This window comes from Trifolium pratense, linkage group LG2 (assembly GCF_020283565.1).
Source record: "Trifolium pratense cultivar HEN17-A07 linkage group LG2, ARS_RC_1.1, whole genome shotgun sequence".
Taxonomy (NCBI): Eukaryota; Viridiplantae; Streptophyta; class Magnoliopsida; order Fabales; family Fabaceae; genus Trifolium; species Trifolium pratense.
The window spans coordinates 43,889,355-44,023,834 of record NC_060060.1 but is presented as its reverse complement, the minus strand read 5'-3'; the positions used below and the strand labels follow the sequence as shown (position 1 = coordinate 44,023,834).

At 33.8% G+C, this 134,480-nt stretch overlaps 11 protein-coding genes, 1 long non-coding RNA gene and 1 pseudogene across 13 annotated transcripts; 11 read left to right on the top strand and 2 right to left on the bottom strand.

Annotated features, from left to right (window-relative positions):
• Positions 1–14,331: 14,331 nt before the first annotated feature.
• LOC123906131 (BAHD acyltransferase DCR-like) lies at positions 14,332–18,884 on the top strand. The gene is made up of 2 exons (XM_045955985.1): positions 14,332–14,868; positions 17,654–18,884. The coding sequence occupies exons 1-2, from the start codon at positions 14,419–14,421 to the stop codon at positions 18,620–18,622; spliced, it is 1,419 nt and encodes a 472-aa protein (XP_045811941.1). The 5' UTR covers positions 14,332–14,418; the 3' UTR covers positions 18,623–18,884.
• A 2,113-nt stretch (positions 18,885–20,997) lies between these two features.
• On the top strand, positions 20,998–23,652 carry LOC123906130. Of its 2 annotated transcripts, XR_006808768.1 has the most exons (4): positions 20,998–21,368; positions 21,771–21,867; positions 22,676–22,765; positions 23,586–23,652. It is a non-coding gene; the product is annotated as an uncharacterized LOC123906130 (long non-coding RNA). The 2 variants fall into 2 exon arrangements; XR_006808767.1 differs by lacking the exon at positions 23,586–23,652 and having other exon boundaries at positions 22,676–23,355.
• A 24,875-nt stretch (positions 23,653–48,527) lies between these two features.
• On the top strand, positions 48,528–52,480 carry LOC123906129. The gene is made up of 2 exons (XM_045955984.1): positions 48,528–48,950; positions 50,792–52,480. The coding sequence occupies exons 1-2, from the start codon at positions 48,855–48,857 to the stop codon at positions 52,148–52,150; spliced, it is 1,455 nt and encodes a 484-aa protein (XP_045811940.1). The 5' UTR covers positions 48,528–48,854; the 3' UTR covers positions 52,151–52,480.
• A 6,361-nt stretch (positions 52,481–58,841) lies between these two features.
• Positions 58,842–62,734, top strand: LOC123904763. The gene is made up of 14 exons (XM_045954387.1): positions 58,842–58,903; positions 59,288–59,429; positions 59,894–60,167; positions 60,245–60,335; positions 60,419–60,540; positions 60,617–60,707; positions 60,792–60,951; positions 61,049–61,206; positions 61,309–61,429; positions 61,559–61,729; positions 61,849–61,896; positions 61,994–62,041; positions 62,138–62,191; positions 62,341–62,734. Exons 2-14 carry the CDS (start codon positions 59,292–59,294, stop codon positions 62,494–62,496), a joined length of 1,632 nt encoding a protein of 543 aa, XP_045810343.1. The 5' UTR covers positions 58,842–58,903; positions 59,288–59,291; the 3' UTR covers positions 62,497–62,734.
• Positions 62,735–62,869: 135 nt separating this feature from the next.
• Positions 62,870–63,836, top strand: LOC123906128. The gene is made up of 3 exons (XM_045955982.1): positions 62,870–62,980; positions 63,078–63,431; positions 63,517–63,836. The coding sequence occupies exons 1-3, from the start codon at positions 62,894–62,896 to the stop codon at positions 63,766–63,768; spliced, it is 693 nt and encodes a 230-aa protein (XP_045811938.1). The 5' UTR covers positions 62,870–62,893; the 3' UTR covers positions 63,769–63,836.
• A 1,054-nt stretch (positions 63,837–64,890) lies between these two features.
• Positions 64,891–70,517, top strand: LOC123904761. The gene is made up of 7 exons (XM_045954386.1): positions 64,891–65,734; positions 65,827–66,268; positions 66,368–67,284; positions 67,373–68,593; positions 68,684–68,902; positions 68,993–69,850; positions 69,940–70,517. Exons 1-7 carry the CDS (start codon positions 64,891–64,893, stop codon positions 70,515–70,517), a joined length of 5,079 nt encoding a protein of 1,692 aa, XP_045810342.1.
• Positions 70,518–71,162: 645 nt separating this feature from the next.
• Positions 71,163–73,865, top strand: LOC123904760. The gene is made up of 10 exons (XM_045954385.1): positions 71,163–71,318; positions 71,592–71,658; positions 71,756–72,021; positions 72,179–72,245; positions 72,337–72,660; positions 72,744–72,833; positions 72,917–73,009; positions 73,092–73,232; positions 73,321–73,497; positions 73,605–73,865. The coding sequence occupies exons 1-10, from the start codon at positions 71,230–71,232 to the stop codon at positions 73,863–73,865; spliced, it is 1,575 nt and encodes a 524-aa protein (XP_045810341.1). The 5' UTR covers positions 71,163–71,229.
• Positions 73,866–77,832: 3,967 nt separating this feature from the next.
• Positions 77,833–78,701, top strand: LOC123906127. The gene is made up of 3 exons (XM_045955981.1): positions 77,833–77,947; positions 78,016–78,366; positions 78,449–78,701. Exons 1-3 carry the CDS (start codon positions 77,873–77,875, stop codon positions 78,695–78,697), a joined length of 675 nt encoding a protein of 224 aa, XP_045811937.1. The 5' UTR covers positions 77,833–77,872; the 3' UTR covers positions 78,698–78,701.
• Positions 78,702–79,456: 755 nt separating this feature from the next.
• LOC123906126 lies at positions 79,457–80,956 on the top strand. Its single transcript, XM_045955980.1, has 3 exons — positions 79,457–79,651; positions 80,288–80,516; positions 80,633–80,956. The coding sequence occupies exons 1-3, from the start codon at positions 79,599–79,601 to the stop codon at positions 80,879–80,881; spliced, it is 531 nt and encodes a 176-aa protein (XP_045811936.1). The 5' UTR covers positions 79,457–79,598; the 3' UTR covers positions 80,882–80,956.
• A 3,258-nt stretch (positions 80,957–84,214) lies between these two features.
• On the top strand, positions 84,215–87,893 carry LOC123906124 (silicon efflux transporter LSI2-like). The gene is made up of 4 exons (XM_045955979.1): positions 84,215–84,359; positions 85,016–86,312; positions 86,407–86,596; positions 87,493–87,893. The coding sequence occupies exons 2-4, from the start codon at positions 85,128–85,130 to the stop codon at positions 87,753–87,755; spliced, it is 1,638 nt and encodes a 545-aa protein (XP_045811935.1). The 5' UTR covers positions 84,215–84,359; positions 85,016–85,127; the 3' UTR covers positions 87,756–87,893.
• A 791-nt stretch (positions 87,894–88,684) lies between these two features.
• LOC123906123 (silicon efflux transporter LSI2-like) lies at positions 88,685–91,317 on the bottom strand. Its single transcript, XM_045955978.1, has 4 exons — positions 91,182–91,317; positions 89,558–90,855; positions 89,275–89,464; positions 88,685–89,145 (listed from the first exon to the last, which is right to left on the bottom strand). Exons 2-4 carry the CDS (start codon positions 90,740–90,742, stop codon positions 88,943–88,945), a joined length of 1,578 nt encoding a protein of 525 aa, XP_045811934.1. The 5' UTR covers positions 90,743–90,855; positions 91,182–91,317; the 3' UTR covers positions 88,685–88,942.
• Positions 91,318–97,469: 6,152 nt separating this feature from the next.
• On the top strand, positions 97,470–123,742 carry LOC123906118 (short-chain dehydrogenase TIC 32, chloroplastic-like). Its single transcript, XM_045955976.1, has 6 exons — positions 97,470–97,583; positions 99,220–99,451; positions 99,581–99,660; positions 122,379–122,532; positions 122,686–122,764; positions 123,630–123,742. The coding sequence occupies exons 1-6, from the start codon at positions 97,478–97,480 to the stop codon at positions 123,654–123,656; spliced, it is 678 nt and encodes a 225-aa protein (XP_045811932.1). The 5' UTR covers positions 97,470–97,477; the 3' UTR covers positions 123,657–123,742.
• LOC123906946 lies at positions 99,574–111,855 on the bottom strand (annotated as a pseudogene).
• Positions 123,743–134,480: the final 10,738 nt, after the last annotated feature.

The window sequence follows — 134,480 nt, the reverse complement described above, 5'->3', positions numbered from 1 at the left end:
GTATGAGTTGTATAATTTTGTATCATTGAAACAAAAATATATATATGAATTGCATATTATTACATGATATTGAAGAGATTATTTCTTAGTAAAATATGAAACTCAAAGTGATATTACTATTGGAGAGGTTCTAAGAGCATCTTTAATAAAGGTATCTAAGAGAGTTTCATAAACTAATGATACCGTATCATCAATTTAATGTTATTATTATTTTTATTTTTGGTATATAAATCTAATTTAATATCTTCTATATATGTCAAAACATTATCGTTTGTCATTAATGTATGATACTCAAAAAGTGGTATCATCATTGGAGTAAAATATGAATGAGTTGCATAAATATTACATGACATTGTAGGGATCACTCGTTAGTAATGTATGATACCCAAAGTGGTATCACCATTGGAGATGCTCTAAGAATACTAAATAAGAAATTAATTATAAAAATATTTTTTAAAAAATTGTGCATTCACTACATACAAAATTTAATTTTTTTTTTTTATGAGCCACTAGTTATCCAAATAACTCTCTTAGGTTGACCTAGTGGTGTTGGCTTGAGATCTTAGAGTGTGTTTCTCTTAAGGTCTCAGTTTCTATTCCTTCCGGTGACAATATCGGTGGGATACTCCATATAGAGCAAAAAAAATGGCTTTAAATGGGCCTCCACAAGTGGACCGTGGGATTATGATATGGGCAATCAGAACTAGTTGGTTTCTCCGATAAGATAAGGTGTAATTTGATGGTGGTGATAAGCTTCAGGCACGATGGGGAAAGGGTACATGCAAAAATGTTACCCCTTTAATGCGGTTGGCCTAGTGGTGTTGGCTTGAGATCTTGGAGTGTGCTCCTCTCAATGTCTCAATTTCTATTATTTTTTGTGCCAATTTCGGTGGGCTAGTCCATATAGAGCAAAACAAAAATTGCTTTAAATGAGCCTCCACAAGTGGACGGTGGGATTGTGATATGGGCAATCAGAACTAGTTGGTTTCTCCGATAAGATAAGGTTGGTGGTGATAAGCTTCAGGCACGATGGGGAAAGAGTACATGCAAAAATGTTACCAATTTATCGCGGTTGGCCTAGTGGTGTTGGTTTGAGATCTTGGAGTGTGTTCCTCTCAAGGCCTCGGTTTCTATTCCTTCTGGTGCCAATTTCGGTGGGCTAGTCCATATAGAACAAAAAAAATGGCTTTAAATGGGTCTCCACAAGTGGACGGTGGGATTGTGATATGGGCAATCAGAACTATTTAATTGGTTCCTCTGAAAAGATAAAGTATAATTTGATGGTGGTGATAAGCTTCACGCACGATGGGAAAGGGTACATGCAAAAATGTTACCCATTTAACGCTCAACTTAGTAACAACTCAACATGAGTGTTTATGAACCGGGTGAAATGTGTGTACTTTGAGAATGAATGCACGTGTGTATTTATAATAGAGAATATATATATACACGAGGATTATATGCAGAGCAATCTTGTAGGTCTCACAACGGGAGTGCAATTGAGGGATCACCATTCCATTCCATGCAATGCAAGTGTCATTTATATGCTATGGGCAGATAGAATAGAGTACGGAATGCATTGGTGTGGAACTTGGGGGTGAGCTTCCATGGACATTAGGACGTATTTGGCCGTCAAGCATTGTGAGTTTTAGTCCAGTCCGAAACAGTTTAGTCTCCTCAAATTAGTTGGTCCTTGAACGAGATACTGAGCTTTTAAAAATAAAAATAAAAAAATCGTTACTCATATACTCCTATTACATGGCCATTTCAAATATAAGGCCATTTTAAAATATTTCGTTGTCCCTTTATATCGTGTCCCTCAAGCAGTAATCGACAAAATAAATATGGTAATAATTATAAAATATATATATATATATATATATATATATATATATATATATATATATATATATATATATATATATATATTTTAATATAAAATTTACTTCTCCTTTTTGTTTAACTAGCAGTACCTTTGAGACATTTAGCATCTCAAACTCTTAGAGAAAGAAATGAATGTGCTGATTGGTTGGCTAAATATGATGTTAAGTAAGATGTTAATACTAAGTTTATGGACTTCTCCGACTCCGCAAATAGCGCATGTGCTGCTTGCGGATGCAACGCGTGTCTTGAGGCAACGTCCTCATTAGTTTGTGTTGTTGTTTTTTATTTTCCCCTTAATAAAAAAAAAAGACATTTAGCATAACTAATACATACTTTCTCCGGTTATTATTATTAATAAAAAACCAGTTTTTAGGTTTATTGAAAAATTGATGTATCTGATTCATATTATAGATTAAATACATCGGTTTTTTTTGTCCCGTGAACTTAGCTAAGTTGGTAGGACATTGAATTATAGTATATGCATGGGGCCGGAGCTCGAATCCTGGTCATTCCACTTATCAACCTTTGGTGAAATTTCTAGTCACTAGGTTAATTGACAAAAAAACAATATTCTTTTTAATATAAAATTTACTTTCCCTTTTTTTAAACTAGGAGTACCTAGCATAACTAATACATACTTTCTCCGGTCATCATTATAAATAAAAAAAAAATCATTTTTTATGTTTATTGAAAAATTGATATATTTTCTTATCAGAAAAAAAATTGATGTATTTGATCCATATTATAGACTAAATACATCAGCTTTTTAATAAATCTAAAAATGATTTTTTGCTTATAATAATGACATGAGAGAGTATTTTACTTCTATATTGCTAAATGCTTGCAGAACCTCAAATTTCAAGGCAATTTTATTTGACATTTGTCTGTAACAATAAATTCGATAAGTTCCAAAACTGTATGGTATTGAAAAAATTAAAGAATTTAATGGCTATGGTATATATTCCTTCCAGTTGCATATATAATAACCGACACATTGATCTATTTACACGAATTAAATTTGACGGTGTAATGTTTGAATAATAATATTATATTATTATATAATTAATCATTGGTTATTTTTTTTTTATAAATTTAAAGAAGTTCGAAGCGGCATCCCAATCATGTTGGCACCCCGTGATGTTTCTATCGTCTACCTATAACCCATGTTGGCACCCATATTATTTTTCTCTTTCCACCCCCCATATTTCTTCAAAACCCCTTGAAATTCTAATTTTGTACTCATAAATAATTTTTGGAAAACGTTTTCCAAAATTTATATTTTTTCGGAATCTATTTTCCTAAATAGACTTAAATTTTGAGCTCTATTTTTTTTTCATACACATTCAATTGTTTCGGATTCTATTTTCCAAAAAGTTAACTATTTTGAAAATTGTTTTCCAAAAATTCAAATATTTCAGAACGCATAATCCCAAATTGTTTTGGAAAATATTTTCCAAAGTGATTTGGAAAAACATCTTCCGAAATCCTATTATTTGTAATCAAAACCGCAAATTTGTTGTTATAACCTGATTTTTCATCAGTCTCAATCATCTTTTAGTCAAAATGTTTATCAAACTTTATCTCTATCATTTTGTTTATATTTTAGATTATGTTTGGATACTGATTAGTGTTAAAAATAGAATAAAAAACTATTGGGACTGGTGAAAAATCAGGTTATAACAACAAATTTGCTGTTGTGATCACATATAACAGGATTTCGGAAAATATTTTCCAATATTACTTTGGAAAATATTTTCCAAAGCAATTTCGGATTCTGCATTCTGAAATATTTAAATTTTTGGAAAACGTTTTCCAAAATAGTTAACTTTTTGAAAAATAAAATACGAAAACTGTAATGTGAATGAAAATTACATTTAAGTATATTTTGGAAAATAGATTCCAAAGAAATATTAATTTTGGAAAACATTTCCCAAAATCTCCGAGGGCAAAATCAGAATTTCATGGGGGCTAGAAGAAACATGGGGGATTTAAAGAGAAAAATTCGACTAGGCCTTACCCCAAAGGAACAGGGATAAAAAAAACTATTTTACATGGTACGCTATTGTGGAAGTCCTAACTTATCACATAAAAAATCATCCCGGAGGGTAGCCGGTAAATAATTCCACCACCTCATTTGTGTGTAAGCATGTCCTAAATTTGCAATTTTGTCCGCACACGCGTTTCCTTCAGGAAAAATATAAGACCACCTTAAAGTAAGACAAGATGCAAGCAATTCGACCGTCTATTTCATAAATCCCATGGAACCGCATTCATATCATCAAAGGCCGGAAGTGCATTGTCGAATCACTCTCTAACCAAAGATGATTCTAGTTCTTACTGCGAGCCACTTCCATTGCAAGGATCAATGCCATAATTTCGGCGTGAAGCACCGACAAGCTAGTGATTTTTTTAGATTTCCACCACGAAAATTTGCCAAATAATCGCGGAACAATCCCCCTCATGCTGCAGAGGTACTATAAACAGAGTCGTCGATATTGACCTTCATCCAGCCAATACACGGCGAACACCACAACACCAATTTAAAAGTTTATATACTATAAAATAAGGTCATGTTAACATATACTCTTAAGATATATAATAAATTATCCAAGCAAAAAAACGTAGCATTAAATAATACAATATTTAATGTAAAAATGTTGATTATGTAAGTATAAAAAATATTTCTATACTCTATCAAAAAAAAATTATTTCTATATTAGACTCGTTAACATGTGTCTTGAGGGCACTTATTAACATTTTCTTATAAATTATTGATGTAAATTTTTAAAGAAATATAAAATTATTAATAATATATACTCCCTCCGGTCACTATTATTATAAGCAAAATATCACTTTTTAGGTTCATTGAAAAATTGATGTATTTAATCTATAATAGTGGTCAGATACATTAATTTTTTAATGAACCTAAAAAATAAATTATTTTTTTTGCTTATAATAGTGATCGGATGGAGTATTGCATAGAGATCAGATTTTGAAATCTGATACATCTACTATTTCACCTTAAAAGATAAAACTCTTTTTTTAATGTACAGTTAACGGTAAAATTCTATCCACTAAATTACTTGACAAAAAATGTATATAACATAGGCCGATCCGGTCAAATTAACGTGCAACGAGCTCTCCGCTCACTAAGTAGATAAAAAAACCGAACTCATGGGCCTGTGAAGACTCTTGGCGAGGTTGTTCCAAGTCTTTAGCAAGAGACTTGGCAGCAACAACCAGAATGAAATATTATTTAATCGTGGAAATGTCATGTCAGGTGTAGAAACCCTCTAAGCTAGTCTCCTGCACTCTTATTTGGTTTAGAATTGAGACAAGGCAATCTAGCCGAAGAAAGGAACGTTTTTCATGTAAATGATTTTTTTTTTTGTGGTGATTCATGTAAAATGATTAATTAATCAACAAGATGATATTAAAAAAAAAAGGATTTTCCGTGGAAAGACTCTAGTCCGGAATGAGTTGGTTCCCCTTCCCCTTTTCCTTTTCCTTTATAACATATTATATAGTATTAACATATTTACTTTTAGGACAAAATGTTGAGGATGGATCATATATGCATCAGGAAGAGGCTGGGGGTGGCCCCCTGCCCATATGGGCTTTGACCAGATGTTTTGGGGCGCCCCCCGCGGTATGGTGCAGGGGTATTTACGACATTCTATTATTATTATATATACCGCTTGTAATACTGAAACCCTAATTCATTCTTTCATCTAATAGAAACGAGCTGTAGCGAATTCTGCAGCCGGAGACGTACCTAAGGGGAACTCCGTTATCAAACTTCTTGTGTTCTTATTGTTTGCAATTTCGTTATTATTACCTTCTGTTACTATTTGTGCACAACAATTGGTATCAGAGATGACGCTTAATCCTGCGAAATTCGAAGTGGCAAGGTTCGACGGGACGGGCAATTTCGGATTATGGCAGAGAAGGGTTAAGGATCTGTTGGCGCAACAGAGTCTACAGAAGGCGTTGCGCGAGACGAAGCCGGCAGACATGGACGACACCGAATGGACAGAGATGAAGGAGAAGGCTGCGGGTTTGATACGCTTGTTCGTTTCAGACGAGGTCATGCATCATATCCTTGATCTAACAACTCCGAAGGAAGTTTGGGATAAATTGGAGAGTCAGTACATGGAGAAATTGCTTATGAACAAGTTGTACGCGAAAAAACGGTTGTACAGTCTCAGGATGGAGGAAGGATCAAATTTGCAACAACACGTCAACGTTTTCCAAAACATTCTCACCGATCTGACGAGGCTTGGGGTTCAGATGGACGATGAAGACAAGGCAATCATACTGTTGTGCTCGTTACCAGAGTCATACGACCACTTGGTGACTACCCTTACTTACGGTAAAGAGTCTATTACTCTCACTTCGATTAGTTCTGCACTGTTGTCTCATAATCAAAGGAGGCATAACACAGAGGGCGGTAGTCAAGGCGACGGTTTGTATGTGAAGGGCGGTTCAGATCGTGGACGGAACAAGGGTAACACAGGTCCTGCAAAGAAGAGGAATAAATCTAAGAATAGGAAAACAGCAGAGTGCTACGGTTGCAAACAGATTGGCCATTGGAAGAGGGATTGTCCAAACAGAAAGAAAGGGGCATCAACTTCAGCCAATATAGTTCAAACTGATGACTCTGGCAGTGAGGGAGACTTACTTTGTGTTTCATCTAGCAAGTGCACAGATGCGTGGATTCTTGATTCTGGTTGCTCCTATCATATGACGCCGAATCGGGAGTGGTTCACTACATTCAAGTCAGGCAGTTTTGGTTTTGTTTATTTGGGTGATGATAAAGCTTGTGCTATCACTGGAATAGGGCAGATTAAAATTGCTATGGATGATGGTGGTGTGCGGACACTGACTGATGTTCGATATATTCCAGAATTGAGAAAGAACTTGATCTCCTTAGGTACTCTACAGGCACATGGTTACTCATACAGGTCTGATGGAGATAGGGATATCTTGAAGGTTAGCAAGGGTGCATTGACAGTGATGAGAGCAAAGAGGACTGCAGGTAACATCTACAAGCTGTTGGGGCATACTGTTGTAGGTGATGTTGTGTCGGTTGAGTCTGATAATGATGCAACAAAACTCTGGCATCTGCGTTTGGGTCATCTCAGTGAACGTGGGATGATGGAACTTCATAAGAGGAGTCTGTTGAAGGGTGTTCGTAGCTGCAAAATGGATTTATGCAAATATTGTGTTCTTGGGAAACAGTGTCGTGTTCGGTTCAAACCTGGGAAACACAAAACATAAGGGATTCTTGATTATGTACATTCTGACGTGTGGGGACCAACTAGAGAAGCATCCATGGGAGGGTCAAGGTACTTTGTCACTTTTACTGATGATTTTTCTCGCAAGCTTTGGGTTTATTTCATGAAGCACAAATCTGAAGTCTTTTCAAAGTTCAAATTGTGGAAGGCAGAGGTAGAGAATCAGACAGGCAGAAAAATCAAGTATCTACGGTCAGATAATGGGACAGAGTACACCGATTCACAGTTTCAGAAATTTTGTTAGCAACATGGTATTCAGAGGCACTTTTCAGTTCGCAAGACACTGCAGCAGAATGGTGTTGCAGAAAGGATGAACAGGTCTTTAACTGAAAGGGCAAGATGTCTACGGTTGAATGCAGGACTCTCAAAAGGTTTCTGGGCAGAGGCAATTAACATGGCGTGCTATCTTATTAACAGGTCACCACGGGCTTCTTTGGAGGGGAAAGTCGCAGAGGAGGTATGGACAGGTTAACCCATTGATCTTAACAATTTAAGGATTTTTGGGTGTCCAGCTTTTGTGCATATATCCAGTGAAGATCGATCCAAACTTGATCCAAAGTCGAAGAAGTGTGTCTTCGTCGGTTACTCTAAAGGTGTGAAGGGGTTTAAGTTATGGGATCCGGTTTCAAAGAAGATGGTTCTGAGTCGAGATGTTGTTTTTGATGAGCAATTTATGTTGAAACAACCAGAAGTGACAGAATCAGCAGAAGGAAGTCCTAACAAAGAAGCCATTCAGGTAGAAATTGAGCCGACACCAACCAATAACATACCACAGGTACATCAACAACCACCTGAAACTACAACAACAAATAATGACACTGAAGTTTTAGGTGGAGCAACTGAAGATTTAGTTGGAGAAAATGATTATCAGCTTGTCCGTGATAGAGAATGACGCTCCGTTAAGCCACCAGAAAGATATGGGTACGAAGACTTGGCAGCATATGCACTTCTTACTAGTTCTGGAGATCCTTGCACATTTCGAGAGGCTATGGCCAGTCAGGAGAAAGAAAGGTGGATGGGTGCTATGATGGAAGAAATGGAGTCGTTACAGAAAAATCAGACATGGGAGCTTGTTCAGCTTCCTAAGGGCAAGAGGGCTATCGGTTGCAAGTGGGTGTACAAGAGAAAACCAGCAGTAACAGAAAAAGAAGGGGAAAAGTTCAAGGCTCGTCTTGTAGCAAAGTGGTACTCACAGCAGAAAGGGATTGATTATGATGAGATTTTCTCTCCGGTCGTTAGACATACTTCTATCAGGGCAGTGTTAGCCTTGGTAGCCAGCCGAGACATGCATTTAGAACAGATGGATGTGAAGACAGCATTCCTTCATGGTAATCTAGATGAGCAAATTTACATGGAGCAGCCAGAGGGTTTCAGTGACACTGGAAAAGGCCGACTAGTTTGTAAATTGAAGAGGTCTCTATATGGTCTAAAGCAATCTCCCAGGCAGTGGTACAAGCGGTTTGATTCCTACATGCTTCAGATTGGCTACAAGCGGTGTGAGTATGACTGTTGTGTCTATGTCAGGAGCCTTGATGATGGCTCTTTTATTTTTCTGTTACTTTATGTTGATGATATGTTAATTGCTGCTAACCATTTACATGATGTAAATGAACTGAAAATTTTGTTGGGTAAAGAATTTGACATGAAAGACTTAGGTGCTGCTAAGAGGATTCTTGGGATGGAAATTCACAGGGACAAGGGAGCTAGAAAATTGTGGCTCTCTCAGAAAAGCTATGTTGAAAAGGTACTAAACAGGTTTGACATGAGTAATTCGAAAGCTGTGAGCACTCCATTGGCGAATCACTTTAAACTTACATTGGATCAGTGTCCGAAGTCAGATTCAGAAATTGAGTATATGTCAAAGGTTCCTTATGCCAGTGCTGTTGGTTGTTTAATGTATGTTATGGTCTGTACAAGGCCAGATTTGGCACAAGCTGTAAGTCAAGTTTGCAAGTTTATGTCTAAGTCAGGAAAGCATCATTGGGAAGCAGTCAAATGGATTTTCAGGTACTTGAAAGGTACAACAGGTCATGGTATCATGTTTAGCAGTGAAAAGGGTAATCCTTCAGTTGTAGGATATGTTGATTCAGACTACGCCGGTGATATGGATGACAGGAGGTCTACTACAGGTTATGTGTTTACTCTTGCAGGAGGACCTATTTGTTGGAAATCGTCAGTTCAATCTATAGTGGCTATGTCAACAACTGAAGCAGAGTACATGGTAGTAGCTGAAGCTGCCAAAGAGGCCTTATGGCTTACAGGATTAGTGAAGGAATTGGGTGTTGAGCAAGGTGGAGTTCAACTGCATTGTTGTGATAGTCAGAGTGCCATTTACTTGGCCAAGAATCAAGTGTATCATGCCAGAACTAAGCATATTGATGTGAGGTTTCACAAGATCAGAGAGCTACTTACAACTGGACAGATATTACTTGAGAAGGTTCATACTTCAGAGAATGCAGCTGACATGTTGACCAAGCCAGTCACCAGTGACAAGTTCAAGCATTGCTTGGACTTGTTACATGTTTCTCAGTGTTAAGAAGGAAACGACCCCCCCTAGCGCTAAGGATGCGGATGTCATACAGAGGTTCTTCATATGGGTTTGATATTCACCAAGGTGGAGATTGTTGAGTATGGTTCATATACGACATTCTATTATTATTATATATACCGCTTGTAACACTGAAACCCTAATTCATTCTTTCATCTAATAGAAACGAGCTGTAGCGAATTCTGCAGCCGGAGACGTACCTAAGGGGAACTCCGTTATCAAACTTCTTGTGTTCTTATTGTTTGCAATTTCGTTATTATTACCTTCTGTTACTATTTGTGCACAACACTTATGCACAGTTCCTTAAGTGTAGTTTTTGTCGTTCCCCAATTAAAAAACAACACTTGTATAAGTATTTCACATCACCTACTCTTATTCATATATAACTGCATTTCTCTCTCTTGATTCGTGCATTCCTTCCCTATTTTTTCTCTTCCTCTGCGGTTTCCGCAAAAAGCCTCTCTGTTTCTGTTCATTGCATTGCAGCCATCAATTTCATACCTTCTTTTGTTCATGTACCCATAAAAATTTCTTCAGACCATTGTTTTTTTAGTTTAGGAAGGTACTCCAACATGGAAAATTTAAATTTGGCTATACAAACAATGTCTGTGAACCATTAGGGAGTGACGATAATTCTCCTATGAGTATGAATTTGAATGGTAAGCATTGTGGTGTGGGTATTGATTATGACAATTACTTGCAGCCTGTTATTTTGTTTTGTTGTGTTGCCTTTCCTCAAACAGGTCATGTAGATGTATTTTGTTGGTCTTGTATATTATTTGTGAGTGTTAGGTATTGGTCTTGGTTATGAGTCTAGGATTGCTTGTTTTGTCTCTGATGCGCGTTAAAAAGGTTTAATAAACTTTATTTAATTGAATCAGTCTTAAGATTACAAGAGTATTTATATAGATACATAGATGAGAGGATTGACATGCTGCAGTTCCTGTCATTGAGGGAGCGTACAAACTCATGATGATGCTAAAGCTTATCAACTAGAGTTTATCAAATACTGTAACTAATACTGAGAGATGTAAGGTAGCAGCAACCTAACTCTTATCTAATACATAATTTAAAAGTAAGTAGCTATTTTATTTTATTTTTATATTAAGTAAGTAGCTATTTTACATCAGTGGTAAAATGAGATTTAGACACATCAGACATAGAACACGACGCTAATATTAATTTGAGAAAATTCACTTATTGAATGCTAGCACGTGTGTCTGTGTCGTGTGAGTGTCAGACATTGGTATGAGTCGACACCCGTCATATACCAACACCGACGCGTGCTGAAAATCTAACACATCTTCGATCGAAAGTGTTGGTACCACATAGTCATAGATATATGAAACAATATTTTTACAGAATTTTAAAAAGGATAAACTTTTTCGTAACTCATTCTCAAAACCCGATTATTAAATAGATTGTTAAAGGAAGCCGGCCTCTCCAATGCTTTGAAGTTTGAAGTTTGAAGTGTGTTGTGAGGAAAATTGGAAATGAAAGTCAACATATTGTTCTCAAATCCTAATTGTGCAGCGTTTCTTTACACTAAACAGAGAGGAAAAAATGAGTGGAGTTGAGATAATGGAAAATAAAATAACCTTAATGTACTAATTTTTAATGGGTACTTGAAACATAGAATTTCAAAAGACTCAGAATTTTGCAGTTTTATTTTTGGCTTAATTAGTTAAATGGTCCCTTAAAGACATTTTAGGTTTCAGAATGGTCCCTTAAAGAAAAAAAGGTCCGGATTGGTCCCTTAACTATATGACCGTTAGTCACAATGGTCCTTTCCGTTAGTTTTTAACACCAAATGTATTAGGTGAACCACCATTACATGTAGTCCACCATAGATCTCAATAATTCTTTTAATTTAAGCCATTTGATCTTATTGGAAAATACATGACCATTGAATTTTGAGTGTCCACTATATTTAACAGTGCACCATTATCAACTAATTTTTTCTCTATTTCTTCATCTTCTTCCTTACCTTGTTCTTCATCAATTCATCAAATAAACCCATAAAAATCTGGGTTTGTTTCAAATCGTCATGTTCATAAATTCATCAAATAAATCCAGAAAAATCAAGATTTGCAACTCCAACGGACTCATATTTACAACTTTATCATTCCCACACACACTATCTCCTTTGATTTTAATCTGGATTTTTTTCGCTGCTCATACACCAAGATTTGCAACAAATCTAGTTTGGATCCTTTGATGTTTTCAAAAACCCAGATTTGCAACAAATCGACAACCTTATTAAAAAGAAATCATAATTCTGTCATCTGGGTCTTAGCGAAAATGAAGAAAACTGAGTTTTTAACCTCCAAGGCAAGATTTTTATCAGAGATTTCCATGGCGGCGTGGTTAGAGTGAAGAAGAGATTGAAGGCGGTTTCTGTGCTCTAGTGTAGTATTTTTATGGTGATTTCATTTTGGAAAATACGGTTGTGGTGGTCGAGATCTGACGGATAAGGTGGCGGTTGGAAAGATAGTGGTGGTGGCACGGCCATATGGTGCAGCCACAAAAACGGAAGATGGAAAAAGATAGAACGGTAGAGAGAAGAAGATGAAGAAAAGAGAAATATTTACGTGATGATGGTGCACCATTATATTCAGTAGACATGCAAATTCTACCGTTAAATTTTTAATAAAAAGATCAAACGGTTCAGATTAAAAAAAATTAACGGAGATGACTAAAGTGGCAAACAGAGATATCTTTAAGGGACCAAAACGGAACTTTTTTTCTTTAAGGGACCAATGTGAAACCTAAAATGTCTTTAAGGGACCATTTAACTAATTAAGCCTTTATTTTTCGTAAAAGAGAGAAGAAGAGTGAAAAGAATGCACGAAACAATAGAGGAAGAGAAAAAATAGGGAAGGAATGCACGAATCAAAGAGAGAGAAAATGCAGTTATGAATAAGAGTAGGTGATGTGGAATACTTATACAGGTGTTGTTTTTTAATTGGGGAACAACAAAAATTGCACTTAAGGAACTGTACATAAGTTTTGTCCTTACTTTTATTATATTCACTTTTATTATAAATATAAAATGGAAAATATTTAAATATATATAAGTAGTGAGTACATGGATCGTTCTGTATTGACAATCGATTTATTCGCCTCGAATTTATATGGGCTTCTATTTTGTTTTTTAGGATTAATTAGAAGTTTGTATGTTTTATTGTCCTACATGCTTTTGTGTGGATTCACCGAGCTAGATTTATATCCCACAATTTTTGTATATATATATTTTTTTTTTATAATATATTAAAGAGATATAGACAAACGATGAGGGCATCACCTACTTGGTTTCTTGATATCTAGATGAACTTCACCTTATAAAAAAATAAATCTCATTTTATCATAAAATACACTCAATCATTTTCTAAATAAATGTATCCTATAACCTTAAATGACATTGTGAGACGAGAATTATATACAAATCCAAATTTTTGTCAAGCAATTTAATACTCCCTCCGGTCCTTTTTATAAGAAACACTTTGGAATTTTTATTTGGTCCTTTTTATAAGAAATATTTTGACACAATTCCATTTGTACCCTTATTAAATACAATCAAATAATTCATTATAATGCTAGTGCATTAATTAGAGAAGTCTATTTCTCATGCTAGTCAAAGGTTAGTTTTGGAATATAACATAAAATGTTAGAATCATTAATGAGAAAATTTAGCTTCCTTGGTCTGTGTGATTTTGTCAAAGTGTTTCTTATAATAAGGACCGGAGGGAGTAGTAAAATTTACATTCTATTTCTTTGTGGTACATAGATGAAATGATAAATTATTGAAAAGTCACACACAATTGAAGTCGAGTGATCGGGGTTGGAACCCCGATTATGGTGTTCAACCTAACAATTTCGAGATTTCTAGCAATTGAGATAGGATTTGTGGACAACTTACACGCCATTTTTTCTTGATTAACTTAATAATTAATGAGACTCGCACCATATATAAAATAGGAAAATGTTAACATGTGTTATAAGGGAACATGTTAAGGAAGCAAATGTGGAACTATTATCTTAGAACTTGTGCATTCAATGCTTTAAGCATTTTTTATTTATTTACAAAGGAGTTGAGGATCGAGCCTATAACTTTTAACATACTACCCAAATTTCTAATCACTAGACCAAATCTAAGAATTATGTTTTAAGCGTTATGTTTTCTATCTTATTAAATACTCCTACTAATTTTCTATATTTAGATACTTTAACATGTGACCTATAAATACGAAGAAATGAAAAAATTGATATTCAAACTCACACCTAACTTTATAGAGTAAGGATATAAATCAATTTTAATGCTGAAATTTCTAACATAACCACATTAAATTTGAATATGAGAGAAAATCTAACTGATTAAGTATATTTTCCACTAAAGAATATTTCTACACAAATTCTCCCTAAGTTGGACTTGTTACATTTTGTCACTAAGAAAGTCTTGGTTATTTTGACCAAACAATTGCCGCATCTATAATTACCTCTAACCAAACCAACATAGCTAGCTAGTAAGGGCTATTAATTGGTCACAACCGCTTCCATGAATTCCTTAAATGCACCTCAACAACACTTGTCTATAAAAATCCTCAAAACTCACACATCTCACACACACATCAAATAAATTCAAACAATAAATAAATAAATAAATTCTTCTCAAAATTTCCTTTAATCAAAATGTCAAGTGAAGTTGTCAAGAAAGAAGAATCACTAAATCTGAAAATCACTAGAAAAAGCTATGTGAAACCTGAGGGAAAAATAGGGAAAAAAGAGTGTCAATTGGTCACATTTGATCTACCTTACTTAGCTTTTTATTACAACCAAAAAATAATTTTATACAAAGGAGGAAACTTTGAAGAAAATGTTGAGAAACTCAAAAATGGGCTTAGTGTGGTTTTGAAAGAGTTTCATCAACTAGCTGGAAAATTAGGAAAAGATGAAGAGGGTGTGTTTTTTGTTGAATATGATGATGACATGGTTGGTGTTGAAGTTATTGAAGCTGTTGCTAATGAGATTAGTGTTGAAGATCTAACTGTTGCTGAAGGTAGTGCCATTTTGAAAGAATTGATTCCTTATAGTGGAATCTTGAATTTGGAAGGCATGCATAGACCTTTGTTGGCTGTTCAGGTAATTTAGTTTGTTAAAATATGATTATTTTTGTTGATTTTATTTATTTTTGCTTTATTATTTTTCACTTTTTCCATTCTACATATATATTTTTCTTATAATTTGTCTTTAACTAAATATTATCGCTCTTTTAAATAGTTGAAATCATAGCCTAATGGGTCAACATTTAACTTGTTAATGAAATGTGTAAAGAATACTACTAATGGTAATACTCTTTAGCTTTAGCAAAATGTCCCACCGGCCAATAATTATTTCCACCAGAAATCGAATTCAGGTTCTCCCGAATGATCTGTCCTAGAAGAGCTTATTAACCCCTTGAGCCCAATATTTTGGTTAAAAATGTCCCTAATTTTGATAAACTTAATGTGATGTTAAACATGCACTAATTAATACTAAGTCATAAAAGGGGTGGCCTCAATGGTGATGGTTGTGGCTCTATTGAACACTTATAGTGAATTTGTGGGTAGGGAGTCAAAACTTTGGTCCTAAAAATAGAAGTATTAGTGCATAACTAACAAATTTTTATTTCATACTATTAATTTGTTATTAAAGTTTAAGGGTCGAAATCGCAAAATAGTAAGGGCAACCAAAAAATAGGAAACAATTTATATAATTCGTATGATATCTAATTTAAAAGATGTTTTTGAATGTCTACATCCCATACGAAACTTCTATAAATATAGAGATTTGCTATGTTTTTCTTTGTTCCGTTATAAATGAGATGAAAAGACTATTATTAAAAAAATAGACAGTTTTTCAATCTGCCTCTTTATATGTTCAAATTTATCAAAATACACTTAAAAATACATTACTAAAAACGTGTTTCCGGTTACTCCGCATTTAGGGGGCAGATTGAGAAAATGTAAAAAATAAAAATAAAAATGAGATGAAGAGCAAGTACATTTTAGCTTGAAAAGTTTTTTTTTTTTTAAAGCATGCTTGAAAAGTTTGTTAATTGTGACTTTTGCCAAATTCCCATTGAAGCATTTGAAGAAGCAATTCATTATAACACTATTTTTACCTTATATTTTGATTAAGGCATCTAGATATTTACTGAAGTTGAGAAACACATACAACAAACTTGTAAAAGGCATCATCAGATCTTGTGTATTTTAGACTTACTTTAATGTTTAATTAGTTGTGATTCTTGTACCAAATAAATGCTCTAAATTGTGCTAAAAAAAACTAGTTGTAATTCATAAATGTGTCATAAATTTCAACCAAAAAAAATGATAAGAAAATAGGACATCATTACAGCCAAGTATGCAAGCCTATTTTTTTGGTGAATGATAAATGCTTGTCTATCTATTGAGCTAATTTTTTTCGCGCTTTAACATTTTCTATTAAATAAACTATAACATAAATCACTGAGACATCTTTATAGGTGAGCTCGATTGTGGATGTTCTGATGTCATTTTTTTTTTTAAGAAGTGTAAATAATGTATTTTATCTAGCCAATTGATTGGTGCACAGTTTGCGCGAGTGGTGTGAAATTTTGGATATCAGATTTGTTTTCAACTCATAAAAAAAATAATGAAATTTGAAAACTTAAACTCTCTAGATCAATGCATGATTTGAGGATAGCTTAAATTTTTGTGACTGTTGATTAAGACAATTAATTGCGCTTACTTGGTTTTGGTATCTCACAAAATAAAGTTTTATGCAAATTTGCATGTGATATCCATGTCTTGATCACAAAGTTATCAGCACACTTGTTAAGAGATATAAATTCATTTTATTTTCCTTCTCTAAAGTCTCAAGTTGAAGAGTTCTTTTTTATTTTTAACAACTAAAGTTGAAGAAAAAAATGTCTTTGAAAGAATATACTGTAAAATTTGTATCAGATTTAATCTAACTGAAAAGAGGTTTAAGGATTTGCTCTGTTTTTGTAAGTCCTGTTTTTGTCCTATATTAATTGTCATTAAAGAAATATCATTAGTTAGGACTTGGGACTAATGAGATGTAGAGCATGTACTATTTTACTTGAAAAACCCCAAGTAATAGTTGGAGTAAAAGTTTGATAAGTTGTAATTCATAAATGACTTATAACTATCAGCCAAGAAAAAACAAAGGGATAAGATAAACAGCACCCCACACCCCATCCTCCAAGTATGCATGTGTCATTTATTTTCAATGGTAAATGCTTATCTAGAATAAGAGACATGTGAACCTTCGGCTCGAGTGGTTAATGAGTTTTTATATGATAAATTGTGCGGAAGAGTTCAAGTTCTGTTTTTTAGGGAAATAATTTTTTATCAGACTTTACTTACCTTAATTTTAACTCTTAATTATCGAAACTTTTTTTTTTAAAGGCTCAAAATCCTTACCACTCACCTTCTCTATGAGTCATGTCTTTTATTTTCCGAAAATTAAGTAATATAATAATGTAATTTAGCAAGTAATATATAATGTATAGTTAACCAACATTATTGACCATTATTTGTCACAAGTTGCTAAATTAATAGTATAGAATAATAATATATAATGTAAAATTAATTAATTTAATAATGTAAGAAACTAATTTTTTTTTTTAATATAAAAATAGTTAACCAACATTATGTTTGATTATAGGGACACAAGTGTACTTGGTTGTCAAATTTAGTTGACAAACGAGTGTGTTATTAAATAGCTGCCAATGTTGTTGGAAGAGTCTTCACATTCTATACGACCTCCACTTATAGTTGTCATAATCATTAATCACATTCTTTTCTTTCCTCGTTTTTGTGATTTCTTCTTTTTCATTTTTCATGATTTATAATTTGATTGCAATCTTGACTTTTCACAGTTAACAAAGCTCAAAGATGGGCTGGCAATGGGCTTGGCTTTTAACCATGCTGTTGTTGATGGAACTTCCACATGGCACTTCATGACTTCATGGGCCGAGGAATGCAGCAGTGCACCCCCCACAACACCCCGACCATTCCTAGAACGGACCAAGTCCCGAAACACACGGGTAAAGCTTGACCTCTCCCTACCCGAGCCCAAAAGCCCATCAACCAATGGCGAGGCAAAGCTCGAGCCCGAAGGCCCTCCCCCATCGGCCAATGGTGAGGCAAAGCCTGAGCCTGAAGGCCTACCACCATCAGCCAATGGCGGGGCAAAGCCTGTACTTAGGGAAAAGATCTTCAAATTTTCTGAGTCAGCCATCGACAAAATCAAGTCAACAGTCAACCAAACTCTTCCATCAGACGGTTCAAAACCATTCTCAACATTCCAGTCTCTCTCCGCTCATATTTGGCGTCATGTGACCCTTGCACGTGACCTAAAACCCGAAGAATATACAGTATACACCGTCTTTGCTGACTGCCGAAAACGAGTGGACCCACCAATGCCAGAGGCGTACTTCGGTAACCTAATTCAAGCCATATTCACTGTCACCGCCGCCGGACTTTTGTCAGCTCACCCGCCACAATTTGGCGCTTCTTTGATCCAAAAGGCAATTGAATCTCATGATGCTAATGCTATTGATGGACGTAACAATGAGTGGGAGAGTGAACCCAAGATTTTTCAATTCAAAGATGCTGGAGTGAATTGTGTGGCAGTTGGAAGTTCACCAAGGTTTAAGGTTTATGACATTGATTTTGGATGGGGAACACCAGAGATTGTGAGGAGTGGGACTAATAACAAATTTGATGGAATGATTTATTTGTATCCTGGCAAGAGTGGAGGTAGGAGCATTGATGTTGAGCTAACATTGGAGCCTGAGGCCATGGGAAGGTTGGAGCAAGATAAGGAATTTCTTATGGAATTATAATTTAAACTACTAGAGTTTGTTGCAATAAAAGGTTTGGTAGTGAGGAAATTTGGAATTTCTACTATTAGATTGTTGAAAGGATTCATCCTTCTAGCTTGATTATTCTTATAAAAAAACTATGATGTTATTGTTTAATTAGGTGTGTGTTGCTTAATAGGATTTTGTATTTTGTGGTTTTGTACTTGGATTGAATTTGAACTTGGTAATGTTGTTTGGATAGTGTATGTGATCCACTAAATAATTTCTATTTCCATTTTTGTTACTTTTTTGACACTATTTTTCCTATTATTATTAAGAATAGAAAAATTAAGACTACATTTGATTTTTTTTTTGGTAGAGAAGACTACATTTGATTTATAATGGTTCCGGAAATAAATGTCTTTTTATTATCATTCATATCAAACAACTAAATGATAGTATCTAATTTTTTTTTCTCTTCTATTAACTTTCTTTTCCTTTCATAAAAGATAAATATGGTAAAAAAATGAAAACAAGGTAGGGACTAAATTGCCTGATTGATTTTTTCAGGGACTTAAATTGAACTTTGATCCTAACATGTAAAATTCAATTCTTATCAAGGACTTAAATTGAACTTTGATACTAACATGTAAAATTCAATTCTTAACGGTTCGGTATAGTTATTTGTAGTTCAGTTATGGTTAATGAACTATGTTTGAAACATAGATTTAGATCGTCGACTCCTAAATGAATTCAATTAGTTTCGGTTTAGTTCGGTAGTTCGGTGTGTCAACTCTAGAGTCTTATTGTCGAAGTCAACCAGTTTTATTCCTGATACAACATACATAGTCAAATATACAGATGCAGTAATAAACAGAGTAGGTAAAGAAAGAGAACATTTAAGGCCACTAATGGTAGGGAACAGCCATAGGTCAAAAAAGTGTACAAATTTAACTTAAAACAAAATGGGTTGGTTAAAAAATAACAGTTTATGTACGTTAGTACTAGAGAATACGGTGGATTAAATGAGTTTTCTGAAGATAACTAACCAATCGGTGGATTGGATGGATGCTTTTGATGATTGGTAGGAGACAATTTTAAGATAAGGGGTCACTTTACAAGTATGTAAAACCTAATTCTGGGCCATATAGGACATGCTTCATACGAGTAGGTTAATATTAATTTTCTCACAAGAGAAATTGACAATGTAGTAATCGGAAAAAAATACTCCTTCCATCTTAAAATAATTATCACATTTTACTACTGTATACTTGCTGATGCATAATTTTGATCATGAATATTTTTTTGTTGTGTATTATTAAAAATTATGAAAACTGATATTTTGATAGTACTCATTGAGACAAATCTATCAAATCCCATATACTAATATTTATTTTTAAACATTAGTAAAAACAATATGGTCAAAGTAGCTTATATGAATAATGCACACGGTCAAATTGTGACAATTATTTTGAGACGGAGGGAGTAGTTACATGGCCACACCACAAATTAGATGTGTTACATAAGTAAAAAATAAAATTCAAGTGAACTATGGTTTACATACAAGTCTTACCATACAATTTAATTTAGTTGGTAGCCGCAAAGACACTTGAATAAATGTAAGTTCAGGGTTCGAATCTCAGCGTCTGTATATAACAATGTTCCAACCAAGTTCACGTGGACCATTTCCTACTCATTTAGTATGAATTACTATTGAGAATCATTGAAACAAACGCTAAATTATAGGAGTATGTATGTAGAGAAAATTAGGACGAGTAATCTCTTGAAAATTCTCATCCCTTCGAAACGCGTTTTCCGATTTTTTTTTTCCTTGAATACAAATTTCGGAACAAATCATCAAATAGATATGTGTAATGAATGAAAATTTGAAAAATAATTCTGCATCCGTAAACAAAAAAAATTCTCAGATTCTTCGATGTAGCTACGGAGCCTACTGTTAAATTGTTGGTAAACTTACTGCAAATTATTTGCAGACTGTTTCGGTTTGTTATTCTTTTAGTTCTAGACTAGATTATGATTGTTAAAGTTGAAAAATATCACTACTACAAAATTGAGCTTTAATAGCGCATATTTAATAGCGCTTATTTAACAAGCGCTATTAAAACATAACACGGAGCCCTTATAACAGCGCTTTTTGTAGTAAACGCTATTAAAACCTTGAACTCAGGTATACTATTATAACGCTTTTGTAAAAGGAGCTATTAAAAGTTAAAAACGCGAACTCTTTAATAGCACTTTCGAGAAAGCGCTATCAAAGTTGATACCCTATAATAGCACTTTTGATATAAGCGCTATGGTTAATGAAATAAATAAAAAATAATTTGTGGTTGGTGGGTGTCGAACCATTGACCCATTGGTTGATGAATAAAAATTAAAAAACTAAAAACATTCCCCATTGTTCTTCTACTCACCTACATCGTTCCTTCTACCCTTCTCCATAGTCCCATCGCTCCTCTTCTCCATTGTTCCTCCACTCTCACAGCAAAATCTCATCAAACCCTAAATCGTTACACTCTTGTTTAACCTCCATCTCCGTTGAACCCTAAATCTCGTGATTTCTCTCTCAAACCAACACCTCACTATCGAACCCTAATTTCTTGCTCTCAACACCTTTGTTGTTCTCACCTCCTTCTTATACTTCTTTTATGTGTGTTTCAGGTTATTGCAAGAAAGGTCGAGAATCAATATACCTCGAAGGGAAATTCTCAATGTAACAACCGTTATATCTCCACATTTTCTATACTTTTCGCCCCTGGACCTGTACAAGGTCAGTCATTGATTTGATTGATACACTGTGTAATAACTGACGGTTGTATTGTTATTGTTAATTTTTATTTGATTATTATTAGTATTTACAAAAATTATTAGATTATTTTGATTTCGGCAAAGACAGGGGGAACTTTCAATTTCAAGCCTGGTTTCAGTTTTAATTTTAAACATTAAACAGAAGGAATCACTCCCTAAGCTTGATTCCAGCATAGACAGGGGGAACTTTCAATTTCAAGCCTGGTTTCAGTTTTAATTTTTATTTTAATTTCATTGATTCAAACTGTATGGAATTGTTAATTGTTAATGTTTTAATAATTTCTTGCTCTCAACACCTCGGTTGCACTCACACCCTTTTTCTACATCTTTTCTATATCAAGAGGCAATTCCTGTTTCTTTACAGGATATACTAGTTGGTGCATTTGAAAGGGTTATTATGGTGTGACTTTGAAATTGAAATATAGGCCATTGTAATAAGCTTACATTGTTCCTCGAAACCTGTAAGTTTTGTTTCATGATGCATTGTCCATAGATATTCTTTCTCTTTTTTTTTCCTTTGGCTTTTACTGCCTTATTATATTATTTGTCTTCATTCCCTTGTTTTTACTGCATTCTTCTGTTTGATGTGGCTACAACAGATCTTGCATGATTGACTTGTTTGATAGTTGATAAAAGATTGACTAAGGGTACAAAGTGTTGTATCAAATGAGATTGGTTGATTAAGAAACCTTATTGTAATGTTTATGTTTTTACGTTATTGTTTGTTTAGTTTATGAATTGATTAATGAAACTTAGTTTGGATAGCAGGTTATAGTACCTTATTTAATGGTTTTAGGCCTTTTGAAATGAGTAGTAATTTCTTGTGTGACTAGTAGTTCTTTATTTAACATTGGCTATGAGTTTGCAATTTTATTGGCTTGTATATCATTTGACAAAGTCATCTAAATGTCTTGACTTTTAGCTACTAGCCTTATAGGTCATATGACATTTTACTTTGAGATAAATCCATCCCCATTTTATCCATTCCTAATCATTTTATGGACTGACTTCTAGCTCTTCCTTTCATACTCTTACTCTGATTAGATCTTAGATTTACTTTTGTGAAAAAAATTTGATAAAGCTCTGGGTTAAAACTTAGGAATAGAGATATTCATGTTTTAGGCAATTGCTTTCACTGCTGCTCTATAAGTTCAATTTAGACACACTTGAAGGTTCGATGATATCTCTATGTTTAATGATTGCAGTAAATATATAAATATATGTCGAGAAGATAGGTAGTTGACTTTTTTGTTGGGTTAATGTTCATAGATTGGACCATATGTATGGAGGACATATAAGAAAGCTTTTGACGAAGTTTTGCAAATCTATTCTGCTATAAGAGCTTCTGGTGTTGAACATGTAAGTGTTTAATTTTCAAAAGAGCTAATTCACCCATGATGTCTACTTACATTACAATAGACAATTAGTTTGTCTTCCTCATCGACGGCATTAAGTAAGCTGACATACTCAAAATCTGTGTAATATTAAGTTTGCGATTTGTCCGTTGTAATATTCATATGGGTTCATATAGAATGGCTATTGTCTTTGACTAAGTAATAAAACAGTTCATATGAGTTTTGTAGTCATTCAAGTGAGAGGGTTGAATATTATTAGCCTTTGGATTAAAATAAAAGGTGGAGATTAAAATACTCATTAAAAGAAACATGTGATATCTGAACTTTGAATATACACGCTTCCAGCAGTTGTACAAAATATTGCTGGGATGAGAATTGTGTTAGGGAAAAATTAAATAGATATAGTGTGCAAAGACAAAGATAAAGTATGTTCCTTTAGATCTTATGTATCAGCAAGAGTTCAAGTAACAAGGACAGAGTTCAAGTAACACTAGATTTTATTTAGTTTTTACTACCAAGAATTGATTAGAAATATAGTCCCAGGAATGACTACATGTTCTTATATTTTAGTATATTTGTGTTATTATGTTACATGATGGACTGTTGTCTAGCCTTAGGATCAAATTTATCATATGTTATCACATGTTTGAACTTTGAACAAATGAAATATATTTTTGAGCAAAACAAGGTTCTCATGGTACAATTAAATATAAGAAAAATGAAGAAAGTGAATTAAGTGCTTATGTATGTCCTATTAATGCTTTTTTTTTTTCTTTCTGGTTTTTAACATGTTTCAAGATTTGTCTCTGCTCCCCTGTTTCTAGATATTTAGCTGACGGTTTTAGCCCTTGATGTTGGATCACTTGTAAGTCCCCTGGCAGGGTGTTTTTCTAGTGGTGTTTGCGGCTGCTTTTGTCCTCTTGCTATGTGTGGCGGCTTTGCGTTTTTGCTGTTAGTTATGTTGAGTTGTAATGTCGTGTATATATAGATAGGACCGATCATTATATATTGTTTATGAATTGTTTATGAGATGTGTATAACTAGTTTTTGGATCAATACAAATGATTGATTGATCATGTTATATGCAATGAAATTATTATTCGGTGTTGAAAATTGAATGTATTTTCTTTTGATACATGTTCTGTTCATATTTGCATTATGAGAAGAATGAATATGTATAGTATTGAGTTAAAATAACCTCTGAATGTATGTTTACGTTAGCAGAATTATAAAAAACAAAATACAATTGAAGAATTATAATAGCACCTTTTTAAACACCGCTATTAAAGATCTGACCTATAATAGCGCTTTTCGGTGCGGGCGCTATCAAATCTTGTTTATTTCGAAAGATACTACAGCGCTTTATGTTCGGGCGCTATTAAATACCAGCCCTATAATAGCGCTTTCTTAAAAGGCGCCATTAAAACATGTTTAAAAAGCCTGTTGTAACAGCGCTGAAGTAGTATATGATAGCGCTTTTTAAAGTGTTATTATAAGTACATACCTATAATAGCGCCAACATTAATAGCGCTTTTAAGTGCTATTAAAGACCAAAATAAGTGCTATTAAAGCCCTTTTTTGGTGTAGTGTATGCTTCTGTGGCTAATTTTTCTAAGTTTTCAGGTTTGTAACTTTGGCTAATTATTAAAAAAAAAATTATAGGAGTGAAGTCAAATAATAAAAGGTAAAATGATAGTAATATTTGATAGTTTATAGGGGTGATGGGTTAAATGTTAGGATGGAATGAAATTTTTCCGACAATAATTAGACTTTGTTCGCACTTTTCTTTCTCTTTAGTGGTTTTTCTTGAAACTTATTTTTCCACAACTTTAGGTTGGGCCTTTGGGCCTATTATTTTCTTAAAAGAATCGTACTTTTCGAGCATCCTAAAATCCTCGGTCATCCCCTGAAATGACCAAACTAATTCTCGCTTTTTAGGAAGTGAACACTTTTTCGCACTTTAAGTAGTGAGTAGCAATATTTTTAGCTTAAACCCAACGTATGCACCCCCTCGAATGAAAAAAAATCATGAAAAAAAGAGTTTGCATTCTGGAAAGCAAACTCAGCTGTAGTTTGATATCTAGAATGCGAACTTTTTTTTTTTATTCTAGGGGGCGCAAACGTTGCGCTGTGAAGAGGACAAAAAAATTGATTTTTATATGGTTCGCATCCTAAAAAGCGAACTCAGTTTGCAGTTTGCTATCTAGAAAGCGAACTTTTTTTCCCCCATTTTTTGCTATTTACACACTCGCTTTCTAAGTAGCGATAGGGGTAAATTCGGAATATCAGGGGGGCGCGCATGTATACCAGGGGGTGCGAGAAGTACAACTCTTCTAAAAATTTAAAAATTCACTAGGGCAGGTAAAATAAGTCCAACCCATCGGGCCTGCCTATTTAATCCTCTATTGAATTGTACTCTTTGGTCCCCCTAGTTGTTCCCAGACTCCCAAAAATTCCAAAATACCTCTAAATTTGGGACCAGAGACGTTTACATTTTACAATTCGAAATTAAATTAACTTCGGAGGTTAACTTCCGAAAACACTTAAGTTCGTAACACACGTTTTGAAATCAAGTTTTATAGATTGAAATCGAGAAATTCATTTTCGTTTACTACGCATGAGAGATTTTGAGATCCAACACATATACCCAATACAACATGCAACAAAGAACATGGTCTCCAAAGACAGCACTGTTTTGACTCCACGTTTTCTGTACGAACATCCAACATCTCTGAAATGCACATCAGCTTTACGCGCTCTACACAGGCAAACTAATCGTGGCAAAAGAATTCCAAAGATATTTAATTATATTCATATTATGATATTTAAATTGGAGTTCAGAGCAGTGACGAGAGTAACAACGAGCCTGAACAACTAGATATATCTCAACTCCACCCAAAAGTTTAAAACATTAAATTCATGAATTACCTTTCCTATAAATTCAACATTTTTTTATTCATAGTTGATATGCAACTTACCAACTCACATTAACAATACACGATATAAGAAAAGAAATTTATCAATAGTGATTAGTGACAGAAATTCAAGATCCTACTAAATAGCCTTGGACCTTTCATTAAAAAGGATTGTTGATCTAGCTTTGGGGATAAGCTGTTTTAAAACATGTAATGAATGGTGCATTTTATCCTCTACTCTAGCTAGGGACAACAAAAGGAGAATACATAAAGGAGAATCATGGCCTTGAAACAATCTCCATGACCAAGTGTTTTTTTTTTCTCCTCATATATATTTGATCCACCACCTACTTGTTAATTGGAACATGTGGTGTGTTGGTTTAGCTTTTGACTGGTGGGACCATGACCATACAGAACCATCCCATATGAGGGTCATCTTGTCAAATATCAGGTACTTCCACCTCTTAAAGGACCCACAAATTATTATTTTGCTAAGTGAATAAAGAAACATATATAATATAATTCGGTAATTCCCTTTTGTCAAAAAAAATATATATAATATAATTCCCCTTTTCATTTATTTGTTTGCCTTCGATTCTTATTATTGAAAGTGATTGTACCAAAAATATATTATTGAAAGTGAACCTATAAAGTCAAACAAATAATTTAGAACAGATACAACCCATCATGAATATTATATGAAAATACATTGCCAAAAAAATGTTCAATCAAATTAAAGAGGGAGAAAAAAATACTTGAGTTTTAGAAAGTAACTTTTATTTTCCTATAGTTTAAAAAAGCGGTGATGCGATTTGAGTGAAAAGGGATATATAATTTGTTACTTTTGGACCACTTGTAAAAATAATTTTAAAAAGAAAATGTTAAACAGTGTTCTTGACACTTGTTAAGGAAATAAAAATAGTAATTTGACATTGAAACTTGTGCGGTCAACTTCTCAAAAGTTTAAAAAATATTATTTTCTATTCAAAACTTTCTTTTTTTTTTGTTTCCTTAACCAGTGTCCTGGGGGCACCGGTTAGCATGACCATTTTAAAAATATATAAAAAAAAAATTACTATTTTTTTACGGTAATAAAAATTACTATAGAAAATACAGTATTATGATGTGGTGAAAATTATTACATGAAAAATATTACGATCGTAATATGTATTGTGGCGTCGAACTTCCTAAAAATGAGGGCTTTGAATTGCTTTTACAGAGTAGTAGTATTAGTAAATTAGAGGGTGCAAAACTTAATATATTTCATTTACCTTTTGGCATCAGGTTCCAGAATTTATAAAAGATAGTTTTCGAAGAAACAGGTTAGATATCCCTAGTTTCAGAATTTGTAACTCTTGATGGAGTTTTGGTCTATGTCCCCTCCATTTTGTTTTATTTACTCTTTCTTATTATATTTTGGGTTGATTAGCTCTAAGCTACAAACTTCTTTTGCGTAAAAAAAAAAAAACTCAATTGTTAGGCCCATGCATAATCTCTTTTACCAAGTAGTAGTATTAATAAATGAGAATTACTTTTCACACGCCTTGAAATACTTCAGTCATCTGCTGAAATGACTGAAATGCCCCTCTCATATACTGGAAAGTGAACTCTATTTGCATTATAGAGAGCGAGTGTACAAAAAATGTGAACGTTAAGAATCATCCACCCCCGAAGGGAAAATTTGAAAACACAAAACACGTCTTTAGTAATTGCATCCTAGGACGCGAACATGCCTTATATATAAGGCGTGTTCACCTTCTTCCTGCTATTTGCTGCAGTTACAAAAAAAAAAAACGAAAAAATACTCAAAAACCCTTCAAAAATCCCATTTGGTGCAAACTTCGTCAAAATCGCTTGATTCTTGCTAATTCGTGGTCGAAATCATCAAGAGAATCAATATTAACATAAGGTAAGCATGTAGAAAGTGAACAACTCCTTATATCTCGGTCTAGGAAGCGAACAACTAAACAACTAAAGAAATCGCTTTCTACACATCGAACACCCCCTGTTTCGCGTTCCAGAAAGCGACCTACTTGAATATTCGTTCTTTAGGAAGCAAACGAGTACCCGTTATGTTACACCTTAAATGACAAAAAAATGAATGCAAGAAAAAAAAAAGTATTAAAGGAGTAGACAAAATAATTACATTAATAATTACATTACTTTACTTTTTTTTCATACGATAATTAATTTGAACAAATCTTCACTAAAACGGTAATTAATCTCTCTCTGTAACTCCAAATTTAGTGGAGTTTTGATTCTGTGAAAATCTAACTCGATTACGGTCGTTTCGGTATCATTTTTGTGAATTATGGATCCAAATTGAGTTCTGTGCGAAGCTTTGAACTTGAGGCTCAGAAGCAGATTTTGTGCAGAATTTTGGTAGGGGGCAAAATCCAACAAATTATAAAATAGGAGGGTAAAATTCCGCATTTTTCAAAATATGGGGGGTAAAACTGCATTTAAGCCTAAAATTAATTTTAAAAAAAAATAAGTAAAAAAAAAATTAACAGAAGAATGATGGAGGGAGAGAAAGAGAGATTTGGTGTGAACTTTTCACACATTGGTCCCCCCTATATAGAATTTTCCAAGAATTTTGAATGGCTGCTGCATTGTCAATGTCTCACACATGGCCAATCACATTTAGCCACGTGGCAATCAGTTTTGACTGTATGAGTTTTTTTTACTGTCGACATGTTCGTTATTTGGATAGCGAAATCTAATTCCACATCGTTTGCTATGTATGATGCGAACTATGGTGTTCCAATTTTCCACAATTTACACACACTCATTGTCTAAGTAACGAGAGGGGTAAATTGAAATATCATGGGGCGTGCATGTGTTCCAGAGTGTGCGAGAAGAAAAACTCTTAATAAATTAAGGGTCCAAAATTTAATACATTACTTAATTGATGAATTTGTTTCAAAAAATGTTCAAAAAATGATTCGTTTTAAGTAGCTAGAAAATATTTTATCGTTATTGATTAGACTATGAATCTTTTTACGTTAATTACATGGATTATCATATTTTTTTTATGTTATTTGCAACCGAAATCAAGGATAATTTTTTTAAAAAAAAAATTGCGTTTTTATTTATTAAAGGGTGATGACAGTCAATTATATGATGTTTTTAGTAGTAATTTAGGGTTGTTCTAATAGCAATTGAAGCCCAAAATCAAGCAAATACCTGAAAAAGTGAAGTTACTTGGCCCAAAAGCAAGAAAAGTGGAAAAAACAGCAAAAAAGGGCAAAAACGTAATAAACAGCGCAATCCATCGTACCTACGATGAGATCTAGTGTGGCGCGATAAGAAGACGGTTTAAATTGAAGAAAATCTGCAACAAATCTTTACCATCGTACTACGATGACTTGTCATCGTGGCACGATGAAAGGCGGTTGAAGAAAACAGAAAATCTGGAGAAGATCTTCCATCATACCAACGATATGATCCATCGTTGCACGATGAGGCAAAATTACACGCCATCGTGGCCACGATGGGTGCGATGGACGCGCAGAAAAAACTCAAACCTAGCTGAAAAACTATAAATAGAGTATTCCTCCTTCACTATTATTCATTCAGAAATCACTCAACAATAGTGATACTCAAAAGAGAGTCAGGAGAACTCTAAGGAGGAGGCAAAGAGGGTCAAGGAACTCCAAGGCTAATGAGGTTCTTTTTTTTATTGTCTTTGTAATTTATTTTTCCTAGGTTAGGTGGAGTCGCGATGAACTCCTTTATGAATGTTTGGTTTTGTATAATTTGGGTATAAATTCAGTTGTTCCTATTAAAACTCTTTTATTGTCTGGTTTTTATATTTATTTTAATACTGATAACATTAGAATAAAATCTAAGGAAGATAGTGGATATCGGATAGGAAACAAAGCTAATTATCCCGAACGAAGGACGGTGTGCTAAGGTCGAACATGAGACCATTAAATTTAGTATATGAGGTCTTAGTATAGGATTAAAGCTTAGTCTAGAACGATAAGACTAGTTTGAGGCACACGTGACAACTTGCGATACATTGAGCCTTAAGGGTAACAGAACCAAAGTTTAAACGAAAAAGTGGAACCGACTAGGCGAGAACATTTAAGCAGAGTAAGGCAACCCTAACTAGGCTCTGACCAGTTTGTAATAGAAATAGAGAACGAGTGCTTCTGAACCTATTTTATAAGACTAATCCTGATTGAGGGGAACAAGGGAATTAACCACCAAACAGAAGTAAATGAGGGATTTGAAAACACTTAACCACCCCGCGTGGACACACACGCAACTTTATTTATTTTTCAGTCATTTACTTTCCTGCAGTTTAATTTTACCCGCGCAACTCTCTCTAAACAACAAAGCGAATGCAAAACTATCTAAATTCCTAAGCGAAACTAGTAATTTTGGCACAATCCATGTGGAGAACGATAACTTATCACTTTATTACTTGGTTGTGATTCTGTGCACTTGCAGAACCACCATCAAAGGATCACTTTATATTTGCATTAGCCTACAAAAATTCCGGACCGACCCCTGTATCTTTTCATTTTGGCTGCTATTGTTGCTTTAGTGACATTAATAATTCTATTAATTAAAGTGATACATTTCTTGAATAGCTGTCCTATTGTGATGGTACTAAGTTTTGTGGTCATAGGCTGTTTGTTTAGGTGCTTCAATAGGCTAGTTTGGCTTAATAATTCTAACTTTGATCTGCTTTTTTTAGTCTTCATTGTGATAGACTTGCTTGTATTGTTTCATAGCATTTCTTGTACTTATTTTTTTAATTTATTATTTTCTTTGCTTTTCCAAAAAAAAATTAAAGTGATACATTTTACGACTGTATTTGAAAAAAAAAATTACAATGTACTCAAAGTTACAATATCTTTAAGTTTTTTACCACTAAGTATAATTGGTAAGTAAGCTAGATTTGTAATTTCAAAAAAAAAAGAAAAAAGTAAGCTAGATTTGTTTTGCGGGAAAAAATAACTAGGTAAAAATTGCTTTGAAGGGAAATAAAGTATAAAGTAGATAAATAAAACTGACATTGACGTTAAAAGGACAATCTTTGTGGTGTCTTTTATAATCTTTTAGTTTAGTTAGTGGTTATCTTAATGTATCTTTGGATTAATGATCAACATCTTTGAATAATTATAGGTTCAATTATATTGTCTTCTTCAAAAGGGGTGTTGATTAAGTTAATAAAAGTTACTTTTAGTTAGTTAGAAAGAGAGAGATATCAATGGATAAAAAGGAAAATATATATAATGAGTGAAGTGAACCAACCGTGCAAATATAAAAGAGAGAAAGATAGGCACAAAAAACCATTCACAATGTCACCAAAATGCAAGTGGATCCCCACACGTGCATACCCCCAACTTTCTTATGCAATGGAGTTTTCTAAAAAGAAAATTACTTTACCTTTTTACTTTTTCTTTGAGAATTTGGTGGTACTAAATGAATATTTATTAAAATAAAAAACTAAATGCTTATAAGAGCAACTCCAACAGCGTTATAAGAGTATCCACAATGGAGCACTTCATTTTTGAGTACTTAAATGGTCCCACATAGACACATCATCAATTTATTATTTTTTTAATAATAGTACCTAATAGGTACTCAACCCCTCCAATGGAGTATTTTTTAAAAAGTTCTAAAATGGGTCCCATCAATAACTCCACATCATTAAAATTTGAAATTTAATTTAAAATTTTTAAAATAATATTGCCAAATTAATTTTTTTTGAATATATTAAATAAAGTGGGTCCCATAAAAAGAAGAGAGAAGAGTTCTTATATTAGAAGTGGTACCTATTAGGTACTAAAATGTGTTGTGCTCCAATGGTAGTACCTAATAAGTACCATGAGTACCTAATAGGTACTACACCATTGGAGATGGTCTAAGTTCTTTGAGTGGGTTCAACTTGCCACATCACTAATAAAGTAGGTTTAATTAGTCTTTTGGTCCCTAAAAGATATTTTAGGTTTTACAATGGTCCCTTAAAAAAAAAAAATGTCATGATTGGTCCCTTAAAGACACGTATATTTCTCAATTGGTACTTTCCGTCAATTTTTTACAAAAAATATTAGTTTTAGTAGAATGAATTATGGATGTCATTAAGTGTAAGTGGTCCACCAAAAACCTTATTAATTTTTAAAATTTTAACCATTGGAATTTTTTGTTATATTTGGAGTTAAAATTTAACGGAAAAGACCAATATGGCAAAAATATATGTCTTTAAGGAACCAATCCGGGTCTTTTTTTTTTAAGGGAACAATCCGGACCTTTTTTTCTTTAAGGGACCATTGTAAAACCTAAAATATCTTTAAGGGACCAATAGACTAATTAAGCCATTAAAGTATAACTCTCTAATTTTTTACTTTAATGGTATGACTACGAGAACTTGCAATGAGCCCCATAACTTATTCAATATATTAATATTTTAAGCAAAACTAATTTTTCATTTTTACCGTAGCTAAATTATATTTATATGTTGTAGGAGACAAAGACTTGTTAGTTTCTGACGTTACGGTCCTCGCCACATCAGACATCTCCAATAGTAGAACGCGTGAAAGACTCACTTTTAATGTTGAAGGACTCTCAACGAACTGCCGTTGGAGTTGCTCTTATAAACATCTAGTATTTTATCTTAATCAATATTTATTTAGACTTTTCAAAGGTTGATATGATTTTATTTAATTCCTAATTGAAAAATGATATTTGTATGTACACCTAAATTGTGACATACATTTTGGACAATTCTCTCTCATAATCACATTTCGTTTTTACTATCTCTCTTAATCTCTCACTTTAGTATTCTTTTTGTCACATAAAAGAAGAAAAAACAAAACAATTGTCCCAAAATTGTCATTTTTTTTTTATCAGCTGTCAAATATTAGTTGTACATAATACATATACCACTACTCTTTCTAAACATATAGTTTGGATGATTTTTTTTTTTTATGTAAATTAGTGAGATAAATAATTTATGGGTAACGTTATCATGAAATTTATGGGTTGTCATGAAATCTTATTAGGTGCAATTCTATGCACCCAGACCATAGCATATGGTATTATGCTAGGCCTTAATGAGGAGTTTGAGCTAAGTTTAGACCAAGTACAAGTATAGTAAGAGCTGGATCAAAGAAGAGAGAAATTTAAACCTAGCTGCATAGCATTAATGGTTCGGCGTAATTGATGTTGGACTTGGCCCCCTAAAAACTCTCACTTCTCTCCGAAACAAACGATAACATAGATTTTGTGGTTCGATTCATAATTCAATGAAACATCAATCCCACTTGGCCACCTCACATTTTGACTCATAACAATATGATTTTCGTTTTTTTTTTTTTGTCTTTAAAATGTCCATAGAAAAACTTATCTTATTTGATGAAAGAAAATAATTCGTTATTAGTTTGAGACAATTTGAAACTGTTAAAATACAAACACTTTCATAAGTTATTAAAAAAAATGTCGTATTGGTTTAGTGGTTAAATGCTTTGTCCAAAAGCAATCATGTTTGGAAGGCACGTTTTGAACCACAATCCTCTTCTTACCTACAACACACCAAGTCAATTAAAGGTGTGTTTGATTCGCAATAAAGAACAGGACAGACAGAACAGGACATGTAGTGAGCTACAGAACAACTTTTTGTTCTGAACATTGTTTGGTAATCGATATACAGCACAAGACAAAAATGTGCAAAATTACTATAATATTCTCCATTGTGTAATGTTTTATTTTGGAACTAATATTAAAAATAAATATATCAAAATTTCCAAACTGTTAATTTTTTTTTCTATTTATCAAAAATCTATTATGAAATTAAAAACATTTTATATAATTTTTTTAATGCATAAATAAAATTATAATTATATGTTAAATCTGAATATATTATTGTGCAACACACAAAACGTCAAACTAAAATTTTAATTTAAAATAAGTGGACAAACTAGAAACAATTACCAAGTACTGATCAAAAGCATGGTTTCGTTAAAAAAATAAACATGGTTATACAGTAATTTTATTTTAAAAAAATTGTGCAGCCGTGGTATTGAAAAAGTGACAATCATACGGGCAATATTGTCTTTTTCTTTACTATCCAGCGGACAAAATCTTGTACTCCACTTTGGTGGGTAACAAGATTTGGGGGAATTGTCCAGTCCCGCATAGCACATTTGTGTTGTTCCAGTGTTGGAATTCAGATCAAACTGCGAAAAAAGTTTGTTGTCATGTCCTTCATTATTTAGCGAATCAAACGCACCCAAGACATGAATCGCTAGCTAACAGCATATAACTAGCATATATTGTAATAAAAAATTTATTCCTTATTGATTTATGAAAAATGATCAATGGCACGACAGATTTGTCGTCCAAGCCGCACGACTGTGTTTGCCAACTAATAATTTCATCCAATCAAATATTGTTATCATCCATTCTCCCTTTTATTTATACAAGACAATATTTATCACTAATAAAATATTGAGAAAGTTTTGTGAATGTAATTCGGTGGGTTTGTTTTTTTAAATAAAATATTAAGATGCTTTTTAAAATTTATTAAAAAATAAATAAATAATCGTTAGTTGGTTCAGTAGTGATCGATGCTGAATTTTGTAGGAAGGACCACAGTTTGATCCCCGCAACGGCGATCGGGATGAGACTGTAACCACTTGATGTCAAAATTAACCCCCAAACTAGATTAAATTGTTGGTAAAAACAAAAAAAAAAATTATTCAAAAAAAAAGAAAAAAATTATAAATATTGAGGCAACTATGTCAAAATCCAATGTAGCTTAGTTTATAGCTATTAGAGACACAAAGAGCCGATAATGAATTTTTCACTTTTTTACACTAAAAGTGTGTGACTTTTTTCCGTGAGATTAACTCGGTTGATAGAGACATCGCATTATATATATATAAGAGTTGGAGTTCGAAAACCGGACACTCCACTTATTCTCTAGTTACTTTACAAAAAATATGTGACTCTAATCATCAGGATATTTAATTATAAAAATATAAATTAGGATATTTAATTATAAAAATATAAATTAAAAATGAATAGAAAGTTGTCATTGAGAAATAGTGTACAAACAAATAGTGTACAAAAAAAGAAGAAATTCACAATTGTTTTCTACTAATTAATTTTTGGACTTTTACTTTGATAGAAAAAATCCACAAGTGCGCACATAGCCACATATTAGGATTTGGTTAGGAACACCGAACATGGATATATACATACTCGTGCAATTTCAACGACTCGGCTGTCGTACCATATAGCATGGCTGTTGATTTATTGGTATATTTTTTTAATGGTATATTTTTACTATTTCAAATATTATCTATTATTGATTTATTGTTGTTCTGCAATGTTAATTTTTAATATATTATATGTTACATTTTACACTAAACTTGTTACTTTCTACTAGTTTATAGTATTACTATCAATAAAAAATGTTAGTATAATTTTAAAGTATATTAGTCGAAAATTTATCCAATCTAAACCATATTTTCTCCAACTTTAATTATAAGAAAATATATTTTTTTTAAATATTCATTGGATAACTGATGTATTGTCTTTAATATATATATATATCAGATACATCAATTATTTAATGAATATAAAAAGAATTTTTTTGCTTATAATTAAGATCCAGGGGAGTATTTAACTAGAGCAAATATCGTCACAACACATGTTATCGGGAATGGATTCTCTCAAGTGTGATTTACACTTGAGAGAATAAAGTGTAATCTAACACCATCTAAATTCATTTTCTCTAAATTTTTATATGTTTCTCTCTCTTGATCAATGGTAACAAACTACACTTTATTCTCTCAAGTGTAAATTACACTTGAGAGAATCCATTCCCCATGTTATCATTCTCTATCCCCTAGCTGGGCATGCAGCAATCTTAAAATTCTTAGGGAGAGTTCGCCACCCATTTAGGTCCTACAAGGCTCGAAAGATTAGTCTCCGCAGTTGCGCGCAGAAGATATCCGGTTTACACCCAAAAAAAAGGTGTCATCCAAATTAAACTAAATATATATAGTTTTAAGGCAAACGGTAACATATGCCCTAAAGACACATGATAAACAACTTAATATAGAAATATTCCTCTCAAAAGTTGTAAATTCAATTTTTCAAAAATGAAATTGTTGTATTTTCGAATGTAATTATTCTACTTTTAGGTTCTTTAACAAATGCCCTTATAGAGCATACGTCAATAAGACCCTTTTTATCAAATAGTTTAATAACTAAAATGTCATCCTTAATGAATTAAAATGTGATATTTAATTTCTACTAAATGAATTAAACTTATGTTGTGTTTGATCTGCTAAAAAACAGGAGACTGGATTGGACAACTTTTATTGTACCCTGTTAGGACTGGACAAAATACTCCCTCCGTCCCAAAATATAAGCAAAAATTGGTCAATGAAAGTTGATGTATTTGGTTTAAAATTTAGTCCAGATACATTCACTTTTGTTGACCTCCTTTTGCTTATATTTTGGGACGGAGTAGTAGGTAGTAAGAGATCTAACAAAAATAAAAAATTTTGTCTCTCATCGAACCGCATGACAATTTTTTGTCTATTGTACAACTATACAACTATAAAAAATATAAAAATATTCATTTTATTTAGAATGTAAAAAATATTACCATCTCTTTATTTCTCCCGGTACAGTTTTATAATTAGGGTCATGCTAACTAATGTCCCCGGGGCACTAGTTAAGGATACAAAAAAAGCAATTTTTGCATTGGAAATGACACTTTTTATACTTTACAAATATTGACTACACAAGTTTCAATGTAATTTTACTATAATTAGTATCCTTAAGTAATGCCCCGGGGGCACTAGTTAGCATTTTCCTTATAATTATCTCTCTATCTCTTTTTATCTTATACTATTACCATTTTAAGTTTAATGTATGAGTTTTTCTCAACCTTAACATTAATGACAGTAATTCAATCAATTCATGTGAGATAGTCAAATATCAGACTAGTCTACTTATTCGACGTATCTGATTGGCCCAATATGGAATTCTACAAGTATCATGTGGTCCTCACCATACAATACAATTACTATCACGTGAAAAGCAAACATAACATAGACAGAACAACAACCTACGCAGTGAATCACGAGTATCTCACACAATTCATAATTACAACATCATTTTATACCCTTTTAACTTGATGGTATAAGAAGTTAAATTTTTAGATTCAAGAAAAGATCAAGGATTTGGATCTCTCTAATTTTTTTATGTTTTTTTTATTTAATTTAAGGATTGATTTTTTCTCATTTTTATTCTTTATAATTTATCAATTCTTAGATTAAAAAAAATGATAGAAAATATGAGGGAAAATTAGAGATGATCCAAATCTATGTATGGATCCAAATCCAACTCCATTAAACATGGAGAGAATTCAAATACATTAAACATTCTATGAATCTAAAAAATTTTTTTTTTAATATATTAAGAACTAGAGGGGGAATCATTTTTATGAAAATGTAGAATAAACTTTCCAAACTTGCTTCGGATCTCCGTCAACTTCAAAATGTTGTTGGGATGAATATTCTGAACCACAATTTGCACATATATAAGTAAATTAAAAATTTACTTAAAAATTTGCTCCCGCGTTTTTAACTCCAGTAAATTACAAATTTCCTCAGAGGATGCGACTCAACTCTCAATTTGCACCATAGCAATGGATATTTTTCTGAGTTTTTCCTCGTCTCCTATTTTCTACGCCGTCTCTATTTTATTTATTTATATCGAGTGAAAGAAAATCGAATGGTCGTTATACCATATGAATGGCCACAATAGCATCGAATGGTCGTTATACCATATGAATGGCCACAATAGCCATATTTAGACGATTATTTCTACAACGGTTTTCTACATTGCAGCAGAAAAATCAATATAGTTTATTTGTACTTTTTTTTCTTGGAGACGCCTTGATTGATTGTTTGTACTGCACAAATTCTAATAGGACCATCAAACATCTGAAAAAGAGCGACCTAATTTGTAACTCAACACTATAATTTCTTCGGTAGTTGAAAACATTTAAAAAAATTTGAAATCCAGAAACAAGAAAAAAATGACAACAATCATAATTGAAGAACAACTATTTTATTTTTATTTTTTGTGTTAATCCTATAGTTTTCAGAGAAATGAGGTTCGATAATTTAGAGTTCAACAATAAAATAAGTCTAATAAAAAAATTATTTCTATTATAAATCGTACATCTTTTTATGTAAAAAGAACAATAAAATTTAAATGAGAAAATGAAGAGACCCAAAATAGATTACACTCAAATAACCTATATGATAGTATCTTCTTCTTCTTTTTTGGCAGAATTTATGTTGTAATCACGCGATAAGTGCAAAGTTACGCTTTAGAATGATAAATTTAATTTTTTAGTATTAACTCTCTAGTTTTTAGCAAAAAGAAACTCCGATAATTTCAAATTTAATCGTGAGGTAAGTAAAGTCTAAATAAAAATTATAAATTTGTTTTCATGAAAAAAATTTGATAAACTTTTGTGGAGAGGGTTTCCAAAAATGCAGTTAGTCATGTTAGAGAAATAGTTTGTATTGGGATTGAATTGAGATAGAAGAGTTTAGAGTAAAAGAGAAGTAATTGGCATTAATGAAAAAAAAGGTTATGTACAATGCTTTTATACTAGCTTCACTAGCAAGTAACCATAGTTCTAACTAACTAACTATAGTAGAGTAGTTATTAACAAACTCTTAACTAACTTTACAAAACAAGCTAACAAACTAACAAACTAACATTTGAATTACTAACTCAATACACCTCCTTAATTCAAATGTTCCAAACTCTTTACACCAAGCTTGTTCCTTAGTCCAATGAACCTGTCATGCTTCAATCCTTTTGTTAAGATATCAGCCTGTTGTTCATCAGTAGGGCAATGAGATAGCACAATCTTTCCCTTGTTGACTTGATCTCTGATGAAGTGAAATCTTGTTTCAATATGTTTGCTTCTTCCATGAGAGATGGGATTTCTGGCCAAGTTGATAGCTGACTTGTTATCTACTAGTAGCTGCATTGGTTCAGTCAGCTCAATTTTGATGTCTTTTAGCAGAGATTCAAGCCAAATGCCTTGACAAGCAGCAAAGGCACATGCTATGTATTCAGCCTCACAAGATGAGAGAGCAATAACTGGCTGTTTCTTAGAGCACCATGAGATTGGAGCATCTAAGAATTTGAAAATGTAACCTGTTGTGCTTCTTCTATCAACATGATCACCACACCAGTCAGAATCTGAGAATCCTTCCAATCTGTTCACTGCATTGCTGAGAGTATTTGGAAGTAATATGCCATAGTCCATTGTTCCTTTGACATATCTCATGATTTTCTTTACTGCTATCATGTGAGATTTCTTTGGAGAGTTTACAAATCTACTCACAGCTCCAACTGCAAAAGCTAGATCTGGTCTGCTATTGCATAAGTATCTGAGTGATCCAACCATCTGCTTATAGAGAGTTTCATTCACAGTTTCACCATTATCATCCAAATCCAATTTTGAATTTACTTCTATTGGTGTCACTGCAGGATTGCATTCAAGCATGTTGAATTTTAGCAGTAGTTCTTTCATATACTTCTTCTGATGCATCAAGATACCTTTACTAGTTGCTTCAAATTGCAATCCTAGGAAGTAGTTGAGTTTTCCCATATCTGTCATTTCAAACTCAGAGTGCATTAGTTCTTTGAATGTAGCTATGTCACTAGTATCATTACCAGTAACAAGGAGATCATCAACATAAAGACAGATGATTAAGATTTTTGCTGTGCTTGAGTTATGCTTCACATATACTCCATGTTCAACTACACTTTTCTTGAAACCAGATTGTATTAAGAATCCATCAATCCTTTTATTCCATGCTCTTGGAGCCTGTTTTAATCCATATAGAGCCTTATTCAGTTTATACACCATTCCTTCCTTTCCTTCTTTTATAAAACCTGGTGGTTGAGATACATATACCTCCTCATCAAGGGGTCCATTGAGGAATGCTGATTTTACATCCATCTGAGACAATGACCAATTCTTCACACTTGCAATTGCTACTACTAGTCTAATTGTCTCAATTCTAGCAACTGGTGCATAAACTTCATGATAGTCCAAGCCAGCTTTCTGCAAAAATCCTTTTGCTACTAACCTGGCCTTATGCTTTGTAACTGAACCATTAGAGTCTAGTTTGACTTTAAACACCCATTTTACTGCTATTTGTTGCTTATTTGTTGGTAAGTCAGTCAAGCACCATGTGTTGTTTCTTTCAATTGCTTTAATTTCATCAATCATGGCCTGCTTCCAGACATTACTTACTATTGCTTCTTCAAAGCTAACTGGTTCAGTATCTACAAATAATGCAAAATGTACTAAATCTCCTTCTGTATCAATCACATCATCTCTGTAGGTTTCAAAACCTTGCAGTCTTGTTGATGGAACTCTGGTTCTCTTTGAACCATCTGCAACACTATTTGAGCTTGTGCTTGCTTCAGTGTTTGCAGTGATGTTCTCTACATCATATTCTTCTTGACTAGTGATGAGTGGAATGGTGTTGGCACTTTTGTCAACACATTTGCCCTTCCAGTCCCAGTTTTCAAGTTCACACACTTTCACATCCCTTCCAAGTTCAACTTTCTCTCTAATTGGATCATATAGTTTATATGCTCCACTGGGATGGTAGCCAACAAGTATCATTTGTCTGCTCTTGTCTTGCAGCATTGTTCTTTTCTGGTCAGGAATGTGGCTGTAGCATATTGAGCCAAAAACTCTTAAATGACTCACTTTTGGTTTCTTTCCACTCCATTTTTCCTCAGGCACAATGTTGTTTAGCTTCTTTGTTGGACATTTATTCAAAATGTACACAGCAGTGTTGACTGCTTCACCCCAAAGATTGCTTGGCAGAGATTTTTCTTTCAACATACTTCTAACCATATTCATCACTGTTCTGTTTCTTCTTTCAGCTAGACCATTGTGTTGAGGGGTATATGGTGCAGTCACTTCATGCTCAATTCCTTGATCAGCAAGAAATTGTTTGAATTCATTTGATGTGTACTCTCCTCCACCATCAGTCCTTAGGATCTTAATGGATTTTTCACTCTCTTTTTCAACTTTCTTCTTAAATCTTTTGAATACATCAAATGACTCATTCTTTGCTTTGATTAAGTAAATCCACATCATTCTACTGAATTCATCAATAAAAGAAATGAAATACTTGTTACCTCCAAGTGATGGTACTTCAAATGGTCCACATACATCAGAATATATCACTTCTAACTGTTGCCTTGCTCTTGAAGCAACTTCTGATTTGAATGAGTTCCTGGTTTGCTTACCCATCATACACACTTTGCACACATTATCAGGGACTTTGATAATTGGTAAGCCAGTAACCATGTGATTTGTGCCTAATTCCCTCAAGCTCTTGAAGTTCAAGTGACCATATCTAGCATGCCATATCCAGTTTTTGTCATCTGCTTCTACTGCACTTAGGCACATGACTTTTGCAGTTGTCATGTTGATTTGAAAGGTTCTGTTCTTTGACAGAGGTGTTTTCAATATCAGATTTTTCTTTGCATCAAACAAGGCTAATGAATTGTTCTTCATTGTCACTGCAAAGCCTTTCTGGATTAACTGGCCTAGGCTTAAGAGATTGCTTTTCATACCTGGCACATAGAGCACATCTTCCATGATTACATGCTTTCCATCATCTCTGTTGATCACTAATTTCCCTATTCCTTCTGCTTGCAATGTTCTATCATCTGCAAACCTCACTCTGCTCTTTCTTGAGGCATCAATTTCAATTAGCCAATCTTTGTGACTGGTCATGTGATTTGAGCAACCAGTGTCAAGAAACCAGTAATCAGTGTTTGCTGTGTTGTCACTAATCTCATTCAATGTAGCCATCATGAGCTTTACATCATCTTCTTCATCTGAAGATGATTGTTCCTCCTCTTCTACTGCATTGGCTGCATCATTGTATTTCTTCTTGCCCTTTCCTTTGTTGCCTTTAGCAAACCAGCACTCATCTGCATAATGACCATGCTTTCCACAGTTATAGCATTCAACATCTTTCTTGCTATATTTCTTTGAATTTTTTGAATTGCCAGAACCTCCTCCTCCTTTGTGTGAGGATTCAGTTTTGTCACTTCCTTTGGAATTTTCAAAGCCTTCTTTCTTTTTATTCTTCTGCCAATTGTTCTTACCAGCACCATGCTTCTTTTTTGAATTTGCAAATAAGGCTTGATCTGTACCTTTCTCTTCATTTCTTGTACTGAGTCTCAATTCTCTTGCTTGTAGAGTGCTCATTAATTCTGCTGGAGTCATTGTTGCTAGATCTTTGGTTTCTTCTACTGTACAGACTATGTAATCAAACCTTGAGGGCAAAGATCTGAGGATCTTTTCACAGAATTGTTGATCAGTAATTACTTCTCCATTAAGGGACATTGAGTTTGTGATATTTCTTACTCTGTTGAAGAAATCTTCAATCTTTTCTGTTTCTTCCATCTCCACATGTTCATACTGCTTTCTCAATGCTTGAAGTTTCACTTTCTTCACTTTTGCATCACCTGTATGGCATCTTTCCAATGTATCCCAGGCTTGTTTTGCAGTTGTGCAGGTTGAAATCTTGTCAAAGTTCACCTCATCAACACTTTGATGAATCAGATAGATTGCCTTGCAATCTTTCTTCTTGTTGGCTGCATATGCTGTTCTCTGAGCTGCAGTCCCTTCATCACCAACCACTGCATAACCTTGTTGAATGATTTCAAGCACTTCTTGAAATCCAAAGATTGCTTGCATCTGAATATTCCACCGATCCCAATTGTCTCCTTTCAATTTTGGTAATTGCGATGGAACATTGTTAGGATTCATCATGATTCAATTTTGATTTTGCAGCAAGATTGAATCTTTAGGGCTCTAGATACCAATTTGTTAGAGAAATAGTTTGTATTGGGATTGAATTGAGATAGAAGAGTTTAGAGTAAAAGAGAAGTAATTGGCATTAATGAAAAAAAAGGTTATGTACAATGCTTTTATACTAGCTTCACTAGCAAGTAACCATAGTTCTAACTAACTAACTATAGTAGAGTAGTTATTAACAAACTCTTAACTAACTTTACAAAACAAGCTAACAAACTAACAAACTAACATTTGAATTACTAACTCAATAAGTCATATGTCATATTACTAATATTAGTGTCAAATAAATAGAAAATAAATGTTGTCTTTAATAACTCGAAAGAAATCATTTTGAAAATGTCAAGAACAAGAGATTATTTTTCTTGTAAATATGAAAAAGTGCTTCATCGTCCACAAAGTATGTTGTTTAATCCACGCAAAATATTTTTTTTTCTCAATTTTTTTTGGTACAAACATTTTTATTTGTCAAGTTTAAGGACCATTTATTATGGATTAAAAAAAAATATTTGATATTCAATAATTGAATTATTAAGAGATTTTTGGTTACGAATTTGGGTTCGAACTGTGAGTTTTTTCTTTGTTTAAAGTTGAACCTATAGTCTTAAAAAAGATTTCTCAAGTTGAAACTTGAAAAATTGAGAATGTTTGTTACCATTAGAAAGTTTTGAAGGGCAAGTCAAGTTAATAAAACAAAGTGAATATTTTGTTTGTGATATAAACAAATACTTGAAGTAAAGAGTTAAGGGATAGAAAAATTAACACACAAAAATTTATACTAGTTCACCAAATGTGGGCTCTCACCTTTTTTTTTTTTTTGACACAACCCAACTTCACCTTTAAACACTAATAAAAAGAGATTAATAGAATGTTTACAAAGTTTCGAGGGTGAAAATGTTTGGGTGGCTTATCATGGATAAGTTAATTAAATATTGATACACACTAAGAGTTGTAGACTACTTAAGCTTTTGTGTTTAGTTGAGAGATGTTTTGAAGAGATTGTTGAGTTAAACAGTTTGAGAAGTTGTTGATATTTACTGATATATTCTTTGACTTGTTACCTTATCTATTGCTTTTTAACGTTAAATGGTGTCTTCTATTTATAGAAGTTTCTTGGCCTTGTGACCGTTGTAGATTAGCTATAGTAACATTTTGACACGTGTCCTTTGCTCATATTCTCACTTATGAAGATATAGGATGAACTTTCCGAACTTGCTTCGGATCTCTACCAACTTCAGAACGTTGTTGGGATGAACATTCTAAATCAAAATTTGCACATATATTAGAAGGGGATGCGACTAAACTCACAACTTGTGCCATAGCTCTGGATTTTATTTTTGGAGTTTTTCCTCTTCTCCTATTTTCTACGCCGTTTCTATTTTATTTATTTATATACATTAAAAAATAATCGAATGGTCGTTATATATACCATATGAGTGGCCACAATAGCCATATTTAGACGATATATTTCTACAACGGTTTTCTATATTGCAATAGAAAATCAATATAGTTTACCTGTACTATTTTTTCTTAGAGACGTATTGATTGATTGTTTGTATTGCACAATTTCTGGCAGGACCACCAAACATCTAATAGAAAGTGACCTAATTCGGAACTCAATACTATAATATTTCGGTAGTTGAAAACATTGAAAACAAAATAGAAATCCAGAAACAAGAAGAAAAAATTGAAAAAAAAAAATGACAAAAATCATAACTGAAGAATGAACATTTTTTTTTTGTGTTAACCATATAGTCTAACAAAAATCATTTTTTTTTTATAAGTTAGAATTCAACAACAAAATAAAGTCTAACAAAAAATTATTTCTATCAGAAATCATACAATTTATTTTAATGTAAAAAGAACAACAAAATTTAAATGAGAAAATCAAGAGATCCGAAATAGATTACACTACAATGGACACTCTTAAGTCAAGTAACCTATATAATAGTATCTTATTTTTTTTCTTTTCAGAATTCATTATGTTGAAATCACGCAATAAGTACGAAGCTACGCTTTAGAATGATATATTTACTTTTTGTAGTATTAACTTTTTATTCAGGGACAGAAATCTCCGATAATTTCAAATTCAATCACAAGATAAGTAAAGTCTGAACAAAAATGATAAATTTGTTTTCATAAACAAATAAAAAATGATAAACTTTTGTGGAGAGGGAACCGACCTCCCACCGTTTCCAAAAATGCAGTTAGTCAAATATTAAATAGATCCAAAAATGCAATTAGTCATATGTCATATTACTAATATTGGAAAATAAATGTCGTCTTTACTAACTTGAAAGAAATAGAAAATAAATGTTGTCTTTAATAACTTGAAAGAAATTATTTTGAAAATGTCAAGAACAAGAGATTATTTTTCTTGTAAATATGAAAAAGTACTACATCGTCCACAAAGTATGCTGTTTATATATATCCACGCAAAATATTTTTTTGTCAAGATTTTTTTTGGTACAAACATTTTTATTTGTCAAGTTTAAGGTCCATTTATTGGGGATTAATTAAAAAATCTAATTTTAATATTCAATAATTTAATTATTAGGAATTTTTTTGGTTACGAAATTATTTAATCACTAGTTTAAGGTCAATTAATTTTTATTCGATATTTTAGTTTGTCACTATATTAATGTAGAAAATTTATTTCGAATTAAATATTTAAAAATTTGTTATATAATATTGTTAAAATATAAGTGGAATTAGAGTCCGTTTGGATTGACTTATTTTTTAGCTTATGTAAAGTAGCTTATATAAATAAATAAATTTTTATGCATTATAAACTTTTCAAGGTAGTTTATGAGAAGATAGCTTATAAAAATTCAATTTTGTTAGTGAAAACTTATAAATTAATATAAAACTCTATTTATTTGCATAAACTATTTTCATAAGATAAAAAATAAGCCGAATCCGAACGGGCCCTTATTGTGTTAATTAATTTTTGTAAACTTATTTATTCGATTTTTTATGTTTCAGTGACAAATAATGGTCACGTGTGTATTTTTAATCAAAAATTAGAAATTTTATTATGAATATTTAGGGTAATTTAGTAAGTTTGATACTAATTAACTTTATTAGTATATTATTATTAATGGTTAGTAGTAAATATTGTAGTAATGTTGTTTATGTTTCGTTTATAAAAAAAAGAATTGTTTATGTTTCTTTTCTTTGATGAAAAATATTGTTTATGTTTTTTTTATATAGAGTATTTTTTTTATTTATATATTCCTATTTTTATGCGGTTTCTTCTTATTTTTTATATATTCTTTCTATAACTTTTTTATTGACTAAACTTTCTATAATTTTTTTACTTTTTTTTTTCTTCCTATTTTTATGTATTGATTGTTCTGTTTTGTTCCTATTTATAATCTTTTTTGTTCATATTTTTAAGGGTATCATATATAAAATAATGTATATCCTATTTTTTAGTAAACTTGGTGGTAATCGATTTTAATATATTAGTAGTAGATTTTTTTTTGACAAAATATATTAGTAGCAGATTAGTATGTGTGAAAGTGAGTTTTTCCTCCACCTTTTTAACACATGTTTTCTCTTTTCTCTCTTTTTTCTTTTTACAATGAATTTGAGAATCGAACTCAGGTCCTCTAACATACTACACAAACCAAAAACCCACTTGGGTTGGTGCATTGGTATTGGCTTGAGACCTGAGAGTGGCTCCTCTTGAGGTCTGAGGTTCGATTCTCTCTGGCGCTAATTTGGGTGGGCTAATTTAGCTTCTTCAAAAAAAAAAATACTACATAAACCTGTCACCACTGGACAAACTTGTCATCTTAACAACTTCTCATTTAAAGTTGTTTTCTGATTATTATTATTATATTTTAATTTTTTTTTTAAATCTGCAACTAATAGATGCAATGTTTTTATATATAAAAGTGAATTTTTTTTTAATTTTAAAAAAAGTTGTCACAAATAGCTATAATCGTACAAATTAATCGCTTAAATAATGAAATCTTTGTACCTATCATACATTTTTTAATCTATATTTAGTCACACATTTGGTGATCTTAAAATCAAACCTCGTGGTCCTCTATTTTTTATATTTATTGCAATTTTGATTCTAACTCGTATAATTTTTTTAAATGGTGATTTTTAGCATCTAAAAAGAGATTTATTGTCTTTAACATTGAATCTAAAGATTAAATATCATATTTGAGACTAAAATTCACCTCTTGGCATAAAAAAAGGATCACTTTTAGGGCAAAAAACATGAGGTATGACCAAAATTGCAACAAGTGTGAAAAATTAGTAATAAAAGGACTAAAAATATTAATTAACCTAAAATGCATTTAAGGTTTATAACTGATTTTTGTCAAAAATAACAAAAGAAGTGTAGCAATAAGTGTTAGGGCTAAAGGGGCACTAAAATGCTCTTTTTTTATTTTTATAAAATTTGACTTTCGAGGATTTATTTTTACATTTTGCTTTGGAATGGTCAAAAGCCCAATTATCCAAAGACCTAACTAATCTAGTTCATCAACATTTTATTGAATCGTTCTTAATGGAGCTCCATACATAGCATATAAATGAACCATCTACAAGTTCAACGTACTCTTATAATACATCACTGGTAAATGACCCCCTCATAAGATATCTGTGAGTCATTTCATTCACATGGAGGGACCCATACAATGGTTATACACGTCTTTATTTTATATATGCACACAGACATCTTCAAGGTACACACCTTTTCATCCAATTTCATAATCTCTCACCTTGAACATATACCGAATTGGGCGTTGAAGCGTTAGCATTATTGTAGGTACATTTCCTCTACTTACCTGAAGTACAAGTTATGACGCCTCAAAGCTCCATATCCACCAAAGGAACATTCTATTTTTCCTGTTTAGAGCAGCGACGTTGTCTGTGGGAAAGTTTTCCCTAAAAAAACTTTCACAAATTTACCATCTCTACCATCCTCCTTCAGTTCAGAAGTTCCAATGGCAGTATATGAAGATTCTGAACCATACTAAGTCATATCCACCATATATGGAGGAACGATCCAACACGAAGATCTACCTAGCGCTACCAAACAAAAAACGCCGGAGACAAATCCAAAACCAACGAAGAGACCAATCCTAGGGTTTGGCGATCATGAATTGGTAGATGGAGTTCCTAATGAAAAACTTCATCTCCTAATCATGGCCACCGTCGTAGACCACGACATTTCCAGAATCCTTATTGACGAAGGAAGCTCCTGCGACATTATATATGTACGAGGGGTTATTTTGCAAATTAAAGCTAAAAGAAGGAGCACTTATCACTATATATCACTCTCCCAACCACATTCCAGGACTGAAAATATTTAGCATCAAGAAGAACCATTCAGATAAAATTCTTGATAGTTCCATGCACATCCATGTATAATTGCATATTAGGCAGACCAACTTTGACATCATTAGGAGGAGTTCCATCAATTGAATGTTTGATGTTTCTCTTTTGTTTAAAACTCACTTCGTTTGACCTTTGCAGTTGATTTCCCGCATCTTAAAGACACTTCAATACGACTTATGAAACATATATTCTTGCTTCAACTTGGATGCACATTAAGTACCCTATCTACTGCAATTCCAAACATGACTTATGCTTCGTTTGGTTCCATGTCATTTTCAATAATATCACGTCCCAGTATCAATTTGAATATGATATTACGAAGTCATATTTTCAAGCTCGAATTGAAACACACATTTAAGTATATCCTACCGCAAAAACAAACACATGCTTAATTTAATTAAAAGAGACTAAACTCTCGTCTAAATTTAAATTTCGACTAAGAGAAACATTCACTTACTCATAATATTCAACAATAATCAAGTAAGATTATCTTCATATCATTAAAATATATTTAATGTAATAATAAATAGAGTATATAAAGTATACTATAATATATAATTCAATATTCTATCTAAAATGGTAGTACTATTTGATTGTCCATTTCCAATTTTCATGTTGAGTGATGAATCACACAAACACAAACACAAACAAAGCCACACCACATGACACACACAAAACAACACTCTCTCTAATTCCTACTACTTTCCATTTTCTTCTATTCTCTCTCTCTCTCTCTCTCTCTCTCTCTCTCTCTCTCTCTCTCTCTCTCATTATATATCTGTTTTCTCCAAACTCCATGATTGCATCTCACCGAATAATCATTCCACCGCCGTCGATCCTCAAACTCCGGTAACCGGAAAATAACTTCCTCACCGTGTTTCCCTCCAAATCCCGCCATGGGAAGCCTCAACAACAACAGCATCGATACTGTTAACGCTGCTGCCACCGCCATCGTCACCGCCGAATCCAGAGTCCAACCTACCACCGCACCGGTTCGTCTCTCTCTCTCTCTCTCTCTCTCTCTCTCTCTCTCTCCCTCTCTAAATATTCATATTTTTTCTCTCGTACGTGTGACCAGTTTCCTCCTTTCGTTTCGATTTTCGATACGCTCTGTTTGGTTACCGAGAAAAACAACGTGCAAAAATTAGAAAATTATGGGATCTTGTGTTTTGTGTATAATTTTTTTTTCTTTTTATTTATTTTCATATTTGTGTAAAAGTTCCTTTTTTTGACTTGCGTTGAAAGATTTGAATCACTTTTTTCTTTTCATGGTTTTTATTTTTTAATACCTCATACTGTTCTGATTTGGTTTCTCAAAATTGTTAAAACAAGGAAATTTCTGAATTTGGATCTTGAATTATTAGTAGCAACTTTTTTCCCCTCATATTCTATAATTAGTAGCAACCATGAATTATTATAATTATTTATTTTGTTTTTATGTTTTGTGCATTCCATGTTAGTGTAGTTTGATTGATTCAGCTATATATCTAAGGGGTTTAATTCTATTATTAGTAGTACATAATTTTAGTGTTGAGTTTTAATAATTGGGATTTTTTCATGATAGAACTATAGTTAAATAAGATATATCATCTTTTGGAGAAGATTCTGAGTTAAAATTTTGATGCATAATGATTCAATGAATTTTGTTTCATTACCTTGATGATAATTTGAAGCTTTGTGTTTTGATTTTTGATTATTGACATAGTTCTAATGCAGATTAAATTTTTTGATTATAAACACTGGGGAGTCACCTTAATTAAATCTTCATATGCTTCTCAGTCCAATGAACTGATAAACAGTATGCAACCGTGTTGCGAAAAGCGACATCTTTGATATGCGTTCAGTAATCTATGTTCTGTATTTATTATGCTTGCGTGTTTTTCGCTGGCAAAACGATAAATTGTATGCAACCGTGTTGCGAAAAGCGACAAATTGATTTCAGCGGTATTATGTTTTTGTATTGATTTTGGTTTTTTAAAAATTTAAACCGTTGTCGCGACGTTTTCGTGCAAATCCGTACTGCAAAGCTTCTGTTTGCAATATCAAATCTCTTTTGTCAGGTCTGAAAACAGATCATTTAATTTATGTCTGGAATTTGCGCTGAATTCTTGACCTTCCTATTCCTGCTGGCATTGTAGTTTAGTTTTCATCAATACAGAATAGAATAAATTTGGAAATGTATTGCACTGTCGAATCCATTTGAAAATGTATTTCGCTGTCTCAAGGAAGTCTTAGTTTTCTACTTCAGGACCTGTTTGGATAAATAACTTATTTGTAGCGTATAGCACATGCTCTTATCATGATAAGCATTGTATAAACTTGCATAAGCTATTTTTATAACAAAAGATAAATTGTTATTATATATGCTACAAGCTGTTTTCATATTCTATATATTGGTGAACTTATGAAAATAAGCTGAAAAACACTTATGAAAATTGTCATAAGCTGTTTTGATAAGTTCTCCCAAACAATGCCACAAAACTTATGCCAGTAGATAAGCTCAAATAAGTCAATCCAGACATACCCGGTGCTTTTCATTTCTTTATACTTATTATCCGTAATGGTTTTTATTGTCAAATTACTCTTATGCCCTGAAATATTTCTCTCAATATAGGTGTGTTATAACATTACCAAATTGGTAATAAAGTAATATCTCAAATCATTTGATGTTTAATTTAGAGAGATTCTGTAATATTTGGTCGAGTAAGAAACCTTGCTGGTTTCATATGATTGTTGAATATCAATACATGAAATTCCCTCTCTTAAGTATATGGTTTTTCTTTCGGTCTAGTTTTTAACTTTTGCCTTGCAATTGCTTCTTTGATAACTGCAGAAGAAACGATGGGGAAGCTGCTTTAGCCTGCCGTCTTGCTTTGGATCTCATAATAAAACCAGCAAGCGAATAGGTCATGCTGTCCTTGTTCCTGAACCTGTTGCACCGACAGTTCCAGTTGCTAACGCCGCACCGAATCCTTCACCTACCATTGTAATGCCTTTCATCGCTCCTCCGTCTTCTCCTGCATCGTTTCTCCAATCTGATCCACCGTCTTCAACTCACTCACCAGCGGCTGGATTACTTTCACTCAGTTCTCTCTCTGTCAATGCTTACTCTACTTGTGGCCCTGCATCGATTTTTACCATAGGTCCATATGCTTATGAGACGCAGTTAGTTTCACCCCCAGTATTTTCCAACTTCACGACTGAACCGTCAACTGCTAATTTTACTCCTCCACCTGAATCTGTACAGATGACAACACCGTCGTCTCCTGAGGTTCCATTTGCTCAATTGTTGGCATCTTCGCTGGCTCTTAAAGGTAACGGGACACACAAGTTTGCATTATACAATTACGAGTTTCAGCCTTATCAACAATATCCTGGAAGCCCCGGTGCTCAACTTGTATCACCTGGATCAGTTATTTCAACTTCTGGAACCTCCTCGCCTTTCCCTGATAGACGCTCATCACTTGAATTCCAAAAAGGGGAAGCACCAAAGATCTTGGGTTTCGAACACTTCTCCACTCGAAGATGGAGTGGTTCAAGGATGGGATCCGGATCGTTGACACCAGAAGGTGCAGGGCATGGTTCAAGACTAGGTTCGGGATCTTTGACACCCGACTGTGCTTCACATGCATCACGATTGGGTTCTGGCTGTGCAACACCAGATGGTCTAGGGCAGGAATCCAGATTAGGTTCAGGCACTTTGACTCCTGATGGCGCTGGTCCAACTACTCGAGAAACCTTCAATGTTCTAAACCAGATTCCTGAGGGTGTATTTGTTGCAAACTCGGATCACGGATATCAGAGTAATCCAACATTAGTTGATCACAGAGTTTCGTTTGAATTAACTGGCGAAGATGTTGCACGATGTCTCGCAAATAAAACAGGAGCATTACTTCGAAATATGTCTAGTTCTTCTCAGGGTATACTGGCCAAAGACCCTATTGACAGAGAAAAGATACTAAAAGACACCAATACTTGTTGCGATGTTTGTTCAGGGAAAACAATAGAAGGCGAGCAGTGCTGTCAGAAGCGTAACTCTGTTAGTTCTTCCAAAGAATTCAATTTCGACAGCAGAAAAGGCGATGTTTCTGGAACATCTTCGAATGGCTCTGTGTGGTGGACTAACAAAAAAGGTGGTAGATCGGGCAATAGTTGGGCGTTCTTCCCAATGTTACAACCAGATATCAGCTAAGGATTTTGTTTATTTGCAACATGACTTAACAACCTCTTATGGTTTGAAACAAAAGAATTTTTCATTTTTCTCTGCAGAATATTTTGCATATAATGCATAACTGAAGACATTATTTTCAATGGTATATGGATATATATAGTCTCTTAGGGGAGCATAGTTTGTAGGTAGGGACATATATAATGGATTTAAAATTCTATGGAACAATTAATCCTTGCATTTCATTTCATCATTTTTAGTATACAGAAATAGGAAAGTACAGGTATTTCTTGTTGTGTATTTTTGTATCATTTCATGTGTAATAATAATAAAAATAATATCTTTTTTCTTTGAGCAGTTGGATTATACAGAACCTACATATTTGATGGGGTCTCTAGTTACATATAGTGCTTCTATGTGGGTTCCTTATACAGCTCTATTGCTACACGTTTACATGTTTTTATGTCCTTTATTTAATGTCTCAAAGGAGGAGCTACTGTTATAGGGCTACTCATCTGCCATTAACTGATGAAAGGTCCCGTTTGGATCCGGGTTGTGTGCAGTAACGCGCAGTCACAGACTCAACCACATTGTGGCCATTCAATTAAGACTGGACGGTCCAGATTTCAAGTTCAGTAGTGCATTGAAATCTGGACCTTCTGATCTTAATCACACAATCCAAATGTGGCTAACTCCGTGCATCTACCCTGCTCAAAATCCAAATCTGTCCTTTTTATATCAATATGCGATGCTGAAAGGCCACTCTAGCTCATAATTTGCTTGATAGTTCAATTTAATTTTTAAGTAAATCGCATGTTTAGTCTTTTCATCATAAGCGTCATCAGTCATTCAACTACTGAGTTATAAATTTGCGATCATATTAGTTTATTTGTATCACACAATTTTGTCTCTGAAATGTTTCGAAGCGACTGATGTGATTAAGACATTTCAAACTTTGCTAATTTTAAGGATTAAGTTTTTTAACTCTACAATTATATGGACTAGATTGTTTGTTGAGTTATTTAATTTTTCATATCATATGGAAGGAGCGTATGATTGAGAGGGATAAGAGGGGGGACCCTAATATAGTGGCTACATGCACTATGAAGGGTTTGTCTTAGTTGTTTCTTCTTGTCTTGTCTTTTAAGTTAACCAATAAGTTCCCTATTGGACAAAATGTTTCATTTTCATTTCAATGCCTTTAATGATAGGTAGGTACATGTTTCATTCAACAACCTGCAGGATTAAACTTTTCCATTGACATTGTCTTAAAAGGTAAAGTCGTGTGAATATGGTTTTGTGTATATTCATAAACACTGATAAATCTGTATAGTGGCAGTTAAAACTTGGGAAGTTCATATGATGCTTTATACTTACCCCCCAAATATTGGGATTGCCGAAATTTTTGACCCTTTTCCAAGGTTAAAAATTACCTATGTTGCCTAGGTACCGGTATCCGGTACGGGTACTAGTACGCGGTACGATATTTTTAGAAAATTTAAAGTACTAACACGTTAATATAAAATATTAGAAAAATTATTTTTAAGTGAATTATTATAATCATGCGTTGAAGATTTAATTTTTTTGGTCCACCGTCTCAACTATTTTTATAAAAAATAAGCGATAATTAAAATATAATAAAAAATTCTAATATTTAAAATTTCAACTGCCAATATGTTTTTTCTGTATTCATCATCATAAATCCAAATAAAATAGGTACGAAATCGGTGCGTACCATACGAGTATCATGGAGTATCCAGTACTGATACGTACCCGGTATGGGTACTTCACCATTTCAGGAGTACCCATGCTACATAGAAAATTACCCTTTGAAAAGAATGTTGTTTTAATAATTTTGAGGATTAAACTTGTAAAGAACAAATAAACATGGTTGGATAATTGTTGGATTTCATGTGAAAAATAAATGTATTTGGAAGATATTTTACTCTTCAGACATTCTTTTGTCAAACAATACTTTCATCATTTGTATTTTCTTTACCATTTTTTATGTATTTTCAGCTATTATTTTTTCAAACTACAGTATCTTTTTTCATACAAACTATTGCATGCTCTCTATTTTATTTTTTTTGACCGTTGCTCTCTATTTTATTAAAAACTACAAAATTAAATAAATTTTACAACATACTCAAAATTAAATAAATTTATACAATATATTTAAAATGATGATAGTTCTCCATCAAATACATTCATTCAAAGATTAAATAAATTCATATAAGTGAGTTTGTTTCATGTTTGTCCTTGGTTTGAACTGTGATTCACTTTTCATCTTGGACTGAACCAAGAAGGAACAACATAATAGTAAAGCTATTATATATTTCCATTCGGCTCATCGCTTCTTAAAAATAAAATCGAAAATTTTTATTGGTTCGGTTCAATTTTTAAAATAAACCAGAACATATTGATTTTTATTTATTTATTTATTTTGTCTAAACCGCTCACCCCTATCTCACACCTTATATTATATGGTCAAAGAAACAAACAATTAATTGTAAGCAACTAGTGTTACATGTTACTTGTGTTTCAGATCTACTCCAAACGTGGCAACACCTTGTTTATGATATTATAAATTATAATTTTATGTTTTAAAATTTATTAGCATTGAAATGATTATGATAATGATATTAGGTGTAGTGCAATTGGTGTTAAAAATATTGGACCTAAGATCTGACCTCTGAAACTTTGAAGGGTCATGCTAACCGGTGCCCCCGGGGCACTGGTTAAGGAAACCAAAAAAGGAAATTTTAAAATTAAAAATAACACTGTTTATACTTTCGAGGCGTTGACCGCACAAACTTCAATGTGATATTACTATATTTGGTTCCTTAAACAATGCCCCGGGAGCACTATTTAGCATTTTCCAACTTTGAATTATTGTTCAATTTAATTAGTCCAATCACAATTGAATCATATCACTTTTAGTTAAATTATAAAGTAAAATTTATAAAAAGAAAAACTAATAATTAAATCAACCACACAATTTAATTTGATTCAATCTAAGTTTAATCCAGTTCATTCAAACTTTGGTTCAAATTAGATTGCCTTTTAAAATATTGAGCATTAGTGTTCCTTTTGATGAATGAAACCGAACTAATTTTATTGTTGTTTGCACTAGTACTATGACAACATATTTCATTAGTACAAATGTTTGTTTTACACTCTTTTAGAGTGTCATATCTTCCTGTTTTGATATCTAGGTCCTCATTCAAAGGTCGAAAAAACATAGATTATGATTAAATTTTGTCATTTTAGAACAATTTTGCAGTTGTTGTCTAAGTGTAGGGTTGTTGGTTTGTTCATCGACTTACATGGCGGTGTTTTGCTTGTTCGGAGTGGCATATCAACTTTGACACATTAAATGTTCTAACAATGATATACTCATTATAGTTCAAGTAAGGGGTTTATGATGGCTATCACTAAGGTCAATTTACTATCAATCTTGCAATTATATCCTATCAGTATGTGATAAAATCGGTCATCTCAGAGACTATCTATAGTCGATTTTTTGCTTCGAATACATGCAAATATCTTTTTTTCGGAGTTGAATGTCATCAAAGATTGTGGATCTCAAATTATTATTGACCTTTGGTCATATGTGGAACGATTTAGTCTGATTGGTAAGATTTAGATTTCGGTTTGTTAACGCTATCTGAAAATTTTATATATATATTTAGTAAGTATTTAGCTATTTTTATCTCTTATATTATTACTATTTTATTATATGAATGTATTTTACTTTATTGTCAAAAAAAAATTTGCAGCTTGGTTCCATCAAACCAAAACATCTATAGGTCCTTTAAGTTTTATGTTTGTACAAATAGGTCTTTTAAGTTTTTTTAGTTACAAATAAGTCCTTTTAGTTTTTTAAGTCCTTTAAGTTTTTTATATTCTATCTAGTACTTGCTGTTTTGCAAATCAAACACACCCTAAAATTGAAACCATTTGTACAGTTGTGTGTTTTGTGCTTGGGTTGGGATGTTCAGGACTTCATGCAGGAGTGGAGAAAAACATTTATCTGTGTGTCGTCTGTGTGATTCAATTTTTCTATTATGCTAAGTTGTGTAAATTTATATATTCTAGATTTTTCATATATCTCTTTTTTTAAGAATGAAACAAATGAATTGGAACTGTTTATGTGTGGTTAGTTTTGGAAGTTAAAAAGAATGCAAAAAAAAAAAAAATAGCATGTAAAACAAGTTCAACAAATTCTTGTTGGATCACGAGGGGATAGCCGGTGGATCATCCACATTGAGCTTAAGAATAACAATACAAGTGAGTTAAGCACTACACTTTTATCCAAAACCTTAAGACGTTAGGTTTATGGGTCGTCTCACTTATAAAATGTTCAACTACCACTTTTCTAATCAATGTGAGACTTAACACACCTCACACTTGTTACCCTCAGGTGTAAGTCATCCAATACTTTACGCTCCCTCTCAAGCGGAAGATTTTTTATCCATACACTTGCACCATATCGTTTCTACTGCTCAACGGAACACACCATCTAACCACCTTTGTCAGGAAGACTTTCGATACAAGGAGCCGGTCGAACCTTTCGTCGAACGATCGACTCTAATACCAATATACCATTGTTGGGTCACGAGGGGGCAGATAGGAGATCATCTACATTGGGCTTAAAAACAATAATACAGGTGAGTTGAACACCGCACTTTTACCCAAAATTTTAAGACGTTAGGTTTGTGGCGTTAGGTTTGTGAGTTCTCTCACTTATAAAATGTTCAACCTCCATTTTTTTAAACAATGTAAGATATAACTCACACTTGTCAGGATATTAGTCACCGATGGTAAAAAAGTTACACCTATAATATGATAAAAATTAAATTAAATAAAATACATACAACAATTTTAATTATCGAAAAAAAATAGTACAACAATTTTTCAGACATAGGTAGAGCATGCGTGCAAGTAATATTTTTCTTTTTGGGCTCTTGCATATCCGTACAGGGAGTATAAGCCCAGTTGGGAGGGTACATGTTTGGGATAAATTTTTGGCAAAAATTGTGCACGAATCATAGTTGAAATAACGTTTCGATAATTAAATTTCAAATTATCAGAATTCAAAACTTTTTGTCTTTGTATTTATAATATGGTATAAAAAATAAATAAATTATTACAATGTATTTATATGGGCACTATTATTTGAACATTTAAAATTTGATACCTGTAAAAAATACATCATTTATAAATACTATCACAGTTTCACATTGTAAGCAGCTTATTATCCACTAGATTACATATTCAATTAATTTTGTTCACAAACAAATATATAATATAAAAATATAATTTTATAAAAATACTAGGGTATTTCAATAATTACTTATATTTTGGGGGTGGTCGTGGTCTACCCCAACACCCTTGGTTTCACCCTTGGTTAAATTGTACCGCCGTCATGCACTAACACTGTTTGATCAAAATTTAGTGGTTCATATATAAAGTTGAAAATTTCTCTTCCGACCCCCACATTTCTTTTATACTCCTTAAAATCCCATTCTGCCCTTGTAAATTCAAAAAATATGGAACACAAAATTTCGGTTTCTACTAACCGAAATTTTTAAACTATGAAAAAAAATTGATTCGTAAAAACCGAAATACCTTACAAAGGCAAAAACGTCAGTTAGGCAGGCATAACAGAAACGTGGGGATCGGAAGAGAAATTTTCTATAAAGTTTTGGAGCGATCGCTTTCGAGCTTTGTTAAACTATCCATTGAACCGGTGGGCTAGACTTCTATAACGTAATTTTTGAGTTGGATTAGTAAATAGTTTCTCTTAGAATAAAAGAGACAAAAAAAATTATTTTTGGTTTTATTTTTTGGGTAGAGTTCATTAGGAGACAAATTATTGTAGTGACTATCAACTAACTTAAGCGGCCACATCTACGGCTGGTTATATCGAACAAACTATTACTAATGATATCAGATAGGGTTTATTTTCATAAAAAAGATGATGTATTGATGTGGTGTCATGTGTAATATATATGGAATGGAACTCACTACGCTTGCTCAACTCTCCCACTCCTTGCCCATCTTTTTGCGTCTGAGTCATACTCAACATAAGGGCTTAAGTCCTTGGAAATGCCATATGCATTTTTCTTTTTAAACAATATATGCGTGACCCGGGGAGATAGATGCTAATTATGGGTAGAAAGCAAGAACCCTTAAGTAAAAAATATCGGGATATGGAGGGATTACAGATCAAATCTCTTATACTACCATCGATCTTTTATTTAGAGAGATATTCACATTTTAGTATTTTTGTTTCAAATAAGATAAATATCTAGATAAGAGATTGTATGCAAACAAAAATTACCAAAACAAAACCCAACTATTGACATATGATCAAAAGAAATACTTGAATAGTCACAAATCTATTACAATATAAGAAAATTCAATACTATGGAAAAATCAGTTTTGCCCTTGCTTCATAAATTGCCAAGTGTCCATTGTAAGGGCAAATGCAGTCCAAAAATTATTTAATTGAACCAGATTATGGCCTAACCGAGCCAAATGTGTGGCTAACTAAGCCAAATCAAGATGTTGTGAGACAAAATCCAACTTTATTGCAAGCCATGGTTGCATTTCAAGTCTACCAATTGTTTTCCAATTGGTTGCTTTATGTCCCATCAGAGCTTTTCCTTCCAATTTTTTCAAACTGACAAAACAGAACTACTCTTTCCCTTGCAGTCCATTTTGTTCACACTACCCAATACCATCTCAATTTCTTCTCTCAGAAAACTAAAGGTAAGAACTCTTCTTTCATGTACATCTTCATCTTCTTCAAGTCATGCTTCATTTTATACAAGCAATCCTTGCAACATTTTTACAACTATTGTGATTTTACAACATTGTTTATTAACTTCTGTTAAAACTGACGAAAGGTCGGATCAACGGTTTCAAAATTTTTCAATCCGTTGTTTCATGGTTTATAAAAAGTTTTCCTCTCTGTTTAACTCCAATATTTTGGGTTCAAATATTTAAATTCTTAAAAACTCAACAAAAATTTATGTTAAACTTGATGTTCTTTGTATTACACCTACCAAATAGAAGATCTATGAAAGATTAAATTTAGTTGTGGTTTTTTAAAAACAAGTATTAATGTCACTTTTATTTGATTTTTTGGTCCAGCAATATGGCAAGAAAGTTCGAATGTGTCAAAGATATCAATGATGGAAAAGATCTTTGGAAGATTTCAGTGAAGGTCAAAGAAAAATGGAGTAATTCGAAGGATGGAAAACAGTCGATTGAGTTGCTGGTTTTTGATGATAAGGTTATCCCTTGATCAATGTGTATTTATTACTGAATCTTAACTGTTGTTCTTGGTTTTAAAATCATTTTTATTAAATTCAAGGTTCTCTGCAATGTTTTAACTCTATGGTTATACATTTCAAAATAGGAGTCCGTATTCAAACATTTGATTGATATGAGTATGTGTTCAACAGTATGTGTTCAAAATCTCATTGAAAACTATATAAGTATTCAAACATTTTCTGTCAATGAGCATGTGTATGGTTATACATTTCAAAATAGGAGTTTGTATTCATACATTTGATTGATATGAGTATGTTTTCAAAAGTATGTGTTCAAAATCTCATTGAAAATAAATTGTTGATCTTTGAGTTTACAAAATTCCAGAAATCATTGATACTTGAATTTGAAAACATCAAACAATTAGTAGTGTTTGTCAGATAATTTCAAACAAGTATTATTTCAAGGCTTTTCTTTATATTTCAGGGAGATGACATTTCAGTTTTCATTCCTCATGAGGTTATTCAGAATAATGAACAAGTAAATGATTTAAGTGTGAACAACACTTACACTATGCAAAATTTTCAAGTCTCAAAGAATGATGACCTTTACAAAGCCTCACATCATGTTTACAAGCTGAGGTTCAATGGTGGAACTATAGTTAAAGATGTGAATGTTCATAAAATTGGGGATCCAGTCATAAACATTAAACCTTTCACTGAGATTGCCAACCTTGACTTTCATGAAGATCTATTATATGGTATATTTTCATGTTTGTTTACATTTATTTTTTAATTACAATTTTTGCAGTTTACAACTTTTGTTGTGTGTTTTCAGATGTTATTGGACTGGTGGATCAAGTTGGTTATTCACAACCTACTCATGGAAATAGGAAAGTTCAAGTTAACCTTACTCTTCGAGACCTTGGGTATATTTTCCACTTTTTATAGTATATCCTGCGACATGTGTTCAACTGATTGTATACTAACTTGCTCATTGTATTATTGGTAGGAACACTCCAATTGCTTGCACTTTATGGCAAAACTATGCACTTAAGTTCTTCAATGTTCAGAATGAAGCTAAGGGTGATCCAATTATCGTTTTCATGAAATATGCTAAAATCAAAAAAGAAGGTACAATATTTAGGTTTGAATTTTTTTATAATTTAACAAATATGAACTATTAATGATAGATACATTATATTTTTAGGAAAATGGCCATTGACAATTTCAAATACATGGAACACAACAAAGCTTTTCATCAATGAAGAAGTTCCAGAGATTATTGACTTCAAGAAAAGGTGTATCCAATTATTTGTTACTTTTGATCTTTGCAATATTATTTTTAACTAACTATCTACAAATGTTATTTGTTATATTATAAGGTTACTTGCTGGGATTGAAAATGGTACTGTTGATCGTTTTGCTGAAACTCCGACACAAATGATGAGCCAATCGTATGGAAGTTCCCAGTACACACCGCAACAAACATTCATGAACAATGCAGATCTGATTACACTGACAAAAATGGTGCAACTACCACAGGTAAAACATTGTACGGAACAAAAGTGATGTTTTAATTGCATCCAAAAGTTTAAATTAAACTTAATCAATGACAAGTGTGTAACTCTAAATTGGCCAGGAAACCAAATGTGTGACAATTGTCAAGACAATTAAGATCAAGCCTACAAAGTATGGATGGTACTATATGACTTGCTTCAAATGCCCTAAACAATGCTTTGGTGCTGCTCCTCCTTTTATATGTGGAGATGGTCATGAAACTGAAGCAGAAATTCTGAGGTAAAACTTATGTATGTCGATTAATTCACAACCGGTATTATTTAAAACATTATACATGAATAGCATTGTATTGTCAACAATTGATTAGTTACTAAATTACAGGTACAAGCTGGATGTTGAGGTTGGTGATGGAGATGTTAAGGCAACTTTTGTTTTCTGGGACCGCGAGTGTGAGCAATTGATTGGCAAGAGTGCGACTGTTCTACGTGCTCAAATGTTGCAGGTCAAAATTAAACTCTGTTACAATATGATATTGTTTTGTAGTTGTTTTTGTCATCTACATATATACTGATTATATGATTTTCTCAACTACATTTCTCCTGATTATATTTTATATTTTTCAATATATTAGGATGGAATAACGGATCCTCTGGATTATCCTGAGGAAATCGATCTAATTACTGGGAAAAAAATTGCTGTCAAAGTTAAGTGGCAACCCAAGTGGAAAACTGGATCAGTCATTCAAATCAACCAAGGAGATGACTTTATCAATGAAATTGCTGCGATGTTCTCACCTGCTGATGTAAGGATATTACTATGTTTCCATCTAATAATAGTAATCTCTTTCTTATAATTTTTTTACCATAATCTTGGAATTCATATTAACTCAATTAAGTCTCATTCCGTGTTATCATTTTTTAGGCTCCACAAGGACAGATACAAGATGATAAATCTACATTATTATTTGAGGTAACAAAGCTATTCATAATTTACTTCTTTAGTATTCATAATATTGGTATCATAAACATCTACAATCTTTGAATTCAATTGTTTTTTTTTTTTTCAGGACAATAGTACTGCTGAATCTATAGTCCAAAAGAAAGATGAGGTTGAGGTTAGAAAACTTCTTAAACAAGTTTTTCTAATATTGGTTATTATCCTGAAAACAACATTAATTCAAACATAAAAACAATTACATGATTCATTGCAGCCTACTGATACTGATGCAGATGTTGCCGATGGTGATGAAATTGTTATACCGACTGTACGTCCATTCAAGTTTATGTCTTCGCTTATTATATTTTGACTAAGTATATTTCATATTTTTATTTGAATTTAGTTTGCTTTATATCATATTTTCAGTTTTCTCTGTCTGCTTCTGATGAAATTGATCCTGATATATTGGGGATGAAGACACCATCAAAGAGGTCAGGGAACGACCTTATGTGTACTTCCCAGAATGCTGAACTTGAGGATGTCATTGGAGAAAAACAGTCATCCACAAAGATGTTGAAAGTTGGAGGAAAGACATCAGGCAGAAAGGGACTCAAGGTTCCAAAAAAGGAGTGAATCAATGGAATGTATAATGGATAGCTTAAGTAATTAGTTTAGGTATTATGCTGAACAAAACTTTAAAGTTGTAGCTACTTAATTAATTTGTTGATGTTCTGTCTTATACCAACACTACATGTGTTGTGTATGATATTATGCTTTAGGTACCTATGTTTTGTTGATGTGTTGGCCGTGAACTTAAACACATTATGCCTACTTGGTTGTAATATAATTATATCAGTTATTGCTCCCTTTATGTAGTCTCCATATTAATGACTTATCCAACTTCCAACATTTAAATGCAGTATACCAACTACAACAACTTATTTATGACTATCACATGTCAACTTTTACTTTAAATACACCTTCATAACATTTGATGCTCACTTATTATACACTTCACTTAAGTTTAAACATGCCAACATATTATGAGGATATCAGTTTATATCTTGGTTCCAGGATTCAAAAATCAATTACATATACAGTTCATGTCAATGGTGTTGTAAGTTCAAGTAACATTGTTTATGCATATGTCTACTATTTTTATGTTACATTTTTAAATTTTCATCCTTATGTTATTTGCATCTGATATTGGACAGCCATATGGTGAAATTGATCCCTCCTTCGCACAACAATACTCTCATGAGTTAGATGATCAATGGAAATTTTTTTGCTGCAACTACATGTATTTAGTTACTTGGAATCGCGATGTCAATCAACCTAGACTAACAAATGGATGGACAGAAATTCGTGAACATTTGGATTTGCAGAATCATTATCATCTTTTTGGTTTAGAGTATTATGGTGACAACATGTTTCATTTGGTGCTTAATCCAACTAGGGATTCCTCAACCTATGGATTACCCTCATTTCACTCTCTATCTGCTAAACCAAATGATTCATTGAGTTTTGATGTTGTTATTCCTTCTGATCCTAACTCTACAATACAATTAGTTGAGTATTATTCTAAATGACTAAATAAGTGGCCAATTATCAACTGGTTTATTTTGTAACTTTTTTCAATTTTTCCCATTTCAGATACTTAACCAAGAGTTGGGTGAATATATTACTTCTTATCACAATTCCTTGCTCCTTGAAGGACCAGTAGCTGAGCCTATGTTATCTCCAATTATTAAGTTAGTAGATCAAGACCAAGTCACAACCTATGAAGTGGATAGTTGGCCTATTTTCTGCAGGGAAAACTATTTCAGTCATGGAGATATTGTCAAGTTCACTTTCTTTGATCTTGAAAATAGTAATAGGGTTGATGTTGATTGGATAAGTCATTAGTACATCATCTCATTAGGTATGTTATTGAGTTTAGTTGTTCTAAGGATTTGTTGTAATCCAGCATCATGAAGCAGTAATTGAATCCTTTGTGCTAAGTATTATTAATATGTTTAATTATGATTTTATGTTATTGTCTTTGTTTAATGATAATTTATAAGTTATTTAGTTTAATTAAATTAAATTTGGGTTGTTGTGTCTAGAAACATCAAGTCTCACCTATATCCATTTATTGTTGATGTTAACTTTTCATCCAATGTCAGAACTAATGGATAATAACTACAATATTTTAATGTTTCTTGCAGTCTAATTTGGTATCTCAGTCTCAAGACAACAGGTTTCAATGACAACCTGATTTTGCAATCTATCTTCTACTATTTCTTGCAATCTAACTTAGTATATGCCAAAGGATTTTGCAGACCAACTTATAGTTTAAATGGTTCAAGTTTTATTGTTTCATACCAGTTCGTTCATTTAGTATGCTTGATCAAGAGGTTTTCATTTTTTATTAATGATAGTTTTACTCTGATCACCTATATTGTTCCTGCAACTAAGACACTAATACCCATTTCCAGCTATTGTGATACTAAGTTTGCATCGAATAGATCAATTTGGTCATAATAACATTAAAGTACTTGGAATTTTATATTATAAACATAGTACACAAAGGAGTAACTTGCAGTTTTTTATGACAACCTACATCATAGTCTTTGACTTAGTTTTACACCATTGTATGATCAATATAGGTGAATGAAAGAGATGTGTATTTAATGCTCTACCAACTTACTCTATTCTACAAGTTAACTCACCTTGCAATTTCATTCAACTCAAGCTGCAATGTAGACATACCATCATAGTCATAGCATCCATATTTCCCTTTTCACTTATTGATTTTTTTTTAAGATTGCAATTTAAAATTCGTGATGTAACATCTGAAATCAAAACCTAAATGTTTCCCACCAAATTTTGAATTTTGAAAACCATTTCCAATTTGAAATTTCAAATTTTGGTTAAGAGGATCACACTTAAACATTACTCAGTGTTATAATGTATGTCATCTTACTTAACACTAGAGTATAATAGCCAAACAAACATTGAAAAATTATAGCAACTTAATGTTATCATATGGATCAAAGGAAGAACAACCCTCAAAACCATAAGCAGTTTCAAACTAATGCAAGACAAAAAAGAAAAGCTGTTGTAGATAACAAGAAACAGTCCACAAAGAAAGCAAAACCTATCATCAGTTCTTCCAAGATATCACAACCAATTTCAAATGAAACATTAACTCCACTTGCTAATATTACCAACACCAGAGAGACTAATGTTAATCTTAGCAAACCAACTGATAAGCATACACAAGGAAATACATCTACAACTACTCCCCAAAATTCTATGTTGAATGTTCCAAATGAAACAAGTCCAACACAAATTTTTTTTCCTTCAGCATCAGCCAATTTTATAAGGAACTGGAATGCTACTCTTAGGCAAATTGCTTCAAATGAACCAAATCCTGCTTTTGGTCAAATGCGGCGAAATGGTTTTGCTGAAAATCATATGCCAATCTCTCAACAAGATACACAACCAATTCAGCAAAGGTCCAACTCTATCCTCAGAGAAAGTTCATCAGGAATTCAAATCAATCAAACTGATAAAGCACATACACGAACTTCAAATGCTACCCAACCTTCTGATTTGAACAACATTATTGAACCCCCTGCAAAAAAAACTCATTATCAAACTAGAGGAGTTAATCTCTACAACAAGTTCAATGCTACACTCAATCAAAATTACACAACTTTAGGGAATACTGAATCTGGAACCAACACTAAATCTCAATATTCCTCACTTTTTGATAATCATGTCATTGAATCTTCTTCTGATGAGTCTGGATCAGAAGACAGGGCTAGCAGTGATGAGCATTCAGAATCTGATGATGAACAACATTTAGAGGAAGATGATCAACAAGGTTCAATTTTAGCTCCTTCCTTTATTTATTGTCATCAACAATGTCACAATTTAAATTACAAACTATTTACTTGCATTTCTTTTTGTTTGCAGGGTATTTTGATATAGGTGATCCTATTTGGGAATGCCAACAATGTGGTGCATTAATGTGGTATCAAGAAAGGAAACACAAAAGTAGACATTCCCTCACACCTCAATTCCAACAATGTTGCCATGGAGGTAAAGCTCAACTGCCATTGTTGGACCAGCCACCAGAACTTCTTCAACATCTTTTGTTTAGTTACCACAATGCAGACAGCAAAAATTACCAAACACACACAAGGATATATAATTCAATGTTTGCTTTTACATCTCCTGGAATGAAATTGGATGACAAAAAGAGAATTGGTAGAGGTCCACCAACATTAAGAATTCAAGGACAGGTTTGTCATCGAATTGGGAGCATGTTGCCAGTTCATGGTCAACCTCCTAAATTTGCACAGCTATATATTTATGATACTGAAAACGAAATTCAAAACAGAATGAACAATTTCAGGTATTGAAATTAACATGTATATTATGCAATATTGGTTATCATCATGATGCTTTATTCCATTATTGTAGTGTTGATACACCTCAATTATTATTATTTCAGAGATAACAAAGAACTTGATGAAAATATTGTACGAAAATTAAAGGTTATGCTTGATGAACACAATGTCCATGCAAGATCATTTAGAATGGCTAGACATACATTGCAGAATAATTTTTTCCAAGACCTGAAGTTCAAATTAATTTCTGAGAGGACTACAGATGGTAGGATTTATAATAAACCAACTGTTTCCGAAGTAGCTGCTCTCATAGTTGGAGATATTGACTCTGCCGCAGAAAGAGATATAATCATGCATAAAAGAAGTGGTAGTTTGCAAAGAATAAATGAGTTTCATCCAGCTTATCTTGCTTACCAATATCCACTACTTTTTCCTTATGGTGAGGATGGCTTCAGGTCAGGTATTCAATTTAGATATAGACACCAAATTGACATTACCAAAAGGAATCGTCTTACTATCAAAGATTGGCTTTGTTTTAGAATTCAAACACGGAAAAAAGAAGCACAAACTTTGTTATGTTCAAGAAGACTTTTCCAACAATTCTTGGTGGATGGATATACGATGATGGAAACTGAACGGTTGAATTGGTTGAGAAAAAATCAGTCAAAACTCAGAGTTGGAAAGTACCACAAATTGAAAGAAGGACCTGCAAATGCTATTAATAGTTCAAACCAGAAAAGAGGAACAAGAGTTGTTCTGCCTTCTACTTTTGTTGGAAGTAAAAGATACATGGATCAGTTATACTTTGATGGTATGGCCATTTCATCTACAGTTGGATTTCCAGATATTTTTATAACTTTCACATGTAATCCTACCTGGCCAGAGATCACAAGAGAGTTGGCAAAAAACAATTTGAAACCTCAAGATCGGCCAGATATTGTTTCAAAGGTTTTTAAAATCAAATTTGATGAGCTTATGAAGGATTTAACAAAAAGACACATTCTGGGCAAAGTCTTAGCATGTAAGTTATTCTTTTAATATTCAATTTATTCATTCATATGTTATTCCATATCATGCTTATATATGTCACCTGTAATGAACTTATACAGATATGTATACAATTGAATTTCAAAAAAGAGGACTGCCACATGCTCATATATTGATTTTTTTGCATCCATCAAGCAAATATCCTTCACCTGATGATATTGACACTATTATTTCTGCTGAGATACCAAACCCTGATACTGACACTGAACTTTACAACCTGGTAAAAAAACATATGATCCATGGTCCATGTGGACAATCCAGAAAACAATCACCATGCACTATGAATGGAAGATGTACTAAATTCTTTCCAAAAAAATACATTGAAAAAACCATAGTTGATCAAGATGGATATCCTGTTTACAGGAGAAGTTCAAATAGTCATACAGTGGAAAAAAATGGTATTACTTTGGACAATGGATATGTTGTTCCATATAATAAAAGGTTGTTGCTCAAATATCAAGCTCATATCAATATGGAATGGTGTAACCAATCTTCATCAATAAAGTATTTGTTCAAGTACATACACAAAGGTTATGATCGAATCACAGCTACAGTTGTACGATCACAAAACAATGTTACTAATGAGGAGACACAAATTGATGAAATCAAACAGTATGTTGATTGCAGATACATATCACCATGTGAAGCATGTTGGAGAATTTTTTCATTCAAAATTCATGGTAGAAAGCCAGCCGTCGAAAGAATGTTTTTCCATTTGGTCGGAGAGAATACTATTTATTTCACTGATTATGACCGTATGGAAAACATTTTGGAAAAACCAAGTGTCACGGAATCTATGTTCACATCATGGTTACAAGCAAATCAAGACTATCCAGCTGCAAGAAAACTGACATATGGTCAGTTTGTCACAAAGTTTACATACAACAAAAAAAAGAAATCTTGGACACCAAGGAAAAAAGGTTTCAAAATTGGTAGATTGATTTGGGTTCCTCCAACCACAGGAGAATTGTTTTACTTGCGAATGATGTTGACGGTTGTCAAAGGACCAATGTGTTACGAAGATATTCGAAAAGTTGGTGATATACAATATGATACCTTTAGAGATGCTTGCTTTGCCAAAGGATTTCTTGGTGATGATAAAGAATACATCAGTGCAATCAGAGAAGCTCATGGATGGGGACCAGGTTATTTTTTAAGAAAATTGTTTGTCATTCTACTTGTGTGTAGTTGTATGAATAGACCATATTTTGTATTCAAGAAAACAATACAGTGGCTTTCAGATGGCATCCTATATCAACAAAGGATCATTGCACATAATCAAGGTATCTATTATACTTATAATATAATTTTGTCATCAATACATTCACTATATATTATACACTAACAACTTAAAAATCTTTTTCATTGTAAAGACTTGCAACTGACTGATGATGAGATAGAAAATTTATGTCTCTTGGAGATTGAGAAGTATTTGCAAGGCAACAGGAGATCATTAAGGGAGTTTGGTTCAATGCCCTATCCTAGAGGTTATGTGCTACAACAATTGGGAAATAGACTTATATATGATGAGAGAAATTATGATGTTGCATCACTTAAAGAAGAATTCGCTGAATTATCCGCTTCACTAACAGGTTTAGTATAATCCTATCAAATACACTTTTATTAAATTTCCCTACTTATTCACATATTAATTTACATTAACTTTAATTGTTATCATTTAGATGAGCAAAGGAGTCATTTTAAAACAATTATGACTGCTGTGAACAAACAAGATGGAGGAGTTTTCTTTTTACATGGTTACGGTGGAACCGGGAAAACATACATTTGGAGAACACTTGCAAGTGCATTGAGATCAAAACAAGAGATTGTACTTACTGTGGCAACAAGTGGAATCGCATCACTACTACTCCCTGGAGGAAAAACTGCTCATTCCAAATTTAAAATTCCTATTCCAACTTTAGACAATTCAACTTGCAAAATAGACCATGATAGTGACCTTGCTGAATTGCTAAGACAAACAAAGTTAATCATTTGGGATGAAGCTCCAATGGCTCACAGGTATTGTTTTGAATCTTTAGACCGTTGTCTACAAGATCTTATGACAAAAAATGGAGAGGAGAACAAGATTTTTGGTGGTAAAGTTGTTGTATTTGGGGGTGATTTTAGACAAATACTTCCAGTTATTCCAAGAGGAAGCAGATCTGATATTGTCCATGCTTCAATCAATGCATCTTATATTTGGGATCATGTCAAGGTTCTGACTCTAACCAAGAACATGAGACTGCGACAAGGCCCGAATAATGAGGAAAATGATGAAATTGAATCTTTTTCAAATTGGCTCTTAGCTGTTGGAGAAGGAAGAATTTCTGAGCCTAATGATGGAATTGCACAAATTGAAATTCCAGATGATCTCTTGATTACAAACTTTGATGATCCCATCAAAGGAATTGTTGATAGTACTTATCCAAATTTCCTGCAGAATTACAAGGATTATGAATATTTACTCAATAGAGCAATCTTAGCATCTACAATTGAAGTAGTTGATTCAATCAATGATTACATGCTCAACATTATGCCAGGTAAATGCCAACATTTCCAAATTTTATTAAAAGTAATGAACAAATAATGACTCAATTATACTTTTATCTTTTGAATCAATCATGATCAGGTGAAGACAAGGAATACTTGAGTGCAAATGATATCGACAGATCAGAAATTCATGATCAGCGTATTACACAACTGTTTACTCATGAGTTTCTGAGCTCTCTTCGGACTTCTGGTCTTCCAAGTCATAGTATTAAGCTCAAGGTTGGATCACCAATAATGTTAATGAGGAATATTGATCAGACTCAAGGTTTATGCAATGGTACAAGAATGATTGTGACCAGATTAGCTGACCATGTCATCGAGGCAAAAATCATTGGTGGCAAGCATCATGGAAATAAGGTATACATTCCAAGATTGGATATGTCTCCATCACAATCTCCATGGCCTTTCAAATTAACCAGAAGGCAATTTCCATTGATGGTATCATATGCCATGACCATTAACAAGTCACAAGGACAGTCTTTGGATAATGTCGGTGTTTATTTGCCGAGAGATGTTTTTTCACATGGTCAAATATATGTAGCTGTTTCAAGAGTTAAAAGCAAAAAAGGTATTAAGATTTTGATTCACGATGAAAAGAAACATCCTAAAGAAACTACAAATAATGTTGTCTTCAAGGAAGTGTTCAATAATATTTGAACTTAGCTAACTATGCCCTTTTGGAAAACAGGTATTTTACTTTCCTATATTGATTGTTCAATGTTGCTTCATATTTTGTAATCATGTATTTTTATTTTTCAGGTTCAAACACAACATTCAATGTCTTCATGTTGAACTTAATTCAATTACTTATTGAATATATCAATTCCATGTAGTTATTTTTTTGAACATCATGGTTTTTATTTGTATTTTAATCTATATTTTCATGCATTACAATCTATGTTTTGTTACACTAATGCCTCTAATCATATTTCAATTCCAAAGTTACGATCTATGTTTTCATGATATAATTTATAATTTATAAATGGTTTATTTTTAGACTATATTTTTACTTTTACTGCATGGAACAGACTAATATCTTAAACATCTAGATAAACATAAGAAAAAATATCACTATTAATTTATCATACGGTTCAAAAAACATATGAAAGGGAAGTTACTTTTTATAAATTATTCTACCATTTATATAGTTTTAGATGGGCTTATAAGTAGGTCCAACTGATATCAATGGCCCAACACTAATTATATCAATTATTGTTAACAAAAAAAATTGTGCGGTGGTCCCAACAAAATAAGGACCACAAACATTTTGTGTTATCCATGATTAAGGAATAAGAAACTTCTAAATATCCAAAAAGTGAAACTTTACTATCCAAAGACATTTCAACCATTACCAACTTCTTTGCCAACAATGGAAAACGTACAACCAAGATTCAAGTCAAACTCAACTTCAAAATCAACTTCCAGATCTTCAAAATCAATGGGATCATTTCGCATAAGGTAATTCTGAAAACGATCGTTCCTACTTTATCTAATTTCTCAATTACAATGAATAATAGTTATGAATGTATATTTTTGATTTATAAGATTCGTAGTTAGTAACTATCTGTGTCACAATCATGAAGAATTAATAGATTGTTTTGGAAATTTTTATACCCTGTAATAATGAAATCAATATAAAGTTTAAGAAATGCCAAAATTACTTCTTTAGGTTTTTGAGAATTTATACTACTATCAATGACATCTGATAAACTTTTATTCGATTGTTTTCAGAATGCCAACACCTGAGGATATTGAGAAATACAAGAACAAATTTGTATCTGTGGTTGATCCTAAATTGGTATAGTTTTATGTCTTTTTTTTTGTAATTTAATAACAATTAAATTAAATTTCTGATATTTATATATATTGATTTAGTATTTGTTCATTATATTTAGGGAACTATTTCCATGCCTGATGATTTTTATATCAAATGTCAAACCACTTTTGACAAACACAATTTTGGTTGGATTCGAGGACCTAACTATAAGAAGGCTGTGGTCTTATATCAAAAAACTAACACTGGGATGGTTCTGACAAATACATTAAATGTTTCTAGAACTTTTGGTATTGTCAAACCAACCAGAGTAAGCTTCAGTTATGTCCCAGCAGAAAATCAATTTTGGATGCGAATTTTACCAAACAATAGATCTTCTGGAAAAAGGTAATTTTCCATTCACGATACTAAATTTTATTTACTCTATGTATCATATCTTGAAATTTATATTAACTATCATGTATCAATTTACTTTATCAATTCATGTGGATCATATTTTATTATACTATGTGTTTCATAAGTTTCAACTTTTTCCTTTTTTTAGAGTTCCAACTGCTGCAGATATTGAAAAATACAGGCACAAATTTCACACTCAAATTGACCCTAACTTGGTATAAGCATTTGTATTTGAATTGGGATTTTATTACATTTAATTACTTTTCTGATATAGATATTAATTCAAATTTTGTTCATTTTATTTAGGAAACCATTTCAATTCCTGATGATTTTGTTAATGAATGGAAAACTACTTTTGATAAACACAACTTTGCCTGGATTAGAGGTCCTAACTACAGAAATGTTGAGGTCTTCTATAAACAAACTGACTCTGGGTTGGTCCTTACTGATTCATCAGTTGTTTCAAAGTATTTTGGCTTTGTCAGACCAACCAGAGTTACCTTGAGTTATGTCGCTGCAGAAAATAAGTTTTGGATGAGAATTTTACCTCATAAGATTGTTCCACAAATTAACATCAATGACACTACTGTTCAGCAACCCAATCATGATCCTGCAAAGACTCCAGCCCAGGTAACTATATAATTCAATGTATTTTAACAATACACGCATAAGTGTTTGTAATAGATTGTTCTTAATTTCATTCTTCTTTACAGAATGTGGAGATTGACATTGTTCCACAGATTAACATCAATGTCACTAATGTTCAGCAACCCAATCATGATTCTGCAAACCCTCCAGCCCAGGTAACTATATATGGCAATGTATTTTAACAATACAAACAGAAGTGTTTGTAATAGATTGTTCTTAATTTCATTCTTCTTTACAGAATGTGCAGATTGAACAATTGTCAGTGGATAATAACACAAATATGAGGGCTACTCATGACAGGGATCATGCATCTGAAATTCCTCCAAGAATGGTAACCTAAATCATATATTTCGTTAAATATGTTATATTCATATTTCATATATTATAAATTTAACATTGATTATTCTAAACAGAACTTGAGTAACAAAGAAGGCAGGCTCTCTTTAAAAAGGAAGCCACTTAATGGAGATAATGTCATTCATGAAACTTCTGATCAAGTTTCTTTAAGGAGATCAAAAAGATTGATTGTTGCCAACAACAAAATTCAAATTGAGGTAAACATTCATTTTACAATTGCTGCATTCCTTTTAATTAGAATGATTTTCTTCCAATCCAAATCCTAATTGTTGACAATATTAACAGAAGTTAACAAACACCCAACCAAAGTTGTCATCAAAAAGAATGAAACACCAGAAGTTTGTCAGGGCTTCTACCAAAGCTATGGTTAGTAGGATTATAATTAAAAAGACTGAATTTGGATATGAATGGACTAAATTGGTGACTGAAGCAGCAGCTAGAAAATATGGAGCTAAAGTTCTGGTACTTATATTTATCTTTACTATTATTATACTTAACTCAAGTTACATTATGACTTTATTGTGCAAATAGTAATTTCAGTATAAGTCTCTAAACCTTATAATTCACAGCACATCCCAAATGAAATATCAAAAATTGTATTGAAGCCGAAATTTGCCAAGATTTTGATTGAAGTTCAAATGAATGGAGTAACTCTGCTGAGTATTCCTTGCAATGTCATGACTGCCAAGAGATACCAATTTGAAAGATACATTTCCAAAGAATGGTCTAAAATCATCAAGAAGACCAATATTGAGGCAGGTGACAAACTGATGTTCAAGCTTCAAGAACCTCCAGCAAAATTGATGATTCAACTGATCAAGGGCAAATGAGGATGGTGACTTTCTCATATTCTGGTTTTTCCAAGTTGACTATTATTGGTGATGTTTAGCTCTATATGATAATTATGTAATAGATATGTGGATTTTTTACTATCCTATTGTGTTTAAGACAACCTATAAATATGTTCAGCAGTATTGTCTGTAATGACTATTAAATGTTTGTTTCCTATGTTGTTCTATGTTTAAAACAATGATATGCTATATTGCTCTGACTTATTTCAATACCATCTTATCCAAGTAAGTAAGATATGAATAAATTTTTCTGAATACATTATTACATATCTATTATATTCTAAACTTTTTTACTAAACATATGATGTAGTTCATTTATTTAACAAATAAATTGCATAATGTCAAAAAAAATTTGCCACATTGTATTCACTTTCAATTTGTTACATAAGCCCAACATTATTAGTAAAAGACAATAAACTTTACTTACTCTTTCATGTTGTCTTCTCATTGTAAATATAGTACCAAAGTAGATTATAAAATCTTATCATTACTGAATATTATTTCACTTCAAAATTTGTCTCCATGTTCCCTTTCCAAATTTAAATAAAAAATCAATATATAAAATATATATGACAAACATGAAAAATAATAGTTGAGATACATTTGCTCAATTAGAAGATCAGAAAATGAATTCAACTAACCATCTTTTACAAAATCAACCTATTGGATCTTTCATTACTTTCATTACAAAATCAACCTATTCAAATAATAGTTTTGAAGTCATAATTTTTCAAAAAATATTGTCTTCATTGTTAGCTAAAAAAACAACTTTTTTTGACTTTTGGATTATAGCCATACGGAGAAATAGATCCAAACTTCTTTAAAAAGTGACACAACCATGATTTTCAATGAACATGGAAGTTACAATATGTCTCCATGTTCCCTTTCCAACTTTAAATAAAAAATCAAAGTCCTCAGGTGTTGGTACAATCTATATATTGTACCTAAAATGATGTTTCATGAAATTTTCGTTAAATTTTGTGTTTAGTTGATGAAAAGTTGTCTGAAATATTTTTAGGACTGTTATAATATGTCATGTTAGATCAGGGACGGAGGCACATGCATGACAATGGGGGCACAAGCCTGCACTAAGTTTTTGAGAATTTTTTTATACTATATATGTGTTGACACTTTTACCACTTAAGCCTACATCCATTTATCATCCAAATACTAAAGTTGCTATGAGTGTAAAACTTCATCTCCACCGCACTACACACAAGTGACTTCTAGGAATGTAAATGGATATACATTTTACACAATATTGTAAGATATATATGTGTTGGATAAACATGATATTCGTATTTGTCTTATAAAGAGGTATTTTTATTGAGATTGAAAAATTAGAAGATCATTCAATATTTTATATTTATGATGTATATTTATGCTTAAAAAATAAAATGTAAAATATATTAAATGCTACAAATTTATACTATACGATTATGATGCCCCCTCTATACAAAATTTCTGGCTCCGTCACTGTGTTAGATAGTCATTTTTTTAACCAATATTATAAATACCATCAATATTTTTAGTAAATAAAAATTGTATTATTCTAAATTTCTAATCCTTCATTATTTAATTATTTTCAATTTAATTAAATAAATGAAAAACAAATTAAATAATCATGCAGGACCACATATCATTGCTTTAAAAAGATAAAAGATACAAATGGGCCTACAAATTTGTCAACATTAATTTATTGGCCCAAATCCTATGACACTGTGCGAAATTGTTCCCAGGACCACACCTTTAGTGTTCTATCAAAGACTAAAGTATCATTCCTTTTCAACTACCACCATAACTACATACATACAAACAAAAAGAACAAAATCTGCAATCTAAATCCTGTCGATCCACATCCTTCAATTATGGCTTCTTCCTCAAAAAGGTTAGATTTTAATATTCATCTCTCTATTTTGCATCGTTTATGTTTCTTTTATCGTGGTATCAATTCCAAATTTCACCAATTTGAAATGTTAGGGTTTGGATTCTATTTCACAAACACAAATATCTGAAACACAATTATCATCGTCTTCCATGTTTGATTTAAATGAATCCTGCAAACGAAAACAACAACAAAACAATTTATCAAACCTATAGACTGGAATCTGAATAAACAAATTTTCATTATAACTCTACTATGTACTTTGAATATGGACTGACTTGAATATCTAATAATGTATATGTTTAAAGAATGACAAGACTTGAGGTCGAAAGGCAGAGGACAAAAACTTTTCAAACTGTGATTTATCCAACCAAGGTATTAACTCATTAAAATGTTCATATCAAATTACACATTGTATTTTAGGTATTAGTTATACAACACACTAATACAGTTTGTTCCTTATATCAACTTGAAATTTAGGACAACATTAAAATATGTACACAATTCAAAACCCATTGGATGTTTAACCTACAAAAACAACCATTTGGCTGGGTAGAACATGCAAATGGAAAAAGGTGTCAGGTTTTACTATGCCTGGATGATGGAGATTGTCACATTCAATCAGGGAGAGTCTTGGCAAGAGAATTTGGTTTTGCTAAACCAACGGAAGTAATTCTTGAATACCAAATTGATGACAATCGTTTCAGTATGACTGTTATCAAAGATGAAGATTTGGTTATTTTATCAACTGATCAAGATGTTGCAGATAACAGTGAAATTTCTGAAGACAATAGCGAACATGACTCGCCCAATGATTCTGATCTTGAAAATTTTCTAAGCAATTATTTTGATAATGATCGTATTTTGAGTTGGAAGGTTAAGGTCAGCAAGGCTTATGCTGACAAAAAAAAGCAACAAGTTTTGGTAAGTTATCAGCATGATATTATAAATTGCATTTAAATGTTTGTTGATATCTCATTGTTGTCTAATTTGATGTAATGTTTTTTGTTTTAAGCATTTCCCACCAGATACTGCAGAATTTGTTATTAAGGAAAAGAAGTTTGTTTACATTGAAACTCCTCACAAACTAAGTGGAATCAAGTGCACGGTTCAAAAGGCACGAAGAAAGAAGGCTATCAAGGAAAAGTATTTGACTAAAGGTTGGTATCAATGGGTGAGGGCAAATGAACTGATGGAAGGAGATGAATTAAGATTCCAAATGGATCCTTTAGTCGATCATATCATTGAAGTTCAAATAGTTCGTCGCAATGCAAAAAGAGATCGAAAGAACAAGAATCACAAATGAATCCAGATTAATGTTAGCATGAGTAAGGTTCAAGTTAAGTCTTTAATTAGAATTAATCCTTTTTAACTTTGTTGATTTAAACCCTAATCAATGGTATGCTGTGTTGTAATCTATGTTATGTTGTAGTGTTTAATCAATGTATGTTGTGTGTAGCTTTGAACTTTAGTATATGCTTTTAAGTTTAGTTTTTCTTTTTAGAGTTACTACAATGGTTGCACTAAAGTATTTATAGTAACCATGCTATGTATCTATCAATGATGAATGATGAATGCTAAACTGTTTGTACGATATGAATGATAGTCTTATGGATAATACTATATATTATTGTTATAGTTCATGTCATGATGGTACTTAATTTCAGTAACTATTGTTCCCCAATAACTTAACTATATAATTTTTTCAAACCATAATTTAGGTTCCCCAATAACTTGACTATATATTAAATATACTACATGTGCATGTTGTCTAAATATTATATGATGATTATCACATGACAAACTATTTCATTGTCAAGTAACATCATAAGATTCTAAAATCAATAAAGTGATATCAATAAAAATAATTTATTGAGAGACCAACCAAAAGGACATATTCACATGTCATTGGTATGCTACATCTTCAAAATCATATCTCAAAATTATTCTTCACATGTTTTTGACAAATGCATAAAGACAAAATAAATCAAATGCAACAATAATTTAATTTCATTATTACACTCATACCTATATATATACAACACCTCAATATCTATCTTCATTGCAAGAAATATTTTTTTCAAAACTTCATTAAGCAAATATGGCTGTACCATTTTCACATAGAATAGAAGGTCAAATTCAAGGTCATTTTACTACAGTTCATGTTCAAAATGAGGTAAAATGATGTTTTTAAATTAATTTTTTTATTTATTATATAACACTAATGATAAATCATATTTTTAGAATGTAGGAGAATTGGATCCTTATTTTGTGGCACAATTTTTTCATGAACTTGGAAGTGTATGGCATTTGATTGATGGCAGTGGCAATCAACATGATGTTGAATTCAATATGTCAGCGACAAAACCACTGCTAACTAATGGTTGGCCAACAATAAGAAATCATTATGAATGGATAGGAAACATCGAGATTACTTTTTTCTATCATGGCAATAATTCATTCCGCTTGATCCCTTCTACTGCACAAATTCTCCCAACATTTTTTCCAACCTTCCACAGCTCAAGCACTTATGGAAATGACAATCGTTCTTTTAAAATCGTAATGAACCAAACCACAATCAACTCAAATTACCTGGTTAGATTGTTATTTATTTTCAAGTTCATTATTTAAAAAATTTACTTATTTTATATTAATATTAAGTTGTATGGTTAAATAGGTTCTTCCAAGGAAAGTTGGATTATTTCTATTACAAACAAATTATTCTGAAGTTAAGCTTTGTGGACCTTTAAACAATGTCGTTACTTGCACATTAACAACTGCAACTGAAGATCAAATCACTGTAAAACTTGGAGAAGGTTGGGCAACATTTTGTCAACTCAATAACATCGTCGAAGGGAATAAGCTGAAATTCACATGTGAGCAAAAAATGCAGTATAATAATGTTCTTATTGTAACATTGATATGATCGATCAAGGCTTTTTTTTTTAACTATAAGTACTACAACTATCGTGCAAATGATGTATTGTTTTTCATTCAATAATTTAGATCAAATGTTGTAGCATGTATTATTTCTTAATGTACGTGTTGTGTTACAGTTTTAACTTCTATTGCATTTATCCCTTATGAATTATTTTCTTTATAGTCATTTCAATTAAAAAACAATGAGGTTTAATTTGATTAATACAACAAACATGATGTTCATTTTAATTTGAATAAAGATCGACCTTACATTTTTCTACAAGAATAATAAAATATGCAAATGTATGTCTTATAATGAACAAATATTACAAAATTTACAAAATTCCATTAATTCCATGAGTTGGATAATTCTTCGGATCAAAATCAATCTTTAAAAGGTTTAATGGACCACACTAGCATCAATTCAAAAAAATTGATCTATATGTCTTATAATGAAGTTAAGCTTTCTAACCCCTAGAACAATATTCCACAATTGGAATTCGACAATAACAATTCAAAATAACTAAACTAACAATTTCTATTATTTTGAAATATATTAAACATAATAAATACATTTTTTACTTGCTTTTATAAAAATCAAAAAAATTAACCTCAAATAAAATATTAACCTCGAATAAAATAATTTACAATTAAAACTTTATTTTTAACCAATTTACAATTTAAAATTATAATTGGAAAAATTGTTATAAATAGTATTTTGGGCCAAAACTCGGTGGCTCAAATTATGGCCCATCAGCCCAACAAACTTTAACAATATTTCTCTTAAGTATTTTAAAACATTCTTATCCAAATACCACAAAAATCTCATAGATCTGATCTATTGCTTTTTTCCTTTCCATAACAAGACCGACAAAGTCGCTATCCAGAACCAGGGGAATTCATCTTCAATGGAGAAACACATAGGTCAAGGATCCAGCATGCCATCGACAAATAAAGGAAGGTTTGACAGAAATATGTTTTATCCGCTTTCAATTTAGCAAAATTATTTAGGGTTTAAAATTTTATGTAAGATTTAGGACTACAAACATATACTGATTCATTATATACTCTGTTTATTTCAATATTAGGTTTATTCATTAGATATATCCTTCTTATTTACATTGATATAATTTCATCTTAATCATATTTTTATATGATATGTTCTTGCTATTATATGTTGATACTTTATACAACAACGTTAATTTTAAATTTTTTTTCTATTTAATATCATGATTCAATAGATCCAGATTATTATCCTTTCATTGAAGTAAATGGGTTTGATTAATAAGAAACAGTGATTGAATTGTATTGTAAAATCAGATGCTTTCATTGAATATATAAAATGTTTTGATAAAAAAAATTTATAATTTCATGCTTTCTATTATAAAATTATTTAATAACAACAATAGGTTTATCTGACATTATATTGTTATTAGATTGATACTTACCAACATAATTGTTTTGTTTCCGATTAACACATTAGAAAAACAAACATATACTTTATAATTCAGTAACATTAAATTTATAATTATTGTCCAATCATAAATAATCCCCTATGCCACAGTAGGTTTAATTTCATTTGTTTTGTTTCTTTTAGTCAATTTCACCGTGATAATTATGAAGAAATTGACTCGGATTACGCTGAATTCCTTGAAAAATATGGTGAAGATTATTATGAACGATTGGAAAATTCTGGAGTTGAAGATGCACCTAACACTTATGCAGTAAGTTTTTTTCCATTAGGCTTTGCAGATCATCCAATTCCGGATGTACATACCTTTGAATTCAGTATTGACCATTTGAACCATTGCAGCCAAACAAAAATTGTAAGATATTCCCTTTTCTATTCATTTTTCACATCTGAAGTTAGTTTTTTAAAATGTTCATGATCTTTATTATCTCTTATTTTTATTGCTTTACTTTTTCATATTTTGTTTTATAGACTTTGCCAAATGAATTATCAAAATTTGTTCGTGATTTCAATTTGCAAAGCCTCATACTTGAAGTACCAGGAACAAACAGTTCAAAGGTACATTTAAAGTATCCAACCGATGCTTCTGAAAATGTGCAGATTGTGGGAGGATGGAAAAACTTTTGTTTTGACAATGGAATACAATTTGGTGATAGGCTTCGAATTGAGTTCAAACATGTTTATCCAAATGTTGGTAAAGTTTTTAAGGTTACAACTTAATTGGACACATCTATGTGAGATCCATATGTAAGCCTACAATATGTTTAATTTTTTGTTTCAAGTTTTCCTTTAAATTGTAATAGACATTGACAAGTATTGTAATTCAGTTAGTTTGATGTTTCATTTCACAAGTTTTATTTGTAATTCAGTTATATTAATGTTACGTTATATATGTCAACTTATGAAAAGTCGAACTGAAAAAAAAAATGGCGTAACGTTACGACCCGTGCGATAGCACGGGTCTATTACTAGTCTTAATAAAAATTATTTAGACATAAAAAGTATACACATAATTTAATTACTTTAAAAATACACATCACTTATTTCTTTGTTCTTATATCTTTTCTCTTTTGGGTGAGCACTTAAATAAGTAGCTCAATATTATGACAAGAGAAGGCTTTCTATATGAATGATCGATATTCCACCTTCGTGTCGTGGCTTCTTTTACTCTTCTATCTTCGTTGGATATGATCGATATTAATTCATGCAATATTCAACTATCAACTACAAATATATTCGGGGGAAGGTGTGATTAATGCTTCTAATGTATGATCATAAAACAAGACGTGTAGTCAAGGACGGATCTAGACCTAAATTATCAGTGAGGCTAAAAAATGTAGGCGCTACTAATTTTTTTATTCATTCTAATAATTCAGTTAAACAAGAAACAATATATGAGATTACTACTAATATATATATATATATATATATATATATATATATATATATATATATATATATACACACACATTTAATCGGGTCCACCTATGTGCCGCATCATTTTTCCGTCTAAAAAACAAATTTCAGGGACTAAATTAGGTAACGGCGGGTGTGAACTATAAGGATTAAAAAAATAGTTTTTTGAAATATAGTGACTTTTTTGTTACAATGGAGTCAGAGAGGATCGAACCTAGAACCTCCCATATACTACCCAAATTCTTCACCATTAGAACAAATCTAGTGACTTTTTGTGAAATATAGTGACTAGTATTAAAAAGCGAGCAAAATGTAAGAACCAAAAACAAATTTAACCTTTAATTTTAAGATGAACATATTTTACGAGGACTAAAATAAAACATCCCGGACTAAAAACAAAACAAAACGTTATATATTTATAAGGAATAAAACCAAAAAAAATATTTTCATCAAGTCTAAAACAAGGAATTTTTAATAATAAAAAAGATAAACATGAGAGAAACAATGTTTTGTATAAATAAAATAACTACAAATCTACAATAGTGAGATAAAAAAAAAAGGAAACAAAAAAATTAAGTTAAAATTGAGTTATATGGTCCATCAGTTGTAACCAAAAAGAGATTAAAAATGTAACAAGAATGAAATGGGTCATCGGGTTAATGTATGTAATAGAGCCCAACTACTATTTTCCTTCTGTCTTTCTTCTTCAACCTAACAAAAGCAGCGCAGAACATAACAACAACCAGAAAAAAGCTGTCACATGGAGAATAATATATATGTAAAAAAATTTAGGGAAAATTCCGGTGTGGCTATAGCCACACTATGCCTCTATGTGCATCCGTCCCTGCGTGTAGTTACAAGAGCCAAATATTCCTCGTTCATTCACGTGGTACGGTCTAGCTACATATAATAAATATTCCTCGTTCATTCTAATAATCTTTTAGTATATAGTTCTCATATTGTTTTTTTTCTTCTACATTAATAATTAAAGTCTTATAGTTTTATAAAAAGTACATATCAATGGGTTATAATCTTTATTTATTTATTTATTTATTTTTTTTTTTACGTTAATCAATGGGTTATAATATTCAATTATGAAGATCTGGTCAAAGTAAAAATAATTCTGCCAATATTTTCATATCATCAGCCTAATATAAATTATTGGAATTATGCAATGCAACTCTTATTGTAATAGACAATGTCTAATGTGACATTTCTGGTGTTGTTTTGGAATATACTGTATATAGATAAAAAAATGTGTTACGCTATCTCTGGAGGTTCATTATTAATATATAAGCATTTATTTTGCTTGGGAGTTTCTTTATATTATTAATCCCTTCTATTAGATATATTTAAGGTTGAGTCTCAATAATATGCAATATATATAAATTAATTTAGCTGATGATAGGGACAAGTTGACGTAGAACTGAGACTCAATTTTGTCCTTAAAACCTACCAAACTAGATGACAAACCTGGAGTGCAAGAAGTCAATACTCAAATTTGATTTGAGTTTCACGTTGTAATTTTTATATGTGAAGTGCTAAAAATACTAATTCTTTTTAAACAATACAACTTTAATTCCTTTATTTTGATTATTAAATTTAGATTTTGACCTTTTTATTTTAAATTCCAGAATTTTATAGTCCCATATTTTGACTAAATCGAATTACTGCAATCTCTTTGGTAGCTAGATAACTTTTTAACTTTTTATTCACGAGAAGAATACATGGTGCCTTGAGGGAACTGCGTCATTCCAACCAAAATAAAACTTGTTTCCAACTTTATCAAGCTACTTTTGCGTGAAACAACCGACTATAAGAAACATATGAAAATTGCAAATAGATTTATAAGTTTAAAGTTCAAAGATCATGCATAGTAATATAATTTAAATACGTTTTTAAAAACTAATATGTCAACGATTACATTTTTAGGAAATAATTAAAATGGTTTTTTTTTTAATAAGCTTAGAAACTAAAATGGTGGTTTGCCTATTTGTCTTATATTGTAAAAATAATTAAAATGTATCATTAATATTATTTTTTTGTCTAAAAATTTATCATTAATATTTATCTATAAAAAAAATAAGAAATATTTGTCTTTTCCCATGATTCCAGTCATTAAAGTTTGAAGTTTGCCGTTTATGATTTTTTTTATAATTATTTTAATTACAATATCCGGCCCACTTAGTCATCTAATCTAATTTGGAGGTCAATTCTAATATTAAGTGGTTCTAATCTCCTTCCATTACAATTGCGGGGATCAAATCGCGATTTTATTAATTTTTATAGAGTCGATTTATTATTATTATTTTTTCTGACAGGGATTTTATTAATTATTATAGTGTCATGTTTCATCATGTGACTATGAGGTGTCTAGAAACCTCAATGATCCATGGATATATGCTACAATTTTCTTGAACTATTTTTTTTGGTAAAGACAATTTTCTCGAGTTGGGATCCTCTCCATTTTCTATTCTTTCCATTTCTTCCATTACCAAAGTTTTTAAATATTTTTGGGTGTATAAATGATATTTGGACCCACTTAATGTCACACTTTTGCATTTATATTCCCAAAACTATATAATAATGGAGGAAATGGAAATAATTAGAAATGAAGAGGATCCTAACTGAATTTTCTCGAACTTATTCCTTAAAAAAAAAAAAAACTTTCAAAAAATTTATAGCTTTTGATGAAGATGACAAAAATCCAATTTGGAGATAAGAAATAGACATGAGTTTCCAAGTTAGACGACTCAACCAAAAATAGATTCTTCTTTCCAAGGTTTGTGTGTGGTACACGTTTCATGCTCTTTTACTCTTCCATTTTCCTTAACTAAAATCCTATTTAAGATGATATTAGCTTTGCTAATAATTTCCACAAGTTTACCTTAGTAGCATATTATCATTAATTTAACTGAAAATAAGTTTGTTATATATATATATGATCTAGTCATTTTCCATTTATGGGTTTTGTGAATTAATTTGATTCTTTTAGAAGTTGAGTAGAGACTTGAATTTTGTGAAAAAGTGGTTGAACTTTTTTTTGTTGTTGCAAGTTTATAATTATATCTATCTATCTATCTATCTATAAATACTTAATTCATCTATAGCTTGAGTTTATTAGAATCTAGTAAGATATCATAAACTTAACATATCTACTTCATTTTTTTGATGATCAATGATCTTTATTGATGTTAATGATTCACAATTTCCAATATTTCAGTCTCATAACAATAGATTGAATACATGCATGTTTGGATTCACAGTGAGTTTGACAACACTTTAGTATTGAGATTACCATGATTCTGTTGAAGGTCGAATTTGTAGCTTTTGTAAAATCACAGCAGTACACCGTGATTCTGACAAAGCAATGAAGTCGTCTAAAAAAGTTATATTTTCATGCAAGTTTTTCTAACCAATGGTTTTTTTCTTGTTCAGGAAGATTCATTTCAACCAAAGTAAAGATTCTATGGATAGTTAATGTCCAAAAGGTGAAGTTTTTGTTTATGATCTTTGATTGGAGCTAAGATTTTCTTGTTGAATCAAAACAATGGCTTTAGCTCCAATTCCAAAAGTTGTTTTAGGTTCAATAGCCTTTGCAATTTTCTGGATATTAGCAGTTTTTCCAGCAGTTCCATTTCTACCAATTGGTAGAACAGCAGGTTCCCTTTTAGGTGCAATGCTTATGGTAATATTCAGAGTCATTTCTCCGGACGAAGCGTACGCTGCAATCGATCTTCCAATCCTCGGTCTTCTTTTCGGCACAATGGTTGTTAGTGTCTATCTTGAAAGAGCAGACATGTTCAAATACATAGGAAAATTACTTTCTTGGAAAAGTAAAGGACCAAAAGATTTACTTTGTAGAATCTGTTTGATTTCGGCTTTATCGAGTGCTCTTTTCACAAATGATACTTCTTGTGTTGTTTTAACTGAATTCATATTGAAAATTGCAAAACAACATAATTTACCACCTCACCCTTTTTTGCTTGCACTTGCTTCAAGTGCTAATATTGGTTCCTCAGCTACACCAATTGGTAATCCTCAAAATCTTGTTATAGCTGTCGAAAGTAAAATTTCGTTCGGAGATTTTTTGTTCGGTATTCTTCCTGCTATGCTTATAGGAGTTGTGGTGAATGCTTTAATTCTTATAGCTATGTATTGGAAATTGTTATCTGGTCATAAAGATATCGAGGATCCTATCGCTGAAGTTGCGGCTGAAGAAGAGGTTAATTCTCATCAATTTTCGCCGGCTACCATGTCTCATTATTCATCATCATTTAATTCTCAAGAGTTGAATGGTTACTTACTAGAATCTTCTAGTATTCAAAACTCTCCTCAAGCTCAAAATCTACGGAACCGGTTAGTTTCGATTGAAAGTGAAATTCATAGGTTTCATGTTGGAAGTGCAATCAATTCCGCTAGAAACTCTAGTGCATCAAAGGAAGGGACTAATAATAATGACTTGGCTTCTGAAACAAAAGTGGAAACTAGTCCATCGAAAACTGTTGTCGAAATAGATAGAACAATGGACGGACATGTTTTGGCGTCTTCGGATGGAAAGGACTGTTTAGGTGCCGAGCGGAAACGTTTACTGTGGAAAACATGTGTTTATTTGATCACATTAGGAATGTTGATTGCAATGCTTCTTGGTTTGAATATGTCATGGACTGCGATTTCGGCCGCATTAGCTTTGGTTGTTCTTGATTTCAAAGATGCTAGACCAAGTTTAGAGAAGGTACTAAAAAACTAAACACTTTTCGACTACTATTATTCTTGTGCTTGTTGAAGATTGAACAAATGTCTTAGAATTTTTCTTCTTGTTCATACAGGTTTCATATTCACTTTTGATATTCTTTTGTGGAATGTTCATCACAGTAGATGGATTTAACAAAACTGGTATTCCAAGTGCTTTATGGGAGTTTATGGAGCCTTATTCGCGAGTTGATCGTTCTAGTGGAATAGTGATACTCGCTCTAGTTATACTAGTCCTATCAAATTTGGCTTCAAATGTACCAACCGGTAAGTGGATGGTTTTCATATTCGGATCCTCTATAGTTACCGGGTCGTTCCAGTAATAGGAAAAAAGACACAATCAATAAAATAATTTTAAAAATATTATTATTTTATTTATCGTGTCTTTCTCTTTCCTACTAGAACCATCCGGTAATTAACCGGAGAGGATCCACACTAGTGATTATCCTTCATGTTTTGCTGTTTTTGCTTTTCTCTTCTATATGTCATATGATTTTTGAAATTAAATGCATCAAGTTGTTATGTAGGAGTATAATTTGTAAAGTCTTTTTTTCCCATGTTGATTTCTGAGTTTCCTGGACCCATAAATGGACCCTATAAGGTTCTAGTGATTTATTTTTGTAGGCCTATCATTAATATCCAATTTATGGGATGAATCAACTTGTATGCAAGATGTTGCAGGAGAGAGAGAAAAGATCCTAGGTGACTAGGTCTGTTTATGCAGGGTAGTTACTCTGTATGTTTTTCATATCAGATTGGGATTTTAATTTGGGACCATAGGATTTAACATTTGCTTGGAACATTTTCTGTTACATTCTATAGTTTTCCTAATTTTTGTTTGTCATGTAGCCTAGTTGCTATTCTACCCTTTAAGTGAATAAGTGAGATGTTTGGGATTTGAACCTCGGCCGCCTGAATATAAAATGCAATGTTCATACCAACTGAGCTAAGCTAACACCTCAAATGTAATGGAATAGTAATTATGTACAACATAATGAGATCTATCATATAAATTATTCTGATCAGATTTTTTCTTTTCTTTCCTTGAAATTTTTAGAAGTCCAAAAAATTAGTTAAATGTCCATATATACATTTTATGATTTTTGCAGGGATTTTTTTTATCTGATCTATGATTTACCAATCTTGTGTTCATATTTGTCTAGTTCTATTGCTTGGAGCAAGAGTTGCAGCATCGGCTGCAGCAATTTCGAAAGAAGATGAGAAAAGGGCATGGCTCATCTTGGCTTGGGTCAGCACCGTCGCAGGGAACCTGTCATTATTGGGATCGGCTGCAAACTTGATTGTTTGCGAACAAGCTCGCCGAGCTCCCAACATTTCGTACACATTAACGTTCTGGAGCCATCTGAAATTTGGCCTCCCTTCAACTATTATAGTCACTGCTATTGGTTTGACACTAATAAGATGATAAGAATTTTTTGAACTTGTAGAATTTTACATACATTATGTTTCTTGATATGCAAGTTAAAGGGTATAAAATATAAATATATGTATTTGAATGCTGAACTTTTTGTGTTTTGAGCATTTGTGTCAATGCTTGTGATGATTCTGAATTGGCCAGGAGTGATTTCAAATTTCAACTTTGAAAGGAAATACTCCCTCCGGTTTTAAATATAAGCAAAAAGTCACTTTTTAGATTCATTGAATAATAAATGAATGTGACCTATATTATAAACCAGATTCATCCGTTATTTAATGAACCTAAAAAGTGACTTTTGTTTATATATTTAGAACCGGAGGGAGTATGAAGTAGTAGACTTGATTTTGCCTTTGAGTCTCAATGAGCAACTTTTAAGGAATGTGGGGTTCATTTAATAACTTTTCTTAGATGTACAATCTTCTTCAAGAGTGTATGGTTTAAGGGTGAAATTTGGTGATTTAAAAGAAAGAAGTAAAATATTTTAAATTTTGTTTTTTTCTATGATTTAAGTAAAACGGTGCGTTTCACGTGCCCTATGGTATCTTTAGGGCGGAGATTTTGAGTTTCAGTTTGTCTCATATGAGGACATGTGATTAGCATGGTCGATGGGAACCATGAATATTATTACTAAATGTCCATCTAATATTACTAGTCACTGTAATGTTTTATGATAATCTTAATTTACCTAAAAAGATTTCCTTGCCATATTGTACCTTTCATGATTAACAAAATTAAATAATATATTAATTTTGGAGAGGTGCTGCGTCGACTGTCCGTTCATAACCAACAGTCTAGATTGTGTAATTTTAGATCGTCCGATCTTAAATCAACAGTCGAAATTCTTTACTGCATGTAACAACATAATTTTCCTAACGTAGGAAATCTGGGTCCATACATACCCAGCCAAAGGCAAAATCAACTCTACTAAATTTCCTTTGAAATTTGAAATAACTCCTGATCAATTCAGAATCATCATCACATTGGCACAAATGCTCAAAACACAAAAAGTTCAGCATAGTTCAGCATTCATTTACATATATTTATATTTTATACCCTTTAACTTGCATATCAAGAAACATAGTGTATGTAAATTTCTACAAGTTCAAAATATTCTTATCATCTTATGAGTGTCAAACCAATAGCAGTGATTATAATAGTTGAAGGGAGGCCAAATTTCAGATGGTTTCGAAGGTTAATGTGTATGAAATGTTCGGAGCTCGGCGAGCTTGTTCGCAAACAATCAAGTTTGCAGCTGATCCCAATAATGACAGGTTCCCTGCTACAGTGCTGACCCAAGCCAATATAAGCCATGCCCTTTTCTGGTCTTCTTTTGAAATTGCAGCCGCTGAGGCTGCAACTCTTGCTCCAAGCAATAGAACTAAACAAAATATAAACAGTTGAACACAAGATTGGTAAATCATAGATTCATATATCAGACAAAAAAAAAAAATCCTAAAATGTATATATTGACATTTAACTATTTTCGAACATGAAATCATCCACTTACCGGTTGGTACATTTGAAGCCAAATTTGATAGGACGAGTATAACTAGAGCAAGTATCACTATTCCACCAGAACGATCAACTCGCGAATAAGGCTCCATAAACTCCCATAAAGCACTTGGAATACCAGTTTTGTTGAATCCATCTACTGTGATAAACATTCCACAAAAGAATATCAAAAGTGAATATGAAACCTGTATGAACAAGAAGAATAACAATTTTAAGACATTTGTTCAATCTTCAACTAGCACAAGAATATAGTAACAAAGTGTTTAGTTTTTTAGTACCTTTTCTAAACTTGGTCTAGCATCTTTGAAATCAAGAACAACCAAAGCTAATGCAGCCGAAATCGCGGTCCATGACATATTCAAACCAAGAAGCATTGCAATCAACATTCCTAATGTGATCATATAAACACAAGATTTCCATAGTAAACGTTTCCGCTTCGCGCATAAACAGTCCTTTCCATCCGAAGACACCAAAACAGGTACGTCCATTGTTCTATCTATTTCGATAACAGTTTTCGATGGAGTAGTTTCCACGTTTGTTTCCAAAGCCAAGTCATTATTAGTCCCTTCCTTTGATGCATTTGAGTTTCTAGCCGAATCGAATAGGCTACCAACATGAAACCTATGAATTTCACTATCATTCAAAACTAATCGGTTTCGTAGATTCTGAACTTGAGGAGAGTTTTGAATAGTAGAAGATTCTAGTAAATAACCATTCAACACTTGAGAATTAAGTGATGATGAATAATGAGACATTGTAGCTGGGGAAAATTGATGAGAGTTAATAACCTCTTCATCAGCCGCAACTTCAGCGATAGGATCCTCGACTTCTCCATGACCAGATAACAATTTCCAATACATAGCTATAAGAATTAAACCATTAAATACAACTCCTACAAGCATAGCTGGAAGAATACCGAACAAAAACTCTCCGAACGAAATTTTACTCGCAACAGCTATAACAAGATTTTGAGGATTACCAATTGGTGTAGCTGAGGAACCAATATTAGCACTTGAAGCAAGTGCAAGCAAAAAAGGGAGAGGTGGTAAATTATGCTGTTTTGCAATTTTCAATATGAATTCAGTTAAAACAAAACAAGAAGTATCATTTGTGAAAAGAGCACTCGATAAAGCCGAAATCAAACAGATTCTACAAAGTAAATCTTTTGGTCCTTTAGTTTTCCAAGAAAGTAATTTTCCTATGTATTTGAACATATCTGCTCTTTCAAGATAGACACTAACAACCATTGTACCGAAAAGAAGACCGAGGATTGGAAGATCGATTGCAGCGTACGCTTCGTCTGGAGAAATGACTCGGAATATTACCATAAGCATTGCACCTAAAAGGGAACCTGCTGTTCTACCAATTGGTAGAAATGGAACTGCTGGAAAAATTGCTAATATCCAGAAAATTGAAAAGGCTATTGAACCTAAAACAACTTTTGGAATTGGAAATAAAGCCATTGTTTTGATTAAACAAGAAGATCTTAGCTTCAATCAATGATCATAAACAAAATCTCCACCTTTTTGACATTAACTACACCGTAGAATCTTTTACTTTGGTACAATGAAATTTCCTGAACAAGAAAAAGAAAAATTGGTTACAAAAAAATGCTTCATTGTTTTGTCAGAATCACGGTGTACTACTGTGATTTTACAAAAACTAGAATTTAGAATTTCAGCAAAAATGCACTTATTTAAACCAACAATTGTGAGAATGCTCCATTGGAAATTGTGAATCATTAAAATCATTAAAAATTGATGATCATCAAGAAGATGGAGTAGATATAGTATAAACTTGCAACAACAAAAAAGGTCAACCACTTTTTTCACAAAACTCAAGTCTCTACACACTTTTAAGAGAATCAAACTATTCACAAAACCCATAAATGGAAACGTGTACCTCAAGCAAACCTTGAAAAGAAAAATCTATATTTTTTGCTTGAGTCGTTTAAGCTCATGTCTATTTCCTATCCCCAAATTTGGAGTTTTGTCATCTTCATGAAAAGCTATAAACTTTTTGAAAGCTTTTTCTAATTAAAGAATAAGATTGAGAAAATCTTCGCATATATCCATATCAGAAATGTTATAGGAACACATTTTTGTAAACATAAATACAACACATATATAATTACTTTATACCCCAATTTCCATTTTTATTTTTTTGGCTACTACTTGCTCCTTTTCCAGTTTATTTATTTATTTAATATTTTCTTTCCCTCTCTCTTTCTTCACCGCACAACACATGTAACACATGTAAAAGAGTGAGAATTGGATTTGACGCAGTAATTGTTGATGTATAATTTAAAGTTTAAACCATATGATCTCAAATCAACGTCTATGATTGAAAACAGTGTGATACTACATGTAACTTGGACAGCACAGATCTAGGACGAGTGGATGGACAAACAGAACCTTCTCTTCACATAGCTTACCATTTCTTTCATATATTTTTTGGCTTTCATTTTTCTAAATCACTCACTCATTTCATATTTCTCATTTACTCACCTAGGGAGACAAGAACAACCTCTCTTCCTATTAAGCCCTGATATGTGACACGATACCGATACGATACGACATCGATACGGGAAAAATTTCAAAATTCCCGATACGATACGTCCGGGATACGTTATTTAAAAATTAAATTTAAAATTAAATATATAAATGCACAATATATAAACATAACTAAAATCGATAATGATAAAAATTAACATTCAAATTACTCAAAATAAGAAAACAAGTGACAATTACATATATTAAGTTAAGTACTACCCAAAAGGGGGTGAGATAGGTAGCTTAATTGGTTAAGCTAGTTGAGCTAAGGGTTAATGAGTTGGAGGTCCAGAGTTTAGGTCATGACAAGGAGAAAAACTAATAAAGATATAGTTGGTAATATCATAATCTAACATTCAATACTTAAGAGAAAATACGAATTGTATCAGTTTCCTCAAAGAGCATTAATTGTCCGATACTTTTTCGATCGATACGCGTATCAGAGAAGTATCCGACATGTATTGGTTATATTTTATTTTAAAAAATAATATTAATTGCCGATACTTCTCTAATACGATACTTCTCCGATACGTATATCATTCTCAAAATTAGACATATTATGGGCATAAATATGTCTAATATTTACTAAGGACAATTAATATTTTATGTCTAAGTAAATATTAGACATATTTTAGTGTTATCAACCTCTCACATGCTTGAACCAATGATTGTGCTCAAGAATCAAGACAATTATTTAAGTAAATTATATTTTTGAAAAATACTCTTATTATTACGAAAATAATCTTGTACACTTGCGAAGCTATCAACCAACCAACTATTCATTTTTTAACAAATACTCCCTCCATCTCTAATTATAAGCCTTCTTTCAAACATAAAATTTGTCCTTAAATATAAGTCCATTTTCAAATTCCTAGACACATTTATTACCACTTTTCCAAACATAACCATACTTTACAATGGAATCCGAAAAGTCAACTACAAATACATTTTTTTACAAGGACAATCTAGTAATTGTAACACTCAAAAAGTACATATTAATTACACTACCAACTTTTCTTAATATGCGTGAAAAACCCCAATAGGGGCTTATAATAAGGGACAGAGGGAGTAACTAACAACATTTTTTTTCTAAGTAATGTTGTGGAGTCTTCAAGTATGCAAACAACTTATGCAATATAAATTAAGTTTAATGCTATTTTATAAGTTCACACGGGTGAAAATTATATTTTTATAAGTTTTTCTTTTTTGTTTACAATGAGCTGGAGATCAAACCCAACACCTATATAGCAGCATATTACACAAACCCCTCACCACTAGACCAAATCTAGTTGCTTATTTTTATAAACTATTTTATCATAAACTACCTTGAAAAACTTATAATAACATATAACATAAAAATTGCATAAGTTATTTGTATTATATAAACTCAAAAATAAGATAATTCAAACGATCCTAAGCTTGATCTTCATTTCTATATATTGTAATAAATAAAAATCTTTTTAATTTCTATATTCGAACATTAAATTATGCTGGAAGTGGTTGTAGATAGATGATCATCTGCAAGATTTGGTATACACAACCACACAAATCATAAAATCTATAAAGATTATAAAGTGTATTATTAAATTATTGGTACTTTTATATCCACTATAAATAAAAATAATGAAGCAAGGTAATGGCTTCACAACCATGGTACATAAAACAGCAAGGAAAATTTTGACTTATCCAAATTTGCTTTAGTTTATGCCACTTAATCATAAAATTAATATTTCTAGAGCACGAAATAAAAGTATAAAACAGAGTGTTACCTGTGATTTCTTGTTTCTTTCCTTCTTTAGGTGGAATTGGTGTACAACTTGTGGAGTAAAATATTCACTACGTAACTACCACGAATTTGAAAGAGAAAAAAAGTGTTACATCTTGCTAATCATTGTGTCAAATTACCAAAGAGTACACAACGAGTAATAATAATAAAAGTACAACAATGACATTCCCGTGAGTTTATCTCAGTTGGCAGAGATATTGCATTATATATAAAGGGTCGTGATTCAAACTCTGTTCATTCTACTTATTCATTTTATGAGTGAAATTTCTATCCACTACTATTTGACCGAAAAAGAAAGTACAATAATGACAAAGAGAACAATAAATACGCACCACAAGTTGTTAAAAAGAAAATGAAACAAACCTGTGCTATAAATATTTCTGATCGTTAGATTAAAATATATTAAAATCAACGAATATGATTTAATTAGGGTCAAAATATGCATTACACGCAAACGCTCTTCTTCCTCCTTTCTTTTGAACTATGCTTCTTACTCTTCTTAATCGCTCACATGTCTTTGTACTCAAACATATTTTTCATGATTCAAATAAACAAATTCGAGAGTTTGCAAGGTTTCTATTCTGAAGAAATCAAAAGAGTAATCAGTCAATTTAGTCCCTAAACTATCATTCTCTCACCAACTTAGTCCCTAAACTATTAAAACCAACTAAAAGGTCCCTAAACTATATTCACATCCTTCAATTTAGTCCCTAAACTATTTTTCATCCATCAATTTAGTCCTCCGTTATATTTTCCTTTAACTGTTCTTTAAAACCCTAAAATCCAAAAGCTACTTTTACGCTTATATCTCTCTTCTCGATCAACTCTCTCAAATCATCTCAATCTGAAAACCCTAGCGCCACCTATACGCTCCAATTCCGGTTGTCGTCGTTGTTTTAAGGTACGTTTTTCATGCCAACTCCAGGATTAAGCTGAGGATCACGCAATGAAGGACCTTCTACTTAGTGCTTTTGTTTGATTGTTGCTTATAATATTTGGTTTTTTGTAATGATGCATGCTAGTTTTCTAGTAATGAAATTATGGTTTACGATTAATATTGTTCTTTAGTTAACTATGGATTGTAATTTAGTTAGTTCTTTTGATGGATAATGGAATTGTTGACTTATGTAATGAATTTGATGGATTATGGTTTAGTTGATTTATGTAATGAAGATTATGGTTTATGGTTTAAATTATGGTTAAGTTTGTTTTTTGGTTTTTGTTGATTTAGCAGTAATGTTTCATTTGGTTTAGCAGTAATGAATTTGTGTTGTTACTAGGTAGTGAACGAATTTGTGTTGCTAGTTGTTAGTTGTTACTAGGTAGTGAACGAGACAAAGGATGATTTAGTAGTAATGAATTATGTTAAAAATGAATTTGATTTAGCAGTAATGATTTAGCAGTGTTGTTACTATTTTGTTGTTTTTAAAGATAGTTTAGGGACTAAATTGAAGTATTTTTTATAGTTTATGGACTACTAACAGTCTCTTAACGGAAAAGTTAACCGAGGGACTAAATTGAAGGATGTGAATATAGTTTAGGGACCTTTTAGTTGGTTTTAATAGTTTAGGGACTAAATTGAAGGATGTGAATATAGTTTAGGGACTTTTTAGTTGGTTTTAATAGTTTAGGGACCAAGTTGGTGAGAGAGTGATAGTTTAGGGACTAAATTGACTGATTACTCAAATCAAAATAAGATGACTTCCACGGCGAGGTTTGAGGTGATTACGATGGCATTAGATTTTTGTTACGATGACTCACGGTGGAGAAATATTCCTGCAAAACAGGTTAGCATTCCAACGTTCAAGTTAGTAAGTGAATCAAGGAGGACTGAAGTGAAAAGTGATTGAATTTTGTATCTTGGCACCAAAGTCTTATCCTTTATAAAGAGACACGATTATAACTGTCTGTGACAGCTGACAACGGTTGGTAAAGAGCACAAAGAGCCGTTGAGATGAATCCAACGGTCCTAGTAGTACTGTAGGTTGTATACTGGAACAATGGTGTTCGATACTAATAGCTTACACCAGAATAGAAGCCATCGAGGTGAAGTGAGATTGAACTGGATTTAAAGCACTCGGGAAGCATGTATTGAACTAGATTTAAAGCACTTGGACAACATGTATTGGGCCTTTGTAGAATGAATAAAAACCATTAGACTAAAATGAAGGGCTGAGATTAAAACATTCCACTAAACTTATTTTCAGACACTCACAAAAATTTCAACAACACCATTAATACACCACTTCCGTCGTTCATATTTATAGAACCTATCATCGATCGACCATTGACAATGTTATTAAATAATTAACAAGTTCATTGTTCTACAAACTCTTCCTTCCTTGCAGGCCCTAATTTCTTTTTCATTGAGTTTTCTTCTTCCTTCACCGATGCGGGGTGGTTTTAAATCATTTTTGGCCTAAAATCACTTCATCATCTGCATATTTTTTTCTCGCTTTTAATCTAAATAAGTTATTTTCACATATATTACCAAGTCTCGTTTATCTATTTGCAACACTTTAGTTTAGTACTATATGAGAGATTGTTATTGTTAATACAATGTACTGCAATTATAAAAATATTCTAAAATGTGTTTATTAATTAGTAGTATTTTTTGGAAAAGTTAACTAACACAAAACATATTTGAGGACCAAACTAACATAACAAATAAAAGATAAATTTGAGAATCAAAATGACTAACAAAAAACATGTTTAAGGATCAAAATAAGGGAAATGTTAAACGGTGTCTCCAAAGAATGGTTAAGGAAATCTTAAATGTAGTGCATTCAATATGTTAAAATCTTAAAAAAGAATCTTTTCTACTTAAATTTTTTGCTTATCTCCATTTTTGTTTCATTAACCATTGTCCAGGGAACTATTTAGCATAACCCTAAAACTATTAAGAATGAAACTCTAGTTCTTCTGAACAATTCATCTTAGGTGCAACTCACTAACCACAAAAAATAAAATGTGAATTACAAGTGTTTTGGATTGGGTCTATGCTGACATAGTGTTGGTTTGTCTCGAGTGTGTGTGTGTGTTATCAAACACTTGGCGGTGTGCAAGTAAAATTCTTACTTAGGCAAGTGATCAAACACTTGGTGTGTAGAATTTTTAACAAAAACTTTTTAAGTGTTCAATCAATGTCACTTAATCAAGCAATTTCTATTATTCTACTAATCAATTCAAATGTTGAGATTTGGTTAAAATCAAGTAACAAAATCTTCAATTTGCTAATTGAATAGTTGAATCAATTTGAATACAATTTTGAAATTAAAATTTTTGGCTTGTTCAAATCAGCTACAACATCCTGATTTTGGTTTGTTAAAAAAAAACATCATGATGTAAATGTGGAAAATCCACATCCCTAAATTAGTAACATTGACTTTAAGAAAATGGTCCGACTAACATGTATGTACTCCGTCCCAAAATATAAGATCCTGTTTGACCACTGTATGTACGCCAATGTACAATTTTGATCACTAATATCTTTAATTGTATATTAGTAAAAATTATAAAAACTTGATATTTTGAAAATACTCATCAAAACAAATCAAACAAGATAATATTTATATGCTAATATTTATATCTATATATTATTAAAAAAATATTATTAAAAAAATATGGTCAAAACAAGATAAATAAATAATGTCATTTAATCAAAGTAACTCTTATATTTTTGGGGATGGGGTAATATTTTTTTCAAAAGTTTAAAATGTAAGTCACATACTTGGATTTCATTTAAATTCTTAACATGTAAATAATAGTATTAGTTTTTTCCTTAAAAAAAAAACGTAAAAAATAAAATAGAAAAGAAAGATATAAAAATGAAGTATTATTGGCAGATGAGGAAAGAGAAAATGTGGCTGTTTAGCAGAAAGGGACCTTCTGGGTTCTCAGCTTCTTCTACAGCTGAGGATGTTACTCAAGAAATTGATGCCACTGGTCTCACTGCCATTGTTACAGGTTAGTAATAGGTCTCAACCAAAATCAAAATGGGTTCCTGTTTTCCTATTTTTTGTCCATTCTTATTTTATTTTTCATCATTGGTTTGTTGTTCTTGTAATGACTACTGAGAAATTGCTTTTCATGTTAAAAATGTCAAATTTATATATATGGGAATACTTATTTCAAAACAGAATAGGGAGAAAAAAAAGATATTCAACATTAGTCCTTCATTTTTCCAATTCTAGATAGACAAACAATTTAAAAATAAGGCAAATGCTAAAGAGTGCTCCCGAGGTACTCTTTAAGCCTTTAAATAGTAAGTTTTTTATAGAATTTTTATGGAAATGCGTAAAGTCAACGCATTGAAAATTGGAGTGTTTAATTTTTTGAATAAAATGTTTCTTTTAATGGAATGCTTAAAGAGTGCCCCGGGGCACTCGTTAGCAAGACCGTAAATATAATTGGATATTTTCCTCCTTTTATTGGCTACTATAATTTTATGTGATAATTCAAAATTAGAGCATCTCTAGAGGTGTTTTTAAGCAAATTCACTGAGATAAGAACTATGCATCTCCAACATATTAAATTGAAGGAGTGTCTAGTGTCAATGTAAGGTGTTTGTCAACAGATAGCACATTCAATTATACCAAACTCTCAAATTATTATCGGTGTCAGTGTCGTGTCTGCAAGTGCTTGTGCTTAATAGGATAAAAATGAGTTCTTTCTTAGTTTCTCAAATTATTATCAGTGTTGATGTGTCACTATCGTGTCTACTGTCCATGTCTTTGGTAGTGCTTCATAGGATAAGAATGTTTTCTTCCATAGCTCCGCTGTTGGAGCAAAGTCGATTTGGGTACTACAAAATCTAAGAAAAGTTCTTCTATAGGAACTAGATTCTTATCATAAAATAATTACATTAATGCAGAACCAACCACCGACAGAAAATAATTATTGTAAAATATTCAAAACTCTATGCGTCTAGAAGATCACACAACGTCTATTTATAATGAAGTTGCAATAATTACATTAAATGTCTAGGATGTTGTAATGACTAGGAATACTAACTAATAGCCTAGGATGCTGTAAAGTTAAGGAATAGTAAAAGCACACTGACTTTTAACAATTATATTGCACTAACCGAGAGTTCTTTAATCTGATGAAGCATAGTTGAGTTGTTCACTATTGGTGATGCTCTTAGTGTCCGCTGGGAATCACTGCAAGAAGGCGAGTAACGTGCGTGACTACTCAAAAGCTTGAATTTGAAGCTTTACAAAATTCATGGCGACATCACATTGGTATATGAGAAACCTAGAGGGAACACATATCCAAACCGGCACTCTTTCCTTCTACATGCCAAACAATTGCTGAAATTTATGACTTCTGATTACAATTTTTCTTATGCTTCATACATGATTGCTTTGTTTTGAATTTTCTTATTGGTGTTGGCACTATGCTATTATAGTACGTGTTATGTAGAGGAAAATTTAAACTATGGTGTTCTTATGATATGTTGCAAATGTGCTTTATATGACTATAATTTCTTTTGGTAATAGTGGCTATGTTCTGTGTAGATTACAGATACATGTTGGTGGAATTCACATTGGTGCTCGTTTTGATTCCAGTTATTTTAATTATGTGGTCCATGTTACTGTAGGGGCTACTAGTGGTATTGGTATTGAGACTGCCCGTGTACTTGCATTACGCGGTGTCCATGTAGTTATGGGGGTCAGGAATATAGAAGCTGGTAAGGAGATCAAGGAAACCATATTAAGAAATAATTCAACTGCAAAAATCGACATGATGGAGCTGGACCTAAGCTCAATGGAATCTGTGAGAAAATTCACGTCACAGTTTAACTCTCGTAGTCTTCCTTTGAATATACTTATGTAAGTTACAATGGATACTTTACTTATGAATTTTATTTATGAATGTGTTACACCAGAAGAATGTTAGATATTAAAATTTCAACATATGATGTTGTATATACTGAAAAGATCATCTTTCACTGTTCTAAGAAATAATGCAGGAATAATGGCAACACCATTCAAGCTTTCCAAAGACAATATAGAATTACAATTTGCGACAAACCATATAGGTAAAATTTGCATCTTAAATATTTGTCAATGCATACTCATGCACAAATAATATTTGACAAAAAAAAAAGCACAAAATACAGGTGCCAAATAACCAAAACGAAACAAATGACAATAATAATTAAATAAATTGAATTTAATAAATTCCCCTACATCATAGATTCAGCAATCGTCACGTCATCCACCAACTTGTCAAATTGATCAGGATCAGAAAACCAACTCGTCATCAACAAACTCATCAAATTCCCCTTCTCTGCATGCACATTTTTTGGTATAACATCGAATTCCAATTTTGGTACATGAGCTATCTTATGCCAATCTTTCCCTGTTTCTTTCTTGCATCGCTTCACCAGCTTAGGACAATCATAAATACGTAATTCATGCAAGTTTTTGAGTTCTTTAAAGCTAGCTGGTAATGCGGTTAATTCCCGACACCAACTGATTTCTAATGTTTGAAGAGAAGTCATGGTCCCCAACCAGTCTGGCAAGGTTACAAGAGAATGAAAACTTGACAAATACAAACTTTGCAGCGAGGGAATACCTTCTAAGCCATTTGGTAAAGTTCCATCTTTTCCGCCGAAGATTGTCAATTGACGAAGGGAAGTTAGCTTGTTCATACCTTTCGGCAAGGATTTTAAGCTCCTGCAAAATGCAATTCCTAGGCTCTCAAGACAAGTCAGGTTTTTCATACCTTCCGACAAGGATTTTAAGCTAAAGCAAAACGAAAATGTCAAAACTTGAAGAGAACTCAAACCTTGCAGTACACACTCGGGGACAGACTCAAGCTTATCACAAATGAAAATGCGTAGTTCTTGTAGGGAACTGAGACCGTTGAGTTCATTAGGTAGTACCTTGAGTTCATCAAATTTTACAATGAGAAGTTTTTTGAGATTATGCATACTAGCTGCAATTCCCCTCAGGAAAAATGCACCACCATCAATGGAATCTCTTTCAGTATTCCCATAAGCATAAAAAGTCTCAACAGATGGAAGGGATATTGGAAATGCAAGCTTTGGGGTCTCCTTTATGCTCAAGTTGGACAGTTGTGATAGCATCTCTACTCCTTCAGCTTTCAACACCCTCTCTAACTTTGGTAAATCATGTAACTTCATTTTCTTTAATGATGGAAAAGCCTTCTTGGTGGAACCTCCATACAAGTCATCATCAATGTACTTCACGTCTCTCATTCCAGACACATAAAGAGTTGTTAAACATGGTAATTTACCAAGTGGAGGAAGTCGGTCACAGTTTCTGCAGTCGTAAAGTATAATCTCAACCAGACCTTCCAAAATAGAAGTATTTCTCATCCAATTTGGAATATTTATTCCCTTATAACCCTCCATCCCAAAATATTTGAGACCTTTGTGAGGTTCAAGGGCTTCATGGATTTGCTCAGCGCCAGTACCACTACCTTTTGAATTAACATCACCACCCCATGACAAGTATAACTGACTTAATTCCTTCTTGCCAATTAAATTAGCTTCTCTAGCATCTGTTTCATTCGACACATTCTCAAGGCCTTTGATGTGTAGCTTGCCTCCTAGTTGTAAGTTATGTAGCTCAGCTAAACCGAACCTACCCTTCGAACCAACAATGAAAGTGCTTAATGTTCTCAAATGAGTTAACCCCCCAATATTAGTAGGCATTGATCTTAATGAGGAACACCGTGTAATCACGAGATGTCTGAGATCTTGTAGTTGTGTCAATTGCTTGGGAAGACTAATAAGCCAGGAACAATGATCAAGTTTTAGTGTTTGTAATTTTCTTAGGCTACAAATAGACTCAGGCAGGGTTTCAATGGTGCTATCATAAAGTTCCAAGTACCTCAAATGGATAAAATTCTTCAAGACTGAGAGTTGAGAACAGTTTGTACTTAATACTCGGAGAGGAGTGATTGATGGAAACACACTTAAACTTGATTTAGGCAGACTAAATTGAAGAAAAGTCCGCAAGGATTCCACAGTTTTGAACGGAATCAAGTTGTATTTGAATTTTTCATCAACATTGAAACAACTAATATGATGAACTCTTTTTGACAAAGTAGTCAAGCTAGCAGTTTCTAAAGCTAAGCATTGCTGTCCCATAATTTCGCTAGCAATATCATGGAATATATCATGCATTTTGAATGTAACTTTACCTTTTCCATTTAGTTTCAACTTCTTGAAAAAATGATCTTTGGCATAGTTCATTCCACACATCATTGCCTACATGCTCCACCTCTAAATTTCCTCTGGACGAAATAAATTCATTGGCCATCCAAAGATGAATTAGATCTTCCTTCACCATTTTAAAATCTTTAGGAAATACAGCACAAAAAGTGAAACATGGCTTCAACGATAATTTTAGATTGTAGTAGCTCAGTGTTAAAGCAGACTTGGTAGTATCATCATATAACTTCCAAATCTCACTTTTCTCTATAGAATCCCATTGGTGTTCATCAGTTTTAAAGCGCAGAAGGCTTCCTAGTGCTTTGACGGCAAGAGGCGAACCATTACATTTCCTCACAATATTCTTTCCAATCTTTACATGTGATGACAAATCGTCACACTCTCTAATCCATGCCTATTTTAGCAACATTAGATACATTTTAGTAGGTTTTTAGCAATAAATATAAGAGAAATCTAACCATAAGCTTGATTACTTGTTTTGCAAGAAAACAGGAAAAAGTGCAGGAAATGGAGGATTTTCACTACGCTGGGGGCGTAGCCCATCACGCGCCGCGTGAGGGAGCTCACAGGGAGCCAAGATTTTTACTCTGATCACGCGCGGCGTGATACCTGACCACGCGCGGCGTGATGCTCTGATCAAAAGAAGATTGCTCTCTGACTTGATCACGCGCCGCGTGATACCGTTATCACGCGCGGCGTAGTTGATGGATCTGCAACCACGCGCGGCGTGGTAGATCTGGCGCGCGGCGTGGTTGCATCCTGTATATATAGTTTCTGCATAATTCTGTTTTGTTGTTGGAAAACTTCTGCAACTTTGGACTACATTCTGGTTTTGGAACTTGAAGATCGTGATTCAACACTCCAGCGGAGAGCTCCAAGCACATCGAGGGCATGGATTCACAAGCCATGGCGATGAAGCGAGGAAGCGAACGAGGAACGATGAGGAGCTAAACTCCTTTGGAGGTAGGATCTAGGATAGTTTAGGATGTAGTTCAGCTGAATGTAACCTGCAATTGTTGTAAGATTGTACTCTCTCTATAGTGTTCATCAAATGCAATCTGATTTTAATGCTTTATAATCCTTCATTAGTGTTATAATGATTTCGAGTTAAGTCACGTGCGAGAGTATTGATTTAATGTCTGAACTGAATTGCATTGAGCACTCGAGTGTCTCCGGTCGAGAGATTGAGGCATAGAGTGTAACGAACGATTGACGCGCGTTAATATCATTCGTTGTAGGTAGCTTCCGCCCAAGAGATCGGGGGAGTATCGACAACGAATAGAGTGGATTTTGACAAGAGATTGCGATTCACTAATTTGTCGATCTAGTTGTGAACACTTGAGTAGTTCTTATGACATTGTAGGTTGCATGCGGTTAGCTATAGACTAGATGATTCCGGTGATTCTACCTCGTTTTTCCATTATTCTCTAAGCATTCGTTTTCTACCAATTGATCACTCAATCAACCCCCATACATGTTCTGTTTTTGCATAATGTCTATGAACACGATTCGACTAGTTTAATCACACAATCCCTGTGGATCGATATTTTTTATTACTACGTGGTAATTCGTTCACTTGCGAAATAATCCATCAACAAGCTCTGCACGCTCTTCCCCATTGGGTCCAAAAGCTTGTTGTCTAAACAATGACCAAAGGTCATCATCTGATAAACCTACCAAATGATGAGCAAGATGATTTCCCACGATGTTTGCAACAGTCTCAAGTCGAGTAGTGACTAAAATTGATGCACCTTTTGTTCCATTTTGCAACGGATACTTGAATCTGCTCCAATTCTCTGGGTCTTCACTCCAAACATCATCAAGGACAAGCAAATACCTTTTGGTCACGTGCGAGAGTATTGATTTAATTTCTGAACTGAATTGCATTGAGCACTCGAGTGTTTCCGGTCGAGAGATTGAGACATAGATTGTAGCGAACGATCGACGCGCTTTCATATCATTCGTTGTAGGTAGCTTCCGCCCGAGAGATCGGGGGAGTATCGACAACGAATAGAGTGGATTTTGACAAGAGATTGCGATTCACTAATTTGTTGATCTAGTTGTGAACACTTGAGTAAATTCCTATGATATAGTAGATTGCATGTGGTTTAGCTATAGACTAGGTGATTCCGATGATTCTACCTTGCTTTTCCATTATATCAAAGCACGTTTTCTAACAATTCATTACTCAACATACCCCCAATTTATGTGTATTTCTTGCATAACGTTTATGAACACTATTAGACTAGTTTAATCACACAATCCCTGTGGATCGATATTTTTATTACTACGTGGTAATTCGTTCACTTGCGAAAATTAGCCATCAAGTTTTTGGCGCCGTTGCCGGGGATTGTGATTGATTCGACAAGGCAGTAGTGTTTATATTTTCTGTGTTTTCTTTGATTTTTCTGTTTTTACATTTTTCTGTCGAGAGCGTTCTACTTGTTTGTTTCCTTGTGCATGCGGAGAACAGGGTCAAATTGAGCTGGATTTCGATCCTGAAATTGAGAAAGCATCACGAGCAAATCGTAAAGCGGAAGGAAGACATGTTTGAATCATACAATGAAGAGGCACTCTTAACTAGTTGCAAGTTCAATAATGTCTTTCTACAAATCATTACCAAACAACTAGAAGCTCAATGTATGGTGCAAGCAACCTTTCAAAATAATCCTCATTTCAACACCTACAATCTTGGAGTGAAGAATCACATGAATTGTTCTTATGGAGCTAATCCAAATCAAGCAGATCCTCAAGATCAACATTTTGAAGATTACCTTGAATCTTTTGAAGATACTCTTATCTTAGCCATGAAGATGACTCAAGGCAATTTTGAGGTGATGAAGGCAAACCAAGAAGTGTCAAGCAAACGTCATGAAGCCTCCATCAAAAATCTCGAAAACCAAATGGGTCAATTAGCAAGGCAAGTCTCTTCTCTACAAACTCAAAGTAGTTTTTGTGGAGACACCACGGATCCTCGTAACGAAAGTTGTAATTCCATTAATTTGAGGAATATAGAAGTTTCATCACCGGAAGTAGTGGAGAATCCTAAGAAGGATGAGAGTAAAAATGGTGTAGTTGAAAAGATGAGGGATGGTGTAGTTGAAGATAGAAAAGAAAATAAGAAAGAAGAAAAAAATAAGGAAGAAAAAGCTTACGAGGGTGAAGTTGAAAAGAGAGTGGAGAATGAGTCTAGTACCAAGAAAGGCAAGAAACCTATTGTGAAGGACCCCAAGTTTCAAGTTCCTTCACCATATGCTAAAATGCCTTATCCTAGGTTGAAGAAGGTCAAGAACCAAGACCTTGAATTTTGTGGAGTGGTATCCGAATGTTTCAAAGTGGAAGTGCTAGAGGAAGTGGTAAAAGATGGGAAAGAAGAAGAGTGGGATCATGAGATTGAAATTTTTCTTCAAAACTTGGATAACCCCCTAGAAGAGGAGAAAGAGCCAAAGGCGATAAAAAAGCCACCGGAATTGAAAGAACTTCCTCCTAAATGGAAGTATGTGTTTTTGGGTGGCGACTCTAGGAAACCCATGATCATAAGTGATTTGCTCACTCCACTAGAGGAGAATGACTTGTTAAAAGAAGCGGAGAAAGTGAATGACGACCTAGGATGGGACTTGGATGGTGTGGTTCCTATCTATTGTTTGCACAAGGTGGCCAAAGAAGAAGAGCCCAATCCGGTTGTCAATCCTCAAAAGTCTTCCACTTCAACATTGAAAGCTTCGGTGAAGAAAGGTTCTAAGAAACCTCCATCACGGTCTAGTAAGAAGGAAAGAACCAATTTGAAGGCCAAATGGGAAGATCTCAAGAGTGATTCGGGAAGTGTGAAATCATTACCTATTGATATTAATATTGCTCCTTTGAATGAAGAGAACAAGAGGAGCCGGGTTGAATCAAAGTTGAAGTATCCTCCCTAACTTGTGATGATGAAGCGTCAAGCTAATGACGAGAAAGAAGCGCTTCATGGGAGGCAACCCATGAGTTTACGGTCCTTTCTTCCCTTTCACTCTTATGCTACTTTATGAATAATTGTTTGATGTTCTCTTTGAATTTGCTGGATGAAGATACTTTTAACTCTGAATTTGAATCTTTTTATGTTCAATTGTGGAATTTCGTTTACCTTTAGAGTTTGTTTCGATATCTTGGCATGTTCTTTCTATTACTTGAGTATCAATTGTTTGATTCTATCCGTGTGTGATTTGTTAAACTTTCAGTGCAATTGCTTGTTGCACTCATGTGATCAAGAGGCAAAGGAAAGAAACGCACACTTTTTAACCGGTTCTTTGATTCGACCCAACCGAGAGGTATTGAGCCAAACACTCCTTTTTCTTCTATGTGTGATATCCACTCATGTATTGTCTCTCGATTTTGCTTGTCGTCTCTTTATTTGATTGGTAATTTTGTCGCACACACGAGGCATGTTGTTTTGGTACCTTTGAGCCTTTCTATCCACCCTTACATATATATCATTTTCTTAACCAATTTGAGCTGAAAAAGAAAATGTTATTTTGCAAAACCTTAAGAAATTTTTGAAAAAAAAAAGGAATGACTTTCTTGGAGGTTAGGCACCTAATTAGTGGTTGATGCGCATTGCTCACCACTAAGTTTGGGGTTGCTCTTTGGAATTAGCAACAAATAAAGTTTGGGGTGAGGGTACTAGAGAACTTACAAAAAGTTTTGGTTAAAAAAATTGAAAATTGTTCAAAGATTCAAGGCTTTAGAGAAAGATATGTTGAAAAGAAATGAAAAAAATGAAAAAAGAGATGAATGTGAAAAAAAAAAAGAAAAGAAGTACTAAAAGAAGTGATAGCCTTGAATTCAAAAGAATTGCAAAACTTTGTTTGATGAATTGAAAAAGTTCTCTAGTCCACTATAGTTCAAAAGAAAAGGGTTTTGATTTATTTCTTTGACTTTAGGGGGATCTAACTCCAAGTTTTTCTACTACTTATCCTAAAAAGTCACCATCCACCCTAGCCAAGCCACGTTATAACCCTAAAAGACCTCTAAAGTGTGTGCGCAAAGTGAACCGAATGAATTTCTAGACTACTTGCAAAATTATTGTTGACTTGCTTGATGTGTTGATTTGAGTGATTTACCATGATTGAAGAGTGTATGTGAGGATTGTGATGAAATCATAGAGCATTGGTTGAAAAGTGTGAGTTACTTGAAAATGCCTTGCGGGAACTATTGTGCAATTGAGTGTTGCTTGCGAGTGGACCATTGATCATCAGGTAAGTCTCACGCATGTATGATTCGAGTAATCTAAGGAAAATGCCAAGGTCTTGACACAAAAGCTTGAGGTAAAGGTTGTTTCCTTGAGGACAAGGAAAGGTTTAAGTTTGGGGTTGTGATGACGGATCGTCACACTCTCATAATCCATGCTTATTTGAGGGACATTAGACTCATTTTAGAGGGTTTTTAGCAATAAATATAAGAGAAATCTAATCATAAGCTTGATTACTTGTTTTGCAAGAAAACAGGAAAAATTGCAGGAAAGTGCTGATTTTCACTACGCTGGGGGCGTAGCCCATCACGCGCCGCGTGATGGAGATCACAGGGAGCCAAGTTTTTCACTCTGATCACGCGCGGCGTGATACCTGACCACGCGCGGCGTGAAGCCTTGTTCAAGAAGTGGATTGCTCTCTGACTTGATCACGCGCCGCGTGATACCGTTATCACGCGCGGCGTAGTTGATGGATCTGCAACCACGCGCGGCGTGATAGATCTGGCGCGCGGCGTGGTTGCGTTCATTATATATGGTTTCTGCATAATTCTGTTAGAGGGTTGGAAAAATTCTGCAATATTCATCTATTCTCTGATTTTGGAAGCATCAAGATCCAGATCAAGGACTCCATAGGATAGCTCCGAGCACCTCAATAGCATGGATGCTCAAGCCATGAAGTTGAAGCTAGGACGCGATCGAAGCAACATGAGGAGCTAAGCTTCTTGTGGAGGTAGGATCTAGGATAGCTTAGGATGTAGATGAATCTCATGTAATCTGCTTAATTGTAAGAATTTACTCTGTAACAGTGTTTACTTAATGCAATTCGTCTCTTAATGCTTTATAATCCTTCATTAGTGTTGTAATGATTTCGAGTTAAGTCACGTGCGAGAGTATTGATTTAATTTCTGAACTGAATTGCATTGAGCACTCGAGTGTTTCCGGTCGAGAGATTGAGACATAGAGTGTAGCGAACGATCGACGCGCTTTCATATCATGAAATCTGGCACGCAGTGAACACAATGCTGCACAAGATGCTATAGCACACGTTGCAGCAAGACAGTCGCAGAACACAGTAAATAAATAAATAAATTGCAGAATAATAAATAAGACAGGAAATTGTTAACCCAGTTCAGTGCAACGTCACCTACTCTGGGGGATACCAATCCAGGAATGAATCCACTATAATAGCTCTAGTTCAAAGCCCTCGACCAACACCCGGTACTTGACTTATCACCTAGACACTACCAATGCAATCCTATCTAAGAACCTCTTAGATAATGAGACCCCGTCCCAAATTCCCTCTAACAACACATACCATGTTGCTGTCAATAATAATAATCAGGATGGAGACACTCTCCTAAAAACTAGACCACACTCTTGCTTAAAAGCTTATGAGTGAATCACACACACTAACTCCGTGCTTAAAAGCTTAGGAGTCGTTTACAATTAACAACCAAAACTCAGTCCTAAACTTGCATCAAAAACGACACAAGAAAGGCTCACAAAAAGGACACACTAAACCTTAAAAAACTCACGCTTTAGTAATACACGGTTTAGAAAAATACATGAAAAAAATAGCTTGAGGCTTCACATATTTATAGTCTTCAATGTCTTGATGTCCAAGTTAGGTTTGCAGACAAAAACCCTTGCAACAGCTGCGGCCAAACCTAGATTAAAATTGAAAATATGTTTTGTGTTGTACCAAACAAAAAAAACGAACAAAAATATAATATAATTATATTTTTGTTTTTAATAACTTTCCTTAGGCCGACTTGGACAATTCTTGTGCAGTAAGTCTCGTCTTGCATATACACACGTGCTGGAATTAATATTTGAAGCAAATCTTGAACGAGATTGACAGAAAAAATTCTGCACTTAAAACAGAGCATCAGGATGCTGTACGAGGATGCTGCAGCATCTTTGTCCAGCATCTGGCAAGGTTGGATTTTACAAAATGTAGCCAAACACAAAACCCAACAATCTCCCCCTTTGGCAAATTTTGGCTAAAACAACTTTGGCCCAGTGCATGGAGAGATACTGTCTAGACTTTCCTTCGAGTCAACATAAACACACAACTAGGAAAGAAAGTAGAACAATGCTAGGCTATTTAAACTTTCCTTCAAGTCAACATGAGCACACAACTAGGAAAGAAAGTAAAATTTCATCAGATGAAAAGGTAGGCTAGCATGTAAGCATCAGAGGCATGCAACAGCGGAACATAACACATCTTAGCCTCAAAGTACAGACAGAGAGAAATAAACTCTCACATAGTGGATTCAAGATCGGAGAAATAAACTCCTTAAAATTTAAGCAACGCCACAGAGAATAGGAAAAATAAATTCCTATATAAGCATGCATATTAAAAGTAGTAGAAAAATAAATTCTACCTACTCCCCCTCAATTTATGCATAAACATTCACTCCCCCTCAGAATATGCATATCACATACAACATGCTATACTAGATGCTATAGCATCACATCATGCACACAAACACTTTTACTCCCCCTTTTTAGCCATAAATTCTGACAAATAAAGTCAGTATCATAGAATAGGATCAAAGCAAAGATCCAAAGAGTACCAAGTCACAGAAGTCAGAAGATAGGGGATCACATAGTACATATTACAACCCAAGAGGCCTAAGCCTTCAAAAATAAAATCCAGATAAAGACAAAAACAAAACAGCCAAAAGAAAATAGGCAGCTCATATGGAGGGGCTTTCATCAGAGGCCATCTCCTCTTCTACAGTGTCACCACCTGCAAGATCATCATCATGAGAAGCATCATGAGAGGGACCGACTCCATCCTCATTAGCCTGTGGCTGAGCAAACTCTAGGGCATGGATTACACCATCTACCAGCTCCTTCTTCTCACCAAGCATTTTACTAACCTCCTTGAGATTAGCAATCATCTGTTGATTGGTCATTCCTACAGCTGGTGTCTTTGCAGATGCTGCAGCAATGTCTGCAACATGTTTGCCTTCCAATAATCTAAAATCCATGGTCAGAGCTGAAGGTCTAGAGACAGGCACATCAGAGTTAGTGCAGATGTCAGGATGTTGAGACAAAACAATACTACAGATCAGAGTGGGAAATGCTATAGGCATTTTTACAGCAGTAGAAGAGCCATGGAGAATTGTAGCATGAAAAATATGAGTGCCATAATCATAGCATGTGCCAGTACCTACAGCATATATAAATTTTGCCAGACCTGTAGCTACACTGTTGGAATGTGTAGTGGGGACCCAGTTAGAGGCTGCAATTTTGTTGAGAAGTGCATATTTGGCAGTCAATTTTGCAGCAGGCAACTTTCCAGTCCTAGGCCAAGTCTTCATACCACCACCTGTGAGAATGCTGCAGATCTTTTTCATAGATACTTCTAACTCAGGTGAGGGATCAGTACTCCTTCCCAGACTTTGATTGATGATGGCTGGAGAGAAGTCCACACACCTTCCTCTAACAAAAACTTTCAAGTACTCAGAGCTCAGAGGATTACCACAATCAGCTGTAACATTGACCAAGAATTCTCTGGTCAATTTCTCATAACAGTTTCCAAGACCAGTCACAGTCTTCAGCAGCCCAGCCTTATTGATCAAGTCCATAATCTCTTGACAATCAAGAAAGTCTTCATGCAAGTTTCTTTCCAAAGCTAATCTTCTGTTAACTACAATTTTCCACCTTTCTGCATTTTCTACACGATGGAAGGATATATTATCAATAGGAACAGGAGGAATATCTTCCACAGTCTTCTTTTTCTTAGCAGCCTTCTGTGAGGATGCTGCAATAGGTGCTGCAGCATCATCCTCAAAGTCTGAATCACTTGAGGAGACAACCTTTCTCTTCAGGCTTTTCTTCTTGGACTCAGAGGGTCCAATAACCTTACTCCACTGCTTCTTAGGACCAACAGCAGTAGCCTTTTTTTGTGGAGTCTTGGCAGGGGTACCAGAGACATCTTTTTCTTTGCTAGCACTACTTCTTAACCTCCTAGACATAGAGGGAGGAGGTTGTCTTACACCACTAGAATTGAAGTTGTCAACATCAATTACAACTTGATGACTATTACCAGGATTATCATTAGCAGCAGCATTAGACAAATGATCAGCATCAGGAGTATTATCAATCACATTATCAGACACAGGATGGATAATAGGAGTATTAGGATCAGTAGAATTAGGGACAGTCTTGTTAGGAGTGTTGTCAGGACCAACATTCCTCTCAGGAGAATCAGCCACCAAAGAGCTATTAAAATCAACAGGCACTGTAGATGCTGTAGCATGATGTGCAGCATCCTGCTCAGTGGAAAATTTCTTAATTAATTCCAACACAGAGTCAAATTTGGCTTTAGAATAAGCCCCAATATCATCATCAGCACTAACAGAGGTCTCTAAATCCTTTTTCCCCAAATTCTCAGCAGACCTAGGGTTTGATAAACCTAAGGGAACAGACTTTAAATCAAACGGAGAGGTTGTTTTCTCATTTACAGTTGCTCCAGCACTAGCATCAACATTTGGTTCTTCTAAGTTCTTAATGTATAGTTCATGCATTGTATGAACAGATTTGGAAACAGATTTAGATTTCGATTTCTTACCCTTTTGATTCGAAACCTTCGTTGTAGCAGGGGATGAAGTTGATTTGCGTGCTCGACTCCCCTTCTTACTTGACGAGACCTTCTTCGTTGTCGATTCTTCTGGAAACACGGTTTGTAAGGGATAAGCAACGGTGATTTGTTGCGAGAGTGGGTCGATTGGAGGTGTTAGTGGTGGTTCGTCGTTGTTCTTGGTCGGCGAAGTGATTGGAGAGTTTGACATGATGATTTTGATAATAGGAGGAAGGTTTTCAATAATGGCGGTTGAGAGGAGAAGTTGAGTGGTTGTTGAAGAGAGAGAATGAAGATAGATAGTGTGATGGAGGAGATGATGAGGTTGTAGCGCGTGAAAGGGGAAGTTAAGGAAATTTTTGATTACTTCCCTTAATTTGCGTGCACCAATGAATGAAGTGAGGAGAACCACTTCAACTGCACGCCTTTTGTGCTGTAACTGCTACAAATCTTCAAATAGGCAAATACCAAGTTTGCCTCGCAATTTTTCAAATTGAACTGCATCTAGAGCTTTAGTGAATATATCAGCCAATTGTTCTTCAGTTGAAATATGCTCAAGCGTTACAATACCTTCTTCAACTAGATCTCTAATAAAATGGTGCCTAATATCAATATGCTTCGTCCTGCTATGTTGGATAGGATTCTTTGAAATATTGATGGCACTAAGATTGTCACAGTACAATGCCATAGCATCTTGTACCACATTGTACTCCAGCAACATTTGTTTCATCCATAATAGCTGGGAGCAGCTGCTACCAGCAGCTATGTACTCTGCTTCAGCTGTAGATAAGGATACACAATTCTGTTTCTTGCTGAACCAAGAGATAAGGTTGTTGCCCAAAAAGAAACAGGCTCCTGAGGTGCTTTTTCTATCATCTGCACAACCTGCCCAATCAGCATCACAGTATCCTACTAGCATAGAGTTCTCACCATGAGTATATAAGATCCCATAATCACATGTACCATTCACATACTTCAAAATTCTTTTCACTTGAGCAAGATGACTCATCTTTGGCTCAGCTTGGTACCTAGCACATACTCCTACAGCAAAAGTAATATCAGGCCTGCTGGCTGTAAGGTATAATAAGCTTCCTATCATGCTTCTATAAAGACTTTGATCTACATCAACTCCCTTTTCATCTTTGGTAAGCTTTAAATGGGTTGCTGCAGGTGTTCTTTTATGAGCAGCACTTTCCATACCAAACTTTTTCACTATATTTCTTGCATACTTGCTTTGGGAGATAAAAATAGTATCTTCCATCTGCTTTACTTGGAGCCCAAGAAAGTAGGTTAGTTCACCTACAAGACTCATCTCAAACTCAGACTGCATTTGCTGCACGAAATGCTGTACCATCTCACTAGACATTCCTCCAAAGACAATGTCATCAACATAGATTTGTGCTATTAGAAATTTGCCTTGATCTTCTTTCACAAATAGAGTCTTGTCATTTCCTCCTTTCCTGTAGCCTTGACTAGTAAGGAACTCAGTCAATCTTTCATACCATGCTCGAGGTGCTTGTTTTAATCCATAAAGAGCTTTCTTTAATTTGTAAACATGATTTGGAAAGCTTGGATCAACAAACCCCTTTGGTTGTTCCACATATACTTCTTCATTTAAGTACCCATTGAGGAAGGCACTTTTCACATCCATTTGGAATAACTTGAATTTTAGAATGCATGCCACTCCTAGAAGTAATCTAATGGACTCAAGACGAGCAACCGGAGCAAAAGTCTCATCAAAATCTATCCCTTCAATCTGTGAATATCCTTGTGCAACCAGCCTTGCCTTGTTTCTGGTCACAGTTCCACTTTCATCAGACTTGTTCTTGTAGACCCATTTGGTACCAATTACATTTGCATTTTCAGGTCTAGGAACCAAGTCCCAAACTTCATTCCTCTTGAACTGATTTAGCTCTTCTTGCATAGCATTTATCCAGAACTCATCAGTCAGAGCTTCCTTCACATTTTTTGGCTCAAATTTAGACACAAAACAAGCATTAGAAACTATGTCAAGTGTCCTTCTAGTAGCAATTCCTTGATTGGGATTACCAATAATTAGATCTGTAGGATGATTCTTTTGAGTACGTGTAGAAGGTCCTTTCTTTGGAGTAGCAGAGATTTGGTCAGGTGCAGTAACCTCTGTATCATTCTTTGATTCATTAGTAGTTTCACAATCTACATCACCTGTTATAGATGCTGTAGCATCTTCTGCATCATCTTCAGCCGTTTCACTTGAGGTGTCATCTATTACCACATTTATAGACTCCATCATGGTTTTGGTTCTATTATTATATACTCTGTAGGCTCTACTATTTGTTGAGTATCCCAAGAATATGCCCTCATCACTTTTAGGATCCATTTTGGTTCTTGGTTCTCTATCAGACAAGATGTAGCATTTACTACCAAACACATGGAAGTGCTTAACAGTAGGTTTCCTTTCCTTCCATAATTCGTATAGAGTAGTTGTTGTTCCAGATCTCAGGGTGACACGATTATGAATATAGCAGGCAGTATTCATAGCTTCTGCCCAAAAACCATGTGAAAGCTTCTTTGCATGTAACATTACCCTTGCAGACTCTTGTATAGTTCTATTTTTCCTTTCTACTACACCATTTTGTTGTGGTGTAATGGGAGATGAGAATTCATGTATGATGCCTTCAGAGGCACAGAAGTCAGAGAAACTGGAGTTCTCAAACTCCTTACCATGATCACTTCTGATCCTTAATACCACATTGTTTTTCTCCCTTTGAAGTTGAATACATAGGTCTTTGAACACATTAAAGGTTTCTGATTTCTTTCTAATAAAATTTATCCAGGTGTATCTAGAAAAGTCATCAACAACAACATATGCGTACCTTTTTCCTCCCAAGCTTTCAGTTTGCATAGGACCCATTAAGTCCATGTGTAGAAGTTCAAGAACTCTGGTAGTGGTAAGATGCTGCAGCTTTGGATGTGGCATCTTGGTTTGCTTTCCAATCTGACAATCTCCACATATGCTACCTTCTTCAATTTTGAGATTTGGCAGTCCTCTAATGGCTTCTTTGGATATTGCTTTCTTCATGCTTCTTAGATTGAGATGACCAAGCTTTTGGTGCCATAGTTTTACTTCATCTTCTTTAGTGGTTAAGCATGTTGACATATTTTCTCCTTCTTGGGGAACCCATAGATAGCAGTTGTCTTTTGATCTGACACCTTTCATCAAAATCTCACCTTCGTTATTTGTAACCAGACATTCAGATTTGGTGAAGTTTACTTTCATTCCTTGGTCGCATAGTTGACTAATACTTATCAAATTTGCAGTCAATCCTCTTACTAACAATACATTGTTTAGTTTAGGCAAGCTATTACTTCTGAGCTCCCCTATCCCAACAATTTCTCCTTTTGCACCATCACCAAAGGTAACAAAGCTAGTTGAGTAAGACTTTATTCCGACAAGAAATTTACTTATTCCGGTCATGTGTCTTGAACAGCCACTATCGAAGTACCAGTCTTCCCTTGATGAAGCTCTAAGTGATGTGTGAGCAATCAGAGCAGTAATCTCTTCTTCAGGTTGAGTTGTATCACTTTTCTCCTCATTTTCTTCTTTAGGTTTCCATTCTTGTTGAGTAGGAGCAGTTGTGGAAACAAGTTTGTGCTGAGGACGTCTGTTAGGGTACCCATATAGCTTGTAGCAGTAAGGCCTTATGTGCCCTTTTCTACCACAGTAATGACATCTCCAAGCATGATGCTTTCTTCTATTTCTTGACATGGGATGCTGCTGATGATGCTGCGGCTTCTGATAAGGCATCCTTTGCTTTTGAGTTTCTTTAGGCTCCGTGTACATGAGGTCAGGGCTGTAATTTTTGAATTTGTTGACATTCTCATAGCTAAGCCCAATATTTCTAGGCTTTCGAACATTTTTCTCTAAGATTTCCTCCAGTTGTCCATCAGCCTTATGAAGTTTGTCAAGATGCTCATCATCTTTATACAACATGTCAGAGAATTTCCTCAGCCGCCAAATGTCAGTATTTAATTTTTCAATGACCCCTTTAGCTTCTTCAAGATCAGAGGATAGATAATTTACCTTCTTTAGAAGTTCCTCCATCTTTGAGATATTCTCAAATTTTTCTGTTTTTAACTCATTGATGGTTACCTTTTGTTTTTCAATAACCCTGCAGATCTCAAGATCAGAGGACAGAAAATTTACCTTCTTTTGAAGTTCCTCTATTTTTGAGATATTCTCAGATTTTTCTGCTTTTAACTCATTGATGGTTATCTTTTGTTTCTCAATAACCCTGCAGATTTCTTCACTTTTAAGACAGAGTTCCTTGTAAGATGCAGCAAGCTCTTCATAGGTTACCTCTCCATCATCAGATTCTGTATCAGATGTAACAATACCTGTTAAGACTGAGATATGTTTAGCAGTTACAGATGCTGTATCATCTTCTGAGTCATCATCCTCAGACCAACTGACAGTTAGCCCTTTCTTTGTTCTCTTCTGATATGTTGGGCACTCCGGTCTGATGTGACCATATCCTTCACATTCGTGACATCGAATGTTTCTGTTTAAGTTTGATTTTTCATCACCTTTTGGTTTTCCTTGACCTTCATTGCTGCGTATAGTGCTTGGAGCATTGTTTTTGAAATTTGATCTAGGTCTCTTATCCATTCGTTTCAGAACTCTATTGAATTGTTTTCCCAATAACACCATGGCCTCAGAGATACTCTCATTAGATTCTTCTTCATCCTCCAGTTCTTCTTCATTATTTTTAGATGAGAAGGCAATGCTCTTATTTTTCTTTTCACTTCTTCCATTTGCAACACTTTCAAAAGTTTGGAGTGATCCAACCAGTTCATCCAGCTTCATCTCAGATATGTTTTTGGCTTCTTCTATAGCTGTGACTTTCATATCAAATTTCTTTGGAAGTGATCTAAGCATTTTTCTTACTAACTTTTCTTCGGGAATTTTCTCACCCAAAGCATCAAATTGATTATCATAGTCTAGAATAGTCATATGAAAATCTTGAATTGTTTCCTCCTCCTTCATACGTAAATTTTCAAACTGAGTAGTAAGAATCTGTAATTTAGACATTTTTACCTGAGGAGTACCTTCATGAACAGTTTCAAGAATCTTCCAAGCTTCCTTTGCTGAGACACATTGCTTGATTAGTTTGAAGATGTGCTTATCTACCCCATTGTACAATGCATATAATGCTTTTGAGTTTCCCAAAGCAAGCTCATCCTCTTCTTTAGACCAGTCCTCCTCAGCTTTTAGTTCAAGTGTTGGCTTTCCATCCTTGTCAATGACCACAGGGGGGTCCCATCCTTTCAGAACAGCCTTCCAAGTTTTGCTATCCATAGATTTTAGGAAAGCAATCATACGTGATTTCCAATAATCATAGTTGGAGACACCAACTAGAAGCGGTGGTCTGCTTACAAGCCCTCCTTCCTTTTCAATGTTGCCAGACATTTTCCCTGGAGCTCACCCTATAACCAGAAAGGGTGCCTGCTCTGATGCCAATTGAAATCTGGCACGCAGTGAACACAATGCTGCACAAGATGCTATAGCACACGTTGCAGCAAGACAGTCGCAGAACACAGTAAATAAATAAATAAATTGCAGAATAATAAATAAGACAGGAAATTGTTAACCCAGTTCAGTGCAACGTCACCTACTCTGGGGGATACCAATCCAGGAATGAATCCACTATAATAGCTCTAGTTCAAAGCCCTCGACCAACACCCGGTACTTGACTTATCACCTAGACACTACCAATGCAATCCTATCTAAGAACCTCTTAGATAATGAGACCCCGTCCCAAATTCCCTCTAACAACACATACCATGTTGCTGTCAATAATAATAATCAGGATGGAGACACTCTCCTAAAAACTAGACCACACTCTTGCTTAAAAGCTTATGAGTGAATCACACACACTAACTCCGTGCTTAAAAGCTTAGGAGTCGTTTACAATTAACAACCAAAACTCAGTCCTAAACTTGCATCAAAAACGACACAAGAAAGGCTCACAAAAAGGACACACTAAACCTTAAAAAACTCACGCTTTAGTAATACACGGTTTAGAAAAATACATGAAAAAAATAGCTTGAGGCTTCACATATTTATAGTCTTCAATGTCTTGATGTCCAAGTTAGGTTTGCAGACAAAAACCCTTGCAACAGCTGCGGCCAAACCTAGATTAAAATTGAAAATATGTTTTGTGTTGTACCAAACAAAAAAAACGAACAAAAATATAATATAATTATATTTTTGTTTTTAATAACTTTCCTTAGGCCGACTTGGACAATTCTTGTGCAGTAAGTCTCGTCTTGCATATACACACGTGCTGGAATTAATATTTGAAGCAAATCTTGAACGAGATTGACAGAAAAAATTCTGCACTTAAAACAGAGCATCAGGATGCTGTACGAGGATGCTGCAGCATCTTTGTCCAGCATCTGGCAAGGTTGGATTTTACAAAATGTAGCCAAACACAAAACCCAACATATCATTCGTTGTAGGTAGCTTCCGCCCGAGAGATCGGGGGAGTATCAACAACGAATAGAGTGGATTTTGACAAGAGATTGCGATTCACTAATTTGTTGATCTAGTTGTGAACACTTGAGTAAATTCCTATGATATAGTAGATTGCATGTGGTTTAGCTATAGACTAGGTGATTCCGATGATTCTACCTCGCTTTTCCATTATATCAAAGCACGTTTTCTAACAATTCATTACTCAACATACCCCCAATTTATGTGTATTTCTTGCATAACGTTTATGAACACTATTAGACTAGTTTAATCACACAATCCCTGTGGATCGATATTTTTATTACTACGTGGTAATTCGTTCACTTGCGAAAATTAGCCATCAATATAGAACTCAAAATTATACTAACTTATGGTTTATTTTGATAAGCTAGTTCAATTAGCTTATAAATTATTGATTTTCACTTTTATCCATATTATCATACTTCACAAAAAATTAAATGTTCATCAAACATATTTTTCTTATGTTATTTCATATTTATATGCTAATTCAATTGGTAATTAGCCACTATTTTCTTGCGAAACAAAGTCAAAGACGATTATTAAAAAATTAAACGATATAACTTAAAATAAGATTTTACTTATAATGAAAGACTTGAAATCATCAATAATAAACTATAAACAAATATTTGTAATAATACTTAAAATAATATGTGTACGAGATACTCACGATCATCAATAATAAACCTTAAACTAATATTTATATTAATATTTGTACAAATATGTATACAAAATGACTTGAAATTATTTATAAAATATATATTTATTTTTTTTGAAAAAAATTTGGGCTGGGCTGGTGTGGCTATAGTCACACCAAGCCTTGAAGAGGTCCGCCCCTGACGGTGAGGTTTGAGGTGATTACGATGACATTAGATTTTTGTTACGATGACTCACGGTGGGGAAATATTTCTGCAAAACAGGTTAGCATCCCAACGTTCAAGTTAGTAAGTGAATTAAGGAGGACTGAAGTGAAAAGTGATTGAATTTTGTACTTTGGCACCAAAGTCTTATCCTTTATAGACGGACGCGATTATAACCGTTTGTGACAGCTGACAACGGTTGGTAAAGAGCACGAGGAGCCGTTGAGATGAATCCAACGGTCCTAGTAGTAATGTAAGTTGTATACTAGAACAATGGTGTTCGATACTAATAGCTTACGCCAGAACAGAAGCCATCGAGGTGAAGTGAGATTGAACTGGATTTAAAGCACTTGGGAAGCATGTATTGAACTAGATTTAAAGCACTTGGGCAACATGTATTGGGCATTTGCAGAATGAATAAAAACCATTAGACTAAAATGAAGGGCTGAGATTAGAACATTCCACTAAACTTATTTTCAGACACTCTCTCACAAAAATTTCAACAACACCATTAATACACCACTGCCGTCGTTCATATTTCTAGCACTTATCATCGATTGACCATCGACGATGTTATTAAATAATTAACAAGTTCATTGTTCTACAAATTCTTCCTTCCTTGCAGGCCTTAATTTCTTTTTCATTGAGTTTTCTTCTTCCTTCACCGGTGTGGGGTGGTTTTAAATTATTTTCGGCCTAAAATCACTCCATCTGCATCTTTTTTTTCTCACTTATAATCTAAATAAGTTATTTTCACATATATTATCAAGTCTCGTTTATCTATTCGCAACACTTTAGTTTAGTACTATATGAGAGGTTGTTAATACAATGTATTGAAATTATAAAAATATTCTAAAATGCGTTTATTAGTAGTATTTTTTGGAAAAATTAACTAACACAACATATTTGAGGACCAAACTAACATAACAAATAAAAGATAAATTTGAGAATCAAAATGACTAACAAAAAACATGTTTAAGGATAAAAATAAGGGAAATGTTAAACATGTCTCCAGAGTAATGATTAAGAAAATCTTGAATGTAGTGCATTCAATATGTTAAAATTTTAAAAAAGAATCTTTTCTAATTAAATTTTTTGCTTTTATCTCCATTTTTGATTCATTAACCATTGTTCAGGGAACTATTTAGCATGACCCTAAAACTATTAAGAATGAAACTCTAGTTCTTTTGAACTTTAAAATGCGTAGAATTGCTTTAAGAGGAATTTTATCAAACACTTGGTGGTGTGCAAGTAAAATTCTTACTTAGGCAATTGATCAAACACTTGGTGTGTAGAATTTTTAACAAAAACTTACTAAGTGTTCAATCAATGTCACTTAATCAAGCAATTTCAACTATTCTACTAATCAATTCAAATGTTGAGATTTGGTTAAAATCAAGTAACAAAATCTTCAATTTGCTAATTGAATAGTTGAATCAATTTGAATACAATTTTGAAATTAAAATCTTTTGATCAAAACAAATTAAAAAACAATGTGATTCAATTTATCCAATTATCAAATTTCAAAGATTAATCTAATTCTAACCAAAATCACAAAGAACAAATTAAAGAGATTAGGAAAAGAGAAAGACAAACACAATTTTTATAGAGGTTCCACCTTTGTCCTCACTCGGTGTACTTGTGCTTAATAGGATAAAAATGAGTTCTTTCTTAGTTTCTCAAATTATTATCAGTGTTAATGTGTCACTGTCGTGTCTACTGTCTAGTGTCCATGTCTTTGTTAGTTCTTCATAGGATAAGAATGTTTTCTTCCATAGCTCAACTGTTGGAGCAAAGTCGATTTGGGTACAACAAAATCTAAGAAATGTTCTTCTATAGGAACTAGATTCTTATCATAAAATAATTACATTTATGCAGAACCAACCACCGACAAAAAATAATTATTGTAAAATATTCAAAACTCTATGCGTCTAGAAGATCACACAACTTTTATTTATAATGAAGTTGCAATAATTACATTAAATGTCTAGAATGTTGTAATAACTAGGAATACTAACTAATAGCCTAGGATGCTGTAAAGTTAAGGAATAGTAAAAACACACTGACTTTTAACAATTATATTGCACTAACCGAGAGTTCTTTAATTTGATGAAGCATAGTTGAGTCCATAAAAGAAGAGTTAAGAACCTCAATTGTGAGTTGTTTACTATTGGTGATGCTCTTAGAATCACTGCAAGAAGGCGAGTAACGTGCGTGACTACTCAAAAGCTTGAATTTGAAGCTTTACAAAATTCATGGCGACATCACATTGGTATATGAGAAACCTAGAGGGAACACATATCCAAACCGGCACTCTTTCCTTCTACATGCCAAACAATTGCTGAAATTTATGACTTCTGATTACAATTGTTCTTATGCTTCATACATGATTGCTTTGTTTTGAATTATCTTATTGGTGTTGGCACTATGCTATTATAGTACGTGTTATGTTATGTAGAGGAAAATTTAAACTATGGTGTTCTTATGATATGTTGCAAATGTGCTTTATATGACTATAATTTCTTTTGGTAATAGTGGCTATGTTCTGTATAGATTACAAATACATGTTGGTGGAATTCACATTGGTGCTCGTTTTGATTCCAGTTATTTTAATTATGTGGTCCATGTTACTGTAGGGGCTACTAGTGGCATTGGTATTGAGACTGCCCGTGTACTTGCATTACGTGGTGTCCATGTAGTTATGGGGGTCAGGAATATGGAAGCTGGTAAGGAGATCAAGGAAACCATATTAAGAAATAATTCAACTGCAAAAATCAACATGATGGAGCTGGACCTAAGCTCAATGGAATCTGTGAGAAAATTCACGTCACAGTTTAACTCTCGTAGTCTTCCTTTGAATATACTTATGTAAGTTACAATGGATACTTTACTTATGAATTTTATTTATGAATGTGTTACACCAGAAAAATGTTAGATATTAAAATTTCAACATATGATGTTGTATATACTGAAAAGATCATCTTTCACTGTTCTAAGAAATAATGCAGGAATAATGGCAACACCATTCAAGCTTTTCAAAGACAATATAGAATTACAATTTGCGACAAACCATATAGGTAAAATTTGCATCTTAAATATTTGTGAATGCATACTCATGCACAAATAATATTTGATAAATCTTAATAGTCTTTAGTGTGCTAAAACAATCAATACATTAAATTGTTAATTGTAGCAGAGTAAAGATACTTATATTACTACATCAGATACTTTGAAATTTATAAATTTGTATATTGGAAAATAATAACTGGTATTGTTTATAATCATTGTACCTTATTGTTTTTTTTTAGAAAGTATGATATATATAAAGATCTTTCCATGTAGGTCATTTTCTTTTGACAAACTTACTGCTGGAAACAATGAAACAAACTGCCATTAAACAGAAGAAAGAAGGAAGGATTGTAAATGTTGCATCAAGACGTCATAAATTATCATATTCTGAAGGGATTAGATTCGATAAGATTAATGATGAATCAGGATAACAATTTCTTAATGGCATAAATTTCAGTACAATCATTTATATTAATGATATTTGCAAATGTTCCCCCTCAGCTCTTTTAATTCTTATCGGTGATTGTATGATATATAAAATCAAGTATTTGACATTTTCAATAATGTTCACATTTTTCAGGTATAACAGTTTGTCTGCCTATGGACAGTCAAAGCTTGCCAATGTTTTGCATGCTAATGAACTTGCAAGATATCTAAAGGTGACTCACTTGTTTGAGGTTTTTATGTTAAGCAACTTAGGTATTAGGGTACGTTTCGCCTAGCTTAAATGCATAATTATTTTCAAATAAACACAATAATTCCTTTTTTTGAGTATAAATGCAATATAGGTATTAGGGTACGTTTCGCCTAGCTTTTTTTACAGTTTATGCAAACAACTTATGAAATATAAATTAGGTTTTATGATATTTTATAAGTTCACATTAGTGAAAATTGTAATTTTATAAGCTATTTTATTATAAACTACCTTGACAAACTTATCATAATATATAAAAGGCAGAATTACACTAAAGGTCCTTTATCTTATTTTTCTGTAACACTTTGGTCCTTTATCTTTTTTTTGTAACGTTTTGGTCCTTTATCTCTCAATACGTGAACACCAGGGACGGATTTAGTGTGGGGGCAGTGGGGTCAGCCGACCCCACTTGCCTATTATATTTTTAGTTAATACTAGTATTATTTATGCAATGTGACCCCATATATTTGGTATTATCATTTTTATATAGTCAATTTATTGCACTATAACAAATATAAAATTAATAAGACTAATTTATAATACTAATGAGTATCTTATGAGTATTGACTAATAAACCAAAATAAGTAATTTTGTATAAGAAAATGTTAAAATTATATAAATAACAATTTATATTTTTTTACGTTATAATTTTGACCCCACTTACTAAAATTCCTGGATCCGTCCCTGGTGAACACTTTGGTCCTTTTCGTCACTTCCGTTTAAGAAGATGTTGATGTGTCAGCACTGTTACTGAGTTGTCAATAAAACTTAAATAAACATGTATATACGTGGAAATTCCACCTTGTCACACTTTCTTACTCTATAAACAGATAAAATTGGGGGAAACCAATTTATGAACCCTAAAACGAAATTGGGAAATTGGGTGAAATTGCAATTATCAATGGCTTCAATCCGCACCAGTTCTTCGAATTCCAGAAGCTACAACAACTCTAGGTACAATACGAGTTTCATTAGGAATGATCTGGCCCCAGACTGCTTATGTCAAGTGAAAGCTGTGATTCGAATAGTAACCAAAGAAGGTCCAAACAAAGGCAAAAAATTTTGGGGCTGTAGAAACTTTGTGGTGAGTTTATGGTTTTCCAAATTTATGTTTATGGGTTTTTTAATTCTAGTTAATTTATGGGTTGTCAAACATTATGAGTTTATGGGTTGTGAATCATATGAATAACGTTAATTTGATTTTGCACAGAGTCGTGAAGTTGACTGTGGTTGTGGATTTTTTGATTGGTACTCAGAGCCAGAGCATGAAAATCAAACACGATGCGGAGAATGTTTACAGAAAGATCTGGAAAATGCGACGCTAAAAAAGACCATAATGAAGATGCACGATAATGAAAAATCGACAAAGAATAATATGAAGCTTCTTATTCTTATTTGTTTATTGTTAACTTTAATTTGTGTAATGTTTATGTGGCTTTTGGTATTGATGAAATTTTAGATTGCATAAACTTTTGTCAATTGTAAAGGTTTATGCCAACTTCAAATTGTGTAATGGTTAAGGTATCTCAATTTGTGTAATGTTGATGTTATGACAATTTGTTCAATTCGTAGTGAACATTACATTTTCTTTGATTGCGTTAAATGACTAGTATCAGGATGAAAGTGATTTAAGTTATAACAAATAAAGGACAAAACTGTTACCAAAAAAAATGATTAAAGGACATAAATGTTTCAGATAGAAAAAATAAAGGACCTAATTGTTACAGATAGATTAAATAAAAGACCTAATTGGTACGGATGTAAGCAACAAAGGACCAAATTGTTACGATATTGAGGAAAAAAATTTCAAAGTCATTGCTGTAATTACAAAGCCGTTACCCTGTCTAGAGAAAATTCATGACTTTTTTCATGCCATTACTGTAAATACAAAATCATAAAATTCATGATTTTTTCAAACTAATACAAAATCAACATTAATACATAGTGGCATCCATTAAAGTGAATAAGCATCCATCCATATTGCTACAAAATACATCCATAAGTTATAGCATCCATATTGCTACAAAATATAACCATAAACTAGCATCCATATTGCTACAAAATACATCCATAACATAATGCTACAAAATACATCCATAAGTTAGCATCCATATTGCTACAAAATATAACATAACCAAAAACTAGTGATGGATTATTTCGCAAGTGCACGAAAATCACGTAGTAATAAAAATATCGATCCACAGGGATTGTGTGATCAAACTAGTCGAATCGTGTTCATAGACATTATACAGAAAATACACATAAATTGGGGGTATGTTGAGTAATGAATTGCTAGAAAACGTGCTTTGATATAATGGAAAAGCGAGGTAGAATCATCGGAATCGCCTAGTCTATAGCTAAACCACATGCAATCTACTATATCATAGGAATTTACTCAAGTGTTCACAACTAGATCGACAAATTAGTGAATCGCAATCTCTTGTCAAAATCCACTCTATTCGTTGTCGATACTCCCCCGATCTCTCGGGCGGAAGCTACCTACAACGAATGAAATTAACGCGCGTCAATCGTTCGCTACACTCTATGCCTCAATCTCTCGACCGGAGACACTCGAGTGCTCAATGCAATTCAGTTCAGAAATTAAATCAATACTCTCGCACGTGACTTAACTCGAAATCATTATAACACTAATGAAGGATTATAAAGCATTAAAAACAGACTTGCATTGATGAACACTATAGAGAGAGTAAATTCTTACAACATTTGCAGATTACATTCAGCTGAACTACATCCTAAACTATCCTAGATTCTACCTCCAAAGGAGCTTAGCTCCTCATCGTGCTTCGTTCGCTTCCTCGCTTCATCGCCATGGCTTGTGAATCCATGCTCTTGATGTGCTTGGAGCTATCCTCTGGAGTCTTGAATCGCGATATTGAAGTTCCAAAACCCAGAATGTAGATCAATTTTGCAGAATTTTCCAACCCCAAAACAGAATTATGCAGAAACTATATATACAGAAGGCAACCACGCCGCGCGCCAGATCTATCACGCCGCGCGTGGTTGCAAATCCATCAACTACGCCGCGCGTGGTAACAGAATCACGCGGCGCGTGATCAAGTCAGAGAGCAATCTTCTTCTTCAATCAAGGCTTCACGCCGCGCGTGGTAAGGCATCACGCCGCGCGTGATCAGAGTGAAAATCTTGGCTCCCTGTGAGCTCCATCACGCGGCGCGTGATGGGCTACGCCCCCAGCGTAGTGAAAATCATTCATATCCTGCAGTTTTTCCTGTTTTCTTGCAAAACAAGTAATCAAGCTCATGATTAGATTTCTCTTATATTTATTGCTAAAAACCTACTAAAATGTATCTAATGTTGCTAAAATAGGCATGGATTAGAGAGTGTGACGATTTGTCATCACAACCCCAAACTTAAACCTTTCCTTGTCCTCAAGGAAACAACTTTTACCTCAAGCTTTTGTGTCAAGACCTTGGCATTTTCCTTAAATTCACTCGAATCATACATACGTGAGGATCACCTGATGATCAATGCTCCACCTGCAAACAACGCTCAATTGCACAATCGTTCCCGCAAGACATTTTCAAGTAGTTCACACTTTTCGACCAAGGCTCTATGATTTCATCACACTACTCACATGCACTCTTCAGTTTTTGGTAATTCACTCAAATCAACACATCAATGCAAGTCAACAATAATTTTGCAAGTAGTCTAAGAATTCATTTGGTTCACTTTGTGCACACACATTAGAGGTCTTTTAGGGTTATAACGTGGCTTGGCTAGGGTGGATGGTGACATTTTTGGATAAGTAGTAGAAAAACTTGGAGTTAGATCCCCCTATTAGTCAAAGAACATTTTCATAAACCAAACCCCTTTTTCCTATGAACTATAGTGGACTAGAGAACTTTTTCAAATCATCCAACAAAGTTTTGCAATTCTTTTGAGTTCAAGGCTATCACTTCTTTTCTATATTATTTTTTTGTTTGTTTTTTTTTTTTTTTCACATTCATTCATCTTCTTTTCTTTTTCATTTTCTTTCTTTTCTCTTCTCTTTTGCCTTGCAACTTTTGAAAATTCTTATTCCATCAAAACTTTTATAAGTTCTCTAGTACCCTCACCCCAAACTTTATTGTTGCTAATTCCAAAGAGCAACCCCAAACTTAGTGGTGAGCAATGCGCATCAACCACTAATTAGGTGCCTAACCTCCAAGAAAGTCATTCCTTTTTTCATCAAAAATTTCTTAAGGTTTTGCAAAATAACATTTTCTTTTTCAGCTCAAATTGGTTAAGCAAAGGATAATTATAAGTAAGGGTGGATAGAAAGGCTCAAAGGTACCAAGGAACATGCCTCGTGTGTGCTACAAAAGTACCAATCAAATAAAAAGACGACAAGCAAAATCGAGAGACAATACATGAGTGGATATCACACATAGAAGAAAAAAGGAGTGTTTGGCTCAATACCTCTCGGTTGGGTCGAATCAAAGAACCGGTCAAAAAGTATGCGTTCCCTTCCTTTGCCTCTTGATCACATGAGTGCAACAAGCTATTGCACTGCAAGTTTCACATATCACACACGGAGAAAATCAAGTAATTGATACTCAAGTGACTAGAAGGAACATGCCAAAATATTAAAACAAACTCTAAAAGTAAAAACCATTCCACAATTAAACAAAAGAAGATTCACATTCAGAGTACACAATTAAAACATCCAGCCAATATCCAAGCAACATCAAATATTATTACAAAACAACGAAAGTAAAATAGACTAAGGTAAAAAAAAGTAGAGATAGAGTAGTAGGATAGTAGCAGCAGCAGCATCAGAGATCAGAACGCAGAGAAGCCCTTACTTCACAGTTTTTGAAACTTCTTACCAACAAAAGTGCAAAATCTATGATTGAAGAAAAGGAAGGTTAATAGTAGTCACGTGCATTGATTTTAGGACTCACATCCTTTTGAAATACTGAGATAGATAGGTGGATCTGAGGCCTAAAACCAAACACCAGACTGTATACCTTAATACCTGCGAAAAACCCTCATGAGATTGAATTAATGAAATGAAGGTTACTGAATTCACTTGCACTGATTTTAGGCTTCACATCGCACTTAAGAACTTTAGTGAAATTGATAGATCTGAAGCCTAAAACCAAGCAGATGAATCTGAACCTTGATGAATGGTGAGTCTTTAGCTATGGCACGAGAGTTTAAATAATCAGAACAGAGTCACCTGATGACGCCGCGCGTGACTTACCCCACGCCGCGCGTGATCTATTTCAAAATTTCTCTTTGGCCCCAAAATCCAACGGTCATGTTGACCAAATTCAAACGGTCAAGTTGACTTGATCACGCCGCGCGTAGCTCTCCTCACGCGGCGCGTGATCACTTTAGCAAAACCACTTTCCTCTCTGCCTTGTTCACGCGGCGCGTGAAAGATACCATGCCGCGCGTGATCACTAGTCAGAGAGCTCACTTATCCACTTCATCATCACGCCGCGCGTAGGAAGCCTTCACGCCGCGCGTGAACGATACTCCAGTGGCACCTCTTTCCTCCACTTACACGACGCCGCGCGTGACTGCACTACGCCCCCAGCGTAGTTCACTTCCACAGTCCTCTGTTTTTGCTCTGTTTGCTGCTGAAAGCTGCGCACCTATCCTGCAAAACAAAACAACTAATCATTAGAAACCGTTGGGTTGCCTCCCAACCAGCGCTTGTTTAACGTCCCGATGCTTGACGTTCCATGCCCCTAAGGGTCTTGGAAGAAAAGAGCCACATTGTGCCGAACGAGCTCTCCACCACGATAAACTTTCAACCTTTGACCATTCACCTTAAAACTCTGATTCTCCTCCCCTGATTTGAAGATTTCCACAGCCCCATGTGGAAACACTTCCTTAACTACAAAAGGGCCAGACCACTTGGACTTGAGTTTACCGGGGAATAACTTGAATCGAGAGTTAAATAGAAGCACCAACTGTCCTTCGTGAAACTTTTTCGGAACTAATTGCGCATCATGATAGCGTTTAGTCCTGGCCTTGTACAGTACCGCATTTTCATATGCCCTTTCGCGCCATTCCTCCAACTCATTGAGCTTCAACAACCGAGCTCTACCGGCGAGTGTGGCATCCATGTTGAGTTGCTTAACAGCCCAGTATGCTTTATGCTCAAGCTCTACGGGTAAATGACATGCTTTTCCATAAACCAACTGATACGGGGAAAAACCTAGGTGGGTTTTAAATGCAGTACGGTATGCCCATAACGCGTCGTCGAGTTTGAGTGACCAATCCTTCCTTGATGAAGAAACCGTCTTCTCAAGAATCTGTTTCAACTGGCGATTGGACACTTCAACTTGTCCGGAGGTTTGAGGATGATAAGGAGTAGCAACCTTGTGCTTAACGTTATACTTCCTCAACAGGCTTTCAAGATGCTGATTAATGAAGTGCTTTCCTCCATCGCTGATTAAGATCCTCGGCACCCCGAATCTTGTAAATATGTTCTTTTTAAGAAACCGCACCACAGTGGCTGAATCATTGGCTTGGCAGGCTGTAGCTTCGACCCACTTTGTAACATAATCCACACAAACCAAAATGTGCACATTAGATTGGGACGAAGGAAATGGTCCCATGAAATCGATCCCCCATACATCAAATGGTTCGACTTCAGTTAGGCCATGCTGAGGCATCTCATCTCTTTTAGAAACACTCCCCGATCTTTGACACGCATCACAAGCCTTTACAAACTCCATGCAATCTTGAAAGATCGTTGGCCAAAAGAATCCACATTGTAAAACCTTCGCGGCTGTTCTTGGGCCACTATGATGCCCTCCACACGATGAGTTATGACAATGCCACATAATACCTCGGATCTCACTATCGGCCACACATCGACGAATCATGCCATCATTACTCATCTTGAACAAAAATGGATCATCCCAGAAATAATGTCGCGAATCCGCGAAGAGCTTCTTCTTCTGTTGTGCCGTCATTTCTTCCGGAATGAATCCACTAGCTTTGAGGTTGGCAATGTCACCGAACCATGGAAACTCAGATACGGCAAGCAATTTTTCATCCGGGAATTCACACTTAATAGCTTCTTCCTTATTAGTAATATCCGGATTGCTTAGCCTTGAGAGGTGGTCAGCCACCACATTCTCTACCCCCTTCTTGTCTCGAATTTCCAAATCAAACTCCTGTAAAAGCAACATCCATCGCAACAACCGCGGCTTGGAATCGCCCTTTGTCAACAAATACTTCAAAGCTGAATGATCTGTAAAAACAATCACTTTTGACCCAATTAGATAGGAACGAAACTTTTCCAAAGCGAATACCACTGCTAGCAATTCCTTCTCCGTTGTGGTGTAGTTAATTTGATTCTCATTAAGGACCTTGCTAGAGTAGTATATCACATGGAAAAGTTTGTTATGATGTTGGCCTAGGACTGCACCAACCGCGTAATCACTTGCATCGCACATTAATTCAAAAGGGAGGTCCCATTGTGGCGCAACGATCACGGGAGTAGTAACCAACTTAGTTTTAAGACAATTAAACGCAGTCACACAAGCCTCATCAAAAAGAAACACCGTATCCTTGACTAGTAAGGATGATAAGGGTTTTGCAATTTTTGAAAAATCCTTAATGAACCGCCGGTAGAACCCGGCATGTCCGAGAAAACTCCTTACCCCCTTTACATTTAACGGTGGAGGTAGCTCTTTGATTACCTCAATTTTGGCTTGGTCTACTTCAATCCCCTTTGAGGAGATTTTGTGGCCGAGAACAATCCCTTCTCTTACCATGAAGTGACATTTTTCCCAATTTAAAACCAAATTGGTACTTATACACCTTTTCAGCACATTATTCAAATTAGAAAGGCAAAAATCGAAAGACTTACCGAAAACCGAAAAATCATCCATAAATACCTCCATTGTGTCCTCCATCATATCGGAGAAGATGGCAAGCATACATCTTTGAAACGTTGCTGGGGCATTACATAATCCAAATGGCATTCTTCGATATGCGAACACCCCAAAGGGACAAGTAAATGCCATTTTCTCTTGATCTTCCGGATCGACGGTGATCTGATTGTAACCTGAGTAACCATCAAGGAAACAGTAGAACTCTTGCCCCGCTAACCGTTCCAACATCTGATCCATGAATGGCAAGGGAAAGTGATCCTTCCTAGTAGCGGTGTTGAGTCGGCGATAGTCAATGCACATACGCCATCCCATAACAGTCCGAGATGGAATAAACTCATTCTTATCGTTTTTCACCACCGTCATTCCCCCCTTTTTCGGCACCACATGCACCGGAGATACCCAAGCACTATCGGAGATAGGGTATATCATGCCGGCCTCCAATAGTTTCAGCACCTCTTTCTTCACTACTTCCTTCATGGTAGGATTGAGTCTTCGTTGAGGTTGCACAACTGGTTTAAACTCAGCTTCCAACTTGATTTTATGCATGCAAAAAGTGGGACTTATTCCTTTCAGATCGGAGATAGTCCACCCCATTGCGGCTTTGTTGGACTTCAAAACTCTCAACAGTTTCTCCTCTTCCAAATGAGTGAGTTTGCTGCTAATGATGGCTGGAAACGAAGCATCATCACTTAAGAACACATACTTCAGATGTGAAGGGAGTTGCTTCAGTTCGGGAACTTTTCTTTCTTCTTCCATTTGATCCTTATCATTCACTTCAAGGAGGTTTTCAAACTTAGGACTTTCATCTATCCGATTAGCATTCAAATTGCTAAGACATAACTCAATTTCTCGCTCCCATTCGTCTTCCACATTATCCAATGAGTTAACTAACACCTTTTCAAGAGTGGAGGAGGAGTGTTGAACCTTAAAGATATCTTCAATGACCTCGTCAACCAATTCAATTCTGAAACATTGAGTGTCATCGTCGTGTTGTTTCATAGCTTCAAACACATTAAAGAGGATTTGTTCACCGTCAGTCCGGATCATTAGTTCCCCCAACTCCACATCGATAAGGGCGCGTCCGGTAGCTAAGAATGGTCTTCCTAACAGCAAGGGTTCCCAATTCTTGTCTTCTTCCATGTCTAAGACAACAAAGTCAGCTGGAAACACAAATCCGCCGACTCGCACCAGAACATCATGTAAGATACCTTCCGGATACACGATGGATCTATCCGCCAAAGCGAGACTCATCTTTGTCGGCTTTGCTACAGCTCCCGGTATCTTCTTCATTATTGATAACGGCATCAAATTTACACTAGCACCCAAGTCACACAAAGCCTTTCCAATAGTAAGATCCCCAATGGAACATGGAATTGTAAAGCTCCCCGGATCTTTCTTTTTCTGAGGTAGCTTCCGTTGAATGAGGGCGCTGCACTCTTCAGTCATACTTACCATTTCATCATCTAATGGTTTTCTTTTCTTTGTGAGCAGCTCCTTCAAAAACTTTGCATAACTCGGCATTTGCTCCAAAGCCTCAACCAATGGTATAGCCATCTCAAGCTTGTTCAACACCTTCATAAACTTCTTGAACTCCTTCTCCCGCTCCAGATTCTTAATTTTCTTTCTCCTAGGAAAAGGCATCCTAGCATATGGCGATTCATCAACTCCTTTACCTTTCTCAACCTTCTTACTCTCTTTTTCTTTTATCTCCCTCTGTTTTTCAACTTCTTCTTTCTCATCCTCACTAATTTCCACTTCCTTAGACATATTTTCATTTTCTACTTCTCCTTCAACTCTCTCCTTTTCGACTACATCCTCTTGCTTATTTTCAACTTCTCCCTCATTGACCTTCTTTTTCAAGGGCTTCTCCACAGCTGACCTTTCCGGTATCTCTCTACTCCTCAACGTGATTCCATTGCAAGTTTCATTTTTCGGATTGTCATGAGTGTTTCCACCGAAACCTCCTTGGTTTTGCAACATAGAAAACTGTCTTGACAGCTGGCCCATTTGCACCTCAAGATTCTTTATAGAAGCTTCATGATTCTTGTTAGAGGTTGCTTGACTCGATTTCATCGCTTCAAAGTTGCTTTGGGTCATGAGCATGAACTGATTTAGAGTCTCTTCCATCCTTGATGGAGGCCTTTGCTGCTGTTGCGGTGCACCTTGACTTTGCATACCGTTCCCCCATCCGGAACCGTTATTGTTGTTGTACGGCTTCCGAAAATTGGCCAAGTAGCGAGCCTCCTCTGAACCCTCCGGGAAGCATCCGCCATTTGGGTGGTCCTGCAAACAAAAATCACAGCGCACATTGTCAATTTTACCTATTGGAGAAGTTTGGACTTGCGGATTGGACAGCAGCTTCATCATTGCTTCCATTTGGCTAGTCATGAGCTTTTGCTGTGCCAATAATGCTGTTTGAGTATCCAATTCCAACATTCCGCCTTTCTTCTTGGCTCCCCTATCATTAGTAGCTCTATACTCGTTTTGAGCCATGCTTTCCACCAATTCTCTTGCTTTAGTTTCGTCACGGTTCTTCAACGAACCACCGGCTGATGCGTCAAGTATCATTCGCGTTTGAGCCCTCAAACCTTGGGTAAACATTTGCATCTGATTGTGGCCATCGAAACCGTGATTCGGACACCTTTTAAGAGAAACTTTGAACCTCTCCCAAGCATCATACAACGTCTCACCGTCCGCTTGTTCGAAGTTGCTAATTTCAGCCCTCCTTTCTAGGAACTTATGAATAGGGAAGTAACGATCTAAGAACTTCCGCTCCAGCTGTCTCCAAGTCGCAATCGTTCCGGCGGGTATCGTGTCTAACCAATCTTTAGCACGGCCGGTGAGAGAATGCTTGAATAACCTCAGTCTTTTGTCCGATTCGCTCACCCCCGGTGGATCGGTATAGTCGCAGGCTTCATAGAAATGAGACAAGTGTAAGTTCGGGCATTGAGCTTCCGAACCTGAATACGGATTTTCCTTTAGGGCGGAGAGGACCGTGTTCTTGATGTCGAATGAGACAGGATTCGCCGGCTGAAACCCTTGATTTGCCAACGCGTCATTGTCTCTCCTCCCATAATCACCAAGGGTACGCCTTGGCGGTTGAGGAACCGGTGGAACTTGTTCTTCCATTGTTGCTGCAGTCCGTCCTTGACAGTCCGGTGTATCCCTTAGCAAAGCTGTTCCCCTTGAAGCTTGAGCTTCCCTTGTTGCCTTTCGAATTGCGCGAGCTGTCTTTTCAATCTCTGGATCAAATTGCAGCTCTTGAGGACCTGTTCTCCGCATGCACAATGAAACACACAAGTAGAACGCTCCGGGAGAAAAATATAAAACAGAAAATAAGAAAACACAGAAAATATGAACACTATCGCCTTGTCGAATCAATCACAATCCCCGGCAACGGCGCCAAAAACTTGATGGATTATTTCGCAAGTGCACGAAAATCACGTAGTAATAAAAATATCGATCCACAGGGATTGTGTGATCAAACTAGTCGAATCGTGTTCATAGACATTATACAGAAAATACACATAAATTGGGGGTATGTTGAGTAATGAATTGCTAGAAAACGTGCTTTGATATAATGGAAAAGCGAGGTAGAATCATCGGAATCGCCTAGTCTATAGCTAAACCACATGCAATCTACTATATCATAGGAATTTACTCAAGTGTTCACAACTAGATCGACAAATTAGTGAATCGCAATCTCTTGTCAAAATCCACTCTATTCGTTGTCGATACTCCCCCGATCTCTCGGGCGGAAGCTACCTACAACGAATGAAATTAACGCGCGTCAATCGTTCG

Bases quoted from the DNA above. Each gene is read 5' to 3' on its own strand.
- LOC123906131 (XM_045955985.1), top strand. From the start codon at position 14,419: ATGTCAAGTGAAGTTGTCAAGAAAGAAGAATCACTAAATCTGAAAATC. The intron at 14,869-17,653 runs GTAATTTAGTTT...GACTTTTCACAG, and splicing joins GACCTTTGTTGGCTGTTCAG to TTAACAAAGCTCAAAGATGG.
- LOC123906129 (XM_045955984.1), top strand. From the start codon at position 48,855: ATGGGAAGCCTCAACAACAACAGCATCGATACTGTTAACGCTGCTGCC. The intron at 48,951-50,791 runs GTTCGTCTCTCT...TGATAACTGCAG, and splicing joins TCCAACCTACCACCGCACCG to AAGAAACGATGGGGAAGCTG.
- LOC123904763 (XM_045954387.1), top strand. From the start codon at position 59,292: ATGGCAAGAAAGTTCGAATGTGTCAAAGATATCAATGATGGAAAAGAT. The intron at 59,430-59,893 runs GTTATCCCTTGA...TTTATATTTCAG, and splicing joins TGCTGGTTTTTGATGATAAG to GGAGATGACATTTCAGTTTT. The intron at 62,042-62,137 runs GTTAGAAAACTT...GATTCATTGCAG, and splicing joins AAAAGAAAGATGAGGTTGAG to CCTACTGATACTGATGCAGA.
- LOC123906128 (XM_045955982.1), top strand. From the start codon at position 62,894: ATGCCAACATATTATGAGGATATCAGTTTATATCTTGGTTCCAGGATT. The intron at 62,981-63,077 runs GTAAGTTCAAGT...GATATTGGACAG, and splicing joins CAGTTCATGTCAATGGTGTT to CCATATGGTGAAATTGATCC. The intron at 63,432-63,516 runs GTTGAGTATTAT...TTCCCATTTCAG, and splicing joins CTAACTCTACAATACAATTA to ATACTTAACCAAGAGTTGGG.
- LOC123904761 (XM_045954386.1), top strand. From the start codon at position 64,891: ATGGATCAAAGGAAGAACAACCCTCAAAACCATAAGCAGTTTCAAACT. The intron at 66,269-66,367 runs GTATTGAAATTA...TTATTATTTCAG, and splicing joins AACAGAATGAACAATTTCAG to AGATAACAAAGAACTTGATG. The intron at 69,851-69,939 runs GTAAATGCCAAC...AATCATGATCAG, and splicing joins CATGCTCAACATTATGCCAG to GTGAAGACAAGGAATACTTG.
- LOC123904760 (XM_045954385.1), top strand. From the start codon at position 71,230: ATGGAAAACGTACAACCAAGATTCAAGTCAAACTCAACTTCAAAATCA. The intron at 72,661-72,743 runs GTAACTATATAA...TCTTCTTTACAG, and splicing joins CTGCAAAGACTCCAGCCCAG to AATGTGGAGATTGACATTGT. The intron at 73,010-73,091 runs GTAACCTAAATC...TATTCTAAACAG, and splicing joins CTGAAATTCCTCCAAGAATG to AACTTGAGTAACAAAGAAGG.
- LOC123906127 (XM_045955981.1), top strand. From the start codon at position 77,873: ATGGCTGTACCATTTTCACATAGAATAGAAGGTCAAATTCAAGGTCAT. The intron at 77,948-78,015 runs GTAAAATGATGT...TCATATTTTTAG, and splicing joins CAGTTCATGTTCAAAATGAG to AATGTAGGAGAATTGGATCC. The intron at 78,367-78,448 runs GTTAGATTGTTA...ATGGTTAAATAG, and splicing joins CAATCAACTCAAATTACCTG to GTTCTTCCAAGGAAAGTTGG.
- LOC123906126 (XM_045955980.1), top strand. From the start codon at position 79,599: ATGGAGAAACACATAGGTCAAGGATCCAGCATGCCATCGACAAATAAA. The intron at 79,652-80,287 runs GTTTGACAGAAA...TGTTTCTTTTAG, and splicing joins CCATCGACAAATAAAGGAAG to TCAATTTCACCGTGATAATT. The intron at 80,517-80,632 runs GTAAGATATTCC...TTTGTTTTATAG, and splicing joins ATTGCAGCCAAACAAAAATT to ACTTTGCCAAATGAATTATC.
- LOC123906124 (XM_045955979.1), top strand. From the start codon at position 85,128: ATGGCTTTAGCTCCAATTCCAAAAGTTGTTTTAGGTTCAATAGCCTTT. The intron at 86,313-86,406 runs GTACTAAAAAAC...TTGTTCATACAG, and splicing joins CTAGACCAAGTTTAGAGAAG to GTTTCATATTCACTTTTGAT. The intron at 86,597-87,492 runs GTAAGTGGATGG...ATATTTGTCTAG, and splicing joins GGCTTCAAATGTACCAACCG to TTCTATTGCTTGGAGCAAGA.
- LOC123906123 (XM_045955978.1), bottom strand. From the start codon at position 90,742: ATGGCTTTATTTCCAATTCCAAAAGTTGTTTTAGGTTCAATAGCCTTT. The intron at 89,465-89,557 runs GTACTAAAAAAC...TTGTTCATACAG, and splicing joins CTAGACCAAGTTTAGAAAAG to GTTTCATATTCACTTTTGAT. The intron at 89,146-89,274 runs GTAAGTGGATGA...TATTTTGTTTAG, and splicing joins GGCTTCAAATGTACCAACCG to TTCTATTGCTTGGAGCAAGA.
- LOC123906118 (XM_045955976.1), top strand. From the start codon at position 97,478: ATGTGGCTGTTTAGCAGAAAGGGACCTTCTGGGTTCTCAGCTTCTTCT. The intron at 122,533-122,685 runs ATAACAATTTCT...CACATTTTTCAG, and splicing joins AAGATTAATGATGAATCAGG to GTATAACAGTTTGTCTGCCT. The intron at 122,765-123,629 runs GTGACTCACTTG...CTCTATAAACAG, and splicing joins AACTTGCAAGATATCTAAAG to ATAAAATTGGGGGAAACCAA.